Source organism: Aquarana catesbeiana, linkage group LG04 (genome assembly GCF_042186555.1).
Source record: "Aquarana catesbeiana isolate 2022-GZ linkage group LG04, ASM4218655v1, whole genome shotgun sequence".
In the NCBI taxonomy this organism is placed as follows: domain Eukaryota; kingdom Metazoa; phylum Chordata; class Amphibia; order Anura; family Ranidae; genus Aquarana; species Aquarana catesbeiana.
The window spans coordinates 540399724-540543902 of record NC_133327.1 but is presented as its reverse complement, the minus strand read 5'-3'; the positions used below and the strand labels follow the sequence as shown (position 1 = coordinate 540543902).

General features: G+C 44.6%; 1 protein-coding gene across 2 annotated transcripts; it reads left to right on the top strand.

The window, feature by feature from the left end:
• Positions 1-51091: 51091 nt before the first annotated feature.
• On the top strand, positions 51092-115009 carry LOC141140551 (presenilin-2-like). 2 transcript variants are annotated; one of them, XM_073627871.1, is made up of 11 exons: positions 51092-51371; positions 61644-61804; positions 64551-64774; positions 81720-81861; positions 85903-85970; positions 86951-87171; positions 95969-96067; positions 104447-104503; positions 106029-106139; positions 111426-111544; positions 113397-115009. In XM_073627871.1, the coding sequence occupies exons 2-11, from the start codon at positions 61664-61666 to the stop codon at positions 113550-113552; spliced, it is 1338 nt and encodes a 445-aa protein (XP_073483972.1). In that variant the 5' UTR covers positions 51092-51371; positions 61644-61663; the 3' UTR covers positions 113553-115009. The 2 variants fall into 2 exon arrangements, with proteins under 2 accessions (XP_073483972.1, XP_073483973.1); XM_073627872.1 differs by lacking the exon at positions 51092-51371 and adding an exon at positions 51652-51938.
• The last annotated feature ends 29170 nt before the right edge of the window (positions 115010-144179 follow it).

Sequence of the window (144179 nt, the reverse complement as noted above, 5' to 3'; positions counted from 1 at the left end):
AGGGACTATATCGTATAGGACATTTCTTTAGATCTGGAAAGCCCATAACCCTTTCCTATTGTGTTAATACGCTGAAACTTCCGGATTCTGAAAGACTCAGTTTCTATCTTATTTCTAAATTCTTACACCAAATTTGGAAGGATAAACCCCTTCCACTCCAATTCACAAAATTTGAGATCTGGTGTGAACAAGCTATGGAACAAAAAGGAGGAATTTCTGTGATTTACTCGTGCCTCACTCACCCTACAGCTAAATCCTCCTATATGGAGGCCTGGGAAAATGATCTTCAATTCAGTTGGAACTTAGAAACCTGGCATTCCGCCTACTCAAAATATTTCAGGGGAATTCTTAAAGTTTCCCTGATGGAAGCTAACATTAAGGTTATAACCAGGTGGTATTTAACCCCCACCAAGCTTGCAACAATATATCGAACCGCAGACCCAACTTGTTTCAGAGGTTGTCAACTATTAGGAACGATGGTTCATACTTGGTGGGGATGTCCTAAGATCCGACCATTTTGGAACAAGGTTTTTAATATGATATTTAAGGTGACTGGTCATCAGATTCCTAGATCCATTCTTGTAGCTATTCTTAATACCCACATACCTCTCATTCCCAAGCACACACAAAAATTAATTCACTTCATACTAACAGGAACCAAGCTTATAATAGCGAAAGCTTGGAAGAAACCTAGGCCCTTCTTGTCAGAGGTCAGAAGAAAAGTTTCCTGGATAATGACCAAAGAAAAGTTAGCCAGCATTTTAACCGACAAGATCCCACAGTTTGAACAAATCTGGGATCCTTGGATTAAATATATAGGGACTTATATTTAGCATGGTGTTATATCGGGTCTCTCTACTCCCAAGCATTAGGATAGACCCGTATCCCCTCTCTTTTTCTCCTTTTCCTTTCCTTTTCTTTTTCTGTCTTTTTATTTATATGTCTTGAGGACTCCTGGAAATGACATTTGAAGATTCTCACCTCCAATTTTAATTTATTATATCAACATTTATAGATAAGTTTATTTTATCTTTCTTTTTGTTGGACTGGATGTTCCTGTCAAAACATTTCTTGACCGGGAGTTGGGGTCGTTGGGGGGGGTGGAGGTTTCGCTCCTTCGGCACAGTATGATCCCGTTAGGGGTGCCGGGGGTTGGGAATACCTCTATTTCCTTAGTGTTCCCCACCAGACCGGGTTACCTAATAAGTTGACTCCACAGAATTAGAATATCTATTTTTATTTATTTATATCCAATTTAATTTTTTCCCCACTTATCAAAAGCATACGTTTGTGAAATCGTCATTTTCCAGGATTTAATGCTATGCAATGTTAATGAATATTTAAAACAATTATTAAATGAATTGTATTGTATTCTATGTTATTTAAAAAATAAAATATTTTGAAAGTGAAAAAAAAAAAACATGGGTACTCACAATAAACAGTAAAAAAATGTAGCTTAACTCCAACGAGCGGCGAACTCGTGAGCCTCGATCAGCATAGATGCCTGTCCCGTACCTACGCGTGACGTCACACCTCACGTGACTTCATCAGGGGATAAGTACAGGCTGCACTACGGTTGCACGGTATTGTGTACATCACCAGAAAGGTAGTAGCAACTGCACTACACCTGCACTGTATTGTGTACTGTGTACACCACCAGAAGTGTAGTAGAAACAGTACACTACGGAATGCACTGTAGATATAGGCTACACTGGATGCAGAGTATATATATATATATATATATATATATATATATATTTACTAGACTGTATATATATATATATATATATATATATATATATATATATATATATATATATATATATATATTAATACACCGCCTGAAGTATATATTTGAAATAGTATACCACGGAATGCACTATAGATATAGGCTTCACTGGATGCAGAATATATATATATATATATATATATATATATATATATATATATATATATATATATATATATATATATATATATATATATATATATATTAGACTGACTGTATATATATCAAATACACTGTCACTAACTGAATAACCTGCCTGCTTAATCTTAATAAAGCTATCTCTCCGTCCATGCCAACAACACTACACAGGACCGCCCTGTAGGCAGCCTTATATAGTGTGGGGCATGGACTTAGTCCCCCTGAGCCATGATTTGCCATATGCACCCTGCCTTTGGCCAATTATGGCTCTCCTAGCAGAGGGCGCTGGGATTGGCGAAAGCATGCAGGTTAGGTGCATGCTTTGGCCAATCATCATAAAGCAATGCACCTCACAGTGCATTATGAGGCACATTATGAGGCTGTTCTGCGAACGGGCGAACACCCGATGTTCGAGTTGAACGTAACTCGAAGCTCATCCCTAGTTATGACATCAGGAAAATAATGTCAGATGGAAACTAAGGACTTGTGTAATCTAGCTAAAATTAACAAAAGAGCAAGCAATGAGAAATTATAATATTGCCAGGAAAAAACATGGCAGCATACATGTGAAAGAGCTCCGCCTCGACTCCTCCTGCAAGACTAGGTATGAGCTTCGAGTTCGAGTCGAACCCATGTTCGACTCGAACATCGCCTGTTCGACCATTCGTCGAATTGCGAACGTTATGGGCCGTTCATGCCAAATTCAAGTGGCGCGTCACGGCCCATAATTCACTGAGGCATCACAGTGCATTTCTGGCTGATGATTGGCCAAGCATGCACTATGACCCGCATGCTTGGCCAATCACAGTGCTGTCTGTACAGAGAGCCGTAATTGGCCAAAGCCATGGTGGCTTTGGCCAATTGTGGCTCAGGGGGTTTAGTACACGCCCCACACTATATAAGGCCGCCTGCGTGGCGGCCTTGTGTAGTGTGTTGCGGCAGAGAGAGATAGACAGAGAGACAGTGTCATTTGATTTAAGTTAGATAGAGTAGGCAGGTGAGTCAGTTAGCTGCACTTACAGTGTATTGTGTATATATATGCATCCTAGTTGATATATATATATATATATATATATATATATATACACACATACACATACACTGTATTCAGTTTAGCTAGATCCGTTCCTGTTATTCTCTTCCTACTGACAGGCAGGCAGGTGTTTTTACAGTATTAACAGTATTCACAGTTAGTGTACTGTGTCCTTTGCACAGTGTGCACCTAAAGCTACCTGAAGAAAATTGGTGGTCTTCTTCTGATCCTGTTAGTACCACAGGCAGGCAACTACAGTATTTACAGTTAGTGTACTGTGTCCTCTGCACAGTGTGCACCTAAAGCTACCTGAAGAAAATTGCTGGTGTTCTTCTGATTCTATTAGTACCACAGGCAGGCAACTGCAGTATTTACAGTTAGTGTACTGTGTCCTCTGCACAGTGTGCACCTAAAGCTACCTGAAGAAAATTGATGGTGTTTTTCTGATCCTATTAGTACCACAGGCAGGCAGCTGCAGTATTTACAGTTAGTGTACTGTGTCCTCTGCACAGTGTGCACCTAAAGCTACCTGAAGACAATTGCTGTTGTTCTGATCCTATTAATACCACAGGCAGGCAGGTGCAGTATTTACAGTTAGTGTACTATGTCCTCTGCACAGTGTGCACCTAAAGCTACCTGAAGACAATTGTTGGTGTTTTCATACTAATAATACTACAGGCAGGCAGTTGATTCTGCTAGCTGCAGTATCAGTATATATATATACATCCCAGCTTTGTGCAGCTACATCTCACTGCAGGCCATTAGTATGTCTGGAAGGCCAACAAGGAGAGGCAGACAGTCACAAGCCAATAAAAGAGGGCAAGCAGGCTCTGTGTCTAGAGGCAACAGTGCTGGTCGTGGAGACGGTGCATCCTCATCAGCACGTGGCCGTGGGACACGCTTATCCTTTTTTTCGGCAGCTGTCCGTGTTGAGCCGCAACATGCGGAAGACTTGGTAGAGTGGATGACCAAGCTGTCCTCATCCTCTCTCACCCAGGCTCAGGGCACTTTGTCTGGCAAAGCAGCTGCCAATGCGGCCTCTTCCCTCGGCTCAATGGCATCAGTCACTCCTTCCCTAGCCCCACCATGTCCTTCTGAGGAGTCCCCCGAACTGTTTGACCACAGTGTTGGGTACATGCTCCAGGAGGATGCCCAACGTTTTGAAGGCTCCGATGATGGTACCCAGCTAGAGGAAGGCAGTAACGTGAGCCCAGAGAGAGAGGGTGCCCAAGAAGGACAGCAATCTGGCAGTCATGTTCCGCCAGCTGCAGCATACTGCCAGGTTTGCTCCAGTGAACAGGAAGGAGGGGATGATGAGGTCACTGACTCCACGTGGGTACCTGATAGGAGAGAGGAGGAGGAGGAGGCACATCTCCAACGAGGCAGGATGCCCTCCAGGGGCCAGCTTAAGGGCAGCACACTGACTGCATCACACCGCAGAGACCCGCATGTGCAGAGTGCTGCTGTCTCTGCTCTCTCTGCGCGTTTTTTGAGACAAGTGCATCAGATCCCACCGCTGCTATTTGCAACATATGTCTCAAGCGTATCTCGCGTGGCCAAAACATCACCCACTTGGGCACCACATGCTTGACCAGACATATGTTGACCTGCCATGCAGTTCATTGGGAAGCATACCTAAAAGACCCACACCAAAGAACAAAGCGGACCTCTCCTTGCTCCTCATTAGCTGGGATCTCTAACCCCACTATACCTTCAGTCCTCTCTGAAACCTGCACTGAGAGGAATGAAGGTGTAGAATTAGGTGTGTCACAGCCAAGTACTTGTGGGCAATCTGCTATCGGTACACCAACGTCAGATTGTACCAGGCAAATTTCCCTGCCCCAGCTGCTGCACCGCTGAAAGAAGTTCGCTCCCAGCTATCCACATGCCCAGCTGTTGAATGCTAGCTTGGCTAAATTGCTAGCACTTCAATTGCTGCCCTTTCAATTGGTAGACTCTGCCCCTTCCGTGAGTTTGTGGAATGTGCTGTTCCTCAGTGGCAGGTTCCCAAACACCACTTTTTCTCACAGAAAGTGATTCCGGCTCTATACCGGCATGTGGAAGGCAATGTCTTGGCCTCACTGGACAGGGCGGTCAGCGGTAAGGTGCATATTACCGCTGACTCATGGTCCAGCAGGCATGGACAGGGACGTTACCTATCTTTCACCGCGCATCTAATAGATATCCCGGGTATGATGAAGTTTGAAACACAAAATCATAAATTATAATATAATAAAGAAATATAAATAATTAAAAAAAAAATCTTAAAATAAATTTCCCCACGATTCACTATCGCTCAATTCTGCAAGTGTTCTAATTTACTATTGCTGTTTTCTAGCTGGTCTAAAGCCACTTTTGATGTAAAGGGAAACTTTTTGGTTGCTATGGACAATCTCAAGTTTCCAGGCAGAAAAAACAGTATATATAATTTAAAACTGCATGCAGGGCATTGGACAAAGCACTGGGGACAAAAGGGATGTGAAATAATTTCATACAGTATTGTAATCTTGTTGTAATCTTGTTGTAATATTGTAAGATTACAGTACTGTATGTGTTATGATTTGTTATGATTTTTACATTTTTTAATTTGCCACCAGGCTCCGCCCCCGTGCGTCGCAACGCTCGCAGGGAACGGAGCCTGGCACAAAGAGGCTTCAGAGGAGGACACAGACAGCGTGGGGGGATATCGCAGGATCCTGGGGACAAGGTAAGTATACCACACCAGAATCCTGCAATGCAATCCCGAGTGTGGCTCGGGGGTTACCGCTAATGGTGCTGAAATTTAACCCCGAGCCACAGGAGGAGGAGGAGGAGGAGGATTGTGTCAACATGGAGGTGGAGCCTGACACTCAGCATCAGCAGCAGTCTTCAAGGGATCATTTACAGTCCGAAGAAACCCATGGACTTGTACATGGCTGGGAAGAGGTGGCTGCGGATCATGTTGTCCTTAGTGACCCAGAGGACTCTGGACCGAATGCCTCAACAATACTACGCTGCATGGCCTCCCTGATCCTGCAAAGCCTGCGGAAGGATCCTCGTATTCGTGGTATCAAGGGGAGGGATGATTACTGGCTGGCAACCCTCCTTGATCCACGTTACAAGGGTAAGGTTGCAGACCTTATCTTGCCATCGCAGAGGGAGCAGAGGATGAAACATCTTCAGGAGGCCTTGCAGAAAGGTTTGTGTAACGCGTTTCCAGAGCCTGGGAGGTTACAATTTCCTGGTCCTCCTGGACAACGTGTTGCTGAGGCTTCGGTCAGTCACAGAAGGAGCGGTGGAGAAGGTGGTCCTCTTACCGATGCGGTCAGACAATTTTTTAGTCCACAGCCCCAAGGTCTGATTGGTTCCAGCAACCGTCAGCATCTGATTCACATGGTGCAGGATTACCTAGGGGCAAGATCAGACTTGAACACCTTTCCCACCGAAAATCCTCTGGCTTACTGGGTCTGGGATGGATCACTGGCCAGAGCTTGCACAGTATGCAATTGAGCTACTGGCCTGTCCTGCATCCAGCGTTCTTTCAGAACGCACATTCAGTGCTGCTGGAGGCTTTGTAACTGATCACAGGGTGCGCCTGTCCACCGAATCGGTCGATTGGCTGACCTTCATAAAAATGAATCAGTCTTGGATCACCAGCTACCAAGCACCTGATGCTGATGTAACTGATTGATTTTTTTGTTTAATGTGAGATCCCTTCAAGACTGCCTATGCTGATGCTGAGTGACTATCCTGTTATGCTGAGTCACAATCCTCTTCCTCCTCAATTTTCATGCTGATAGCTTGTAAGAACATTTTTGGTTCTGGGCACCGCCACCAGTGGCCAAGGCCCAATTTTTCTGCCCCTGTTTAACAGGGGCGTGTAATTACAATTTTTGATGCAGTACTTTGCAGCAGGGCTCATTCCTGTGCTCCAACTAGAGTATCTGTGAGGGGTTGCAATGTTGTGGCACCAGCACCAGTGCCCAAGGCCCAATTTTTTCAGCCCCTGTTTAACAGGGGCATGTAATTACAATTTTTGATGCAATACTTTGCAGCAGGGCTCATTCCTGCGCTCCAACTAGAGTATCTGTGAGGGGTTGCAGTGTTGTGGCACCAGCACCAGTGCCCAAGGCCAATTTTTCAGCCCCTGTTTAACAGGGGTGTATAATTACAATTTTTGATGCAATACTTTGCAGCAGGGCTCATTCCTGTGCGCCAACTATAGCATCTGTGAGGGGTTGCAGTGTTGTGGCACCAGTGCCTAAGGCCCAATTTTTCTGCCCCTGTTCAACAGGGACATGTAATTACAATTCTTGATCTAATATTTCACAGCAGGGCCCATTCCTGCGCCCACCAAGAGTAACTGTGAGGGCTTACAGTGTTGTGGCAACACCACCACCACCAAAGGCCCAATTTTTCTAGCCCTGTTCAACAGGTGCATGTAATTACAATTCTTGATATAATATTTCACAGCAGGGCCTGTTCCAGCGCCCACCAAGAGTAACTGTGAGGACTTACAGTGTTGTGGCACCAGCACTAGCACCACCAAAGGCCCAATTTTTCCTTGTCAAAAGAAGTTTATTGAGTATACAATGTTATAAAGATACATAAAGTAAGTTTACAAGGATCTATAAAGTAAGCTCATTGTTTTACAGTAGGGTTTATATAGGTAAATATCATGAAATTTCAAATATTAAACATTGGGTTCACGTAAACCTAAATTAAAGATATATATCATTTCCTTAGTTACTTTTGTAGGTATTTAAATGATTTATACCTACTATACATATTGTTTACAAGTAGAGTGTATATAGGTAAAATAAATTCTGATAATGAGCTTTAATCGTAAGGTGGAGAAAAGGAAAGAGAAAGAAGAAAAAGGGTTGAAAGGTAGAGGTATGGTCCACAAGGTTGTCCCGCTCGTCAGTTTATTATTCTTTTTAGTTCTCTTTGAAGCCTTAGAATGGGTGTCTCTGTAAGTCATTTAATCTGTTACCATGGCAACAGGACAGAGTCATTGAAGTTTGACAGGAACTGTTGTTTTATCCAAGGATGCCAACGTTTTTCAAATTTTGGAATTCGATTTTGATCGATGGCTACCATCTTAGCATGGGACATTGTATTATTCATTCTGTGAATTGTTTCTGCTAGTACCAATGTAGGAGATTTCCATGCCTTGGCCACTGTTTGTTTTGCAGCCGTTATTAGTTGGATCATAAGTTTGAATTGAGAGAGTGTTAACCATTCCGGTTTTAGATTAAGTAAAGTTAAATATGGATCTGGTTGTATTATTTTTTTAAATATTTTAGATGCAATCACGAAGACTTCCTTCCAGAAGGTTTGGATTACTGGGCACGTCCACCATATGTGTAAATATGTGCCTATTTCTGGGCATCCTCGAAAACAAAGAGCTGAGGTATTAGGTGAATATTTTGCCACTCTAGCGGGTACAAGGTACCAGCGAGTTAGGACTTTATAATTTGTCTCCAGTGCTAAGATGTTGGGTGAAGATGACTTAGATGTGAGCCATATGTTAGACCAGTCCGTGTCTTCTAAAGTTCGTCCCAGGTCCTCCTCCCACTTCTGAACGTAAGAGGGTCTATTAAGATTTGCTACTCCATATAATTGATTACAAAGTGATGAAATTGTACCTTTAGCAAATGGATCTTTTGTACAGATTGATTCAAAAATGGATAATTGGGATAATGGTGTATCCCCCTTTAGGAATGGTGTATAGAAATTTTTGATTTGGAGATATCTAAATATCTCAGAGTTTGGTAGATCATATTTTTCTCTAAGCGATGGGAATGAAAGGAATGATTTAGATGCTATGAAGTCATTTAGTGTCTGAATGCCTGATGTTGTCCAAGCTTTAAAAGAATTTGGGTAGATCCATGCCGGATAAAAGGCCGGATTTCTGATAAAAGAAAGGAGAGGATTGTGTGGAGATTATAACTGATATTTGGTTTTTAGTTTATCCCAGAGAGATAAGAAGTGTTTAGTTATGGGATTATGAATTTTAAAGCGGTCTTTAGGATCAAGCCATAATAAATTTGATATTAATAGAGGGTCATTTTCTGAAGCCTCTATAAATACCCATAATGGGATTTCCTGTTTTGCATGGTATTTGGACAGACTGGCCAAATGTGCTGCTCTGTAGTAGTTAGTAAAATTAGGGCATCCCAGGCCTCCTTTATTTTTGGGAAGATGTAGTGTGTGTATAGGTATACGTGGTTTAGAAGAGCCCCATATAAACGAAGTTGCTCTTTTTTGTACTATTCTCAAAAAATAGGAAGGAATTGGAATAGGGAGGACTCTGAATAGATAAAGCAATTTGGGTAGAATAGTCATTTTGATTGCATTAATCTTCCCTATCCAGGATAAAGGAAGTTGCGACCATTGTTTTATTAGATTTGTGATCTGTCTTAATACAGGAGGATAATTGGTTGAGAATAAATCAGAATGAGATGCTGTTAAATGAATTCCAAGATATGGGATTGATTTTTCTGCCCATGTGAATGGGAGTGCAGCCCTAGCCGGGATCAACTCCATGTTTGTGAGTGAAATATTAAGCACTAGGCATTTCTTAGGATTAATCATAAGGCCGGATAGGGTTGCAAATCCATCAAGAGCTGGTATTAAGTTAGGACCAGAGACCTGTGGTGATGATAGAAAAAGTAATATATCGTCTGCAAATATACATAATTTGTGTGTAATACCTCCTACTTCAATGCCAGTTATAGTTTGGTTTGTTCTGATGTATTGGGCCATGGGTTCGAGTATAAGGGCAAATAATAAGGGAGATAATGGGCAACCCTGTCGGGTACCTCTTTCGATATTAAAGGCTTCAGATTTGTATCCAGCATATTTTATATAGGCTTTGGGTTTATTATATAATGCTTTGATCCATGTTAAAAAGTGGGGTCCAAAACCCCATTTTTGTAATGAATATTGCATATATTGCCAGGATACTGTGTCAAATGCCCTCTTAATATCGAGAGATAGAAAACATAAAGGGATTTTCCGTTTTTTAGCAATATGTGCCAATAACACTGCCCTGCGTATATTATTGCCTGCCTGTCTATTTGGCATGAAGCCTACTTGATCTCTAGGTATTAATTTTCCTATAATGCTATTGAGGCGTTTTGCTATTATTTTTGCTAATAATTTAATATCGAGGTTTAACAGAGAGATAGGCCGATAATTCACACAGGAAGTATCATCAGAAAGGGGTTTTGGGATCATACAAACAATTGCCATTAGTGTTTCTTGCCGAAAAGAATGTCCATCTAGAAGTTTGTTAAAAGTTTCAGTGAGAATGGGAGAGAGTATTTCTGAGAATGTTTTATAGTATAAAGCCGAGTAGCCGTCTGGGCCTGGTCTTTTGTTAAGTTTTAGGTCTTTTATGGCGTTAGCAACTTCATCTATAGTTATAGGCTCATCCAAACTGTTTTTTTGATTCTGAGATAACTCAGGTAAGGTTATTTTTGAGAAGAAGGATTCAGCCTCTGTAGGATTAAATTCATTGTTTGTCTTGTATAAAGTTGCGAGATGTGAGTGAAATTTATGGACTATTTTAACTGGATTACAAGTGTAAACATTTTTTGATAATTTCAAACATATTGGTTTGAAAGATTTGTTAGTTGAATTTAATGCCCGAGCCAAATATGTACCTGGTTTGTTTGTATTCATGTAGAAATTGTGTTTGGAGCGTTTGAGGGATTTATCAACTGACTCAGTGAGAAATAGATTGTATTCCAATCTAGATTTTTCCAGATGAGATTTTGTACTCTGAGATGGATTATCTTGAAATGATATGTAGGCTGCATTAAAATTGAGTTCTAGTTTTTTTGCTAGATTTTTGCGTTCCCGTTTAAATAGTGCCATTTGTCTTTGTATTGTACCACGCAAGACAGGCTTATGAGCTTCCCACAGTGTTATTGGGGAGATGTCTGTTGTATTATTAATTGATATGTATTCCTTTAAAGCTTGTTCAATGGCCATCTGATGTAGTGGGTGTTTGAGCATTATGTCCGGTAAGTACCACGTTGGGTCATGCGCTTTTGGTATGGCTGAGGCTATAGTAGTGTATACTGCATTATGGTCAGACCACGGAATCGGAATTATATCTGATGCAATAATTTCTGGTATCATTCCTATTGTTAGAAAAATATGATCTATTCTGGTGAAGGTTTGATGAGGGTGCGAGAAATAAGTGAATTTCTTTTTCATTGGGTTACTTTCTCTCCACGAATCTACCAGATTGTATTTGGAAAGAAGTTGAGAAAAAGGTAATCTAGAGGTTATTTTGGATGGTGTAAAAGGTGATTTATCTAGAAATGGGAGGAGGACCTGGTTCGAATCCCCACACATTATCACTGTTCCTATTTTGTGTGTATTAATCACTTGTAATATATGTGAGAGGAATGGTGTAGGTTGTTTGTTAGGAGCGTAGTAGGAAATCACCGTGATTGCTGTATCCATTATATAACCCATGAGTATCAGGTATCTACCTTCTGGGTCTTTAATTTCTGATGATAAGGTGAATGGTGTGGATCGGTGAAATGCAATTAGAGTTCCCCTTTGCTTGGTACAGGCAGAAGCCGTGTAAATTTGTTGATAAAAAGGAGAAATATATTTTGGAGTAGAATCTTTGGTGAAGTGTGTTTCTTGGAGGCATACTATGTGAGCCTTCTTGTTATGGAAAGTACGGAAGGCTTTGGTCCTTTTTTGAGGGACATTTATTCCCTGAACATTCAGGGAAAGTATATTCAGTGGTGCCATGGCAATAGATCAAATAGTTTTGACTTACTTTTTGTTATGCAGAGCTGACTGCGCAGATCAACCTGTGTGGACTGAAGAGATGAATAGACAGAAAAGAAACCAGTGAATTCTGGAGTAAAGAGTAAACAAAAAACATATGAGATTAGATGATACATTGTATAAATTATTTTTTGCAAGTAATCACAATTTACCCGTGAAAGAGAATAAATATCTCTCTCAGGGGAATAAGTGCCTTCGTCACACTCCCACATAATATGGTTGGGAGAATGAGAAGGGCTAATGGGGGTACACGGATCTTCCGCTTACAGGAGAGAAGTGCTATGTCAAAAGACATCAAAATGATGTTTCATTAATTGGAGTGCAGAATATAGTTTTTGTTGAAATTATTTATTCCAGGGTGGTTGTATATGGTTAGTCTTGCCCTAGGCTAAATAATTCAGTTAGAAAGGTACTGTTAATAACTTTGGTATTGATGAAGATAGTTTGAATTATTTTGGGATTTTAACCCTTTTAGAGTAAACAATTACATATTTTATTCATATGTAACTGTTTAGATATGTTAACTCATAAAATTGAGGTTGTATTGCTTCAGATTAGAATAAACAAAAACATAATTCTAGGAACTAGTTAGGTAATAATATATTTGTTTTAAGAAAAGAAAGAAAAAGCTTCCATTACTTCTGGATTATTGAACATATTTGTCCTAAAAAGTAATAAATCTATTGTTATTACCTGATAATATATAACTGAACAAGAATTTCCTTATTTCACTTATATATTCTAAGGCTATATGAATCAGAAGTAATAAGAAATATAACTGGAATGTAACATGATCCCACACAGTGTGTGACTATCAGAATGCAGTTACATTCAGTTATAAATATAGTAAGGCCCAATTTTTCTACCACTGTTCAACAATGGCATGTAATTACAATTCTTGATCTAATATTTCACAGCAGGGCCCGTCCCTGCGCCCACCAAGAGTAACTGTGAGGGCTTACAGTGTTGTGGCAACACCAACACCAAAGACCCCAATTTCTGCAGAGTATATAGGGCAGGCCCCTACTTTCAAACATCCAACTTACAAACGACTCCTACTTGCAAACGGAAGGAGACAACAGGAAGTGAGATTAAATCTACCCCTAGGAAGGGAAATTCTCTCCTGTAAGAGTTAATATGGGAAAAACGTGTCTCCTCTTCACTGATGCTTTATCACCAATCCTTGTTTCACTAAAACCCCCAAATTTTCAAAAAACATTTGTCATTGGGACAGAAAGTGAGGTGAAATCTTCTGAAGAGGTGCACAGACAGCAAAACAAATGTTACAGGGGTGATAACCCTTCCCTATGTTTTCCAAAAAGCTTAAAAATAGATTTTTTGGCTGGAGCTACACTTTAAAAATGTACCAGTTCAAAATTACAAACAGATTCTACTTAACAACAAACCTACAGTCCCTGTCTTGTTTGCACCGCCTGTATACTGCTGTTCAGAGAATATAGAGCCTGGGGACCCCACACCTTTCCTTTTTTTAATTTGGGTGTGGGGTTCCCCTTAATATCCATACAAGACCCAAAGGGCCTGGTAGTGGACTGGGGGGTTAATACATTTGTATAAAAGTCCATAAATTGTGAAATTATCGCTGTTGGATAACCGACTTCCACCGCTGTGAATCCCGTCACCACAGAGAGATTAAAGGCTTACCGGATAGCCCTTTAGAAAAGGCATGAACCGATCTCCTCTTAGGATGTTGTACCATCCGGTTCCGCTGTGAAGTGCTAGGTGGATATTCTCAGATTGTCAGCCATGGAGGAAAACCATTCCTAGTGTTTGGTATTTATTTTCCTCTTTAGGAGGAAATCTTCTCTTCTACTGATGTCTGCCGTTGCGCATAGGGAATTTCGGGCAGGTGTGTGCAGGGCTCCAGGACAAGTGCAGGGCTCCAGGACAAGTGCAGTCCAGGTACAAGCTGTTGCTCCTCTCCTCTGCAGTTAGTGTTTATTTAAACCAGGACTTTCAGCTGTAGCAGTTTCGGTTTTGGCCAGATCCAGAATAAGCCTACAAGGAGCAGGAAGAGAGACACAGGCAGTCAGTGAAGAGACAGGAATTTCAGCTGCTACTGTTCTCTGTAGCATGCTCTGAGAACAGTAGCAGCTGAAATTCCTGTCTCTTCACTGACTGCCTGTGTCTCTCTTCCTGCTCCTTGTAGGCTTATTCTGGATCTGGCCAAAACCGAAACTGCTACAGCTGAAAGTCCTGGTTTAAATAAACACTAACTGCAGAGGAGAGGAGCAACAGCTTGTACCTGGACTGCACTTGTCCTGGAGCCCTGCACTTGTCCTGGAGCCCTGCACACACCTGCCCGAAATTCCCTATGCGCAACGGCAGACATCAGTAGAAGAGAAGATTTCCTCCTAAAGAGGAAAATAAATACCAAACACTAGGAATGGTTTTCCTCCATGGCTGACAATCTGAGAATATCCACCTAGCACTTCACAGCGGAACCGGATGGTACAACATCCTAAGAGGAGATCGGTTCATGCCTTTTCTAAAGGGCTATCCGGTAAGCCTTTAATCTCTCTGTGGTGACGGGATTCACAGCGGTGGAAGTCGGTTATCCAACAGCGATAATTTCACAATTTATGGACTTTTATACAAATGTATTAGCACGTTTTTATTTTGTATTTATTATTCACAGATAATATTTTGGTGAATTAATGTGCACATCTTTTTACTCATATTTTCATTTCAAGTGTTTGCACATAGCACAATATTTTTCATTATTTGTTTATATCCAGCGCTGTGCTTTTTGTTTATATGTTTAGTAGTGCCCCCTATCAGGGCTATAGCGTATAGCTGCAGGATACCTTCTCACAGGTTTATATTTCATTCATCGATTTACTTTTCATTCACAATATTTGTACACCTAGCGCAAAAAAATTTTTCTTTTAGAATAGTGGACTGGGGGGGGGTACCCATGCCATTTGTCTCACTGATTTTTATCCATATTGCCGGGACCCGACATTACATTAAAGCTGCAAGCAGTTTTAAATGACTTTTATTCCTTTACAAATGTCATTTTGTGCAAGGACTGTTCTAAGTATGGGAAACATGCGCCACTTTACAGGCATACTATAGACACCCCCCAGGTATGATATTTACCGGAATATTTCACTTTTTTTTTCACTTTAAGCATCATTAAAATCACTGCTCCCGAAAAAACTGCCGTTTTAAAAACTTTTTTTTGCATTGATACATCTCCCCTGGGGCAGGACCCGGGTCCCAAAACCCTTTTTAGGACAATAACTTGCATATTAGCCTTTAAAATTAGCACTTTTGATTTTGAACGCTCGAGTCCCATAGACTTTAATGGGGCTCTAAAGTTCGCGCGAACTTTCGGTCCGTTCGCAGGTTCTGGTGCGAACCGAACAGGGGGTTGTTCAGCTCATCCCTATTCAGGACTAGTGAATAGCATAAATTAAAGGCATAGCCTCTCCCCCAACATTCTTCATAATAAAGAATATCGAGGGTGGGAGTTTATGCTGCCATGGATAGGCACCAGGAAAGAAAAATTACGGCAAGTATGATACAATTTTCCATTTTTACCTTGCAATATAATAAATTCACTGTGGCTTCCAAGTAGGCCCTGAGGACTTTGGAGATATCTAACTCATGACAGGAGCTTGATTCTGGGTCGGAAAAGACTGATAATGCCCATGGTTCCCATAGATGTGCCGTTGTGGTGACTTTAGGTGTGAACCCTGGGAGAGGACGAAGTTCTACCCTGTCTGAAAAAAAAGGAAATATTTTCATCTCCCACGCCCAGGGAATGAAGCTCCGAAATCCTCCTGCCGGATGTGATAGCCAGGTGAAAGGTTGTTTTCAAGGTTAGATTCCAATTTGGGATTTCATCTACTGGTGCGAATGGGTGAGTGGATAAGACTTGCAGTATTAGAGGAAGGTCCCACTTTGGAAAGTAATGACTGGTTGGAGGGCGCATCTTCAGTACACCCCTGAGAAATGTAACCACTAGAGGATCTTCTGCCCACCTTGTGTTGGTTTCTGCAGAGATTGCAGACACTTGTACTTTAAGGGAACTCTGGCTGAGACCCAAATCGAGACCAGTTTGATGAAAACTCAAAATATCAGCAGTGGTAGGAGAGACTGGATCAAACCCCTTTCCTGTGGAGTAAGATAAGAACTTGTCCCAAATCTTTGCATATATTGGGTTAGTTGTTGGCTTCTGGGCTTTCAGCAGGGTGGATATGACTTCTTGGAAACATCCTAACAACTCGAACCTCCTCCTTTCAACCTCCATATTCGAAGATCCAGTTTTTGTGGATGTGGATGGATCAGCCTGTCCTGGGTCGACAACTACAGGAAGGGGGGAATCTTGATAAGAGGATTCACGCTGAGGTGCATGGCTAGGGGGAACCAAGGCCTCTTCGGCCAATAAGGTAATACTGCCAGTATTTGGACTGTTTCCCTTAGAAGTCTGAGGAGAATCTTCGAGATGAGCGGACGAGGAGGAAAGGCGTAAGCCGCCTTGAAATTCCAAGGACAAGATAATGCGTCTACTCCCTCCGCTTGTGGGTGTGGAAGGTGGGAGAAGAATCTCCTGAGCTTGGTATTGTATTCTCCTGGGTAGCAAAGAGGTCCACCTGTGGTGTCTGCCATAGATGAGAAATCTGGTTGAACACATGGGGGTGGAATGAGCACTCGTTGTTGTCCCCAAATCTCCTTGATAAGCCTTCTGCCTCTGTGTTCATTTTGCCTGGGAGATATATTGCTCTGAGGTCCACCAGATTCCTTTCAGCCCAGACCATTATAGGTTCCACTTCCCTCAGAAGCGTTTTGCTGTGGGTGCCCCCTTGTTTCTGAAGATATGAAACTGCAGCTTTGTTGTCCAGTTGCAGAAGCATCCTCTGTCCCTTGATTTGGGGTGCAAATGAGGTTAAGGCTAGAAAAGCTGCTCTGATTTCCAATATATTGGACACAATCCCCTTGGTGGGAAAGGACCATCTCCCCTGGATCCTGACCTATCTGCAATGGGCACCCCACCCCTGACCACTCACATCTGATGTAACTATGGTCCAAGAGTGGGAACCCAAATGATGAGACAGGAAGAGATTTTCTGGCTTGGTCCACCAGTACAGGATCCTGGTCATCAGGGTCAACAACAGAATTGTCTGAGATAGATGTTGCTTTTTCCATTGTGCTAGGAAATATGTCTGTAAGTGCCTCAGATGCCAGTGAGGCCACGGGACCAGAGGACTACAAGAAAACATTGTGCCTATGAGGCTCAGACATTGTGAAGCTGATAAATGGGACTTCTGTATGGTCTTCAACACTTTTTGAATGCTGCCCTCCATCTTCAGTTGAGGTAAAGAGACTGTGGGCAGATCTATATCGAACATTGCCCCTAGGTAAATCATTTATTGTGTTGGAATCAGCTGGCTCTTTTGGTGATTCACTAACCCTCCTAGTTCTGATAATAACTTCAGAAGTATTTCTCTGTGAGCTATAAGTTGATCCGGGTTGTTGATAATAAGAGGATATTGTCCAGATAGTGATAAATTCTTAATCCTCTCTCTCTCTTAGAGGGGCCAGGACAGATATTAACACCTTCGTAAACACCCGAGGGGAGGTACACAGCCCGAAGGGTAGAGCCTGAACTTGCAGGTGGACATGACCCACTGCGAACCTTACATACCTTTGAAAAGATGGTAGGATAGGGGACATGGAGGTAGGCATCCTGGAGGTCTACTGATATCAACCAATCTCCTGGTTGTATGACTTGAATGATTGTCTGCAGCTACTCCATCTTGAAACTCTGGAGATGAATGTATCTGTTGAGTCTCTTCAAATCTATTACAGGCCTCCAGTCGCCTGTTTTCTTCTGTACCAGGAAGAGGGTGGAATAGAAACCTGTAAATTGTTCCGATGGAGGGACAGGTGCTGCTGTCCCTTGATGCTGTAGAGACTTCATAAACTGATTTAAGGCCAGAGCTTTCTCTGGGGAGGTCAGCATCTGGGTTTCTTTGAAGGATGTGTGAGGAGGCTGATGAGAAAAGGTCCAGAAATGTCCATACCAAATTGTTGACAGGACCCATGGGTCCTGGCATCTGGCAGCCCAGACTGGGAAGAAATGTTTTATTCAGGCTCCTACTGGGGGCGTCTCCGCCCCTCTGGCGTCAAAAAGACTTTGTCCACTCCAGGGGGGCGGTGAGGGTCTTGTTGCTTCTGGCGCCCAGAAAGGACGATTGAGTGCCTTGCTATGATCTCTTGTTATCTTTAAAAGAGTGAGACTGTCTAAAATCTCTGGAGTTTGATTGTCGGAAGTGAGATAAATAATTTCTTGTTCTCTCGACCTTCCTGTCCTAAGAAAGCAAGCCGGATTTTCCCCCTGTTAAAAATTGTTAGAAATTGCATTATCCAGCTTCTCGCCGAAGAGGGATTTGCCATCAAAAGAAATCTTGCACCAATTTTGTTTTGATGCAAGATCAGCAGTCCATGGTTTCAGCCATAGGGCCCGTTATGCCATGACCAAATGTAGCACTGAGTTAGCCGCAGCGGACCGTGTCATGGGCTGCTTCACCCACAAAATCAACCGCCAACTTAAGCTCCTCCAGAGCTTTGATTATATCGTCCTTGGGGACATCTTGGCGGAGAGCTGCTTCTATGTTTTCTGTCCATGACCTAATGGCATTGGAAACAGACGTTAGTACAATGGCAGGCCTGCCAGCTGCTCCTGCAGCTAGATAGCTCCTCTTGAGATCCAAATTCGTCTGTCCAGAGGATCCTTGAATGATGTTGAATCCTCCATCGGCAAGGTCACGTTCTTTGCAAGCCAAACAACTGCCGCATCAACCACAGGCATTGAACTTAAAGATTTTGTATCCGTATGTGCTAAAGGACACAACTTGGACAGATGGGCTAAGGAAAACTTTTTGTCTATTTTGTTCCATTCATCCTCTATGTTTTTCTTGATTTTTCCCATTAATGGGAAAAAAACTTGTTTTCTTTTAAGGAAAGGAAAATAAGTTTTTGACTTCTGAGGTGGTTTTTCCGGGTCCTCCCAACCAATAGCGTTTTTCACCGCCCCAACAAATGGCTGGACCAAGGAAAAACTGAAAGCAGATGGTTCAGTTTCCTCTGACGACTCTCCAGAAGGATCTTCAGGGGAAGAGTGTCTGGCTGTGCTTTCTGAAGTAGGTAGCGGGTTACTGGCCGACGAAGGATCCGGAGTGTCTGGGTCTAGGCCTTGTGCCTGAACAGCCTGAAAAGCCGAATGGGCGGGAATTATGGCCACCAGTTTAGAGATAGAATCTTTCATGGTCTGTTTGAGCAGATCGACCACCTGACGACTCTCTAGTTCTCGGTTGGCTGTGTAGTCCCTGAGACAGTCCTTACAGACCAATTTATCAGAGAGTGGTACAGCACCACATGCCCAGCACTTCTTGTTTGACCCTTGAGATGGGGTTGAAGGAGAGCGATGACGTCTTCGAGACCCGGATCTCCTGGAAAACTTATGACGTGAAGAACATGACTCTCGCTCAGGACTGTCGTCGTTGTCATAGCGTCTTGAAGACATTCTGGACCACTTTGCGGGAACTGGGCTGCAACAAACAGGGTTTGTTTGTAAGTGGGGCACTTATACTCACATAAAGATGGTCCCAAGAAGACGAAGTAAGAAAGAAAGGATAGACCCCAACGGGGAGAACTAACAAAATCAATGTCTGAAGTGCAAAGAATGCGAGAATGTTGGGGGAGGGGCTATGCCTTTAATTTATGCTATTCACTAGTCCTGAAGGAGGAGTTGAGGTGGAGCTCTATCACATGTATGCTGATGTATGCTGCCATGGAGGCACCAGGAAAGTTGTCTTTTTGAAACATGAAACTGGAGTTCTTACACAAACAGCATGATAGAAAACAGGCCATTGTAATATATTTATGCTAGCTGGACCCAGTATTGAAGGGTTCACCCCAATATATCAGAGCTGTGGCTTTATGCACAGGTGCTATTACACAAAGTTAGACATTATTTTGGTCAAATATTTCATTTTTAATTGTCCCACATTCTGCGCAGCAAATATACAGCTAACTAAATGTTTGTCTAATAAAAGGTTCAAAATGTGAATTTGTTTTGTTTTTTATGTACAAATCTAACAATGAAAAATGTATACATTTGTATCCAGCCACCTTATTGCCTCTATTGGAGGAGGCTGGAGACAAAGGAAAACCACATGTGTAAAATTGAGTAGGAATCAGCTGCTGTAAGCCCAGTGCAGGACACACTCTCTGAAGATCCAGATATTAGATTTTTTTTGTAGATTTGATCCCGGTTTTATACTGAGGATGGCAATACCCATACTGAGTAGTAGTTTATCACCCAGAAGGATACTGTGTATTCAAAGTCATAAAGTCATTGGATCCTTTTTCCCCAGCTCAAGAAGCAGAGCTCCATGTTTTAGTAAAGCCTGTGAGCTATAAAAAAAAAGAGTATATATTTATATAGATAGTAGAGAATTAGAGAGCTTTTGGTTCCATTTGAAGTGCCAGAAGTTTGTTTTTACTTTGGCAGGTAAACCAATAAAGCATGCTAAGTTAATTATATTGGCTGTTTTCAGCCTTCCAGGTTCTTGCTGAGGTAGCTATACTAACATTAAAACTCACACATGGAAGCAGACCAGGTGACTAAGGATGCTGCATTACAGCCTCGGACACTTGCTGGGTCTGTGCAACTCAAAGATTCCACCCTAGTTCTGGCCCAGTATAGCTGGGATTAATAATTCAACTTTTTTTTTTTACCATTCAACGATTTTTTACCATTTTGGACCATTTTCGAGCTAAAAGAGCCAGGGATGCGATTTTGGACCATTTTTGTGCTAAAAGGGCTGGGGAATGTGATTTTGGTCATCTTGGACCATTTTCAGACTAAAAGGGCCAGGGGTGCAATTTTGTATCATTTTTGGATAAAAAGGGCCGGGGGTGCAATTTTGGAACATTTTCAGGCTAAATCTGCCGGAGGTGCGTATTTGGTTATTTTGGACCATTTTCAGGCCAAAAGGGTCGGGAGTGCGATTTTGGTCATTTTTGACCATTTTCGGGCCAAAAGAGCCGGGGTGCGATGTTTTTACCATTTTGGACCATTTTCGAGCTTAAAGTGCCAGGGATGCGATTTTGGACCATTTTTGTGCTAAAAGAGCGGGGGTGTGATTTTGGTCATTTTGGACCATTTTCGGGCTAAAAGGGCTGGGCGTACAATTTTGTACCATTTTTGGATAAAAGGGGCCGGGGGTGCAATTTTGGAACATTTTCAGGCTAAATCTGCTGGAGGTGCATATTTGGTCATTTTGGAACATTTTTTGGCCAAAAGGGCCGGGGATGCGATTTTTTTACCATCTTGGACGATTATAGGTCTGAAAGGCCCGGAGGTGCAAATTTGGTAGTTTTTTACCATTTTCTGGCTAAAATGGTCGGGGGTGCGATTTTGGAACATTTTTGGCATAAAAGGGCTGGGGGTGCGATTTTGGTGATTTTGGAACATTTTTTGCTAATTTAGTCGTTTTGAACTATTTTTGGGTGACAGCCTGACCCCCCACCCCTTCAACCTCTGCAGCAATGCTGGCAGCACTTATACATCTATTTCCCAAAGACAACCTCTGGATATGACGCTAAAACTATTTTTTTTTTTTTTTAAATTTGGGATTTTTTTTTGAAAACGTGAACAATTTTTTTTCAAATGAATTAGCAACCTTCATAGCAACCAATCCATAGCAACCAGTCCATAGCAATCCATCCAAAGCAATCCATCCAAAGCAACTGTTAATAGCAATCAGTAAATAGCAACCGTCCATAGCAACTAGGGGTGCGCATTTTCACTGGTCTCATGATTCGATTTGATTACGATTATCTGGTCAACGATTCTATTCGATTCGATTCCGCGATGCATCACGATGCATCACGATTACCGACGAGCTCCCACTTCCACTTGGGCCGCCTAGGCGTCCCTTCCACCCCGCAATCTTCTGGGACACATCACAGTTCCCAAAAGATTGCTCGGCTATGCAGGAAAGCGCAGTGAGACATGCGCACCCGGCTGTGAAGCTGCGAGCTGTCACAGCCGGATGCCCACAGTAGTATTGCCAGCGCTGTGGACAGGCAGGGGAGAGAAGGGAGGGTTTGGGTGGCCACGTCGCTGGATTGTGGGACAGGTGAGTGTCTTTTTATTAAAAGTCAGAAGATACACTTTTTTTGTAGCTGCTGACTTTTAATAAACAAAAAAATGACTGGAACTTTGAATTAAAAATAACCTCACTCCCTTAAAAAGTGCACTAATTTGGTGCACTACAGGATACAGGCATTCACACACACTGCTGCTTGGAGGTCAAAAGGGATTACAATCCACAGATGACAAACAGCCCTGTGAAGTTCCCTGTACTGTCTCTGTGCTGACCAGAGGCAGCTGGTGCTCAAAATTTTTTGGGGGAGGGGGCGCAAACAAACTGAAAAGTACTGAACCTCCCCCATCAAATGCAGCCACTGTGCCCGTCAAATGCAGCCACTGTGCCCGTCAAATGCAGCCACTTGTGCCCGACTGCCTGTCAAACGCAGTCACTTCTGCCTGTCAAACGCAGCCACTTGTGCCCGGCAAACACAGCCACCTGTGCCCGGCAAACGCAGCCACCTGTGCCCGGCAAACGCAGCCACTTGTGCCCGTCAAACGCAGCCACTTGTGCCCGTCAAACACAGCCACCTGTGCCCGTCAAACGCAGCAACCTGTGCCTGTCAAACGCAGCCACTTGTGCCCGTCAAACGCAGCCACCTGTGCCCGTCAAACGCAGCCACCTGTGCCCGTCAAACGCAGCCACCTGTGCCTGTCAAATGCAACCACTTGTGCCCGTCAAACGCAGCCACCTGTGCCCATTAAATGCAGCCACTACTTCACTAGCCCCCCCCCCCCCCCCCACAATGCACGGGCCACCACTGGTGCTGACAGTTCCTTGGCATTCCTGTTTGCACCTTCCAGCACACTAGTGCCCCGTACACACGGTCGGACTTTGTTCGGACATTCCGACAACAAAATCCTAGGATTTTTTCCGACGGATGTTGGCTCAAACTTGTTTTGCCTACACACGGTCGCACAAAGTTGTCGGAATTTCCGATCGACAACCACGCGGTCACGTACACCACGTACGACGAGACTAGAAAAGGCCGGTTCAGAACCAAGCGCGGCACCCTTTGGGCTCCTTTTGCTAATCTCGTGTTAGTAAAAGTTTGGTGAGAGACGATTCGCGCTTTTTCAGACTCGTGGCTTTCAGATCGTTTTCTGCCATTCAGTTTGTGCTTGTGGGTTTGTATTTGCTCTTCAGTGCGTGCAGTCAGTTCGTATTGGAGTTTTCTGTGCGATCTTGTCCGCTCGTTGCTGTTTTTCAGGTCGCTCTTCACAGGCCTTGCTGTTCTTCAGTGCGTTCTGTTACTTCGTTCTGAGCAGCCGACCGTTTTCTAGCCATGTTTCGTATGCGTACTCCTTGTACAGTTCGTGCTGTGCAGGGGCTTGGTGTTGGGGTCCTGACCTTGACACAAGTCCAGTCCATGAACAGGGCGAGGAGGAGTTCATGGACCAAGAATTGGTTGCTTCAGCGTGACCAGTTCTGTCATATGCCTTTGCTCCGTGAGATCCGTGAGAATAATCCTGGTGATTTCAGGAATTTTCTCAGGATGACTGACCCCGTATTTCACCGTTTGTTGGCTTCGCTGACCCCCTATATCAGCAGGCAGGATACCTGCATGAGGCAAGCCATCACTCCGGAGCAGAGGTTGGTTGCTACCTTGCGGTATTTGGCGACAGGGAGAAGCCTGCAGGACCTCAAGTTCTCGACAGGCATCTCCCCCCAGGCTCTTCTTTGTGGACATTTACTGCTTGTGTTTGTTTTAGCTGACCCTGACAGAAATGTGTGGAGTCCAGAAAATGTCGTGATTGTGTAACCTTATACAAAGCACTGTTGGCTGTTATTTACTAAATGCAAAGACACTTTTCACTACAAGTGCACTTGCAACTGCACTGAAACAGCACTTGTAGTGCAAAGTGGATTTGCCCTTAGGAAATTACCCCCATTTTCTCATCAAACAACAATTACATCACCCCAAAAGTGTTGTAGCGTTGAGACAATAATCCACACATTCTTGATGAGCAATCTTTTGAATACCTGCACAATCACATGTGCATTTACCAAAGGTTTTTCTGACAAACCGACATGTTTGTTGTATAACAATTTTTGTGGTGTCATTATCCAAAACCAAAATGTGCATTTTATAGAAAACAGGCCTGTGTAAAACCCACAAGAAAGACACAAATCTTGATCTTACAAAGTTCACATTTGGTAGAACTGGAAGGCAATATCAGACATGAGTATCTAGGAACTGTGTTTGATATTGCGTTCAGATGGGGGGAAATCACCCCTGGAAAAGCCAAATTTGGAAGATGCACACAAATTTCCCAATGTCAACATGTGCTATCTGCCATCACGGGGGATCAAGGGACGTGTTTTGGGGGAGAAAGCCCTTCCTCACCGTTACTTTATTATTGAGGAAGGGGTTGCACCCCCAAAACGCGTCCATTGATCTCCCGTGATGGCAGATAGCACATCTTGGCACACTGTGTGCATCCTCCAAATTTGGCTTTGGGAAAAATCACAAAAACATTTCGCACATTGTAGCACACAAAAGAAGAAAGTGATTTGGAGGGGCTTTAAACTCGCCCCAAAACATCAATGATGTTTTTATATTTTGGAATAACATCATTGATGTTTTTCTTGATGTTTTCCAATTGTAAATTACACCCCATGATCTCCCCGATCAGGATCTGGGCACTTTCGGATGTGAAAGGATCTTCATCCACAACCTCACGATCACCTAAAAAGAAAGGAAACCCAAAATAAATTAGGTCTAAAAAAAATGCCGCCATCCATCTCTTATCTGAGCCTGTGGTTGCAGACACTCACCTGTTGTGGTGACTAGTTCCACCACGTCTTCATCCTCCTGCTCATCTTGTGTTGGGGGGATTTCCCCTTCTTCCAGAGGGGGGGGGGCTCTGGTCTCCTCGGATGAGGGGTGTCCTCCGAGTCTTTTCTCCCCTATGTAAAACAAAAATGGTATAATTAGCACACAGATATTTGATGGCAGAACTCTAAAGATGAAACATTGCTTGGAAGTGGGGTACAATTGTCTATTTTAGCAGAGTTCCAAGATGTAGCTTTTTTAGTGTCCTTTGTCAAGCTGCAATACTTTACCTGTTTTGTACAAGCTTCACAGATGGAGACCCCCCTATAGTATACACTGGAGCACCTGTGTGGCCCCCCTAATAAAAATGGTGTTCTTGTGTCCCACACTAGTGCTCCAGTGTCCAGATGTGAAAACAGCTGCTCAGTGTCCTCTCCTTACACACAATCTAGTTTGCATTTCATTCTAGTAACAAAGCCATCTACACAACCCAATTCTTTGAAGACAAGTATAGGGCCTCAAAATGGTGGCCAAATGCATATGGGCTAAACAATGGTATTTTATAGTCCGAAAAAAAAATGTGTGATCCGAACGAATAATGTGCCCATGAACATGAAAGTTGCCATTTTAAACTGTACAACAGTTCCTAAAAGCACATGGAGCAGCACGAACGTAATAAACACAAGAACAATAGGAACACAGCACAACTACTTACTTTTTTGCAGCACTCTCCGGATCTTTCTGTACTGCTCATGTTCTCGTAATTTCAGGTCCGACCACCGCTTCCTGAGCTGATCTTTCGATCGTCGTACCCCGAATTTCCGGTGCAGACTCCTGATCACTTTCGCCATGATCTTGGCCTTTCGGACATTGTGGTTGGGGTAAGGCCCATACTTTCCATCATAGTCGGCCTTCTTCAGGATGTCCACCATTTCCAACATCTCCCCAAAGGACATATTTGAGTCCTTTAATCTCCTTCTGGATCGGGACGTTTCAGGCTCCGGCCTTTCCTCCTCCTCCTCGTTGCTGTAATTAGCACGATCCTGCTGTCTATCCGCCATGTGCTCTTCCTCCACTGCGCCGAACAAAAAGGGGCGGGGAATAGAATAGAAAGAACGTCAGGGGCGGGCGGAGTTATATGCATGCGCAGTGTGTATAAATCGTAACGCGCGCGTCTTACGTACGATCTTTGAGCGGAGGAAGGAGCATCGGAGACGCCGATCGTGCTAACGAAGGTAGGATCTAAACTTGGGCCTATACTGCTTCGAAATTGAAGCCTATATTGTAACAAGATTAGGGGAGTTTGGCCTGACATTAGGGTTTGTCTTGTGTTGTGTCTTGCAGAGAAAATGGATGGGTTCAACGACCACAATTTCCTGCCCCTGTTTATTGACAAGTACAGAGAGCTGCCCTGTCTGTGGCAGGTCAGACACCCCCACTATAACCACAAACAGAAGAGGCAGGCAGCGCTGGAGAAACTGCTGGAGTTGGTGAAGCCGGTGGTCCCCACAGCAACCATCCCTTATTTAAAAGCTAAAATTGGTGGCCTGAGGAGCACTTATCTTAGGGAGCGCAAGAAGGTCACAGATTCCCAGAGGTCCGGAGCTGCAGCAGATGACATTTATGTCCCCAGGCTGTGGTACTATGAGAGACTGCAATTTCTGTCAGACCACACTGAAGTCAGGGAATCCCTCTCTACTCTTCCTTCCATGCTTCCTTCCACACCAGCTGAGGCTTCTGATGTCCAACCTAGGCCTTCCAGCCAGGAAGAAGTGGAGGAGCCCAGCTGGAGTCAGGTATAGCATTCTTCTACAGATTTCTGGGCAATAAATAAATGATGTTTACTAGATGTTATTATTGATCACTAATTGCTGCTTGAAAGTGTTTTACATATCAATACACAGTAGTGGGCACCCAAAATTGGGACAAGAATGCAAAATGCTGGGCTCAGAAGGATAGTCTGTTATATTTGTTAACATTGAATTTGCAGCAGTCAGGAGGTGAAAATTGTGTGTGATTGATGAAAACAATACTAAAACTATGTCCCTTTTTCATACACAGGAAGACCTCAGCCAGGAGGAGGCTGTGGAATGTGGCAGTCAGGAGGAGGCGGGGATTAGTGGCAGCCAGGAGGAGGCGGGGCTAAGTGGCAGCCAAGAGAAGCCAGGGACAAGTCGCAGCCTGACTGAGTCTCAGGTCCCTCCCCTCCGCCTGCCATATAAACGAGCCAGGAAGGCCACTCCCAGTCCTGTGCAGGATTCAGCGTACAGGCTGATCCAGGAGGCTTCGGCGTCCCTCAGAGCCTTCCCCAGTCCTGAAGAGGCCTTTGCCTGCATGGCTGCCACCAAATTGCAGGGCATGCAGGAGGGCCAACGCAAGATTTCTGAGGACCTGATTTATAAAGTCCTTCGTAAGGGGGAGAGTGGGGAACTGACACCCAAGACGGATGTCATTGAGATGGACCATCCTCCTCCTCCTCCTCCTCCTCCTCCTGCTGCCACAACTCCACCACCACAGCCAAAGGCTGGAAGGAAGCGTGGAAGGAAGACCAAAGAGTGATTGCCCTGGGTTCAGTCTGGTCTGACAGAAGATGCAGTCTCTCGTATGACCACAGCCTGGGGACACAGATGTCATCTGCTGCTTTCCGGATCTCTGGGACTTCTGGACCACACTGCCCTCCCTTAGATATGGACTCCTCAGGCCACCAATTTTGCTTTTAAATAATTGATGTCTGCCCCGGGGGTCCAAGGCTTCGCCCACTTCTGCAGTTTCTCCAGCGTTGCCTCCCTCTTTGTTTATAGTTGTGACCCCTTAATAAAATATTTTTAGGTAAATTCTACTCTCCTGTGTGTGTTTTCATCCAAAAAGGACAGTTTGTTGGTGAGTATTCAGGTACATTTCTAAAGTACAATGTGAAATTAACAAGGGACAACAACACCAAACAATCTCCTCCTACAGATTAAATAGAACAACATATCAATGGTGTTGTGGGAACTTGTCACAAAAAACACACAAACATTTTCGGGAGTACAAATCAAAATCACCAAAAAAAATAAAAAAATAAAAAGAGAAACACAAAAAAAGATTCTACATTAAAGTAAAAAAAAAAAAAAATATGTTGTCAGATGTGAGAAATCAAAATATATTGAGGGAATCCCGATAAATAGTAACGAAAAAAGTTTGTGAGAAGTGTGTGTGAATATGAGCATCAAAACGACTTAATTCTTGTCACATTATAAAGAAGAAGAGAGTGCGCTGTATTAAACCATTTTGAACATTGCAGCGTGACGAAAGTGCTTTATCCATTACGAACGCTAAGTTTACCAGAACGAGCTGTCCCGTGTCGGAATTTCTTCTGAGCATGCGTGGCACTTTGTGCGTCGGAACAGGCCACACACGGTCGGAATTGACGCGATCGGATTTTGTTGTCGGAAACTTTTATCTCCTGCTGTCCAACTTTGTGTGTCGGAAAATCCGATGGAAAATGTCCGATGGCGCCCACACACGGTCGGAATTTCCGACAACACGCTCCGATCGGACATTGTCCATCGGAAAATCCGACCGTGTGTACGGGGCATAGGAGTTAACAGTGTAATGTGCCCAGGATAGCCAGGGACCTGTCAGCACGGAGCGAGAGGTGTAAGTAGAGCACAAACACATTTGTACTCTTCTTACTGTTGTTAAAATTACTTTCTTTTAATAAATGCTGTGTTACAATGGATGATGTGCCCCGCTGTAGTGTATGTGCTTTTTAACCACTAAGCCACCGCCCACCGTCATATGACGGCGGGACGAGGGTTCTGTTGTTCTGGGAGTACGTCATATGACGTCCTCGCCCTCCCGAGCCACTAGGGGGCACGCGCGTGCGTGCCCGCTGCGTCGCTCGGGACCCGGTGCGCGTGCCCGGCGGCCGCGATGTCCGCCGGGCACCCACGATTGCCGGGTAACAGAGCAGGAGCGTGGATCTGTGCATGTAAACACAGATCCACGTCCTGTCAGAGAGGAGAGGAGACCGATGGCGTGTTCCTTGTACATAGGGACACCGATTGGTCACTTTCCCCAGTCAGTCCCCTCCCCCCACAGTTAGAATCACCTCCTTAGGTCATACATTAACCCCTCGAGCGCCCCCTAGTGTTAACCCCTTCCCTGCCAGTCACATTTACACAGTAATCAATGCAATTTTATAGCATTGATCGCTGTATAAATGTGAATGGTCCCAAAAATGTGTCAAAAGTGTCCGATGTGTCCGCCGCAATATCGCAGTCACAACAAAAATCGCAGATCGCCGCCATTACTAGTAAAAAATAAATAAATAATAAAAATGCTATAAATCTATCCCCTATTTTGTAGACGCTATAACTTTTGCGCAAACCAATCAATATACGCTTATCGCAATTTTTTTTAACCAAAAATATGTAGAAGAATACATAATGGCCTAAACTGAGGAAAAAATTTGTTAAAAAAAAAAAAAATTGGATATTTATTATAGCAAAAAGTAAAAAATATTGTGTTTTTTCAAAATTGTCCCTCTTCTTTTGTTTATAGCGCAAAAAGTAAAAACCGCAGAGGTGATCAAATACCACCAAAAGAAAGCTCTATTTGTGGGGAAAAAAATGATAAAAATTTCATTAGGGTGCAGTGTAACATGACCGCGCAATTGTCATTCAAAGTGCGACAGCGCTGAAAACTGAAAAATGGCTTGGGCAGGAAGGGGGTGAAAGTGCCCTGTATTGAGGTGGTTAAAAAAACTATGTCACTTCATACCAAATTTCACAGTAGTACGATATATATCCCGCTCATGTGACTCACGGCCCGTCCCGCCCCTCTGCGCTCTCCGCTCACCTCTCACGTCGCCTGAGTTCTGACGTCAGCGGGAAATTCTCGGCCCCGCCCGCTGACTATAGCTATCGTATCAGAAGAGAGGCGGACGGGACTGAGAATTCCCCGCTGACATCAGGACTCAGGAGAGCGGAGAGGAGAACGGAGAGGGGCGGGACGGGAGTCACATGAGCAAGATATATCGTACTACTGTGAAATTCGGTATGAAGTCACATAGTTTTTTAAAAAGCACATACAGCGGGGCGCATCATCCATTGTAACACAGAATTTATTAAAAGAAAATAATTTTAAAAATACGCTCCGAGCGCTTTCCCGGGAGGGGCGGGGCTAGTCGTCATGACGTCACACGCAATCGATTTTCCGGTCATTATGCAACGATGCCGCATTGGGGACACCCGAATCGCGGTGCCTCGATGCAACGATGCAACGAATAATTTCAGCACCCCAATAGCAACCAGTTCATAGCAACAAGTCTATAGGAACCATCCATACCAACCAATCCATAGCAACCATCCATAGCCACCATCCATAGCAACCCATTCATGGCAACTGTCCAAAGCATTCATCCATAGCAACTGTCCATAGTTACCATCCATAACAATCAGCCCATAGCAGCCCTTTTCAAAACAAGGGAAACCATTTTTTTTTCAAAATGAAAAATACATTTTTTTTCAAACAAATTTTTTTTTTAAATGTAGGAATTTTTTTTGAAAACGTGAACATTTTTTTTTCAAATTAATTAGCAACCATCCATAGCAACCGTCCATAGCAACCAGTCCATAGCAAACATCCATAGCAACTGACCATAGCAACCAATCCATAGCAACCCGTCCATAGCAACCAATCCATAGCAACTGTCCATAGTTACCATCCATAACAATCAGTCCATAGCAACCCTTTTAAAGACGGGGGAAATAATTTTTTTCAAAACAAAATCTTTTTTTTAAATTGAGGACATTTTTTATTTTTTATTTTTTTTAAAACATGAACAATTTTATTCCAAATGATTAGACGCCATCCATAGCAACCAATCAAAAGCAACCAGTCCATAGCAATCATCCATAGCAACCAGTCTATAGCAGCCCATCCATAGCAACCAGTCCATAGCAACCAGTCCACAGCAACCATCCATAGCAACCAGTCCATAGCAACAATCCATAGCAACCAGTCTAGAACAACCAGTCCACAGCAACCATCCATAGCAACCAGTCCATAGCAACAATCCATAGCAACCAGTCCACAGCAACCATCCATAGCAACCAGTCCATAGAAACCAGTCCATAGCAACAATCCATAGCAACCATCCATGGCAACCAGTCTATAGCAACCAATCCATAGCAACCAATCCATAGCAACCAGTCCATAGCAACTGTTCATAGCAACCAGTCCATAGCAATCATTCATAGCAACCAGTCCATAGCAACCATTCCATAACAACCCTCCATAGCAACTGTTTATAGCAACCCTCCATAGCAACCAGTCCATAGCAACATCCCATAGCAACCAGTCCATAGCAACCCTGCATAATAACCAGTCCATAACAACCCTCCTTAGCAACAAGTCCATAGCAACACTCCATAGCAACCAGACCTTAGCAACCAATCCATAGCAACTGTTCATAGCAACCATTCCATAGCAACCTTCCATAGCAACCAGTCCCTAGAAACCATCCATAGCAACCAGTCCATAGCGACCCTCTATAGCAACCATTCCAGAGCAACCAGTTCATAGCAACCCTCCATAGCAACCAGTCCATAGCAACCAAACCATAGCATCCATCCATGGCAACCAGTCTATAGTAACCAGTCCATGACAGGACCTCAAGGGTCGGGCGTTCCCTGGATGGGTAGGACAAGACTTCAAAAAGTGACCTACCTGGCCACAATAAAGGCACAATCTCTCCCTCCTCCTAAAGGCTCTCTCATCCGCAGAGAGACACGTGAAGCCCAAGTGCATGGGTTCATCTTCACTAACCGACTCGATACCAGGAGGCATGGGAGGTGAGGGAGGCACGGGTGGGACTGCAAAGCTCAGAGGCAAATGTACAGGAGGCTTCTGCAACCTTTTTTAAAACGAGAAAAAATTTATTTTTCAAAATGAGAAAAACTTTTTTTAAACGAGAATTTTTTTTTATAAAACGAGTCCAGTCCAGTCCATAGCAACCCTCCATAGCAACCAGTCAATAGCAACCATCCATGGCAACCTTTTTTAAAACAAGAAAAAAAATCTATTTTTCAAAATGAGAAAAACTTTTTTTTAAATGAGAATTTTTTTTCAAACGACATAGTAACCATCCATAGCAATAAGTCCATAGCAACCACCCATAGCAACCAGTCCATAGCAACCCTACATAGCAATTAGTACATAGCAACTGTCTATAGCAACCAGTCCATAGCAACCAGTCCACAGCAACCATCCATAGCAACCAGTCCATAGCAACAATCCATAGCAACCAGTCCAGAGCAACCGTCCATAGCAACCATCCAAATCAACCAGTCCATAGCAACCCTCCATAGCAACCATCCATGACATCCTTTTTTAAAACAAGAAAAAAATCTATTTTACAAAATGAGAAAAACTTTTTTAAACGAGAATTTTTTTTTATAAAACGACATAGCAACCATCCATAGCAACCAGTCCATAGCAACCCTCCATAGCAATCAGTCCATAGCAACCGACCATAGCTACCAGTCCATAGCAACCATCCATAGCAACCAGTCCATAGCAACCATCCAAAGCAACCAGTCCATAGCAACCCTCCATAGCAACCAGTCCATAGAAGCCATCCATGGCAACCTTTTCTAAAAACGATAAAAAAAAATCTATTTTTTCAAAATGAGAAAAACTTTATTTTAAGCGAGAATTTTTTTTCAAACGACATAGTAACCATCCATAGCAACCAGTCCATAGCAATCACCTATAGCAACCAGTCCATAGCAACCAGTCCTTAGCAACCGTACATAGCAACCATCCATAGAAACCAGTCCATAACAACCCTCTATAGCAAACTGTCCATAGCAACCAGTCCATAGCAACCAGTAAATAGCAACCGAACATAGCAACTGAACATAGCAACAAGTCATAGCAACTATTCATAGCAACCAGTCCATAGCAAACATCCATAGCAACCAGTCCATAGCAACCATCCATAGCAACCCTAAACAATAACTGGTCCATAGCAACCCTCTATAGCAACCAGTCCATAGCAACTGTTCATAGCAACCAGTCCATAGCAACCCTCCCTAGCAACAAGTCCATAGAAATCCTCCATAGCAACCAGTCCATAGCAACCATTCCATAGCAACTGTTCATAGTAACCAGTCCATAGCAACCATCCATAGCAACCATCCATAGCAAGCATTCCATAGCAACCAGCCCATAGCAACCAGCCCATAGCAACCCTCCACAGCAACCAGTCCATAGCAACCCTCCATAACAACCCTCCATAGTAACCAATCCATAGCAAACCAGTCCATAGCAAACCTCCATAGCAACCAGTCCATAGCAACTGTTCATAGCAACCAGTCCATAGCAACCAGTCCATAGCAATCCTGCATAGTAACCAGTCCATAGCAACCCTCCATAGGAACCAGTCCATAGCAACCAGTCCACAGCAACTATCCCATAACAACCAGTCCATAGCAAACATCCCATAGCAACCAGTCCATAGCAACCCTTAATAGTAACTGGTCCATAGCAACGCTCCATAGCAACCAGTCCATAGCAACCCTCCCTAGCAACCAGTCCATAGAAATCCTCCAAAGCAACCAGTCCATAGCAACCAGTCCATAGCAACCAGCTTATAGCAACCAGCCCATAGCAACCAGTCCATAGCAACCAGTCCATAGCAATCAGTCCAAAGCAACCAGTCCATAGCAACCATCCATAGAAACCATCCATAGCATCCCTCCATAGCAACCAGTCCATAGCATCCATCCATAGCAACCAGTCCATAGCAACCATCCATAGCAACCAGTCCATAGCAACCATCCATAGCAACCATACATGGCAACCAGTCCATAGCAACCATACATGGCAACCAGTTCATAGCAACCCTCCATAGCAACCAGTCCATAGCAACCCTTCATAGCAACCAGTCCATAGCAACCCATGCATACCAAACGGTCTATAGCAACTCTCCATAGCAACCAGTTCATAGCAACCCTTCATAACAACCAGTCCATAGCAACCAGTCCATAGCAATCCTCCATAGCAACCAGTCCATAGCAAACCTCCATAGCAACCAGTCCATAGCAACTGTTCATAGCAACAATCCATAGCAACCAGTCCATAGCAACCAGTCCATAGAAACCCTGCATAGTAACCAGTCCATAGCAACCCTCCATAGCAACCAGTCCATAGCAACCAGTCCACAGCAACCAGTCCATAGCAAACATCCCATAGCAACCCTGCATTGTAACCAGTCCATAGCAACCCTCCATATCAACCAGTCCATAGCAACAGTTCATAGCAACCATTGCATAGCAACCAGTCCATAGCAACCCTCCATAGCAACCATTCCATAGCAACCAATCCACAGCAACCAGTTCATAGCAACCATCCATGGCAACCAGTCTATAGCAACCAGCCTACAGCAACCAGCCCATAGCATCCAATCCATAGCAACCAGTCCATAGCAACCATTCCATAGCATTCCTCTATAGCAACCAGTCCATAGCAACCAATCCATAGAAACCATCCATGGCAACCATTCTATAGCAACCAGCCTATTGCAACCAGTCCATAGCAACCAATCCATAGCAACCATCCATAGCAACCAGCCCATAGCAACCCACCATAGCAACCAGTCCATAGCAACCAATCCATAGCAACCACCCATAGCCACCAGTCCATAGCAACCATCCACAGCAACCAGTCCATAGCAACTGTTTATAGCAACAGTCCATAGCAACCATCCATAGCAACCATACATGGCAACGAGTCCATAGCAACCAGTCCATAGCAACCCTCCATAGCAACCATACATGGCAACAGTCCATAGCAACCATCTATAGCAACCATACATGGCAACCAGTCCATAGCAACCCTCCATAGCAACCAGTCCATAGCAACCCTCCATAGCAACCAGTCCATAGCAACCCATCCATAGCAACTGTTTTTTGCAACTGTCCATAGCAACCAGTCCATAGAAACCCTGCATAGTAACCAGTCCATAGCAACCCTCCATAGCAACCAGTCCATAGCAACCAGTCCACAGCAACCATCCCATAGCAACCAGTCCATAGCAACCCTGCATTGTAACCAGTCCATAGCAACCCTCCATAGCAACCAGTCCATAGCAACCCTCCATAGCAGCCAGTCCATAGCAACCATCCATGGCAACCAGTCTATAGCACCAAGCCCATAGCATCCAATCCATAGCAACCATTCCATAGCAACCAATCCATAGCAACCAGTCCATAGAAACCAATCCATAGCAACCCTCCATAGCAACCATCCATAGCAACCAGCCCATAGCAACTTACCATAGCAACCAGTCCATAGCAACCCGCCATAGCAAACTAGTCCATAGAGAACCAGTCCATAGCAAACCTCCATAGCAACCAGTCCATATCAACTGTACATAGCAACCAGTCCATAGCAACACTGCATAGTAACCCGTCCATAGCAACCCTCCATAGCAACCAATCCATAGCAACCATTCCACAGCAACCATCCCATAGCAACCAGTCCATAGCAACCATCCATAGCAACCATCCATGGCAACCAGTCTATAGCAACCAGCCTATAGCAACCATTCAGAGCAACCAATCCATGGCAACCAGTCTATAGCAACCAATCCATAGCAACCATCCATAGCAACCAGCCTATAGCAACCCACCATAGCAACCAGTCCATAGTAATCCTCCATAGCAACCAGTCCATAGCAACTGTTCATAGCAACCAGTCCTTAGCAACCCTCCATAGCAACCAGTCCATAGAAACCCTCCATAGCAACCAGTCCATAGCAACTGTTCATAGCAACCAGTCCATAGCAACCATCCATAACAACCAGTCCATAGCAACCAGTCCATAGCAAACATCCAGAGCAACTATCCATGGCAACCAGTCTATAGCAACCAGCCTAGAGCAACCATCCCATAGCAACCATCCCATAGCAACCAGTCCATAGCAACCAGTCCATAGCAACCAGTCCATAGCAACCAGTCTATAGCAACCAATCCATAGCAACCATCCATAGCAACCAGTCCATAACAACCCTCCATGGCACTGTTTATAGCAACCCTCCATAGCAACCAGTCCATAGCAACTATCCCATAGCAACCAGTCCATAGCAACCATCCCATAGCAACCAGTCCATAGCAACCCTGCATAATAACCAGTCCATAGCAACACTCCATAGCAACCAGACCTTAGCAACCAGTCCATAGCAACTGTTCATAGCAACCATTCCATAGCAACCAGTTCATAGCAACCAGTCCATAGCAACCTTGCATAGCAACCAGTCCATAGAAACCCTCCATAGCAACCAGTCCATAGCGACCCTCTACAGCAACCATTCCAGAGAAACCAGTTCATAGCAACCCTCCATAGCAACCAATCCATAGCAACCAATCCATAGCATCCATCCATGGCAACCAGTCTATAGCAACCAGTCCATGACAGGACCTCAAGGTTCGGGCATTCCCTGGACGGGTAGGACAAGACTTCAAAAAGTGACCTGCCTGGCCACAATAAAGGCACAATCTCTCCCTCCTCCTAAAGGCTCACTCATCGGCAGAGAGACACGCGAAGCTCAAGTGCATGGGTTCATCTTCACTGACCGACTCTGTACCAGGAGGCATGGGAGGTGAGGGAGGCACGGGTGGGACTGCAAAGCTCAGAGGCAAATGTACAGGAGGCTTCTGCAAGCGCTCCTTAAAAGAGAGTCTTTCTCTGAGTCTGGAGTCAATGAGGATGGCAAACTTGATCAACCTCTCCAGCTCAGTGGGTATATCTCGGGCTGCTATCTCATCCTTGATGGAATCCGAGAGACCGTGAGAAAAAGCAGCCACGAGGGCCTCATTATTCCAGCAACCTCTGCTGCCAGAGTATGGAATTCAATGGCGTAGTCGGCAACAGTTCTCGTACTCTGTTTGATGGACATGATGCACTTGGTAGCAGAAGCAGAGCGTGCGGGAACGTCAAATACCCTTTTAAAGGAGGCCACAAAGTAAGGGTAACTCAAGACAACAGGTTTTTACGTCTCCCATAGAGGGTTTGCCCAGGCCAAGGCTCTATCAGAAAGCAAAGATATCATGAAACCTACTTTGCTTCTGTCCGTGGGAAACGTCTGGGGCAGTATCTCAAAGTAAATCTCAACCTGGTTGAGAAACACTCTGCATTGAACTGGATCGCCCCCAAATCGAAGGGGGAAGCGGAGCGGAACCAGACATACCTCTTATAGAGGTAATACTCAAGGCAGGTGCCTGCACAGAGACTGGCGCAGCAGCAGGGACGGCCTGCAACTCAGGTTGTACTGAAGCAGCGTCAGTGGGAGACTCCAGGTGAGCCGTGCGACTCAGGAGCATTTGTAATGCTATGGCAAACTGATCCATGCGGTGATCTTGCTCATCCAATCTGGAAAGAATATTACCAACAAGTGGATTGACTGTATCTTCTGAATTCATGGCCTTAACCTACTATCAGGAACCATGACCGAGACAGAAGTATAGTTAAATCACACTTGTTTAATAATAATAAGGTAAACAGAGTAAGCATAGTCAAAACAAGCCAGAGTTCAGTAACTGGATTGGGTAGTCAGCCAAGCAAATGTCAGAGAGCCAGAGATAAACGTAGTAGTACAGCAAGCAGGATCAGCAGCCAGAAGGAACGTCAGCCGAGCAAGTCTTCAACAGGAATGCAGGAGAAAGTCTCTGTGATGTTGACAAAGGCAAAGGCAGAGATCAAGTGAGCTGGACGACTTTAAGTAGGCAGAATCAACAACAGCTGGGTAACTGTGGAGAGAGATTGGAGCTGGCAATTAGCCGACAGCTGAGCGGCCAGCTCAGAAAAGGAAGGGCTGTGCCCAGCCCTGACAGATTCCTAAGGAATTTTTCTAATTCTTGTGTGTTTTTGAAACAAGTGCTCAAGGTTTTACCTGAACAGCAGGCCCAGGAGTTAGCCGAGCTGCCAGCAGCTTTGTGTTTTGCAGTTGACGCAATCAGAGATTCTATTCTTCAAACCTCTTGCCTTATGCTTGGGTTGGTACATATGCGTAGAATCTTATGGTTGAAAAGTTGGTCAGCCGAAGCGCCATGTGAAAAGCTTCTGGCTGGTTTTCCTTTCCGCAGTGAAAAACTGTTTGGGGATGATTTGGACAAATATATCCAAAAAATATTAACTGGGAAAAGTACCCTTTTGCCAGTTAAGAAAAAGAGTAAACGTTCCTCATTTAAATGGGCTCTTTCTCCAGTGCCAGGGGCATCAGCCTCCAGGCAGTCACAACGGCCTCCACCGTCAGGTTCAAGAGGTAAACCTCAGGGTCAACCCCAGGGACATAAGAAATCCTGGGGGAGGAAGCCCACAAGACAGAGCGCTAAAGCCTCTGTATGAAGGGGCGCCCCCGATCGTTCGAGTGGGGGGAAGACTTCTGCAGTTCTCAAGGGTCTGGCAGGAAGAATTTTGAGACAGATGGGTGGTCTCCACAAAAGTTCTAGGTTACAAACTAGAGTTCCAAGAATTCCAGTCACCTTGTTTCCTCAGGTCAAATGTCCCCAAAGATGCAGAGAAAAAGAAGTCTCTCTTTCTAGTGTTAGACCGACTTTTGTCGCAAAAAGTGATCATGGTGGTCCCCATGGAAGAGCAGGGGTAGGGGTTTTATTCAAACCTTTTCATGGTGCCAAAACCAAATTGAAATGTCAGACCCATTCTAGATCTCAAAGATCTAAACCGGTTCCTGAAAATGTGCTCTTTTCGCATGGAATCAATCCGATCAGTAGTCTCCATCCTATAAGGAGGAGAACTTCTGGCATCAATCGACATCAAGGATGCATACCTGCATGTACCTATTTTCCCCGCTCACCAGAAATATCTGCGTTACGAAGTAGAAAAACTTCATTTTCAGTTTGTAGCCTTGTCTTTCGGTCTAGCTACTGCACCTCGGGTGTTTACAAAACTTCTGGCCCTTCCTCTGGCCAGATTAAGGACTCCAGGTATAACGATAATAGCATACCTAGATGACCTGCTCTTGATAGACTGGTCGGTAGCCCGCTTGGACCAAAGCATGGTCACCACAGTCAACTACCTGGAATACCTAGGTTGGGTCCTCAACCTAGAGAAATCTTCTTTAAAGCCAGTAAGAACATTAAAGTACTTGGGTCTGGTTATAGATACAGCCCTGAAGAGGGTGTTTTTACCCCAGGCAAAGACCAGCGCCATAAAGGAGCTGGTTCAGGTGGTCAGGGCAAAGAAGGATCCTTCTATTCGCCTTTGTATGAGGTTGTTGGGGAAGATGGTGGCTTCATTCGAAGCAGTTGCCTATGCTCAGTTTCATTTGAGACTGCTGCAAAATAGTATCCTGTCGGCCTAGAACAAGAAGGTCCAAGCACTAAATTTTCCAATGCGTTTGTCGCCAAAATTGCGCCAGAGCCTCAGTTGATGGAGGATATCCGAGAATCTGCAGAAGGGGAAATCCTTCTTACCAGTTATCTGGAAGGTGGTAACAACAGATGCCAGCCTTTCAGGTTGGGGAGCAGTCCTGGAAGAGGCATCTGTCCAAGGGAAATGGTCCAGAACCAAAAGGACCTTGCCCATCAACATTCTAGAGATTCGGGCAGCGTACCTAGCCCTAAGGGCCTGGACATTCAGGTTGTGGAATTCTCCTGTCAGGATTCAATCCGACAATGCCACAGCAGTGGCTTATATCAATCACTAAGGGGGCACCAGAAGGCAGGTGGACTACTTAAGTCACCAGCAGTTATTCCCGGAGGAATGGTCCCTTCACTCTGACATCTTCCTGGCTATATGCCAAAGGTGGGGGATCCTGGATGTAGATCTGTTTGCGTCCAGGTTCAACAACAAAGTCGACAACTTTGTGTCAAGAACAAGGGATCCACTCGCATGCGGAACAGATGCATTGGTGACCCTGTGGGATAAGTTCTCACTGATTTATGCATTCCCTCCTATTCTGCTGCTACCTCGATTTCTTCGCAGGATCAAGCAGGAAAGGAAGTCGGTAAGTCTTGTGGCCCCAGCGTGGCCCAGAAGATCTTGGTATGCAGAAATAATAAAGATGGTGGTAGGGGCCCCATGGACCCTATCATCACGTCCAGACCTGCTATTGCAGGGAACAGTGTTCCATCCTACTTTACAAACGCTAAATTTAATGGTTTGCCTATTGAAACCAACATTCTGAAGAATAGTGAGCTTTCAGGCTCAGTGATATCTACTTTGATTAATGCAAGGAAGCCAGCTTCCAGAGTCATCTATTATAGAGTCTGGAAGGCATATGTTTCCTGGTGTGAATCCAGGGGTTGGCATCCTAGAAAGTATGTCATAGGTCGAATTATTGCCTTTCTGTAAATGGGGTTAGAGATGAAACTGGCTTTGAGTACCATCAAGGGCCAGGTCTCGGCCTTATTGGTATTGTTTCAACGTCCGCTTGCTTCGCATTCTTTGGTCCGAAGCTTTATACAAGGGGTAACGCGGCTTAATTCACCTGTTAGAACACCCCTGAACCCTTGGGGCTTGAATTTAGTTCTGTCGGCGTTACAAAAACAGCCTTTTGAGCCGATACAACATATTCCTTTGGTCCTTTTGACAAGGAAGCTAGTTTTTCTGGTAGCCATTTCTTCTGCAAGAAGGGTATCAGAGTTGGTGGCTCTTTCTTGTAAAGAGCCATATTTAATCATTCACAAGGATACAGTATTATTGCATCCTCATCCTAGCTTTCTGCCAAAGGTGGTTTCAGGCTTTCATCTAAACCAGGATATTGTTTTACCTTCTTTTTTCCAGAACCCTGTTCTAAGGAAGGAAAGTCACTACATTCTTTCGATGTAGTGAGAGCAGTCAAAATCTATTTGAAGGTGACTGCTCAGATTCGGAAAACAGATGTTTTGTTTGTGTTGCCTGAAGGTCCTAGGAAAGGACAGGCAGCGTCAAAATCCACTATTGCCAAATGAATTTGGCAAGTAATCATTCAACCTTATGGTTTGAAGAGGAAAGTTCCACCTTTTCAAATCAAAGCGCACTCCACCAGGGCTGTTAGTGTTTCGTGGGCAGTGCATCACCAAGCCTCCATGGCTCAAATCTACAAGGCCGCAACTTGGTCTTCAGTCCATACATTCACCAGATTCTATCAGGTGGATGTAAGAAGGCATGAGGATATGGCCTTTGGGCGCAGTGTGCTAGACTTGTGCACAACGGAAAATTTTGTTTAGTTTTGTTTCCTTTTCATTTGTAAAATACATCATTTCTTTCTGTTATATTCGTTATGTTATGTTAATTCGTTTTTGGATAATTCGTTATTATTCATAGTGTGTCGATATTCGTTATACTGAATCTCGAATCATGTTGAATGCATTCGTTATATCCTCTATAATTTCTTTCGAATTAGTTGAAATTTGATATTTATGTATGTATATTGATTCGTGATAATGATTCGTAGTTTGGAAAGTCATTTGTTTATTGAATCTATTAACACACACAATGACAATATCTCTTCTACTCTGCTCAAATACAACACTTTTCCCACTCAGCTCTCAGGAATGCACTTTGCCAGTAATCCAACCTCCAACACAAAATTAATCAGCTGATTGGACTGTAAGATTTACTTTGAGTTGACCTTTTGCTTCATTAGATCTTTAATGAATTACCAAATCATGTTGAATGCATTCGTTATTTCCGCTATGTTTCTTTCGAATTAGTTGAAATTTGATATTTATGTATGTATATTGATTCGTGATAATGATTCGTAGTTTGGAAAGTCGTTTGTTTATTGAATCTATTAACACACATAATGACAATATCTCTTCTTCTCTGCTCAAATACAATACAACACCCTTCTCTCACTACGTTCTCAGGAACGTACTTTGACAGTAATCCAACCTCCAGCACAAAATTAATCAGCTGATTGGACTGTAAGATCTACTTTGAGCTGACCTTTTGTTTCATTAGATCTTTAACGAATTACCGAATCGTTTCAAATTAATATTATAATATAATATTATCTGCTATAATTTCTTTCGTATTAGTTGAAATTTGTTACTTTTTTATTCGGACATTTGGATGCATCTGAATGTCCGAAAGATGCAAAATTCGTCCGAATTTCGATTAGTTACAAAACGGATTGCACATGTCTACAGTGTGCTGCAGGCAGCAGTATAGGTCCTCAGGTCTGAATGCACCCTACTTTTTTTTGGTGTCCCCTCCCCTCAGATAGCATTGCTCTGGGACATCCCATACAGTAAGTGGCTCTGTGTCCCATGATGTACGATAAAGAAAATAGGATTTTTATAACAGTTTACCTGTAAAATCCTTTTTTTGGAGTACATCACGGGAAACACCAAGGACCCTCCCCTCTTTCTGGTTATACGTGTATTGCTTTGCTATAAAACTGAGGTACTCCCAGTAAGGGGAGGGGTTATATGGGGAATTGAACTTCCTATCTAGAATGTGCCAGTGTCCATCACCTGAAGGTGCCATATAATCCATACAGTAATTACTATGGCTCTGTGTCCCATGATGTACTCCAAGAAAAGGATTTTACAGGTAAGCTGTTAGAAAAATCCTGATTTTTACAAGTCCTTTATTCAAAAATAACAAAAAAAAGTCCCCCAATGTAGATCCATCGTCAATTATGTCTCCGGCCGCCACCGCTTACCTAAAAAAGAAAAAAAAAGCTCCACTTCCGCTGAAGGCTCACTTCATCTGCCTGCTCTGCGTCTGACAGTTCTTAACCACTTCCTGCCCGCCATATAGCAATATGACGGCCGCAAAGTGGTTTCATTATCCTGACTGAACGTCATATAACGTCTGTGCCCATCACTGTCCCCTATCAGTGCCACCTATCAATGCCCATCAGTGCCCCCTATTAGTACCCATCAGTGCTGCATATTAGTGCCTCATCATCAGTGCCACCTCATCAGTGCCCATCAGTGAAAGGGGTTGTCAAGGTTCAGGGTTTTAAAAAAAAAACTAAAGCAAACATGTCATACTTACCTCTGCTGTGCAGTTGGTTTTGCACAGAGTGGCCCAGATCCTTCTCTTCTGGGGTCCCTCAGTGGTGCTCCTGGCTCCTCCTCTTCTCGATGCCCCATCAGAGAAGCGCTCTCCTTCGTGGACACTCATGCGGACACGCTCCCATGTCCTGCATCTATTCACACAGAAAGCAGGACTCAGCCCCCCGGCGCCCGCGTCAATGGATTTGATTGACAGCAGCGGGAGCCAATGGCTGCACTGCTATCAATATATCCAATCAGTAACTGAGACACCAGCTTTTGTTGGTGTGCCCATCCCCGGCACGAGATAGAGGGGGTACAGGTAAGTAAAACGGAGGCTCCAGCATTACAGGAGGTTTTTCACCTCCTGTAATGCTGCAGCCCCCCCATGAGGGTTTAGTGCCAGTTCACACTACAGCAACTTGGGATCCGACTTGTAAGTCCTCAAGTCCCCCCAAGTTGCTGGACATAAGAAATGCCATAGAAGTGAATGAGAGCCATCTTAATGGATACTACTGAAGTCGCTCCGACTTCAGAAAAGGTTCCTGTACTACTTCAAGGCAACTTCTAGGCAAATTGTACCCACAGATTTCAATGGAAGTCGAATCTCCATCTATATTAAAGCGAGTTTACAGGAAAAAGAAAAGAATTTACCCAGGTACTCCCCACGTTTACCCAGGCAACCCCCTCCCTCCCACAGAGCTGATTATATGTGACTGGTCACAGCCAAAGTTACCTGTCCTGGAAGCGACTTTAAGTTGCACTGTAAGTTGCTCAAAGTGGCGCTGAAGTCGCCTCCAAATCGCCTTGCAAAGTCGTGCTATAAGTTGGGTCGCCCCTGTGTGAACCGGCACTTACAATTCCTTGAAGGAGAAAACTTACTTATTTACAAAATGTTAAAACAAAAACAAAGATCAAATACCACCAAAAGAAAGCTATATTTGTGGGAACAAAATGATAAAAATTTTGTTTGGGTACAGTGTTGCATGACCGCGCAATTGTCGTTTAAAATGCGACAGCACTAAAAGCTGAAAATTGGCCAGGGCAGGAAAGGGGGGGGGGGGAGTGCCCTGTATTGAAGTGGTTAAATAGCTAAAGGTGGGGGTCGTGATTGACGATGAATCTACATCGGGGGACATTTTTTTTTTTTTTTTTTTAATAAGGGACTTGTCAAAAACTTGTGTTGTGTCTTTAGTCACTTTTTTGGTGAATGGGTAGGAATACTAATGCAAAAACGCGTGAAAAACACATGCAAAAACGCATCAAAAACACATGTTCAAAAACACAAAACATGCTTGAAAAATGCATTAATTGCAACTGCATAGATGTGAACCTAGACTAAGACCCCTTTCACACTGAGGCGGTTTTCAGGCATTTTAGCACTAGAAATAGTGCCTGTAAAGCGCCTGAAAACCGCCTCCCATTAATTTCAGTGTGACTTATGGGACATTAGGAAAAGTCCTGCAAGCAGCATCTTAGAGGCTGTTTGGGAGCGCTATATACAGCGCTCCCAAAACGCCCTGCCCATTGAAATGAATGAAAAATCGCTTCGGAAGCACCCCCGCTAGCGGCCAAAAAGTGCCACTTAAAGCGGAGTTCCACCCACTTTTGCAAGGTGGTCTTAAACTAAAGACCACCCCTCCACAAATCGTTTTTGGATATCTTTAATTTTTTTTTTTCCTTCCTACCTTTTTTCAAGTACAAAGTGTACTTCCGTTCTATCTCGGCCATGGCGCAGGATGTCATGTTCTCTTCTGTGTCCCAGAAGACAAGTTGGCCATTCAAAAGCGCCGCGTGACTCGCGCATGTGCAGTAGGAAACCGGCTGTGAAGACTTCACTGCTGGTTTCTCTAAGAGCCCTTTCGCACTGACAGTGCAGGGGCGTCGGCGGTAAAGCGCCGCTAGTTTAAGAATAGTTGCCAACATTGTAAAAAAAAAATGTGGGACACTTTTGTGGCTGTAGACGGAGCGGTACAATAATTATGGGGGCGGGGCATTCATATTTAGGCGCGGCTTAGGAAAAATACACAAGTGCGGCGCGCGAAGCGCCGCGGCGAAAAACGGGCATGGCTTAAATGTGCATGGTCCAAGAGGGTGTGGCTAGAGTCTGGGATGAATGAGGGATGGAGAGGGAGAGAGGGGGAGAGGGGGAGAGGGATTAGAGGGGGAGAGGGGGAGAGGGAAATGATGGGACAGCAGCCCCAGATCCTACACAATAAATATATGTATATTCTAGAAAGTTTAATAATCAGCAGATAAAGATACTCCAAACACCTGGTGTTAGCACTTCAATCATCCCGGCACCATGGTTGTTATGGTGTCAGGATGATTGAAGTGCATTATTTCTATTATTACATTGTAATATAAAATGAAATCATTCAACTCACCATAATGCAGAATCAGTGGGATCCCTGAGCGTGTCACTAGCCACGTCGCCTGCCACCAGCCGGCCGTCCTTGCGTCAGATGTCCCAGCAGAGTCCGTCTTTGCATCAGGTGCCCTCAGCGGAGCCCCCCTTACATCAGATGTCCCCAGCGGAGCCCCCCTCACACCAGGAGTCCCCATCGGAGCCCCCCCTCACACCAGGAGTCCCCGGTGGAGCTCCCCTTCACATCAGGAGTTCCCGGCGGAGCCCCCCCTCACATCAGGTGTCCCCGGCGGAGCTCCCCCTCACATCAGGAGTCCCCGGCGGAGCTCCCCCTCACATCAGGTGTCCCCCGTGGAGCCCCCCCCTCACATCAGGTGTCCCCAGCGGAGCCCCCCCTCACATCAGGTGTCGCAGAGCCCCCCTCACATCAGGTGTCCCCAGTGGAGCCCCCCTCACATCAGGTGTCCCCAGTGGAGCCCCCCCTCACATTAGGTGTCCCCAGTGGAGCCCCCGTTTACATTAGGTGTCCCCAGTGGAGCCCCCCTCACATCAGGTGTCCCCAGTGGAGCCCCCCTTGCATCAGGTGTCCCCAGTGGAGCCCCCCTTGCATCAGGTGTGTGTCCCCAGTGGAGCCCCCCTTGCATCAGGTGTGTGTCCCCAGTGGAGCCCCCCCTCACATCAGGAGTCCCACAGCGGTGCGCCCCCCCCCACCTCAGAGGTGTCCTAGTAGTGTCCGCAGCATGGCTAGAACCCCCGCCCCTTTCCATATCAGACTAGCAGTGGGGCGGGGGGGTAGGCAGGGCGGGGCGAGGCGGAGTGGGGCGGAGGGTGGCGGCGACGCAGGAGCTCCGTCTAGCCCCCCCAGCCGTCTTCCTGAACTTCATCAAAATGGCGGCCGGCGGAGACATTGTCTCCGCCGCCCGTGGACCTCTAGCGGTGGCGGCGAATCGTGAAGAACCGGATTTCTCGGGACATTTCCCGGGACACCACATATTCGGGAATGGCGTCCAAGTCCCGGGAATGTCCCGGGAAATCCGGGACAGTTGGCAACTATGGTTTAAGCGGTTCTTTACCGGCATTTTAGAGGCGCTTTTCAGCTGCTAGCGGGGCACTTTTAACCTCCGCTACCGGCCGAATAAAGGGTTAAAAGCGCCTGCTTCGGCGGTGCTGCCCATTGATTTCAATGGGCAGGAGCGCCTCAAAGAAGCTGCTTGCAGGACTTTTTTTGATGTCCTGCCAGTGCAGCGCCCGAGGACTTTCACACTGGGATTGCAGATGAGGCATTTTTCAGGCACTTTACAGGCGCTATTTTTAGCGATAAAGCGCCTGAAAAACGCCTCCAGTGTGAAAGTGGTCTTAGTTAAAATGGCGGCACCTGCACCTACCTGATGGATGGATCGGCCTCGGGGGGCAGACATTGCGGGCTCCCTGGACAGATAATTCTCCTTATTAAAAGTCAGCAGCTACAGTGTTTGTAGCTGCTGACTTAAAAAAAAAATGTTTGTGGCTGGAACTCCGCTTTAAACAGCTCTAAAGCGCCGCTAAAACTAGCGGCGCTTTAGCGCTAATGTGAAAGGGGTCTAAGGGTTGCGGTTTGTTGTTGACATCGATTTTTTCTTTTTTAATAAAGGACTTGTCAAAAACTTGTGTTGTGTCTTTACTCACTTTTTTGGTGAATGGGTAGGGGTACTCATTCACATGGTGGTGAGGGAAGGGGGGTGGGATCTGGGGGCTTCCATATTCCGAATAAGCCCCCTGCCTGCAAATCTCCACAACCAACGGCCAAGGTTGTGGGGAAGAGGCCCTTGTGGGAAACCCGCTGACAGCTGATGACTCATCGGTTGTTAAGGAGGCAGCGGCTGGCTTCCCGACCCGCTCCTTAGCCACTTTCCGCACAGCCGAGTGGTTGTTCAGTTATCCTGACTGGGCGTCATATGATGTCTAGCAGGATAAGTGGTGCTGTGTGTCACTCTGATCGTAGTAAGGAGCCTCTGACGGAGGCTCCTTACCACGTGATCAACTGTGACCAATCACAGCTGATCACAGCATGAACCAGGAAGTGCCACTAAGCGGCTCTCCCTGTCGGGGGGGGGGGGGGTCTGTGCTGATAATCAGCACATTGATTATCAGCACAGCCCCATCAGCTGTGCCAACAGCATTGCCAATCAGTGCCCATCAGCTGCCAGTCAGTGCCCCATCAGAAGCGCCTGTCAGTGCCCAAAGTGCCAATCAGTGCCCATCAGTAACAGTTGTCAATACCTCATCATCAGTGCTGCCCATCAGTGCCATCTATTAGTGTCCATCAGTGCCACCTGTCAGTGCCAATCAGTGCCACCTATCAGTGCCCATCAGTCTCGCCTGTCAGTGTCACTTATCAGTGCCCATCAATTCTACATATCAGTGCCACCTTATCAGTGCCAACTCATCAGTGCCCATCAGTGTCGCCTTATCAGTGCCCATCAGTACCGCCTCATCAGTGCCCGTCAGTGAAAGAGAAAACAACATTTTATAACAGAAACAAAGAAAAACTTTTTTTTTTCAAAAATTTCAGTCTTTTTTAGTTTGTTTAGCAAAAAAATAAAAACCCCAGTGGTGATCAAATACCAAAGAAAGCTCTATTTTTGGGAAGAAAATGATAAAAATTTAGTTTGGGTACAGTGTTGCATGACCACGCAATTGTCATTCAAAGTGTGCAGCACTGAAAGCTGAAAATTGTCTTGGGAAGGAAAAGGGGAAAGTGCCCTGTATTGAAGTGATTAAAGTGGTAGTAAACCCTGTTACACCACTTGTACCTACAGGTAGGCTTATAATAAGGCTTACTTGTAGGTACTGTAAATATTTCCTAAACTTGCACTGTTTAGGAGATATTTACCATATACGCTTGCGCTCATAGCTCCCAACTGTCCCTGATTTGGAGAAATGTCCCTCTCTCCCTCTTTCCCCCTCATTTGGGTCTGATTTATATAGTTGTATATAAAATGCACGTTTTATCTTTCAAAAAGTGTTCCCCAGTGCTAAACCTTTCATCCAAATTCTAAATTGCTGCATTTGTAATTTTTAAAAGCCAATATAAAGGAATAGCAGTGGTAAAAAAAAAAGTCCTTGTGGATTTCATTAACCTTTTTTTGGTTATATCTTCTTTAAGGGGGTGTGGCAGGAGGCATGTCTTATGCCTACATATGTTTGCTAATAGGTGTCCCTCATTTCCATCTCAAAATGTTGTGAGGTATGTTATGCTGATGTCATTGGCACATGCGCTGTGAAGAAACAGCCCTCCGTGGCGTTTTTTCACTCGTATGTGCCATGACTGACAGCTCATGTGCACATGTGTGGGAGTGACATCACGTGAGTCACAGTCACAGAGCCAGAGTCCATGGCCCCAGAAGGAAGAGGGGCGAAGATAGATGTGGTCACCAGCCACCAGATGTGGCCACCAGCGGGGACAACAGGGGCTTTGTTTGCAGGTAAGTGGCACATAATGGGCTAGTATGCGATGCATACTAGCCCATTATGCTTTTACTTTGCAGGGGAATATAGAGAAAGTAAAACCCATCAGGGTTTACTTCCTCTTTTAAGCCCAGGTATACACTGAACTGCGGGAATTAAGCCGTGCGGGTTCAGCTGAACTCGCACAATTTCCCGCATGTCAGTCCCGATTTCGCCCGTGATTTCACAGACATCTGAATGGGTTTCTGCACAGATGTCAAAGTAAATCGCAAAAAGTAGTACCGAAACTACTTTTTGAAATCGGTGCGACTGTGCCATTGCCGGTAATTTTCCCCTGATTTGACATGCCAGCTATAACCAGCTATACACAGTATGTTATGGAGGAAAAAATGCAAAACACATGTAAAAGAGCATCAAAATGCAACACTTGCATTTTTGGTGCAGGTCCACGGAAGCGCAAAACACAATCTGCTGTGGGAAAATAAGTCCCTGACCCTTTCCAAAAAATGCACCCGCTGAAAAAAGCATAGTTGTGAACATGTACCATAGGAAACCATGTAAAATGGACTGTAGTGTGTTTCTGCAAATTGAAAAATGCACTAAAAAAACAAAACAAAAAAACGCATCTTTGTGAACATAGAGTTACTATAAGAAAACTAAGATGACAGTGTTCTAATGATTGGTACAAAGCCTCCCAATGAGAATCCACACAGGTCACTACTGCAAAACAGCGGACATCCGGCTATCTGCAATGCTTCCAATGGCTGAGTGTTATGGTTGCCTAAGAAAATTGAGTACTGTCCGTGATACTTTTTTTATTTGCACTAACATACAATTTTTCAGGACAAGCTTTCGGGGTATGTCCCCTTCTTCAAGGTCCAAGCAGTACTGATTCACACATTTTTAAGCAGAATGTTAAAGAAAAAAAGGAAAGAAAAAAAAAAAAAAAAAAAAAAAAAACAAAACACATACAAATCAATGGTAATAAAGATAGCAGCAGAGTTAGTGAGATAAGACAGAGGGAGAGCTAGGAGGGAATGCAAGGGGGGGAAATACTAATCACAGAGCGGTCGTAAAACTTTAGCATAATGTGTAAGGAAACCAATGTCTAAATTCAGGCCATTATTCTTTGTGTCAAAAAGAAGTATCATTCTTAGTTCAAACGTTTTCCTTTCCTGGATAGTTCTGAAATTCCCTTTAAGAACTAAGACATTGAGGTCTTCTATAGTGTGGTCCGATTGTGAGAAATGATGTCCCACAGGTGTGCATAAACTGTCTTCTTTATGTTCTTTGATGGTATGTCTGTGCAAATTCATCCTCACTTGCAACTTCTGTCCTGTTTCACCAACATAAGATCCTTTGCTGCACCTTTTGCATTGGATGAGGTACACAACATTACTTGAGGTACAGCTGTAAGATCCCATGATATAGAAGGTCCCATTTGTGTGTGTAACACTTTTGGATAGATTTATCTGGTTGCATAGTTTGCAGCGTTTTTTATTGCAGGGTTTGCAACCATTATTTTTGACTTCATAATCAGAGTGAAGTTTCCTGCTGATTAGTTTGTGTCTGAGGTTGGGTGGTTGTCTGAAAGCCAATAATGGGGGTTGTTGGAATATTCCTTTCAGAGTTTCATCCTCTGTTATAATGGGTTGTAAATCTTTAATTATCTTTTTGGTGCAGCAAAGGATCTTATGTTGGTGAAACAGGACAGAAGTTGCAAGTGAGGATGAATTTGCACAGACATACCATCAAAGAACATAAAGAAGACAGTTTATGCACACCTGTGGGACATCATTTCTCACAATCGGACCACACTATAGAAGACCTCAATGTCTTAGTTCTTAAAGGGAATTTCAGAACTATCCAGGAAAGGAAAACGTTTGAACTAAGAATGATACTTCTTTTTGACACAAAGAATAATGGCCTGAATTTAGACATTGGTTTCCTTACACATTATGCTAAAGTTTTACGACCGCTCTGTGATTAGTATTTCCCCCCCTTGCATTCCCTCCTAGCTCTCCCTCTGTCTTATCTCACTAACTCTGCTGCTATCTTTATTACCATTGATTTGTATGTGTTTTGTTTTCTTTTTTTTTTTTTTTTTTTTTTTTTTTCTTTAACATTCTGCTTAAAAATGTGTGAATCAGTACTGCTTGGACCTTGAAGAAGGGGACATACCCCGAAAGCTTGTCCTGAAAAATTGTATGTTAGTGCAAATAAAAAAAGTATCACGGACAGTACTCAATTTTCTCTGTCACAATTGCACTAATACGGCTACAACAAATCAAGTATGGTTGCCTAAATAACACAGTTACTAAGGATAAAAATGAAAGTTTGGGCTCCATGGTAACAGCTGCTCCGCCCTCCCCCTTTTGTAAGAAGAAAGCGGAAATACTCTATTATCCTTCTAATGTTGCGCTTCCGCCCTCACCGGGCACAATGACATCACCACTCCAGAAAGAGGCTTGCACCGCACACACTCGCCCTCCCGGCTACGGTGGCCGCCGAGGACCCTGATTGTATTTCACGGAAGGAGGCTCCTCCTTGCAGGTAAGAAACCTTATGGAAGTCTGTAAATGGGTTTATTTCGGGGACAGTGCTGCTCCTTTGTTGTTTCTTCCAGCATTACTGGCTTTATGTATCGTTTTCCCCTTTTGTAAGAAGAAAGCGGAAATATTGCATTATCTCTCTACTGTTGCGCTTCCGCCCTCACCGGGCACAATGACATCACCGCTCCAGAAAGAGGCTTGCACCGCACACACTCGCCCTCCCGGCTACGGTGTCCGTCGAGGACCCTGATTGTATTTCACGGAAGGAGGCTCCTTGCAGGTAAGAAACCTTATCGAAGTCTGTGAATGGATGTATTCCGATGACAGTGCTGCTCCTTTGTTGTTTCTTCCGGCAGCACTGGCTTTATGTATGGTTTTCTTTTAGTTAAAGACGTCTTGTGTCAGAATGCTGCTTTCCTCTTTCACATTGTTAGGCAGTTTCCTTGTAGCTGCCTAGCTGGGCACAGTTGTGTTTTTTTAAAAAAGACTGTCTTAAAAAAAAAAAAAAAAAAAAGACTTGTACACCATTGTAACCCTTCCCCTCCCCCATCCACAATCAAAAAAGACGACTTTTTTTGTTTTTTTTAACCGTGTTTTCTTCACACTTTTCCCCCCACCTCCGTCCCCCTTTGGCGAGAATAATGTTTCCTGATGCCTCCTGGGATATACATGTCACATATTCCACGAGGCATCGGCTTCCACACTGCGGCAGGACCTGGCGGAGCGTCACCAGGGGGCCGGCTGCCACGACCCGGAAGAGACAGGTGGCACCCGATGATGTAGGAAGGAAGATGGTGGCATGGTGCCCTGTGTGTGGCAGCAGATCAAGGCTGGATTTGCTGGTTGTGTGAGTATTTTATAGCAAATATCCTACTGAAAAAAGGTAAGAAGGGGATGATTAAAAAAAAAAAATGGGGTTCCCCTTTAGGTAAGATATAGGCTGTAAAGATGAGCTCAGGTGTACTCTGGACTTCCCTCTAGCCGAAATTTGAGCTTAAAGGAGATGTACAACCAGAATTAATTTGGCTGTAATTCCTTTGTGGATCACAGGAGTGCAATTCGTTCTGCACTCCTCTGACCCGTTTTCAGCAGACAGCTGACGTCACAGAGCAGGTCCAGGCTTGGACAAGATCGCAACAATAAAGACAGGATCCACTCACAACTCTGGACCGGTGTTCTATCGAAAATTGCATCCCGTCGGATAATGCCTCTGGCGATCTACGCATGCGCAGTACGAATCGTCACCCCAGCTGATCTGTTAATCAGCAGGCGTGACATCAACACTGCACATGCGCAGATAGCCGGAGGCATTATCTGACGATCTGCAAAGGGGGAATGTCATCGTGCAACACACCAAAATCCGCCTGTCATGTGATCGGTCAATTCTCCCGCATGAGCATAGAGACAGGCTGAATCTGACAATTACATTCTCCCTTTGCATATCGTCGGATACTGCCTCAGAAGATCTACACATGCGCAGTGTTGATGTCACGCCAGCTGATCAACATATCGGCTGGAGTGCTGTTGCGTCCTGAGCATGCGCAGATCGCCTGAGGCATTATCCGACAGGGATACACTATTCAATAGAACACAGGCACCTGACTCTGCTACCACTGCCTCCACAGCCCAGTGCTCCAGTGAGCGTGGGGGGGGGCAGAGTAGAGAGCCGGCGACTGACAGTCACCAGCTCTCTGTTCATTGAGTTCCGAGAACTGAGCGATTGGCTGTGTTTGATCGCTCGTTTCTTAGTCTTAGAGCCAGCAGGGGATAGATGCAGGATCGGACCAATGCTGCATCCACCTAGGTAAGTATGATTTTTGAAAAAAAAAAACCCGAACTTCTCTTTTAATTATGTGAGCTGTGAGGCGGGGATAACCCAGCCCAGGGCCGTTTTTAAGGCAGGGCAAAAGGGGCAGCTGCCCTGGGCCCTGTCATTGTTGTGGGGCCCAAAGCAACTGCCTCATACTTGGCAACTATCCCAGTTTAAATTCCCTTATCCCTTGAGGTTTTAGTCCCTTGCTGTGTCCTGATATCTCCGTGTGAAGTTTTGTTACTAATGCTGCCCAGCTCTGCCCTATTGTGTACAGATGACTCACCTGCAGACCCTGTGTTTATATGTAAATACCAACATTGATATGTAAATAGTGACGGCATTCATATGTAAATAGAGGTGGTATTCATATGGATATCATGCCCCCCTGAGGTCATAGCCACCATCACCTATACTGAATGCTGCCCACTGGGGAGGTAAAGGGGCATGCTTGAAAGTCCTGCCTACAACTGTGGTCATTACACCTATCATCAGCCTGTTCTGCAAAGGTAAGCAAATTGGTGGGTGGAGGGTAGTGTGTGGTGTGCAGAGGTAGGCAGAGAAGGAATTACGGTTTGGGTGCACAGGTGAGCAAGGGAGGGTATGTATAGAGGTAAGGAAGGTGGGTGCAAAGATGAGCAGAGGAGGCAGTTAGAGTTAAAGGGGAGGGGGAGTGGAGAGGATGGAGGAGGTTTGGGGTGCAGAGGTTAGCATGGGTTTAAGGATGCAAAGGTGTACTGACATGGTGCATAAAGATGTAGGTCATGTGTAAAGCAGCCCATTCATTTCAATGGGCTGCTCTATGCGCTACAAATAAGGAAGAAACTCCCAAACCCTTTTCCAAAATCACACGATGCCAAGGCACATGTCAGCAGATGGGTGAGGGTGTCATTAAAAATTAATGGCACTGCTGTGTATCTGCTAAAGGGCAGCGCATTTCTGTTGTCAGGAAAGCGATTTTGCCTGCTTTCACACAAATGTGAACGCAGGCTAAATGTCTCAATTACATTGGTGGTCAGTGTAAATCTTCTCATTACATTGGCGCTTGGTGTAGAATCCTTTAATTCACACTAGTGGCCAATGTGAACTCCCCCCTTACACTGGTGGTCAGTGTAAATCCCTCCTTACATTGGTGGTTACTGTGAATGCTTCTATTACATTAGTGGTCAGTGTAAACCCCTATTTCATTGGTGGCCAGTGTTGAAACTCCTCTTTATATTGGTGGTCAGTATAAAAAAAAATCAGCATTGCCATTGATCACACGCTCCCCTCCCCCCAGCACTGCCACTGACCCCAGAAGTCCTAGGATCCCTAGGAGTTTTCTTTCTATTAATGGCCCCCTCACCTCCCCAGTTCATAGTGTGCAGGCAGTGAGGAGATTATGTGCTGTAACCTCTAGCAACCAATCAGTAAACAGTAATGATGTGCTGTAACCTCTAGCAACCAATCAGTAAGCAGTAATGATGCGCAGTAACCTATAGTAACCAATCAGTGAGTGGTATTGATGTACAGTAATCTCTAGCAACCAATCAACAAGCAGAAATTATGTGTTGTGACCTCTAGCAACCAGTCAGCGAATGGTAATGATACACTGTAAAATTTGGCAACCAATCGCAATCACTGTCTGATCTGATTCAGTAAACTGATTTTGAATCTAGCTGCTTTTTATTGTATGTTTTAAAGCAGGTGGAGAGCAAAACTGCATGGAGTGGGGGGCCCAAAACATTTTTTTGCCCAGGGTCCAATCAATCTTAAAGACGGCCCTGACCCAGCCCACAGCTTATTGGAGTAAACAAAAAGAATGCAGTTCAGAGTTCAGCTAGCCATGAGTTTTGAGAACTCGTGAACTCATCTCCAATAGGCATCAGTTGGCATTGTAAATTCAAACAGTGACTACTGGCTCTGCCCCCAGTATGTCTTCCTGCAGCAGTCAGCTGGTGGTGGTGTGTATTGCAGTGACCCTGTGTCTTCATATGTGTCAGTGACTTGTCAGTTCCCTTAAAGTGCTTGTAAACCTCAGACATGAAATATGAACAAAGCGTATCCCACTATAGCGTATGTGTCAAACACAAGGCCCGCGGGCCGAACCCGGTCCACCATGCTATTTCATGTAGCCCTCGCACCTCTCCTGCAGGTGCGGCACCCCCCTCATCTCTGCCCCCACCTTCTCCCAGCAGTCGGCAGCAGAGAGAAGGACGGCACTCGACCAGAACCTGCACTTCTCCATGCAGCTGCAGAGGCTCTTGTCAGAGCATAATTCAACAAGCTGAAGTTAGAAGCTGATTGGCTACCATGCTCATCTGCACCAGATTTTGCTCTCCCCAGTTTTAGTAAATCAACCCCTAAGTGTAACTTCTGTCTGCTGCCTTGTTCCTTTGCTGTGAGCATGAATCACTTCTCACAAGTTTTCCTGACAACAAGAAAAAAAGAATGGTGACAGGGGAGGGATCTCCAGCTGATTGACAGCCTCAGCTCTGTTCCTGTGTGCTGTGTGAAGGGGGGGTGTCCCTTCCCTAAAAATCAGCTCTTAGAGCTCTCCTCACTGAGCTCGGCATAGTGTAACTTCAGCTCTTTGCCCCCTTTTTTCTGAACTCTCAGACAAGCTTTATAAATTATGCACTTTGAACGGATGTAGAGAAGAGATGGCAGCAGATAAACAGGTGCAAATTATGTAGGAGGATTTGTTTAATCTCTGTATATCACCTGAGGCCAGTCACTTCACTGGGTATACGTAAGGGTTTACAACCACTTTTACTTCCCACCCCCCCTCTTCACTTGTCTGCTAGGTTGACTTCAAATACATGCTTACATACTGAGTATTGTCATGCGGTGATCCACCAAAAAGCTCTTGCTCTTGATATGGTTGCGAGCCGGCTGTCCCTCCTTGGTTCAGGCAGCTAAGCCATGATGACAAGCTGCTAGGCCTGCCCTCCTCCAGCCTCCAAGGGGAAGCTGATGATGATAAGATATGAGACCTCTTTGGAGGCTTCAGGAGCAGAAGAAGACGGTTTGAAAAAACGTAAAGAGTAAAAATAAAACTAGCGTTTCAGATTGCAGATGGGGTGGGGGTGGCTTATAGGGTTTAAAAGTGCTGAGTTTGAATGAAGATCCACTTTCAGTCATGTCTATAGTGTTATAGATGGATGTGATGCTTTGAAAAATTAGTTCACCAAAGTGCTGTGTATCCTAATTCGCTACTAAGGTTTTTTATTGTTCCATCAGTACTGTTTTCACCTTTTTTTTTTTTGCATACTATTTTGCAACTGGGTGCTGCTGATCTCCTCTAGCTTTTTATAGCCACTTCCAGTTCATAGTTCTCTGCTGCAATCTTGGGTGCACATCAAGGTTCTGGACTAGTTTCCTGATAGTGACAGAGATAAACCGTGCCTGCACAGTGTGCCCAATCAATTGACGTCCCCACCAAGGGGCACATGTGATAAGGTGACAATGCAGGATTATCATTTGGAGAGCATTGCCACCCCATAACGGGAAGTGCCTGAACATATAGTAATATGAGCCTGACATCAGTTCTAACTAATCACCATACTGTTTTAAAAAGTAAAAAAAAAAAAAAAAAGGTTTTGCCTTTTAGATATACTTTTGTTTAATTCACCTATGTATCAAAATAGCACATGCAGTCTGCAAGCCTCAGTAGTTAAAGTGTTACATACTAAACCCAGGACCCTGCATTCACCACATCTGGTCTCCCACAAAACATGGTAATGCAATTAGTATAGTAAATATAAACTGCTAAATGCCTTTTCTCATTAGCAGTACATCGCAGTCTTGTGACTTCTATCAGTTCCTAGTAAAGCTTGTAGGAGGAGTTTTCATACTGCACTGGGCTGTCCTATCAGGATCCAGGACCACTGACCCTCTTGTCTGGACAGTGCTGATTGGCTCTGTGCTGATTACAGGCACTCTCCCAAGAAAAAAAAACTCTCTAGCAATACACACTAAACTGAGCATGTGCAGCCTGACTCCAAAGGCTCTGTCTTATCCGAGCATGTTCTGGAGTCAGTGGAAAAGAGCAGGATCTGTGCATACAGGATCAAACTGCCTTTTTACACAATGCAGAGGATTACCGTAACTCCTTAGGTTCCACAGTGAGTATAACAAGCATGCTTTACTGCATATACAGACTGATTTTACTGTTGTGGGTTTAGTAACACTTTAACAATAAACTTAGCGGCTTTTAAAAATCTTCATTAAAGTTTTTTTACTGAAGGCAAATCCTTTTTTTTTTTTTTTTTTTTTAAGCTTTGGATGGGGTGGAGAGGGATTAAAACACCTGTCAGGTTGCTATTTTTGTCTGTATCCCCATTAGGAAGATCCACCCCCTCTATTTGTCCTGATGACTGTTATCAAGTGAAAGAAAATCCAGATTTTAAGTAAGCAGGATCTGAGGGGAAATTTTCCAATAGAGACACTAGTTCAGATGACTACCAAGAATTTACCTCACTTTGGAGGGATTTCTTCACACAGATAGCGAAAAAAAAAAAAAAAAACTGACAGGGGTTAGAATCCTCACCTAATTTGCCCATATCCAGCCGGTTGATCAAATAGAAATTGAACAGAATCCCCCATTCACAAAATTGAGGTGCATGGAGGAATTTCCCCCTGCTGTGCTATTGTATTTTGACAGCGGGGCACCTCCTGCTGTCAAAATACACTAATCAGCACAGCAGCCAATTGGCTGCATGCGCTGATCAAAGGTTTTTTTTTTTTTTTTTTTAACATTCCCGTTCAGGAAAATGGATCAAAATTTGGACGGTCCCCCCCAAAAAAAGAAAGAAAACAACCAAGTGACCTACATGTATGACAGCTGCATCAATGGAAATTTCAAAGAGGTTCTGTGGTCACAGCATACACTTTCATTTTTATAACATCTGCGGTACTTGAAAATATCCTTTTATGTGAGTTCTGCTTGTCTGCTGTTTTTCTCTTTGCGCAACTTCCAGGAATCTCTGCATGCTTTGCAGCTTCTCCTCTGCTGTTTCTTTCAATTCCTAATGACTACATAGCCCATGGTTCAATGCTGCCTGCAAGGCAGTGATTCTTCGACTGACTCTGCCTCCTGAAACTCCTCCCGTCAGAACCTCTATAGGTCAGCATTCAGGCTCTGTGAAGTGTGTGACAAAGCAGTGCCTATTCACAGGGAATAGTGAATAAGTGTCACCAGAAGGAAGTAAATGTGTGGGGATCTTCAAAAAGTACGTTTGAAACTTCAAGATTGTTCAGATTAAGAAGAGTAGAATAGAAATAAATGAAATACAACGTGGAAATTAAAATATGATTTTATTTTTTTCCCTTTTTACGGTTAATTTTGTTTATTACATTTTCAAAAAACAAATGAAAATATACCCGTACATATACATAGTGCATATCAGGTAGGGGTGCAACAGATTAAAAAACTCACGGTTCGGATCGTTCCTCGGATCAGGAGTCACGGTTCGGATCATTTTCGGATCAACAAAAAAAAAAAATCTCCCCCACTGTAATATCCACAATCTCCCTATTGGCAGGGTATTGGCAGAGTATCGCAGGGTATTGGCAGAGTATCGCAGGGTATTGGCAGAGTATCGCAGGGTATTGGCGGGTATATTGGCAGGGTATAGCAGAGTATTGGCAGAGTATTGGCAGGGCATTGCAGAGTATTGGCAGGGCATTGCAGCAGAGCATTGCAGAGTATTGGCAGGGCATTGCAGCAGGGCATTGCAGAGTATTGGCAGGGCATTGCAGAGTATTGGCAGGGCATTGCAGAGTATTGGCACTGCTGCCATCCTATCTCTCCCCTCCACTGTACAGATCAGTACACAGAGGGGAGAGAGGAACCGGCGTCATGACATGACGTCGGTTTGTTACAAGTGATGGGTGGGTGTACCAAGATGGCCACCACTCTGGAGCTAGGCCGAAGCCGCGGCCTTTCCTATGGCCGAGGCCACAGAGCGCTCCGTGGATCGCGGGTGTCCCGTACGGATCAACCTCCGCGGATCGGATCACGGATCGATGACGATCCGTTGCACCCCTAATATCAAGGCTACTGAAAGCAATAACATTTTAGTCAGAGAACATGAAAGAAAATGGAAGGGTAACAATCTTAATTCCAGAAAATAACAAAATACATATTGGGTATGTTAATACAAACCAGACACATAAAAAATAGTAGGCTTCCCATAAATATCATAGAAGAGGTGGGGTATTCATAAGTCGATGTCATGCAGAAAAAAAACACTTTTATGCCCAGTGGGACATCCTTATAAAGACAGAACATGAAAAGGGACAACCCGAGAAGAAAAGAACATTGAAACAAGAATAAAGAAGTCTTTAGTAGCATATAAAGAATAAAGTCACGCTTTAGTAGCGTGACCAAGAAGCACGCTACCTCCGGTCCCTTTGGTTGATCGCGCTGAACGGTGGAACGCACGCTAGCAGCGAGTGTGAGCCGGGAGGCACCATTAGATCCAGACACACACGAGTAGCCTCAGTGCCGGGCTAAGGCACGATATATGTAAGCAGCCACTTGGCCTTGTCTTTTTTTTTGATGTTTTTAATAAACAGGATTACACTGTTGGTTTCCCTTTTATATCTTTTTTCACATACCCCATCCATGGTCTTGCGGAGGAGGGATGTTTGCCTCAACAGTCTCCTTCTATAAAGCAAGTTTATTTTGCTAAAAGTGTTACTTGACCTGCTTTTTAATTAAAGAGGTCACTTCTATCTGGTAAGCTGAACCCACATATGGAGCATATTGGGTGTTTTAATTCCAGTTGGTGATGGACGTTCACTATTGATGCCACTTAGAAGATAACCGCACTGAAGAGTCATATGCACTAGGACATTTTGTCATTAATTCTTTATCAATTGTTTACTTTTTTGTTCACAATCATTATGTATGTGGATTGTATTTATTTCAGTATGGAACGTTGCACTTTAATATGAATATAGCATATTAAGTATAGTATTAAAGGGGGGTTCCGGCCGATATATATATATATATATATATATATATATATATATATATATATATATATATATATATATATATATATATATATATATATATATAAATTTTTTTTTTTTTAAGTCAGCAGCTACAAACACTGTAGCTGCTGACTTTTAATAAGGACACTTACCTGTCCAGCGAGCCCGCGATGTCGGCCCCCCAAGGCCAATCCGTCAATCGGATCGGCCGCCGGCGCCTCCATCTTAACGAAGGGAAACAAGCAGTGGAGCCTTGCGGCTTCACTGCCCGTTTCCTACTGCATATGCGTGAGTCGCGCGGCGCTTTGTGAATGGCCCCGTGGTTTTCTAGGACACAGTTCCCAGAAGGCAACGGGGCCACTCGCCAAAGAGGAGGAAGCGCCGCGGAATAGGAAGAGGCAGATTAGGAAGACTGCCTAGCAACAAGGGTTTCAGGTAAGAATTTTTGATGCAATTTTTTATTTTAGAGTGGCCCTCCACTTTAAGTATAAGAATTGCTTATAGGAATACGTAAATACCTTTGCACATTATATTGGACCTTCATTAGCGCCCCCTCACATCTCATTCAAAGAGAATGGTTTGGTTGGTATGTTGAGATAAGTTTGGTGATGTAGCTGGAAGCAGAGTGGTGGATAGCTTTGTAAGTTGTTGTTAATATTTAGAATTTTGTTAATTGGATGAAAGGAAGCCAATGGAGAAATTAACAGAGAGGGGTAGCAGACACTGTAAATATTATGAGCTTGCTTTTTGAAAGATTGAGTTTGAGGAAGTGGTGTGACATTCAGACAATTTGTAAACCAGTGATGTGCAGGGAGACTGATGTGACCAAAAAAAAAATTGGGCATCATCGGCATAGAAATGGTACTGGAAGCTGTGGGAGTTTGTCAGCTTATTATTTTATTATGCACACATACTGTATGTTTCTAATAGTATAGCTAGTTGGAAGCGTAGGGTATTTAAATGTTTTAATTCCCAGTTTAAAGAGTTCTCTAGTGGAGTATTAATAAACTCATGTTCGAAACAAGCCAGCTAAACCTTGTGGTTATTCCAGTCTTATGACTTTGGTAGAATTTGAGGAACTTCACTCATTGTCCTGAGGCACAGTTTGCTTACAAAATACCATTTGTTCTTTACATTTTGTTTGCGACTTTGTGAGTACTGGTAATTAATATTCATAGTTTTCCTTGCTACTTGAGGTCCCTTATTAACTAGTCTCTCTGAGCAAGGCTGGTCCAGACCTCGCACAACACTCATATCTTCATGCTGTTTAGCATAGCAGTTTTCACCATTTCTACGCACCCTGGGGTGTTCCTGTTCATTTTATCATATGAAAAAAAAATTCCAGTAGGAAGGCTAGGACTCCACCCCCCATATTGGCCGTGCCACTCCCGAAGACTTCAGGCTTTGATCCCTGAGAATCATTATTTTTATAAATACTCCTCTGTCATCCTTGCCTGGGTTATATGATGGTGAACACATGAGCTTTATATTTTAGGCTTTAGGAAATATTCATACAGAATCATAAAGAACTTTTTTTTTTTCTCTCTGTGAAGCTTTCTTCTGCTGCAAGTATGCTTATTATCTTTTGTGCCATACTGTATGTGAGGTTTTTATTTTAGAGTCTCTGATATCTGAAATCCCTGATATAACTCTTCATTGGTTTGTCATAAAACTTCTTTTAAATTAGTTTTCAAGAAAGTTGAAATATGTACTTTAAAAACAAAATGTATTTCAGTATAATTCTTTTCACACTTCTAGGTATTTCCCATTGCGTAAACATGTTTACATTCATGAATAGTTCAGACAGCGAAGAGGAAGAGGACTGTAATGAGAGAACATCACTGATTGCTTCTGGAAGTCCATCACTGCCTTCTTATCAACATGGAGTACAGACCCCATCCGAGGCTACAAATCAGAGGGTGAGAAACATGCAACTAGCCCAAAAACTGTATTCCAAAGTCTTGTACAAAATATAATGTAAGCACGGGGGCCCAAAAAGTCCCCTCATCCCCGCTTCCTTTTCACCAGATGAGAAGCATATGTTTAAAGTGGACCTACCGCAGGTAGAGTTGAATTCCAGGTGTGGTCTATTTTTATATAGTTAATTGGTCCAGCTTTGATCAATGTACCTATGTATATACAATACCTGGCCAATTCCCTGGAAGCTGGAAATCCCTGAAGTAGACAATGCTACTCCAGTGATCTCTGCTTCCGGGTCCCATGCTGAATGGCTGGTCTGATGTATTCCGAATACAGGAGGTGAACCACTCAGCATGAGCACCTTTCATTGAACACTTTGCCTTTTTTTTTTTTCTGATTCAAAGAGGAAAAGTGATTATTGAAAAAACATGTATAACGGCCAACATGTTTTGGCCGTTAGGTCTTAGTCATGGCAACCATGACTAAGGCCTGATGGCTGTTATACATGTTTTTTTCAATAAAGGAAGACTGTTTAACCACTTGCCTACAGGGCACTTTCACCCCCTTCCTGCCCAGGCCAATTTTCAGCTTTCAGCGCTGTCGCACTTTGCATGACAATTTCGTGGTCATGCTACACCGTAACCATGTGAAATTTTTTTAATCATTTTCTTCACACAAATAGAGCTTTCTTTTGGTGGTATTTAATCACCATTGGGTTTTTTCTTTTTTACTACAAAAAAAAAATGAAAAATTAAAAAAAAAAATAGTTTTTCTTAGTTTCTTTCAGTAAATATTGTAAAAAAATTATTTTCCTACTTCACTGATGGGCCCTGATGAGAAGGCACTAATATGCCACACTTATGGGCACTGAAAGGTGGTACTGTTGAGCACGGATAGGCAGCACTGATGGGCAATGATGGGCGGGACTGATAGCCAGCACTGATTGCTGGCACTGGTGGGCACTGATTGCTGGCACTGGTGGCGCATTTTTGTAATCAGGGCACATAAGAGCAGTGCCCTGATTACATGTCTTGATGTCCCCTGCGAGGAGATGCCGCTGATCGGCTCTCCTTGCCACACACTTTGTCAGTGTGAGGCGAGGAGAGCCGGTTACCGGCATTTCCATGTTTACATGTGATTTGACCCAGCCGATCATATGGTTAAAGAGCTGCGGCCGCACCGTGCCCTAGCAACATGGCGAGGGCGTTGTCCCAGACCGAGAGCTACACCACCCCTCCGTCATATGACGGTGGGCGGGCAGCAAGTGGTTAATGCCATTCTGAGTGCCGACTTTTCCTCATATTGCATAGAGGCATCGGCAGCCTGACAGTCTAATCATTGGGCGGAGCTGGAATGTGGGAAGGTTTCCATTTGCCTCTTTTTGAATAGACGAGGTGGAGAGGAGGGGCAGTGACCTCATGCTTTTCACCTTGTCCAATCGGAGAATGCAAAGCATTCTCTGAATGGTGCCAGTTCTGAGTGGCTGACCTACTGTGTTCACAATGCAGCAGGCCATTCGCTCACCATGGAACCCGGAAGTGAAAATCACGGGAGAAGCGATGCCTAAGTGGTGTATATATACCTGGTTATAATTGTTCCAAGCTGGATCAGTGGAGCTATGTAAAAGTACACCATTCCTGGAATTCATCTTTACCAAATACATTTTGGTTACGTGACTGCACAGTGGAGGAACAACATTAAACTGATAAGATCATCATGCTGCATTTTCCCCAGAGTTTACTGAATGTGGTGAAGCTCTGCTGATTTATATCATCCAATCATGTGCAAAGAGGACATGGAGGAGCCCACTGAGGGGTACCGGAAGAGCACACTGAGGAGGACCAGTGTAGCACACTGAGGGGGACCAGAGGACACAAGGGACAGTCGGGTGATCCAGTGTGGTAGGGGCAGTTACAAGCACTGATCTCCCTGTATAGATTTCAGTAAAGCAGCTAAGAGCCACGGGGGAGGGGCTGGGGTACAAGCACTCATGCAAATGCTCAGTATCGGTGCAGCCCTAGTATTATCTACATGCAGTTCCTATATAGCACAGCTCAGACTGAGAGAGGAACAAGCAGCACAAGGAGGCTATCAGTTTATGAGTTGACAATAGGCATGCTGATAGGATGAGAAAGCAGGGTGACAAGAGAGATGAGCAAATCACTGGGCTGTTTCTGCTTCACTGTTTAGTCACAGGCTCAGGTCCATAACAGCCTTGGCCTAATGGAGGTGGATTGAATTATAATAGCCATTATTAACCAAAAAGACTAAGGGCATCTAGTGGCAAAGGGGGGGAACAGCTTGGGATTCAGGGTGAGTCTTGCAGCTAAACCTGAAGGGGAGTATTGCAGCTGTTTTTTGTTTTATATTTTAATTCTTCTTTGTTCAAAATTAATGGTATTTTTAGTCAAAAAAGCACCTCTGTACTACCTGAATACTATATGGATGTTTTATCATAAGTTTGGCTTCACACTGCCCCGGTGAAGTCCTGCCGATCTTTGGGGTGAAGTGCAGCTAACTTGCGCTTACTTATTTCTATGATGTCCCTTAAACCGCAGGACATCATAGAAGCCTATCAGAAAGCGTAGCTAGCTCTCACCAAAACTGCGGCTTAGTTGCGCATTAGCAAAAGCACAGCGGGGCGGTGTCAAGTCACCCTAAGATTGTGCTACCTGGGCTTTTGTCATTTGTATCCAGTAAGTACTCCTGTATACCATTTGGCTGTGTTGTTTTCTTTTTCCACAGAAACATTATAGCAATAATGCTGAAGCTTTGAATGCTGCAGCAAATGGAGCGACATCTGGTCCATCAGACAGACAAGTCGTAGCGGACACTGATGAAGAAGAGCTGACTCTTAAATATGGCGCCAAACATGTCATAATGCTGTTTATCCCAGTTACTCTTTGCATGGTCGTTGTTGTAGCTACAATTAAATCTGTCAGCTTCTACACAGAAAAAAATGGACAGTTGTAAGTACTTTTTTCATTTAAAGTTTCCATAAATGGGGAATGATGCTGTGCAATTCTTAAAGTGGTGTTCTTAAAGTGGTGTTCCGGCCGAAATTATACTTTTTAAATAAAAATACCCCTATAATACACAAGCTTAATGTATTGTAGTAAAGTTAGTCTGTAAACTAAGGTCTGTTTTGTTAGTTTATAGTAGTAGTTTGTTATTTTATAAACTTACAGCAGGCCATGGCCATCTTAAGTGTGGGCATCTGAAGCCAGACTGTATTTCTTCCTGGATCTCATCCTTGCAGATCTCGCACATGCTCAGTGCAGCACAAGCAGTGTAATAGGTCAGGTTTCCATAGCAATGGCAGTTTCATGGGAAGTAGCCGCCCCTTCCCAGAAGGCATTGCTAACAGGAAATGATGCGATGGGCCGCGGCCAGGGAGGAGGAAGTGAAAAATGAATACAGCAGATATACAGTAGTTGCTGAGAAAAAAAAAAAAATATCCAATTTGTTTACAGTGCACAGTTTAGTAAGGGATGCTGAAGAGTTGTAAAAGTGGGTGGAACTCCACTTTAAGTATAAAAGAAGGAAGTAAAGACAGAGAAAAAAAAATTAGTAAACTGGAAAAAGAAAAGTAATGTATTATTATTTTGTTTTATACTGAGAGATTATATAAAATACAAGTCAGTTGCTGTCTCTCAGTTTGGGGAAAATTGTAGAAATATTGGTTAAAGTTACTATATTGGCCTAGTCACGATACCACAATAGTATATGCTTCCTAAGTAAAAGAAAAATCAATTTAGTAGATGTCTGGATATGCCTGGTTTGGCCAATTATAAGTTGTATAAAAGTGTAGTCAAGATTTAAAGCAGAACTCTGGGAAAAAAAGTTTTTTTCCATGCCCTTGTTGCTGATCTCCTATCTTTGCCAACTATGCCATCCATCTGCTTCTGAGCTCTCTAGTTCCTCTGTAGTAACCTGCTGATTTCCCTGAAAAACCGTTACTGCCCTGTTTGTAAGACCACTGGCTGTATCCTCCTCCTCCTGTATCCTCAGCCAGCGGTCTTGTCACTTTCCACTAGCAGTTCAAGCAAGCAGTGACTTCTACTTCCATCCCTGCTTGCTGTAGTGGGCCGAGAATGTCTCACAGCCCCTGGTCTGTACCGCCCATAGAGGTGGTGTCCTTCTGCTCCCTACCAGCACCGCCCCCGTCCCCCTCCCTGCCGCCTGCCCGCCATCTCAGAGTGGGGATCATTACCAGACACTGGCCGTATGACAGAGCAAGGATCTCCGACTGTGACAGGGCTTGTATGTGAATCACGATCACCGTAATGTCCCGCCTCCTGAGCTTTACTGACACCATTCACTGACAAATATCTGTAGGAGGGTTTTCCACCAGCCCTGCAAAGTTTGCAGTCATTATTTTCAGTTTGATGTGTATTATATGTGACACTACATATCAAAAAGACCAGTATTGTGGTAATATTGAAGTTTATTGAGATTTCCATACATTAGAGAGTTTCACCATTATTATGTTATTGATTAGTAAGTTGGTGCTGCACTTCTTTGTTTCTCATGCCGACATTCATGGGCCGGCTCTTTCTGTGGTGCGGCTAGGGATGTTCTCACATACGCCATACAAGCGCTGATTGCTATTAGAAAGATCTCAAAGCTACAGCAGGAGGAGGAATATTTATAATACTAAATTACAGCAGAGTACAGTAATTATGGGTATGTGTCTATAGTTCAGTAATGATTACATAAAGCAGGTAAGAGGAATATGTTTATCTCCTGCTGTGGCTGGAGGGGGAGAGCACAAACATGCTTTTCATTTTGCTGTGTGTTACTGAGTAGCATGGCTGGCTGCAGAATGAGGAGGTGTGATTTATGTTGAAGTGGGCTTGTTCACATTTAACATGTACATGCCTAGTGTACCTCCCACATTCATTGCAATTCCCAAAGATTCATGGAAAATGTAGTTTGATTATAGTGCAGAGAGAGAGGAGAATATGATGTAATCACTGTTCTAACCGCTCCTCCTTGGCAGAATACATGCAGCATAGAGAGGACTTCCTGAAAATTCAGTTAGACTTTTTTTCTTTAATAGTAAGGAATTTCACAAATGTAATCAAATGTAATAACTGTTTAGTGTTTTTAGTGTAAGGGGGTGTACTAATGGGGGATTTTTTTGCCGATCCCGGAGTTCTGCTTTAAAGCAGACCTTGCATTACATAGCAAAGTCAGCCTATTAATGTGCCCCCCCCCCCCCCCCACACCTCAAAGCACTGAGTTAAAAAAAAAAGCACCTTTTGATGTGGGGGGGGGGGGGGGTACTTACCCTACCCTTGCCGTGCCTATTCGGTGATGATGTCCTCCTCTTTCAAGTAAGATCCTGGGGAACGCAGAGTAAACCAGATCTTGTGAGGTGATGCTACTGCACTGTGCTGTAGCATCATCTTGCAAGATTTGGGCCACTGGGCATTTCCTGGGCTCTCATTAGGATGCTAACATCACCCACTGCAGTTCAGAAGTTGAAGGAAAAGTGATTATAGTAACTATTCCCTCGTCCCCATATCCCCCCAGCTGTTTTTCTCCTTATTGTTTTTTTTTTTTTTAGATGTGGGTGGGGGGCATACTAATTAAGCAAAAAGCACAATTCCATCTTTCTGACCGTGTTTCATGTTGCATCCATATTTTGGGTATTTTGTGAAACATGTTCATATTTCGCAGCCCCCCAATCCATTGATAGTCCATTGATGCTTCCCCCAGTTCTTAAACTGAAGGACCAGGTACAGACCGGAGCTGGAGGAATAGTCTGCAGGAGCCTGTACATTGCACCCCATGATGGGGTGCAATGCACATCATGGTTGCAATGATTTGCGAGCTCCAATAAAATATTAATAAATGCACATTTTGTTTTCCTTTTTTCAATATGTGTGTATTTATTCATTCTTTTGAAAAAGGTGGAATCTGCTTTTATGTGTTTCATTCTCCTAGTCACCTGACTATATTTTCACTAGCCCCAAATGTTCAGATTTTCATACTTGGCAGAAGTAGATAGCATATGGACAAGCCTGGTGTGCATGATGATGAGTGTTTACTGCGCAGATCCACATTCGGGCACAGAATAACTGTAACAGCTCAGAAGTCGCACATTCTGTTCTTTACACGTTATGATGCATTTATTTTGCACTGTCTGCCTTGGTAAACGTTGCATCCGTATTAAAATGCAAGGCTGCTTATCCTTTAGACCCCCATCCACCTGTGAAAAACACAGAGGTATTTTTTTTATTTATTTTTTTTATTTTCAACAAGATCCTTGGAAAGCTGAGGATTCCAAATCACTTAAAATTATGCTTTAACGCTGTGCTGGGGATCCTCGGCTTTTTCGGGATCTCACCAGAAGTCCCATGACATCAACCTCACTGGGTGCCAGGAACTGGTGATGTATTAACCTGGCAGTAAAAGGGTAAAGAGAGCAATACACCATTTTTATCAAACCTTTTTGTAAATCCGATAGGTTAGCTCCTATTGATTATACTAGACTTTATCCATCTTTTTACCCAGGAAACATTCTTTAAATCATTTTCAAGTTTCAGGGGGCCACTGCAAAGCATTATTATATGTACATCAAAAAACACCACAAAGGATAAAGCATCTACCAAGGCTACTGCCAACCTTTTTATTAAAAATGATATATATATACTCCTACATTAAGCATGCTGGTGATAATATACCCAAAACAGGTCACATCACCCACCCCCCCCACCCCCCAAGAACCCATACCTGCCCCCCCCCCCTTTTTCCCCCAAATACCCAACTCGTAGCTCTGTAATCCCAATTTCTCCCCCTCCCCTACCTAAACCCTGAGCCCCCCCCCCCCCAAGGGGTAATGGCTGGAGTCCTATCAGAGTCCCTCTGGGTAAAAGTCGTGGATGTCCCTAGCTCCGCCCCCTATATCACATGTATGCTGCCATGTTGGCACCAGGAAAATGAAAAATTGTATCAAATACTTAACCTCAAGTATACAGTGGGGTGTCACTGAAGGATGGAAATATTAGGTACAGACAGGTATGCGTGCGTCAGATGACCATAGATTGGATCCGGATGTCTGTTATTTCAGGCTTAAAGAAAACCTTTTCCAAACAAGTGAACTGGGTCCAACCTGCTTAGATTGGATCACCAGACCTCTATTATTCAAGCAGCTGATATGACCTGCAGTAATACTAGGCGCAGCCTATTGCATTAGGGTGTGTACCAAAAAGCTCAAACACACATGACTTTCTCTGCAGCCTCGGCTGCATGGGACAGTGAATGAATTAGTGTGTGCCGAGCGGCTTCCTGTTCATTCACAAACTGAAGCATAGTCAACACAGTTGACTATGCTTCAGTTGTGAATGGAAGCAGTGAGTGATTGTGTTCATTTAGAAAATGAAGGGGCCGGCAAATTCCATATTTACTAGCCCCTTCCCCCGCTCTTCCTCTTGAAACATCCTCTGCAGTGGCCGGGGGAGAGGAGGGAAGCCAGCAGCACTGCAGGGAGGGAGGCCAACAAAGAAGGGGGGGCAGGAAAGTAGGGGGAATGGGCACAGCACATAGTGATTAGGCTGTGCCCAGGCACACCTGGCACACCCCCTGCGCATGCCTATGACTAGGGGTCTGTCAAACGATGTTGTGTACATGCTTATATATAGCAACCACCGCTGCAATATTCCTGTAAGAAAGTCTTTTAGACCATAAGTCTTGTCAGTATATACCAGTGAATGAAGAAAAGGTTCATAACAGACTATCACAAAACATCCTGTTAGCAGAGTTGCTTGTGTGTGTAATCAAGATGACCAGTCTTGTCAAAGCTGCAATGTAGCACACAGCTGATATTGACTCTGATACGCTGAAATCCAGTATTAAACTGAGCAGAATGCATAAAGACACTAAAGTTGGTCTTGCCACCGTTTGTCATGTGTTCTCTCTGTGTCATGCTCCCCTGCTGCCATCCAAGCAGCACTGTGTCGTAGACTAACATCCATCCACAGCATATAGAAAAACGGGAGGGTATGGCTGAGTATCCAAGCAGTGCGCTCCGGGTAGGTAGCATTACTCACAGCCATCAGACCTAAAATATATAAACAAAATCATAAATTTTAATTCTAATATCATGTGTAATGGCGTAGACCAATTCACTGATAATTATCCAAATACTAATGACATTTCTTAAAGCTTTACTAAACCCAGGACCCTGCATTAATATAAACTGCTAAACACCTTTTCTCATCAGCAGTTAGAGCAGTCTTGTGACTTCTATCAGTGTCTAGCCAAGCACTGGTTAAAGCTTGTAGGAGGCGTTTTCTGACTATCCTATGAGACTGCAAGACCCCCGACCCTCTATCTGGACAGTGCTGATATTGGCCCTGTGCTGATCACATGCACTCTCCCAAGAAAAAAAATCCTCTCTAGCAATACACACCAAACTGAGCATGTGCAGCCTGACTCCATTGATTCTGTGTTATCAGGAAATGATCAGGACAGTGGAAGGAGGGGAGGATCAGAGAAGCCAGTATCAAACAGCCTTTTTACACAATGCAGATGATTAACCTCTTAAGTTTCACAGTGAGTATAACAAGCATGCTTTACTGCATATGCAGACTGATTTTACTGTTGTGGGTCCCCCATTAGTACACCCCCCCCCCCCCCCCAAAAACACTAAACCGTTATTACATTTGTGAAATTCCTTACCATTGAAGAGAAGAGGCAAATTAAACTTTTAGGAAATCAGCTCTGTAGTTCAAAAAATGCATCATCTTTTCTGCCAAGGAAACAAAAAAAGCGACAATTTTGAAAAAAAAAAACCTATATTTTTCCTTTTTGCTATAATAAATATCCCCGAAAAAATAACAAATTTCTTCATCAGTTTAGGCCAATATGTATTCTACATATTTTTGGTTAAAAAAAATCTCAATAAGCGTATATTGGTTTGCGCAAAAGTTATAGCGTAAAAAAATAGGGGATATATTTATGGCATTATTATTATTATTATTATTATTATTATTAGTATTTTTTTTTTTTTAATTTTTACTAGTAATGGCGGTGATCTGCGATTATTTTTTTTTTTTTTTTTTTTTTTTTAGCGGGACTGCGACATTGTGGCGGACAGATCGGACACTTATTGACACTTTTTTGGGACCATTGACATTTATATAGCGATCAGAGCTAAAAATAGCCACTGATTACTGTATAAATGTCACTGGCAGGGAAAGGGTTAACACTAAGGGATGATCAAGGGGTTAAATGTGTTCCCTGAGAGGTGTTGCTGACTGGAGGAGGAGACCAATCGTTGTTTCTTATCACTAGGCACAAACTATTTCTCTTTCCTCCCCTGACAGAACGGGGATCTGTTTATTTACACTGACAGAACCACGTTCTGCCTGTCTCTGGAGCGATCGTGGTTGGGCAGCGGCTTGGAGTCCGCCGGACCTGCTGGTTGGCTCCCCCGCTTGCCGTGTACGCGCCCGACTTACAATGACAGCGATTTGCACAGGGGTGCCAACTTGCCGCAGTACAACTGCGGGAGACAATCTGTGACTAGTTAAACTACATTTCCCTTCATGCTTTGCAAATTGCAATGAATGTGGGAGGGTACACTAGGCCTATATATGTAAATGTGAACAAGCTCACGTCAACATAAATCACACCCCTCATTCTGCAGCCACACTGCTGAGCACAACACAGACAGTGAGGGGAAATTCTTATAACTGTAAAGCATGCATGTACTCTCACCCTCCAGCCACTGCAGGAGATAAACATTTCCCTTACATGCTTTATATAATCATAACTGAACTGTAAAACACTTCCCATAATTATATATTATACACACTGTACTCTGCTGTATTTCAGTATTAGAAATATTCCTCCTGCTGCAGCTTTGAGATCTTTGCTGGTGCTGGTATGGTGTATTGGAGAACATCCCTAGCCGCACCACAGAAAGAGCCGGGTCATAATGCTTTACATCAGCGCGTGGCACAAGTAAATGTCGGCATGAGAAAAAACAAAAAAGTGCAGCGCTAACTTACTAATCAGTAACACAATAATGGTGGAACCCTCTAATGTATGGCAATCTCAGTAAGCTTCAATATCACCACCATACCAGTCTCTGTGATATGTAATGTCACATATAATACACATCAGATTGAAAATAAGACATCAAAAAATACTGCAAACTTTGCAGGGTTGGTGGAAACCCCTCCTACAGATATTTGGCAGTGGACGGTGTTCACTGCTTAACAGTGCCCATAACTGCAGCCTCATCAGTGCAGCATATCAGCGCAGCTTTTCAGTCCCCATTAGTGCAGTTTATCAGTGCAGCCTCATCAGTGCAGTTTATCAGTGCCCATAAGTATGGTCTCCTCTGTGCCCATCACTGCTGCCTCATCAGTGCAGCCTCATCAGCGCAGCCTTATCTGTGCAGCTTATCAGTGCTCATCAGCGCAGCCTTATCTGTGCAGCTTATCAGTGCTCATCAGCGCAGCCATATCTGTGCAGCTTATCAGTTCTCATCGGTGCAGCCTCAGCAGTGCAGCTTATCAGTGCCCACCAGTGCAGCTTATCAGTGGAGCCTCATCAGTTCCCATCAGTGCAGCCTCATCAATGCAGCTTATCAGTGCCCACCAGTGCAGCTTAGTAGTGCCCATCAGTGCAGTCTCACCAGTGCAGCTTATCAGTGCAGTCTCACTAGTGCCCATCAGTGCAGTCTTACCAGTGCATCTTATCAGTGCCCATCGGTGCAGTCACACCAGTGCGGCTTATCAGCGCCCATCAGTGCGGTCACACTAGTGCCCACCAGTGTAGCTTATCAGCACCCATCAGTGTGGTCTCACCAGTGCAGCTTATCAGTGCTCATCAGTGTGGTCTCACCAGTGCAGCTTATCAGTGCCCATCAGTGCAGAGCGGGGATAGTTAGAGATCATCCGGATGACAGAGCGAATCTCGGGCTGACAGGTGTTGTATGTGATAACACCACTCGCCATACAGCCCCGCCTCCCTGTACCGGGCAGCAGTGTTATAGACAGCGCAGAGCACACTCTTGTAATGCTGGTACAGCAAGGCGGGGCTGTGCGGCGAGCGGTGTTCACATACAACACCTGTCAGCCCGAAATCCGCTCTGTCATCCGGATGATCTCTGCTAACCCCACTCTGCACTGGAGATAGGTGGCGGCGGGGGTGGTGCTGGCAGGGAGCAGAAGAGGAGGAGGATGAGGGAGAGGAGGAAGGAGGGCACCACCTCTATGGGCGGCACAGACCGGGGTGGTGTGAGACTCCCTCCGCCCACTACAGTGAGCAGGGTGGGAAATACAAGTCCCTGCTCACTTTCAGAGAACTACAGGTGGGCAGTGACAAGACCGCTGGCAGAGGATACAGGAGAAATAGCAGCCAGCGATCTTACAATCAGGAAACCACAGGGCAATAACGGTTTTTCAGCAAGATCAGCAGGCTATTGCAGAGGAACTACAGAGCTTAGAAGAACATGGATGGCATAGGTAGGAGATCAGCAACAAGGACATGGGGGAAAAAAGTTTTTCTCTTTCATTCATTGATGGACACAGCACTTCTAATCTTGACCTTAGGGTTATATCACCACCTTCAGGAGTAGGACTAGGCAGAAACAACAAAACAAGCACAGCACCGCCTAGGGGCGGTCCCTACTGGTAGTAACCCCCCACTCTGCTACAGGCAGCTCAGTTTTTTTTCTGCCTAGTCTAGGAGAAGGACCTGGCTCCCTTCTGGGACCTGTAGTCTTTTTTTGGTTTCTTTTCTTTTTGGTTTTCATGAGAATCTGCAATCAACCGCTGGGCTGGGTGACAGGCTGGATATTATAGATCATGGTAGTCTCCCCAGCCTGGCCACCGAGCATGCTTAGACCTGAGCTCCACGCTGGGTCGGCCGCGACAAGCCCTACTCTGGACTGGGGCAGCCGGCGGGCTAGACGCCTCGCAGGGACACATATGACCAGGCACCTGACGTCTGGGTCACAGTGTCGCCATGGCCATCAGTCACTCCGTTTAGGCAGGTAGTGGATCTGTCTGGGGAGTGAGACCCACAATCCCTGCTGGATGGGTAAGTATGAGCTCCACGGGCCCGGTCCAGGCACGGTGGAGCGGCTGGGTACTCCCCTGGGTGATCGGTTTTGGGGTATTTCAACCCCCCCCGCCCCTCGGCTACGCTGCTGGGTTACCTGATTTGGGGGTCCCCTCTGGGCGGTCTCTGTATGGGGTGCTGGGGGGGTGGCTGGCGTCTGTCTCATGTAATAGCCGGATCCGGACTCGGGTTCCTCCGTGGCAGGCGGCCCCAGCCTGGGTGATTCGGATGATGCGACCCCTGATCTTTCGGACAGTGAGGAGGAATCCTCCGCGTCCGTTGTGCCGCATGAGAAAGCGCTGGTGAGTGCACTCATTACGGCGGTGCGCGATACTTTGAAAATTGAGGATCTGGCAGGGGCGTCTGCAAAAGTGTTGGTTCCTTTTTGAGTCGCACATGCCAGTCCGCACCGCTAAGGTGTTTCCTTACCTGTCTTATTTTGATAAGCTTATTTACAAGGATTGGGAACGCCCGCAGCGCTCCTTGTCAGTTCCGAGGCGTTTTTCGGTGAGCTACCGCTTTTGGGGAGTGTCTGTTGAAGAAATGGGCTTCCCCTCCGGTCGTTGATCCTGCAGTGTCCAGGTTAAATAAGGCGACCCATGATTCTGGTGGAGGGGTCCCCTTCTTTCAAGGATCCTGCCGACAGAAAGGCCGAGGCGTTTACGCGATCTATGTTTGTGATGGCGGGGTCGGTTCTTCGGTCGGTGCTAGCCACGGCTCTGGTGTTGCAGACACTTACTGAATGGGCTAACTTATTACACCGCGAGTTGGGTAATGAGCAAGCGTCCCCAGTCTGTGTGGAACTGGCAGACCAGTTAGTGCAGGGACCTAAGTATGTCTGTGATGTGGCCCTGGACACGGCCCCGTTACTTTCTAAGGTCTCTGTGTCGGGCGTGGTTCTTCGCCGGCTCCTTTGGCTCAAGTCCTAAGGCTTTGGCAGATTTGCCTTTCCAGGGTGGGAGGCTATTTGGAGCCTCTCTGGATGACATTATTAAGGACATTACTGGGGGGGAAAGTACTTTCCTCCCACAGTCCAAAAAAGGCAAGGAGCCCTGTCATAGGCAGGGTCCCTCCTTTTCTGCTTTTAAGCGTCTTTTTCGTCTGCCCCGGTCTTGCGGGCAAGTGCTCTCAGCCCACCAAGGCTCCCACGGGTGGGCAAAAGCATCCTTGGCATCGCAAGCCAAGAAAACCCGTGGACAAGTCCTCTTCTGCATGAAGGTTTACCCCCGCCCAACTTACAGGAGGGGTTGCCTTCGGTGGTTTGCAGACCAATGGACTTCTCTTCTTTCCAACCAGTGGGTCTGCGTGCTGATTTTGCCTGGTTACAAAATAGTTTCTTTCCGCCAGACAGGTTTTTTTCCCTTCAATCTTCATCCTCTCCCGTCTCGTCGGCCGGCCTTGTTTGGGGCGGTGCAGGACTTGCTTCTTCGGGGGGTAATAGTTCCTGTACCAGCTTCAGAAAGGGGGTTCGGGGGTTCTACTCCAATCTGTTCATAGTTCCAAAGAAGGAAGGGGTTCGTCCAATCCCGGACCTTAAGGCCCTCAATTGTTTTGTGAGGGTACGGAGGTTCAGGGTGGAGTCTGTTCCTTCAGTGGTGGTCGCGCTTCATCAGGGGGATTTCCTGGCCTCCCTGGACGCGTACTTGCATGTCCCCATCTGCGTCAGGCACCAGCGGTTCCTGCGCTTTGCGGTCGGGGACGCACACTATCAATTTGTGGCACTTCCCTTTGGACTGGTGTTGGCACCACAGGTCTTCACCAAGGTGCTGGCACCGCTTCTAGCGTTACTAAAACAGCGGGGGATCGCGGTGGTGAGTTACCTGGATGATCTCCTTCTGAGAGCGGCGTCAGCCTCAGAACTGAGAGCGATCACCATGCAGACCTTACAGGAGTTTGGTTGGGTGGTGAATCTCCAGAAGTCAGTGTTGCTCCCGACTAAATGCCTGGAGTACTTGGGGTTGATTCTGGACTCTGCTCTAGCAAAGGTTTTTCTTCCACCGATCAAACTGCAGACCCTTCACTCCACGGTACAGTCGCTTCTGTCCAACAAGTGGTCATCACTGCGTGTTTGCATGCGAGTTCTGGGACTCATGGTATCCACCTTTTTTGAGGCAGTTCTGTATGCGCAGTTTCACACTCGGGGCTTGCAGAGGGAGATCTTGTCCAAATGGAACAAGTCCCCGACATCTCTGGATTGTCAGATCCGGGTGGGCCATCTGGCCAGGGCCTTGCTCCTTTGGTGGCTACGGTCCCCAGGCTCTATGGTCCAGGAAGTCATTCCTCCCTCTCCATTGGACGGTGATCACGACAGATGCCAGCCTGACCGGCTGGGGGGGTTGTGGGCCTGTCGGCCCAGGGCTGCTGGATGCCGGAGGAATCACGCCTATTGATCAACGTGCTGGAGTTGCGTGCGATCAGGTTATGCTTCTCCTTTTGGACGCAGTGGCTGCGCAGTCGTCTGGTCAGGATCCAGTCGGACAATGCCACGCCTGTAGCTTACGTCAACCACCAGGGGGGAACAAGGAGCTCAGCAGCGGTGCTGGAGGTTTCTCACATTCTGCAGTGGCAGAGCTTCACGTGGCGGCTCTGGCAGCTGTTTACATTCTGGCCCTAGAAAACTAGCAAGCGGATTACCTCTGGATCAGGGGGAATGGTCGCTGCATCTGGAAGTTTTTCATCTCATTTGCCTGCGGTGGGGCAAGCTGGACATAGATCTTCTGGTCTCTTGTCTCAATCAGAAGGTGCAGAGATTTGTGGCCAGAACAAGGGATCCCTTGGCAGATGCGCTAGTGGTGCCATGGGGGCATTATCAGCTCATTTATACCTTCCCTCCTCTCAAACTCCTTCCTCCTCTGCTGTGCAGGGTAGAGGCTGAGGGAATTCCAGTAATTCTAATCACTCCGGATTGACCTCTGCATCCGTGGTACGCCGACGTGTTACGGATGGTGGCAGACGTTCCCTGGTGGCTACTGGTGCAGGAGGACCTCCTGTCCCAGGGTCCAATATTCCACCCTGCTTTACCGTCTCTGGCTTTAACGGCCAGGCTATTGAAAGCCAGGTGCTGAGAGACCGGAGGTTGTCAGCTTCTGTGATTCCTACTATGTTGAGGGCACGTAAGTCCACTCCACGGAAGATTTATCATCGCACCTGGAAGGCTTACATCTCGTTGTGCGAGGCTGTGGGGTGGCATCCGCGTTCCTGTTCGGTGTCTAAGATCCTTATGTTTCTGCTGCGTGGGGTTGATCAGAAGCTTGCTTTAGGCACTATCAAGGGGCAAATATCGGCTCTGGCTATCTTTTTTTTCAGCGGCCATTAGCCACCCACTCGTTGGTGCGTACTTTTATTCAGGGGGTTCGACATGTGGCTCCCCCGGTACACCCACCGCTGCTCGCAGTACTTCAGATGCCGCCGTTCGAGGACATTAGGGAGATCCATATACTCACGCTCTCTCAGAAGGTTGTCTTTCTAGTGGTTATTACGTCCGCTCGGCAAGTTTCTGAGCTGGCGGCCTTGTCGTGTAAGTCTCCTTATTTGGTTCTTCACAAGGATAAGGCAGTGCTGCATCTGCATCCCTCGTTTCTCCCTAAGGTGGTATCTGCCTTTCATCTAAATGAGGACATTGTGCTTCCTTCCTTGTGTCCTTGACCGTCTCACCCCATTATTTCTCTGTGGATCAGACGGATTATTGTCCAGGCATATGCCATTAGGGGGCGGGTGCCCCGCTTTCCCGTCACGGCACATTCTACCAGGGCGGTTAGTGCTTCCTGGTCCTTCCGGCATCATGCGTCCATTTTCTCAAGTGTGTAAGGCGGCTACCTGGTCGTCAGTACACACTTTCACCAAGTTTTACAAGGTGGATGTTGGTGCATCTTCGGATGCGTGTTTCGGCCGCAAAGTTTTGCAGGCGGCTGTCTGAGGTTTTGGCTCCCTTTTACGGGGGGCTCTGTTTGGGTGGAGGTTACTTTTTTTTCCTTTGTTTTGTGTTCCCATCTCTCGTTGTGGCACTGCTTTGGGACGTCCCTAAGGTCAAGATTAGAAGTGCTGGGTCCGTCAATGAACTCTGAGAAAGGGATTTTATGGTGAGTAGAAAAAAAATCCAGTTTTTCCTGGAGTTTTGCTTTAAATAATTCAAACCATTAAATAAATAATGCAAATCAATGTCTACTGAAAGTGACAGTCCCACTCCTCAAACATAGTGCTGCAAACAAGAAGAAAAAAGGAAGTGCTCCACAATGTATTCACTCCAGACCACCCGGTTCACATAGATTTCACATCAAACTCACCAGAGGGTTTTGACTGCTTGTGAAAGCAAGAGAGTGAAAACCAGCATGTATATTTATGTCTTGGGTATTGTAGTCTCTGTGTACTCTGCAGCTCTTCCCGCTATCCTCCCGGTCTTCTTGTTATCCCGGCTTACATTAGGAAAAGTGCTGCATATTCAGACAGTACGTAAGAAGGAAAGGGATCCCACATAGTGAAAAGTATCATTTTTTTATTTGAAATATAAAAAAAAACATCACTTACATATTAACAAGCAGTGCTTGCCTTAGAAAACTGTTGCATTCCCACATTAAAGCGGAGGTCCGCCGAAAAAAAAAATATTAAAAGCCAGCAGCTACAAATACTGCAGCTGCTGACTTTTAATACATGGACACTTGCCTGTCCGGGGAGCCTGCGATGTCGGCAGCTGAAGCCGATCTGTCCGTCAGCTCTCGGCTGCTGCTGCTGCTGACATCCTCAGTAAGGGAATCAGGAAGTGAAGCCGTGCGGCTTCACTTCCTAGTTCCCTACTGTGCATGCGCGAGTCGTGCTGAGTGTCCTCACTGGTCCCTGCTGTGTTCTGGGACCTGTGTGTCTCCCAGAAGACAGCGGGAGAGGACAGAGTAGGCGCCAGAAGTGGCGTAGGTCACCGAGATCACCGCGGTGATCTATGCCAGGAAGTGGAGGCAAATACCTGTATCTGCTCCCTCCTGCCCCCTGGAAGGTGCCAAATGTAACACCGGGGGGGGGGGGGGGAATCCAAAAAGTGGAAGTTCCATTTTTGGGTTGAACTCCACTTTAAAGATGGCTGCCATGTATTTCCTGTGCTGGAATTGTTGTCAAACTGGAAGTAACGTCCCAATGTGTTTCATCATAGGGAATGATGTCATCAGAAGCTAGAAACATTTCTATCAGCAATTGTGTAAATGTCATGACATTGTTGCAGGATTGGTGTCATGGTATTGCATTAGACCAGTGTTTTTCAACTCCAGCCCTCCAGGGGCCCCAACAGGTCATGTTTTCAGGATTTTCCTCAGATGAAACAGCTGTAGTAATTACTAAGGCAGTGAAACTGATCAAATCACCTGTGAAAAATAATGGGAAGCTTGAAAACATGACCTGCTGGGGTGCCTTGAGGACTGGAGTTGAGAAACACTGCATTAGACTACCCTACTCTCAATGTATTAGATATGTAGTTGGATGTACATATCTCCATGTTTGTACTTGTAGATTTGGGTCCACATTTAAAGCGTTTGTGTAACGCTAGACTTTTTTTTCCCCCTGCAAGGTAAAGTCATAATGTTCTAGTATGCATCACATACTAGCACATTATGTGAAACTTACCTTAAAAGGAAGCTGTTTCAGTTCCGCGATGTCAGCACTGCAACCGTTTCCATCTTCACCCGTCTTGCTTCCGGGTTCGCGGGCTCCGGCTCTGTGGCTGGCTGGAGCCGCAATGACGTGGCACCGTTGGCGCCAGCTGCTGTCAATCAAAGTCAATAAGCCAATCATGAGAGAGAGGGGGTGGGGCCAAATCGCAGCTCCGTGTCTGAATGGACACAGAGAGCTGCAGCTGGGCTCAGGTGCCCCTATAGCAAACTGCTCCCTGTGGGGGCACTCAATAGGCGGGAGGAGCTAAGAGCGCCGGAGAGGGACCTGAGAAGAAGAGGATGGGGCTGCTCTGTGCAAAACCACTGCACAGAGCAGGTAAGTATAACATGTTTGTTATTTTTAACCGCTTCCAGACCGCCCGCCGTCAGAATGTCTCCCCTGCGCGAATCGCCATAGCTGTATGGCGGCCGCTTTAAGGGGATTAGGGGCGTGCCACTGAGGGGTCCGTGCGCGTGCCTGGCGGCCGCGATGTCCTGACGGAGCAGGAACGGGGATGTGTGTGTGTGTGTGTGTGTGTGTGTGTGAACACACATCCACGTCCTGTCAGGGGAGAGGCGACAGGTCGTCTGCTCCTAGTATATAGGAACACCGATCAGTCTCCTTCCCTAGTCAGTCCCATCTCTCTACAGTTAGAACACACACAGGGAACACAGTCAACCCCTTGATCGGCCCCTAGTGTTAACCCCTTCCCTAGCAATTACATTTATACAGTAATCCGTGGCTATTTAAAGTGATACTAAAGCTTAGTTTTTTTGTTTTTTGTTTTTTTCAAATCACAAACATATCATACTTCCACTGTGCAGCTCGTTTTGCACAGAGTGGCCCCGAACATCCTCTTCTGGGGACCCTTGATGGCTCTTGCGGCTCCTCCCCACATTAGATAACCCCCTAGGAGAAGCGCTATCCGGAGGGGGTTACCTTGCAGGCGTGCGCCCGAGTCATTCATTCAGCGTCCATTGAAGCCGATTGTATGACTCGAATGTATGACTCGGCCCCTCCCCCCGGCGTCCGGGTCATTGGATTTGATTGACAGCAGCCGGAGCCAATGGCTGCGCTGCTATCAATCTATCCAATCAAAGCTGGGAATCCATGGAGAGAAGGACAGCGCTTCCCCGCCGAAGAATATGAAGGGTCTCAGGTAAGTAAAACGGGGGGGGCTAGAGGGCTGGTGACTTCCAGGTGTTTTTTCACCGTAATGCAAAGGATGCATTAAGGTGAAAAAACACAAACCTTTACAACCCCTTTAAAGCACTAATCGCTGTATAAATGTCAGTGGTCCTAAAATAGTGTCAAAAGTGTCCGATCTGTCTGCCGCAATGTCGCAGTCCTGATAAAAATCGCAGATCGCCGCCATTACTAGTAAAAAAAAAAAAAAATTATAAAAAATGCCATAAATCTATCCCCTATTTTGTAGACGCTATAACTTTTGTACAAACCAATTAATATGCGGTTATTGCGATTTTTACCAAAAATATGTAGAAGAATATATATCGGCTTAAACTGAGGAAGAAATTTTGTTTTGTTTTTTTAAATTTGGGATATTTATTGTAGCAAAAAGTAAAAAATATTGTGTTTTTTTTTTTTTTTTTTTTTTTTTTTTTTTTTTTTTTTTTTTTTTTCTTTTTCCAAAATTGTTGCTCTTTTTTTGTTTATAGCGCAAAAAATAAAAACCACAGAGGTGATCAAATACCACCAAAAGAAAGCTCTATTTGTGGGAAAAAAGGACATAAATTTTGTTTAGGTACAACGTCGCACGGCCACGCAATTGTCAGTTAAAGCAATGCAGTGCTGTATCGCTAAAAATGGCCCGGGCAGGACGGGGGTAAATCCTTCCGGGGCTGAAGTGGTTAAAAAAAAAAGAGACTTTAGTATCACTTTTTAAGTCAAAACTCTTAAATTGGCAGTGATGCCAGGAAAACTGACTTTAAGGCTTTTCTTATTTAAACAGTTTGTTGCATTAGCACCATTGATCTAACGGTGCAACAAAATCTTTTTGCTATGGATATCCTTACACTGCCTTATGGAATTGGCCTCTATGCTTCCTTGCTAAATTTCTTTTAATTAATTGAACACAGCAACAAGAGTTGATTTATATACATTCTCAACAAATATTTTAGGTTTGACAGGTTTACAAGTCACTTTGTTCATTTGTGTGTGTTTTTTTTTTTTTTTTTTCAGAATCTATACGCCTTTTTCAGAAGACACAACCTCAGTTGGGCAGCGATTACTAAATTCTGTTTTGAACACAATTATAATGATAAGTGTTATTCTTGTCATGACAGTGTTTCTTGTTTTATTATACAAATATCGCTGCTATAAGGTAAGAGACATTTATTTTACATAATTCTACCAAATACTGCATAAAGATTACTCTGTAAATTATTAAATAGAATTTATTTTTTATCCAATTAGACATAGATCCTAAATTAATTTACAGTTAAAGTGATAATAAAGGTATTTTTTTATTTTTTTTTACATAACAAACATCTTATACTTTATGTAAGTTTTAATATCTTGCGCTTACCCAAAAAAATGTGAAAATTAATGTGAATAATTATAAAAAAATGAAATTATCAGATAGGTGCTGCAATTCTAAAAATCGAATTACTCTAATATATATATATATATATATATATATATATATATATATATATAGACACACACACACACACACAGAAGTGCGCAACCCTAGTGAACAGAAAAAATGGAAAAAAAACTCCTATAATAATAAAATCCACATCAGATTAAATTGAATAATAATATAGTAATTGTTCATATTTTTAATATAAAGGATGGATATCCATGATGCTCAGCGGTGTGTTCTTCTTATATCAAAAAGGGGAAAGTTAAAGCCTCTTACTAGACAGGATGGATCCCAAATCATAGGGATCAAACACGCTTGTTATCAGAGTAACCACCTGCGATTTTTCCCTCTGTCGGCTCCAATATACAAAACCTCCTCCCGCTGTAATGTTCACTCCACCAAGGATTAGGAATAATATTTCAAAATATTCCAACTCCAATAAATCAGCTCAATGCTCTCCAGCCTTATCTTCCAGGACAGCACATGGGGGAGAGAGAGGCTCCATTCACAGGATTACAGAGGAAACAGGCTCATCATTGTATGAAGTGCTCTGAGATGGTCTTCCCAGTCACGGTGCTGGCCAACAGCTGCAAAAACTGAGGTTCTGGAGGAGCAAGATGGCTGCTAAACTTCCTGAAACCACCATGGAACACAGGGGGTTGAAATGACGTCAGCAAGGGGAGGTGACTAGTTTCGGCGCATACTCAAAAGGCTCCTTCAAATCCTCAACCAATACTTGCCTGCTCTGTGTAATGGTTTTGCACAGAGCAGGCCTGATCCTCCTCTTCTCAGGTCCCCCATTGGCACTCATGGCTCCTCCTCTTCTCCCAGTGCCCCATCCCAATAGCTATGGGACACTTGGGTTTGCTCGCTCCCGAGCCGCTGCTCTGTGTGTGTCCATAAGACTCCATTGGCTCCCACTGCTATCTCTCAGCCAATCAGAAGGTAGAGACCCAGGAGAGCAGCCGCTATCATACACATTGTTGGATTACGGTCAGGCTCGGGTAAGTATGCTGGGGGGGGCTGGATACTGAAGGTTTTTCTTAAAAACCTTCAGCCTTTACAGTTTGTACTTTCTATGGGTAGGTTGCAAACTAGTTGTCAGCTTGTCTTGCCGGACTTTTATTCACATTTACTGTACATCTGCACAACGTGGGCCGTGTTTACATGTGGTATTCCCGAAGGGTTCCTGTTGATTAGCTGCGGGAGGAAGCTCCATTGAAAGCAATGAGAGACTGATATTTCCTGCAGCTAATCGCAGCTGTCTGCATGTAATCACTCATTGAGTGATTACCTGCAAATGATCGACCCTGAACGCAGACAGTCTGTGTTCAGGGCCAATCATTTACAGATAATTGTAAGCACTGTAGTGCTGTACTGTCATTTATATAGACATTTTCCTCTAGTTCAGAGAGATGAAATAAGATGTGTACATCTACATTTTCAGTGCCTCCGTTTTTTTTCTAGGTATTTTTGTACCACCCTAGTCACTTATGTAGATAATGATCTGCTTTTGGTACTGGAACATTCACTGCAGGTTTCTTTCTGCCTCTTACACACAGCAAGACTGATATAAAAAAGATCATATGAAAAATTAACTTTTCCGAACATTTGTTTGTTTTTCTAATGGGGTCAAATTTAATGTTCGTTTTCAACCACAGTGACAAGAAAATTTGAAGGAGCAGGATGGAAACTTTTCCTCAAGTGAATTTCTGACGGTGTATGTGGTTTTCGTTAAGGAAAATCGATTTATCCCAAATTGAATGTTAAAAACAAACAAAATGTTGCTTTTGAGCAACATTCGTCACGGAGTGTACTGATCAGAATATTTGTATGAATGTTTGGTAGGAAATCTACTATGTGTAGCTAGCTCAAGTGATTAACAGCTGTCAATCAAATCTAATCCTACTTTGGAAGATTAAATTAAATTGTTTAATGCAAGAAGGAAATTGCACATCAGACACCAGCTGCCCTCCTACTGATCCTATGAAGATGTACGGAGGGCTAGATGCAGAGGATTACAGAGAACATATATTCATAAAGTGTTAAAACCCCTCTCGGCAAAAAAAAAAAAAAAACAATAAATACACTAACTTTATCATTCACAACCCCGACTAGTACTACTTTTATGGGGCTATACCCAGAGTATTGGATACTGTTTTGTCTGCTGGTCTGTGTTAATTTACTGGTTTAAATGCAGTCTTACCTATGCACTATTATCAACCTGTATGCCATTTCTGTGTTTTTCTGCAAATTGGAGATGTCTATTAGAGATATTTCCCCACACTTATTGTCCTGGAGACTGAGCAGTAACTGATTTGGTGAAAAATCCAAAATGCAACATTTTATTGTTTCCACCTGTATGTTGATGCTGCTAATTAAGAATGTTATTTAGGACTAATGGCCTAGCATAGGCTGTCAGCGCCCGCAACAAGTCAAGTTATTTGTGCCCCTTAACCTGTGGATTTTCAGATCCCTTCCCGCCCCACCCCTGCTACTCTGATCACACCTCCAGATGCCCCACCAGATCCCTCCACTCTGATCATACCCCCCCCCCATTACACACACAATCCCCCCACATCTCACCGGTCCTGCAGCACCAGGGCCAGGGGGGTTACCTGTGTCGCAGGACTTGCGGTGGCAGCTGCAGCCTCGTCCACCCTGACCTTCTCCGCTGGCAACCCCGGCCTGACAACCCCCCTCTACACAGCGTGGCGCTCACTGCCTGTACACGCTCAGGATCACTGCTCCGCCCTCCTCTGCATGCTTGGATCCGTTCTCCCTGCTTTCTTGGTGACAGCAGGTAAACTAAAACCTCCACGCTGCCCCCTCCCTCCCACCAGGTGCAGCAGCCTGCTTGGGCCCCTCTAAATGTTGCACCCAGGGCAACCACACTGGCTGCCCCCACACTACGCCACTGTTTAGGACATTGCTTCTGCTTTCTGTCGCCAGCAGTAAAAATCTGATAGGGGTTCTAATCCTTTCCCACTCTGCAAAACTAGAAAAAAAGTTATGGGTGCAGTTCCATTTTAAGTTGAGCTCAGTTACCAGTACGATTTACAATTGCAGTGCTTTCTTAATAGCCCTTGGAGTTCTCAATCTGATATTTTCACCTGTTCGCAGGAATTACTCTGTAATGAAGGGATGGACCACCACTGTCACTTCAAGTAACCCATCAGCATGTACTTGTTAATATTATTGCTATGTTTACACAGCGGAATTGCAGCGGCCAAGGGCAGTTTCTGGAAAGAATCTTGTTGGCGGTTGTTATCACTGCTTGAACACTGTGTGGGACCAGCAGCAGCTGTCAGTGGTGGCTGTTAGATTAGTACTTTGTACAGACAAATGGCCAATGCCGCTGCTGCTCACATAAAACCGAATGGAGTCAACTGAATAGAGTCTGTGACAAACTTGGGACTAAGTCATAGTATGCCTCCAGGGTTGATGTTTCTGCACAGAAATGGATGAATGGTTAAATGCGAATAGCAGCGGCGCCAGCCATTGATCTGGACAGAGTGCTAATCTGACAGTCATCACTAACAGCTGCTGGTGGTCGCACACAGTGTGTGCAAGGGGCATTTACACATTTAGTTAATTGGCCAGAGTGTATGTGGCCATACAAAGTGCTGCTGCGTCCAGGATATAAATCATCAAGTCACTGTATGTACTACTAATTCATAGAATACTTTTATGTACCTTTTTGATCTTTAATTTTGTGCTATTTAATTCCCAGTGTTGTGTTTGTTTGTTTTTTTTTTTATATATATTTTTTTTTAGTTCATTCATGGATGGCTGATTCTGTCCTCTCTTATGCTGTTGTTCATGTTCTCGTACATCTATCTTGGGTGGGTATAAATTATTTTTACATTTTTATAAAAACTGTTGTCAGGACTTGACAAATTTGCTTTGACATCTGAAAAAGTTAGGAGCCATTTTTTTTTTTTTTTAGACTAACAATGCTTTATATTCTGTTCAGAGTATAAAATGGCAGAATAAAATAAAAGCTATAATTTACTTTTACTTACCCTGCCGGTCCCATGAGGTGGGCAGTTATGAGTAATTTATGGCTTTAATTTTATTTAAAAATCAGACAGCTGTCTCATTCAGTTACACTGCTACTGAATGAGACAGCTTTCTCGCTAGGTAATTTCAAGGGATGTCACATGATACTGCCGCAAAGGTCTAGAAAATGTCAAATTTCAGCACAAAACACACTAAAGTTAATTTTAGGGCACATTTATATCAATTACCCAATTTTTTGTTGAAATATAGAAGATGAGGTTGCAGCGGGAAAATAGATACTCAACATGTCAAACCTTAAATTTGTGTGCACCCGTGAAATGGTGACAAACTTCAGTACCCTATATTTTTTAAAGGTGACGCTTTAAAAGCCTCCTATAGGTCATCAGTTTAATGTAGTAGGTCTTTCTAATAATATTAAAGCGGAGCTCCACCCAAAAGAGGAAGCTCTGCTTGTCTGACACCTTTTTTTTGGGGGGGGGGGGAGTGGGTACCTGGTTTTGACAGGTACCCGCTCCCACTTCTGGCTCTGTTCGCCCCATCTTCCCCCGCAGCCGGCCGATTCACAAAGCGCAGTAGGAAACCGGCTGTGCAGCCATAATGCTTCACTGCTGGTGTCCCTTTGTCAAGAGCACTTTGTCATCAGCACTCGATAGTTGATTGAAGAATTGGCTGGGGTGATTGGCTGGATTTTTGGTTTATTGATATTTTTTTTATTACCTGTACAACATATACATATCCATAGCACAGGTTTCATTTCTTATATATTACTAAAAAGAATGTTTCATATTTTCTTTTGTCATAGGGAAGTGTTTAAAACCTACAATGTAGCGATGGACTACCCAACATTGATCATGATTATCTGGAATTTTGGAGCAGTGGGCATGATCTGTATTCATTGGAAGGGGCCTCTTCAGTTACAGCAGGCTTATCTCATCATGATCAGTGCTCTTATGGCTCTTGTGTTCATCAAGTATTTGCCTGAGTGGTCAGCCTGGGTAATACTGGGAGCAATATCTGTATACGGTACTTAACTTTATACATGCTATTTTAAGTTATGAAGATGTGAATGCCATAAAGTGCTTTTGGTTTATATTAAACTTTATTATGCCATTTTACTATAAATTCACATTCTGAAATCGCAGAAAAAAGTTTGCTGCTTCCGTGTTTCTTTGCAAAAGCTCCAAGCTCGTATTATTGGGCAGATTAGTGTTGAATCTGATGCGTAGACACTCAGATAAAATAGATAAAAAGTTGTATGCCAAATTATGTTATGAAAATTATTAACTGTGAATTTTAAAGCAATTAGCATAGGGAATGGCTCTAGTGGTCATAAATAGAATATATGTTACAGAAAAGCATATTGACTATTATGTCTGTCTTTTGTGGTGTTATTTAGTTAAAGCTGAACTCCAGCTAAACCACTAAATGGACAAATAAAATAAGACAACTCAACAAAAACATTAAAATCAAATCCTTTGCCACTTACCCACTTTCTTTCTCGAACATCATGGGACACAGAGCCACAGTAATTACTGATGGGTTATATAGGGTATCACTGGTGATTGGACACTGGCACACCCTATCAGGAAGTTCAACCCCCTATATAATCCCTCCCCTTGCAGGGATACCTCAGTTTTTACGCCAGTGTCTTAGGTGATGGACGTGTAAAGATGTCCTGTGCTGAGATTCTATACTGGGGCAAGCCAGGCAGACCGGATCCATTCAAAGTGTCCTTTCTATGCCGAATTGGATGGTACCCGGGCCTTGTGTCGGAAGAAACGAGGTTTTACCTGTAACGCTTCTCTTTTTAGAGAGCTGGACCCCGCATATTAGAAAATGGTTTTCTAGCCTAATTTCTAGCCAGGTGCTTTACAGGCCCAGAACTGCAGGATCCCCCTATTCATAGGGGGCCCCAGTCTCTGACGGTTTTTCAAACGGAGCCCACCGTGAGAGGTGAAGTTTGGGTCTGTGTAAACTGAACCCTGCGGCTGGATAAGGTAAGAGGAGATTCCACTGAATTTTCTAATTCTAGTAGGTTTCTCCTTTAAGGTAAATGCATGCTATGCCTATTGTGACCAACGAGGGCTGCCAAGAGCACATACCTTCACATGCTGATGTCTGTCTCAGTGTTCATGCTGTGCAAGTTTTCACAGCGCTCCGGCTCCAAGGTAGGATGGATGGGGGGATTTCTCATGATTGAATGTTCCGCCCAGGCTAGAGCAGGGGTCTAGAAAGCGGTTATACCGCTCGGGCACCGCTCCCTCGGCCGCCATTGCCGTTTTTTAGGCAGGCTCTTCACTACCAGCCTCTCTCTCTCCTCTCCCTCCCCAGCCTTCCTCCATAGTATTTCAGAAGAGTCGGCCAGCGCGGAAAGCACTCGTTTTTTTGAAATTCGGGGGGGGGGGGGGACGTCAGCACAGGTGCTTAGACTCCCACTCAGGCCAGCTGCAGGCTATTAAAGGCACTCTGTACAGGTGCACACAGCCTTTGGAGGGACACAGAGCTGACGGTCGCATGTAAGGTGGGACACAGGCATTCTCCTAGGCAGCATTTACTGAAGTAACACCAGACTGAGCATTGGGTAGCAAGGCTTTTAGCCAGACTACATCGCTCAGCAGGCAGTGTTCATTTTGGATACCTCACACCTTGTTGCTTTGCACTATGGGTAGAAGAGGTTCAAACACCCCAAGAACCAGAGACACTAGGGGATCTCGTTCAGGTTCTGAGGACCCCCTGATGGCAGCATCACCCCCCGAGGGGCCAGAGACGGCTAGTCAGGGAGAGCCGTCGGGGTCAGGGGCTACACCTGCTTCTGGCACTTCAGCCCCTGTATATATTACACAAGAGGTTTTTTCCTCAACCATTAATGGTTTAGAGGAAAGATTAATGGCCGTGATTACAGCTTCACTCAGTGGAAGAAAACGTACTAGGCCTTCCTCTGTTCCCCAAGACCCTCAGGAAGAGGAGATCTGGGATAAAGGACACGAATCCCTTTCAGAGGATCGGGATGGGACGGATGATTCCTCTCCAGAGGAATCAGGTGGAGAGGGACCCTCTGCGACTTCCCAAGAGGAGAAAGTCTTAGCGCAAATCCTTACTGGATTGGTCCGCTCCACATTTAAGTTGCCCGTACCTGAAACTGCTAAAGAATCCTCTTCTGCTTTGGGGTCACTGAAACCTTTCCAAGCAGCACAGGCTTTTCCTGCTCATAATTTACTTGAAAAGCTCCTTTATTCTGAGTGGGATCACCCAGACAAACGTTTTTTTCCGCCAAGAAAGTTTTCAACACTTTATCCGATGGAAGAAAAGTTTATTAAAATGTGGGGAATACCGGCCATTGATGCCGCCATTTCCTCCGTAAATAATAGTCTGACTTGTCCTGTAGACAATGCTCAGATGCTCCGGGATCCTGTAGATAAAAAGATGAAATCCCTATTGAAGGATCTTTTTTCCTTAGCAGGTTCAGTGGCTCAACCTGCAGTAGCAGCGTTTGGAGTCTGTCAATACTTAAGAGACCATGTTAAGCAGGTCATCAAAGTATTACCTGAACAGCAGGCCCAGGGGTTTGCTAACCTTCCAGCGGCCTTATGCTTTATGGTTGAAGCCATTAGAGATTCTATCGTGCAAACCTCCCGTCTTTCACTGGGGTTGGTGCATATACGTAGAATCCTATGGTTGAAAAATTGGTCAGCCAAAGCACCATGTAAGAAGCTCCTGGCGGGGTTTCCATTTCGTGGTGAAAGGTTGTTTGTAGAGGACTTGGATAAACTATATCAAGAGAATCTCTTGTGGGAAAAGCACTCTCTTACCTGTTAAGAAGAAGAGTAAGCGTCCCTCTTTCAAATGGACTCTTTTCCCAGCGCCGGGGGCTTGAGCCTCCATGCAGTCTCGACGGCCGCCTCCATCTGGGTCCAGAGACAAGAGTCAACCCCAGGGACAAAAGAAGTCCTGGGGGGAGAAGCCTACTAGGCAAAACACTAAGACCTCTGCATGAGGAGGCGCCCCCGCTCACTCGAGTGGGGGGAAGACTGCGACAGTTCTCAGGGATCTGGCAGGAGGATTTCCAGGACAGATGGGTAATCTCCACGGTAACCTTAGGGTACAAGCTGGAGTTTCAGGAATTTCCCTCTCCTCGGTTCCTCAGATCAAGTGTTCCCAGAGATCCAGAGAAGAAGCAGTCGCTCCTTCTAGCGTTAGAGCGACTTTTGTCGCAGGAGGTCATTATGATGGTTCCCGCAAATGACCAGGGATTAGGCTTCTATTCCAACATTTTTACGGTCCAAAAACCAAATGGAGATGTCAGACCCATTCTGGATTTAAGGGATCTGAACCGGTTCCTAAGGATTCAGTCCTTCCGCATGGAATCAGTAGTCTCTACCCTGCAGGGAGGAGAATTTCTGGCATCGATAGACATCAGAGATGCATATCTGCATGTGCCCATTTTTCCTGCTCATCAGAAGTTTCTGCACTTCGAGGTAGGAGGGCGCCATATCCAGTTTGTGGCTCTGCCTTTCGGGATAGCCACTGCACCTCGGGTGTTCACAAAGGTCTTGGCCCCTCCTCTGGCCAGACTAAGGGCTCAGGGTATAGCTGTCATAGCACACCTAGACGACCTGCTATTGATAGGCCGGTCGGTAGCCTCCTTGAACGGGAACTTGAGATCCACAGTCAAGTATCTGGAACACCTAGGTTGGATCCTCAACCTAGAAAAATCTTTCCTAAAACCAGTAAGAAGACTGGAGTATTTAGGTCTGATCATAGATACAAGCCAGGAGAAAGTATTTCTACCTCAGGCAAAGATCACTGCTTTTAAGGGAGCTGATTCTGGCAGTCAGGACCAAGAAGGGTCCTTCTGTCCGCCTTTGTATGAGGCTGCTAGGGAAGATGGTGTCTTCATTCGAAGCAGTTCCCTATGCTCAGTTTCATTCAAGAATGCTGCAACACAGTATTCTGTCAACCTGGAACAAGAAGGTTCAGGCATTAGACTTTCCGATGCACCTGTCGCATGCGGTGCGTCAGAGCCTCAATTGGTGGCTCATACCCGAAAACCTGCAGAAGGGGAAATCCTTTCTACCGGTTACCTGGACGGTGGTAACAACAGATGCCAGTCTGTCAGGTTGGGGAGCAGTTCTGGAACAGTCTGCGGTTCAGGGGATATGGTCCAAGACAGAGAGGACCTTACCCATCAACATTCTGGAGATCCGGGCGGTATATCTAGCCCTAAAAGCCTGGACTCTCAGGTTACAGGGCTGCCCGGTCAGGATCCAGTCCGACAATGCCACAGCAGTGGCTTATGTCAATCATCAGGGAGGCACCCGGAGCCGAGCTGCTCAAAAGGAGGTGAACCAGATTTTAGTCTGGGCAGAGATGCATGTGCCATGCATATCGGCAGTTTTTATTCCAGGGATAGAGAACTGGCAAGCGGACTATCTAAGTCACCAGCAGTTACTCCCAGGGGAATGGTCTCTACACCCCGACGTCTTTTGGCCCATATGCCAAAGATGGGGGGTCCCAGATGTAGATCTCTTTGCATCCCGATTCAACAAAAAGATAGACAGATTTGTGGCAAGGACGAGGGATCCTCTTGCATGCGGGACGGATGCGTTGGTGATTCCGTGGCATCAGTTCTCACTGATTTACGCATTCCCGCCTATTCTGCTATTGCCACGACTCCTTCGCAGGATCAAGCAGGAAAGGAAGTCGGTACTTCTGGTGGCCCCCGCTTGGCCCAGAAGGACTTGGTATGCAGAAATAGTAAGGATGACGGTGGGTTCCCCCATGGACACTACCGGTACGCCCAGACCTGTTATCTCAAGATCCAGTGTTCCATCCTGCCTTACAAACGCTAAATTTGACGGTTTGGCTATTGAGACCCACGTTCTGAAGAGTCGTGGGCTTTCAGGTCCTGTCATATCTACCTTGATTAATGCAAGGAAGCCAGCTTCCAGGATGATTTATCATAGAGTCTGGAAAGCTTATGTATCCTGGTGTGAATCCAGAGGTTGGCATCCCAGGAAATATGTCATAGGTTGAATTCTTGATTTTCTACAATTAGGATTAGAGATGAAGCTGGCCTTGAGTACCATCAAGGGCCAGGTCTCGGCTTTATCAGTATTATTTCAACGGCGACTTGCTTCTTGGGCAGTGCATCACCGGGCCTCTATGGCTGAAATCTGCAAGGCCGCAACCTGGTCTTCAGTTCATACATTCACCAGATTCTATCAGGTGGATGTGAGAAGGCATGAGGATATCGCCTTTGGGCGTAGTGTGCTGCAGGCAGCGGTACAGGGTCCTCAGGTCTGATTGCACCCTACTTGGTCGTGGTTCCCCCCCCCCCCTCAGGTAGCATTGCTCTGGGACATCCCATTAGTAATTACTGTGGCTCTGTGTCCCGTGATGTTCGAGAAAGAAAATAGGATTCTTTTAAAACAGCTTACCTGTAAAATCCTTTTCTTTCGAAGGACATCACGGGACAGAGAGGTCCCGCCCCTCTTCTAATACACTATATTGCTTGGCTACAAAACTGGGGTATCCCTGCAAGGGGAAGGATTATATAGGGGGTTGAACTTCCTGATAGGGTGTGCCAGTGTCCAATCACCAGTGATACCCTATATAACCCATCAGTAATTACTGTGGCTCTGTGTCCCGTGATGTCCTTCGAAAGAAAAGGATTTTACAGGTAAGCTGTTTTAAAAAATCCTATTTTTACAACCACTAAGGTAGCCCATACATTATTCATTTTGTTTTTCGTTCAACCAGCAGGCTGAACAAAAAATGACCTGATTCCCCGATCCACACACTCGATGCGATTGCTGGTGCAATGCTTTACAGGCTCCAGAAACAAAAAATAATGAATGCACATTTTCTCACCTGCAAAAAATGTGAGTTTATTATTTTTTTTTTTGTCAAAAGGTGAACTTATCCTTTAAGGCATGTTAAGTTACAAACGTGAACATAAATTAACTCTGCTTGTCTCCCAACCCCACTCAATCTCAGAGAAAGTAACATATTCCAGCATATACGCAAATTACATACAGTGGGGAAAATAATTTTTTGATCTCCTGCAGATTTTGTAAGTTTGCCCACTTACAAAGAAATGAAGGGTCTATAATTGTTATCATAGATGTATTTTAAATGATAGAGACAGAATATCAACCAAAGACCCCCCCCCCCAAAAAAAAACCTTATACAAATGTTATAAATTGAGTTGCAGTTCAGTGAGGAAAATATGTATTTGATCCCCAAGCAAAACATGAAATAGTACTTGGTGGAGAAACCCTTGTTGGCAAGACATTTCTTGTAGTTGGTGACCAGGTTTGCACACATCTCAGTAGGGATTTTGGTCCACGCTTCTTTACAGATCTTCTCCAAATCCTTAAGGTTTCTTGGCTGTTGATGGGCAACTCAAAGTTTTAGCTCCCTCCATAAATTTTCTATAGGACTAAGGTCTGGAGACTGGCTAGGCCACTCCATGACCTTAATGTGCTTCCTGAGCCATTCCTTTGTTGCTTTGGCGGTATGTTTTGGGTCATTGTCATGCTGGAAGACCCATCCATGACCCATCTTCAGTGTTCTTGCTGAGGGAAGAAGGTTCTCATCTAGGATTTTACAATACATGGCCCCGTCCAGTGGCCCCTCAATGCGGCAAAGTCGGCCTGTACCTTCAGCAGAGAAACGGCCCCAAAGCATAATGTTGCTTGATTGTAGGGATGGTGTTCTTAGGGTCATAGTCAGCATTTGTCTTTCTCCAAACATGGCGAGTCCCCCTCCTCAAGAAGGCACATGTACAGGCCTGTCTAAAGTTTGCCAGTGAACATCTAAATGATTAAAAGAAGGCTTGGGAGAAAGTTGGCCTGTACCTTCAGCAGAGAAACGGCCCCAAAGCATAATGTTGCTTGATTGTAGGGATGGTGTTCTTAGGGTCATAGTCAGCATTTGTCTTTCTCCAAACATGGCGAGTCCCCCTCCTCAAGAAGGCACATGTACAGGCCTGTCTGAAGTTTGCCAGTGAACATCTAAAAGATTAAAAGAAGGATTGGGAGAAAGTGTTGTGGTCAGTTGAGATAAAAACTGAGCTTGACTTGCCTTGTTTGGGGGAAGAAAAATGCTGTCTATGACCCTAAGAAAACCATCCCTACAGTCAAGCACTGAGGTGAAAACATTATGCTTTGAGGCATTTTCTCTGCTAAAGGTACAGGCTGACTTTGCCACATTGAGGGGCCAATGGATTGGGCCATGTATTGTAAAATTTTGAATGAAAACCTTCTCTCAGCCAGAACATTGAAGATGGGTCGTGGATGGGTCTTCCAGCATGATAATGACCCAAAACATACCACCAAGGCAACAAAAGAGTGGCTCAAGAACAAGCACATTAAGGTAATGGAGTGGCCCAGCCAGTCTCCAGACCATTATACTATAGAAAATTTATGGAGGGCGCTGGATCTTCAAGTTGCCAAGCGACAGCCAAGAAACCATAAGGATTTAGAGAAGATATTAAAGAGTGGACCAACATCTCTCCTGAGATGTTTGCAAACCTGGTAACCAACTAAAAGAAACATCTTACCTCTGTGCTTGCCAACAAGGGTTTCTCCACCAAGTACTAAGTCATGTTTTGCTTGGGGATCAAATACTTATTTTACTCTCTGAACTGCAACTCAAATTATAACATTTGTATCATGTTTTTTCTGGATTTTTGGTTGATATTTTGTCTCTATCATTTAAAATACACCTATGATAAAAAATAGACCCTTCATTTCTTTGTAAGTGGGCAAACTTAAGAAATCTGCAGGGGATCAAATATTAATTTTCCCCACTGTAAGTGGTTATTCCATTTGTACATGTTCCAACATACTCAAAAAGCACAATCCAATCTTCTAAAGTAACCCTTTAGATAAATTATCCATGTAACTCTTTATTTAACCTCTTAGGGACAAGAATCCCACAGGTGTAATTCCAAAAACTTTTGCTTTTGTAATAAAAAAAAAAAAAAGCTAAATCTCCCCTTCCAGGACTTTTTTTAATCAAATATATCTCCTTCACTTTTAACTCCTTAGGTGACCCACCAAGGAGGTTATGGCGATAATTTCTCGAATGCTCCCTTAACACAGACCTTTAACTATCTTTTTGTTTTTCCTATGTATGATAGACCACATGGGCAGTCAATTTTATATATAACCCTAAGTGCCGGTTCACACTAGACGCGGCACGACTTGCAGGTCGCCTCACCGAGGCGACCTGCACACGACTGCCGGGGCGACTTGCAAGACGACTTCTGTATAGAAGTCTATGCAAGTCGCCCCCAAAGTAGTACAGGAACCTTTCTTCTAAGTCGGAGCGACTTGCGTCGCTCCGATTAGAACGGTTCCATTGTACAGAACGGGAGGCGACTTGTCAGGCGGCTAGGTCGCCTGACAAGTCGCCCCCGTGTGAACCGGCTCTAATTGTTACACAGTAAAAAAAATGAGCTGTCTCCATCTACAGAATGAAATTCATGCCCCTGTTCAACGAATTGCCAAATATCACATTCTCCACAATTATACATACTACTCTTTGGTCTAATTGCCTTCCTTCATCATTTGGTCTGACTCCTGAAATTCATTTCTAACCAAAATATCCCTTAGATTCCTGGCCCTTTTATCAGTCATATGGGAGTAAGATCTCACTATTTATCTATTTATCATTTGTGCTACCACATTTCAGGATTGGTAAGCTGCAATATTTTAAATTACTGGTTTTGGGTTTAATACCATTTTAGCTGTTGCAACTGAAGTTATACCAGCTTCTCTCTAAATTGTTGTCTGTATTGTGTCTTTGCTGACAGATTTGTTAGCTGTATTATGTCCAAAAGGCCCTCTTAGAATGCTGGTGGAAACTGCCCAGGAAAGAAATGAGCCTATATTTCCAGCATTAATATATTCCTGTAAGTATACAGTCAATTTCACCATTCTGCCATAGAAAGGATGTCACTTTGAAATTATTTAAATGTAGGAGGCAAGTTGTATGGCCCTGGCCAGTCAATGAGTGTTTCCTTTAAGATACACCTGTGTCCGTTAAACACTTCGATGTGTACACTTATGGGATATATTCCTTGCTAAGTTCTGATCTGTAAGTAAAAATACTGTGCATCTCTGGTCTCTGCCTAGCTTTCCTCTTTTTGTGGACTGCAAAAGGCAAATGTAATAACTTTCTTAATGGGCCTAATGTCAGGTCACCTACGGGACCAAGTAACTAGGAGCTCACCGCGGAGGTTGTGGACCCAATGACTGACTGCTGAGGGTCGATGGTTCTGAGAAGCAGCTACACAGGGTCGCAGCCACAGTCCTGGACAGGGAGCTACAGCATAAGATTCCCCAGGGCGTGGAGTCTAAGAGCCAGCAGGTTTTCAATAGGGCCTCTGATGGTGAGGATGGACTTGGCTGCAGTTGACTCCAGGATGCGACCCCCAGGGTCTCCAAAGGTCGAGGCAACAAGCAGGCAGGGATGGTCAGAAGAATGGGCTGAAGGTCGGGGCAACAAGCAGACAGGGATGGCCAGGAGAACAAGCCAAAGTCAGTACATGGGAATCAAACGTAGAGCACATGGCAAGAATAACTCAGGAAAGCCTTCACACAATTTTTGCTCAGGCAAGGCTGGCTTGCAGTGCACAGGGTTAAATAGTGTTTTCTGTTAGAGGCTGGGGTGGAGCCATGCTGAGAGAAGATTACTTAAACACACAGGTGTGAGAACACAGTCCCTAAAGGTGATACACAGACCAGAGAGGTAAGCAGACAGTCAGGGCATGAAACATTACTGCAGAATCATGACACCTAATGGAAGGTATATTGCACAAAAAATATATATTTCCAGCCGCAGCCAAGCCTACTTAGGTTTTTGATGAAACAAATGTATATAACATATATCTATATAACTAAAACTTAGTGTTGATTTAAAAATTGACCCGGTGGTTGAGAACCACTGTTCTCGGACAGGAGTCTCTAAACTTTCTAAAGAAAGAGCTAGTTTACTGTCCTTCAGACTTCTAGGGGGGCTGGACTGGGCCCAGTGGGAGAAAACAATGCATGATCTTTGGTATTAGGGAGAGAAATAGTTGGTATCATTGGGAGAAATAGTGCCCCATTTTTGTTGTCAGCGGAAGGAATTATTACCCATTGTTGGTGTCAGTGGAAGGAATAGTACACCATTTTTTGGTGTCAGTGGAAATAATTTTGCGCCATTGTTGTCAGTGGCAGGACTAATGCCTCAAGGGCCAGAAAAAGGCGCTTCTCAACACATCAAAGACAGGCATGCTCACAGAGCTGTGTCTCTACTCCTAAACCCATGCAATCCATTTCTTCCGATATAGGTGGCCTGGCCACCAGCACCATGACAATTAATGATGCCATGCAGTTAAGCTGCCCGCACCTTGAAATGCATGATGCTGTGCAGTCCGACCACCTGTATCCTAGCAACCAATGAAGCTGGATCACCAAGTGGTGGATCTGTCTGAGCCTATCAAACTACAAAGAGGGGGTGGAATAAGGGTACTGGGTGCATGAAGTTAGAGCACAGGCACAGCTCTGCTGTGAGTACGCCTCAATATAGCTGGAATGAAGCATACAAGTGCTCCTGACAGGCATGCTCACTAAACAGGGGGAGATGGCAACTGAGCTCAACAATAGTAATGCCCACAAATCGGCTTTTGGCAGAGAAGGAGCTAACCAGCAAGAATGCAAGAAATAAAGAAGGGATTTTCTTCACAATCCATAAGCATTTTAGTGGAGAGGCAGAGAAGCGTATTTATACATGAATGTATACACTGGTATTTAATTTTATTTATGCTCACTTAGCTGGTGTAATAAAGCTCAACTTTAGTGGGCATGTCCAAGTTGGCCATCTGAGAAGACGCACATGGACTGAGCTCCTGCGGCCTGCTTGACAAAAACGTCTTTTACCCTGCAGACTAAGCCATAAAACCTGCTGATCCTGACGGGGGTGAGACCTGGTCTGGGATGACCAGAGGCAAAGGTACCCCAGCCACCCGCAAATCTACCGCAGCAGGACGAGTGAAGACCCAGCCTGGCTCGGGCCCTGCTCCAGCTTCTAACTCTCTGGCACACATGGCTTCCCAAGCGGACGACACCGACCCTGCTCTCACGGAGCAATCGAACTTTGCAGCTCTTATGCAGGCGATAACGACCTGTCAAACCACCCTGACAGGGAAAATCGAATCCGTCCAGCTCGACATCAGCCTCATCCGACGGGTTATGGATTCGTTCCGCGCCAGGCTGACCGAAGCTGAGAGACGCATGGGAGACTCAGAGGATACGCTGCGAGATCACTCAGCCTCCCTCCGCACCCTGCAGACTAGGGTTAAACTGCTGGAAAGCAGGGCTGAAGATTCTGAAATCGGAGGAATCATCTTCGCATCGTAGGTTTGCCGGAGGGGGTGGAGCTATCAGAGCCCCAGACCTTCACAGAACGTCTCCTACACACTCTCCTGCCACGTGCACAGTTCTCACCATTCTTTGAGGGCACGCAGGATGCCTGCTGTCCCGGGAGCTCCTCCACGTACGTTCATCCTGCGCCTATTGATTTTTAGAGATCGTGACCAGGTCCTCCGCGAGGCTAGGAAGATGGATGTCCTAAACTACGAGGGAGCAAGCCTGATGATCTTTCCAGATTACTCGATCGACACCCAGAAACTCCGGCGATCCTTTGACCAGGTCAAGCTGAACCTCCGGAACAGACATATCAAATACAGTATGTTGTTCCCAGCCAGGCTCCGAGTCCAAGATGGCGAGACGGTGTGGTTTTTCACCTCACCGGAGGATGCATCACACTGGCTGGATACCCTGCCCAGAGGTTGAAGATGCCTGCAAGAAACCCCTAACTGGGGTTGTTATATTCTTTTTTTCTCTCTCCTCACGTTCTTTGCTGGATTCCCTGAAAATTTAGAGGTATTCCTCTACATATAAGGTAAACTGCCCCTTTTGAATAAAAGAGAATTGCCTGCTAAGCTGCTCCATGCATGTTGATGATCCAGTAGTTAGATTAGCAGACACTGCAGAGGAACCCAATCTCTTTGCCAGCTTGTTGAGAGGAACTTTGTCCCCCTCGTGTTCGTGTTCTTGTTACAAAACTTGTTCAGTTGAAGAATGTGCCCCCGATCGTGATCGGGAGAACCGTCAAAGCTGCAGGGCCCGCTTATCCTGATAATAGGGCCAGTTTGACTCTATGTGCTAGGACTACTGTTCTCATGGTGCTCCGTTTTTTGCGCGCCCCCATGATAGTTATCAAGGGTTCATGTTTGGGGAAGGGGAGACACCGAAGTTTGGGGGGTGCTGTCGGGAGGGGGGGGGGGGGATTTAAGGTGTACATTTCTTCTCTCTGGCTCAAACTTTTATTATTTTCCTTTTGTCTGTTTTCTTATGATCTGTCGGGTACAATGGCGTAATGATGCTGTCTTGCCACTAGGTGGTGGGGGAGCTCCTGAAACAGGCATTATCCCTACCAAAAGCTCTGTGTGTCTGTTTAGTGTTAACCCGTGATTCCTGGATATGTTTTGAATACACGTGATGGTTCCGCTTACCATTTTATCTTGGAATGTTCGTGGTTTGAACTCAAAGATTAAATGGTCGCTAGTCTTTACATATATAAAGAAATACTCCCCACACATATGTATACTCCAGGAGACACGTTTGATGGGGAGCAGGACGCTGGCCCTCCGGAAACCCTGGGTAGGTTCCTATTACCATTCCACGTACTCCACCTTCTCCAGGGGGGTCAGTGTCCTGGTCCACAAGTCCCTTCAGTTTGTCCTGGATCTCCACCTAGATCAGGAAGGTAGATATGTTGTCCTCCATGCCACATGTGACAGGCTGGAGATGCTCATTGTGGGCCTCTATGAGCCCCCACCGGCCACCATGGCATTATTGCACAAATTGACTCCAATACTGGCACTCTACCCAGGTGCTGCAGTTTTGCTGGCGGGAGACTTCAATATGACCCCTGACCCATCTCTAGATAGATTTAATGCAGGTGTGGCCCGCGATTCTCCCCTGTCACAATGGATGGATATATATGGGTTGAAAGATGTATGGCGGTGGAAATACCCGGCTCTCAAACAGTATACGTGCCACTCTGCCACATATGCCTCTTTTTCCAGGATAGATTTAATGCTAGCGGATGGCTCGCTGCTCTCCCGCACGCTGGGGGTGGAAATCTTGCCCCGGGGCATCTCGGACCACGCACCGATGTTGCTGAGGCTCAATATGGGCTCCCCCTCTGGCCCTGCCCTGTGGAGACTATCAGAGTATTGGGTGACTGACGAACGCGTGGCCCCTGGGGTGGCGGTGGAGCTGGGAGCCTTCTGGGAAATTAACAAAGATACTGCTGAACCGCCTATGCTGTGGGACGCATATAAGGCGTATACCAGTGTACAATACCAGGGACTTATTGCAAAGGCTAGAAAGGACTCCAGGCTGGCACTGGAGGCTGCGGAATTGAGGGCCTCAAAGTTGGAGAGTGCCTACGTGCAGGGCAGAGATATGGCAACTTATGCTACCTTGCAGTCTACTTACAGAGAGATCTCGTTGCTGAGGACTGAAACTTGCAGGAGCCTGAGCCAAACACAGCGCATATTTGAGCAGGGAGAGAGAACAGGTAGACTATTGGCATGGTTGGCCAGGGAGAGAGCCTCAATATCCCATATAGCCAACATCAGGGGGGAGGAGGATGACCTGCTTTCTGACCCTCAACAAATTAACGCTAGATTTACAGGCTACTATAAGACCCTCTACACCTCCAGAGCTGCATTTACCCCTGAAACACTAGGATTATTTTTGGACCGCTTGGCTTTCCCGGTGCGCTCTAATTCGGATCGTGCCTCCCTTGATAGCCACCTGAACCTCTTTAAGAGTTATAGGGCTGTGGCCTCTCTTCAGACGGCTAAGACCCCGGGCCCAGATGGGATACTGGCTGAATTTTATAAAACTCATGCTGAGCTGGTCATCCCGAGATTTCATGCCCTATTGCTGTCCATGCTGGAGAAGGGGGATCCTCCACCCACGATGTCCGAGGCGGTGATCGTCATGATACCCAAACCCAATAAAGACCCTGACCTCTGCTCGTCCTACCGCCCAATCTCACTACTCAATGTCGACGCCAAAATTGTTACAAAAATCCCTGCAAATAGGCTCAACTCAGTCATTTTGACTCTAGTTCAGGGTGATCAAATGGGCTTTATGCCAGGTAAGGGCACCGATATTATTAATATACGTCGTTTATACACACATCTCCCTGGCGTCTAAGGAGGGTTCACAAGGAGTCGTTGCTTCATTAGACGCAGAAAAAGCGTTCGACTCAATCGAATGGGAATTCCTCTGGCAGGTCCTAGAACGATTCAATATTGGGCCCAAATTTATCTCCTGGATAAAATTACCCTATAGGGGGCCCACGGCCAGGGTGCGCACAAATGGTCTCCTCTCTGATGGTTTTACCCTTGGAAGAGGTATGAGGCAGGGGTGCCCCTTCTCCCCAGGACTGTTCGCTCTGGCCGTGGAACCCCTGGCCAACCTCCTGCAGGCCTCTTCCGCGGTAGGTGGACTGCGGATCGGCCCACTAACTGACAAAATATCCCTTTACGCCAACGACACTCTCCTGTACTTACCTGACACGTCCTCGTCCCTCACGGAGGCCCTTAGACTTATTGACGAATTTGGCTTTTTCTCTGGAATACAAATCAATTGGGATAAATCTATACTTTCCCCTGTCTCCCAATCGACCCCCACCTTATCAACCCAGATACCCCTGAAGTGTACCACTAAATTTCGCTACCTGGGTATAGAGGTCCAGAGAGATCCCAAGCTATACCTGGTGGATAATGTCTACCCGGTGCTCCAAAGCCTTATTACTAAATGCCAAACCTGGAAATCCCTGCCCCTGACCCCGGTAGGTAGGGTCAACCTTCTTAAAATGACGTTTCTCCCCAAGTTCTTAAATGTTTTCCGAAACACGCCATTCCCTGTTCCTAACTCCTTTTTTAGTAAAGTGGACCAGACGATAAATGCCTTTATATGGGCGGGTGCTGCCCCTAGAATTGCACAAACTACCCTCCAATTACCCTTCTCTCTTGGGGGACTTGCACTACCATGTCTGAAACAATACTATTGGGCGGCGGTATTGGTGACAGTGAAGTGGGGGTTTACCCAATCCCGCTCCAACCCCTCTGTGAATTTAGAAGCGGAAATATTTTTCGAGGACCTAAAGCACATCCAGATGTTACTACCCCCATGTGAACTACGGTTCAAGTGTGGTCGCAGGTTACGGCTAAGTTAAAGCGGCAGTCCACCTATCTATCGTTTTTGTGAATGAACTCAAAAAAAAAAAAAAAAAACTTTTCTTCTCAGCATTACATACTGACATATTGTGTGTAATATGTCCGCCTGTGTCAGATTTCGTCGGAAAGAATAACTTATATTATTCACTGCAGGCGGTTTCCATCTTCATTGTGGGCATTTGAAGCCCACAAGCATTTATTTCCTGGATGTGGTGAATGCTGTGCTCCCATCATTCACCACTCGTTCCCGCACATGCTCAGTGGCATCCTGGGAAGCCTGAGACTAGCTCCCAGGAGTCTGGGAGAGGCTAGAAACACGCCTACTCCCACGGGAGGATAACCAGGAAGTGCAAAGAAGAATAGAAAAATAAAAGGTAATTATGGCGATTTAAATTTTTTTAAACGGCATGTCAGCATCTAGGCAAGGAAGAGAATACATACAGATATTGTTCAAAATTTGGGTGGAACCCCGCTTTAAGCACACCCGCCACCATTTCACCGTATACGCCACTGTGGGGGAATACAAGATTGAAAGACCTAAACTCAGTCCCTAACCCTGCCCTGTGGGAGAGATATGGTATTTAAATTATCCAACACATAATGCCAAGCGGCACACTCCTCACCTTTGACTCCCTGAGGGACGAGTTCCAGCTTCCATCCCAGATGTTCTTCCGCTATCTCCAGCTGAGACATGCGGTACAGGCACAGTTCCCCGATGGAGTTTCCCTTGAATCGCATGGGGTTGAGAAGTTCCTAATATCCAAAAGTGCAGACCGCATCCTTTCCTCTCTGTACTTACAGATCTCCTCTGGGGGGTCTAGTGGTGGAACTAAACTTTTCCAAAGATGGAAGGCAGACTTCCCAGCCATGATGGACGATGACTGGGAGGAAGGGATTCAACAGTATATACCCCTAATGATATCAGCTAAGGATAGGTTTATCCAGCTTAAATTCATACATAGGGCATATTATACCCACCAAAGGCTCTTGAGAATTCATCCCACACAATCAGACAGGTGCCCCTAGTGCACCACGGCACTGGGATCGTTTATCCATGTGGTATAGGAATGCCCGGTTATACAACATTTCTGGGAGGGAGTGGTACAGGAAATTAACTCAATTGAAGGTCTCTCGCTGGGGCTGGATCCGCTGGCCCTACTCCTGGGCGTTTGTGACAGAGTGGCACCGGGTACACACAGACAATTGTTTGTGTTTTATACTACTTTCTATGCCAGGAAAGTTATCCTAAACTGGAAGAAACCAGACCCCCTCCAGGGTCTCCCAATGGAAGGCTCTCATTGACTCCGACCTTCCCATATATAAACTACATGAGTCGAAAATGCCCCAAAAAATTTGACAAGATCTGGGGTAGATGGGCAAAGGCCTAGATCACTGTTCAAGAGAAAGTACTCACTGGCGTTGATATTTCCCCCCCCTTCCTTCCTCACCCCCCTGCCCTCTCCTCTCCTCTCTTCCCTCCTGCTTCTTCCCCTCCCCATACCCATACCTTCATGCTCTTAAACCCGACTTGGTTGATGGTTCCATCTGTGGGTATTCGGGTCTCCTCCCCCCCCCCCCTCCTTCCCTCCCCCACAACCCTACCTATCCCCTGAGTGCCAGATACTGACAATGCTTGATTAATAATCAGCTTTTCTATAAAGTACCTGTTAAGAAGACACGTGTTTCTCTATGTAGCTATGCTGTATACCGACTTGAATCTAAATCTATGTAACGGATATAATTGAGAGTTTGATTGTACACAGTTTATTGTTTGAGTTTTAAAAATGTACGATGCACTGTTGTATTGTACCTCTAACTTCTTATGGAGACAAATAAAAACTTGTCTGTTAAAAAAAAAAAAAAAAAAAAAAAAAAAGCTCAACTTTAGGCACATTGATACTTTTTTACCTTATAAAGGCTTCCTATTTCTCCTGAGTTCAACAAGTGAACTATGTTATTCTAACTTTGTATTTGTTTTAAAAGCCGCCATGGTATGGACAGTGGGAATGGCAGATTCTGATGACTCGGATCAGCATGCAGGTAAATGTAAAAGAATTATCTTCATTAAATGTTTGAGTCCTGTTTAGTCATTGACATTCATGTGTTCTCACTAGGAACTGAAAGGCTACGTTTACCTTTAGGAGAATGTTACACCCGTATTTAGAGTGTAATATTCTCCTATTCATCCACCGCCAGAGCACCCATCCCTGTGACAGCAGGCGAGGGATCCTCTCCCCGCACCTGCTCTCACATTTGAAAACAGCTAGGCGGCACAGCCACGTCATTCATTCATTGAAATCTGTTAATGAATGTGCGATAAGTCTTGTCTGCTACCGTGATAGACGGACTTGTAGTTTCAATGGATTGCGAGTGTGCTGATCAACACACTTGTAGTCCGTTCACACTGCCTACAGCCTGACATTGCACCTGCGATCCACATATCGCGGATGCAACAATGCTCTGCAGGCTCCTGTGAAAAAAAAAATAATGCACATTTTTTTTTCCTGCAAAAATGTATGCATTTTTTTTTTTTTGTTTTTTTTGTTTTTTTTTTTTAAAGGTGAACCTTGCCTTTAAATTACCAGGGACTCCCAGGGGCTGTTACAGGACCAGTAGACCAGGGCTGGAGAGGGCAGGGACAATGAGCCCTGTATTTACAGGAATCAGATAGTGATTTCTCAGTGGCTGTTGCAGTGAATTTTAAAAATAAATTAATTTGTTCATTTGTTGTCGAATCATTTGTTCAAGTGTCTAAGAGAAAATTACCAATGCAGTTTGATCATAGCATTTTATTTTAATTATTATTATTAAAGTTGAACTTCAAACTACATTAATTTGAAAGTACAGCTCCCTCCACTTTTCGAATTCAGAGAATTTTCAGCAGGACCTAAAGTTTTATAAACTTTAAGGAAACCCCTGTAATGCCATCACAGATCTTTGAAAACACCTCTTCAAAGTGCTAACTAGAGAAGGGGGTTGCAGGACACCCCATATGTGTATGTGTGAGTATATGTGAATATATAGATATACGAGCATTGCTGATGCTTGATTCGTGCAGTGTATGCTAGTTCTGTTACTCTGCTGATAGGTGATCAGATTGGGGCAGAGCAAAAGAAACCTCCACTATCAGCAGTGAGCAGAAACTTAAGTGGAACAGTGCAGAGAGCTTTCATTCTTTGAAAAGCAACATGAGCCCATAATACATAATAAAATTAACAACTTATACAACTGGTTGATGGGGCAGAGCGTATAAAGCTTTTGCTGTTGGCACTGTTTCTGCCCTGCTTCTGACAGTGGAGGTTTTATCTGCTATGCATGCTTTATCCATTATCCGCTGATTAGGGTACAATACATACAGCAAGAACAGGCTCCAGATTAAAGTAAGGGATCTATGCAGCCACACATAGAATTATATGCCTGGCATTCTGCTGTAACTTAGTTTTATGGAGACACTGTATATTTATTTGAATCAAAAATAATCACCATCATTTTGGAAATAGTACAATTAAGTAAAATGAAAGTTCAACATAAGCTGTACCTAATTTTCTTCCTGTCATCTTAATAGAGGAAAGACCACTAAATGTGAACCATATGATACAAGCAGAAGAAGAAACTAGTGAGACCCAAATTCAAACATCTACCCATCGATCTGCATCTTCTGATGACGATGAGGAGAGTAAGTGGCATGAATGTGCCAGCGAGGAAGTCTTCACCTGTAGTATTTTCTTTATTATTTACATGTTTAAAAGAAATTGCAAATTGAAGTCCTAAAAAAGAATGATTATAGGAGAGGACCTTTTAGAACCAATTTAATCTCCCTGGGGGGAGGCACAGGCAGCCCTCACAAGCAAGCCAGGATTTTACTCTAGCCAAATTGTTAATAAAAGTCTTGGTTTTAGCTTGCATTTTCAAATATGGTAAAACCCTGGATTACGAGCATGATTCGTTCCGGAAGCATGCTTGTAATCCAAAGCACTTGTATATCAAAGCAAATTTCCCCATAAGAAATAATGGAAGCTCAAATGATTCGTTCCACAACCATTTATTCATAGGTCCTTCGGTTTATAGTACATATAAAAAGATTATAGCAATGCGAAAGGTTGTGTAACCATAAAATGTTCATCCACAAATTGAAGCCTGCACAAGGGGATTAGAAGCAAAATCCAGCAGGAGCTACAGAGTATAAAAGAGAAGAGAGGCGCCTCTAAGTGTAGCAATATGGTTACATTTAATGAAGGTGCAACATTTAGCAACTCACATCGTTGATGATTAAAAAAGGCACATCTAAGTATGCAGGCATCCAGGGTAAAGCTATCCACACAGACCATCCTTCTCATCGCTGTCAGTTTGCAATCGTGACCAGGAAGATTACCCTGTAGTAGAGCGATCTGAAAGCGAGGCTTGAACCACTTGTGGAGCGTGACATGGGAGGGACAACATCAATGGCGGTGAGGAGGATGGTCTGTGTGGACAGCTTTACCCCAGAAGCCTGCATACCTAGATGTGCCTATTTTAATCATTAACCATGTGAGTTTCTAAATGTTGTACTTTCATTAAATGTAACTGTATTGCTACACTTAGAGGTCCCTCTCTTCTCTTTTATACTCAGTTGTGACTTAACGCTACTTGTATATCAAGACTTTGCTTGTATATCAAGTCAAAATTTATTTAAATATTTTGCTTGTCTTGCAAAACGCTCTCAAACCAAGTTACTCTCAAACCAAGGTTTTACTGTATTACAGAAAATGCTCAAAAGTATTCTAAATGTTTCAATACTTCCTATATAGCATGTGAAATTAACCTTTAAAGTGGCTCTAAAGACTAAACATTTTTACCTTTAATGCATTCCCTGGATGCAGCACCTGTCCCCCACTGGCTCTAAGACTGAGATTTGAGTGATCAAAGATCACTGCTCAGTTTTCAGTGCTCCGTGAGCAGAGAGCTGGTGACTGTCAGTGACTGTTTCACTGGAGTGATGGGCTGTGGGGGGCAGGAGCGGCTGGCTCAGGCTGTCAGCAGCTCGCTGAGAGGTTGAGCCAGATGCCCATCAGGCATCTGGGTGGCGTTCTGACATTAAAGTTGGGATCATTCTAGAGTCTTTAGCCTGCTGTTGGCTGAAAACATGTCACAGGAGTGCAGAACAAACTGTACTCCTGTAATCCACAGGAGAAGTACAGCCAAACAAGCTTTGGCTATACTTCTCCTTTAAAGTAAAAAATGTATCATCCTTTCATCCCTCCTTATACTTGAGTCATTAACCCCACGCCGTGCCCATCTGTAGAGGCTCTCTTCGCTCTCAAGGGCTTTGCTGAGGCAGTGAGAACAATTGGCTCCTGCTGCTGTCAGTGAAATCCTGTGGTGGGGGGGTGGGGCCAGGCTGCACTGTCTGTGTCTATGGGCCTGCAGGTGGTATCTCATAGGAGGCGGCTTCCTATGTGGTACCACAGAGAAGAGGATTTAAAAAAAAAAAAATTTGACTTTACAATCACTTTAACTGCTTGCTGCCCGCCCTGCCGTCAAATGACGGCGGGGTGGTGTAGCTCTTGTTCTGGGGCGACGTCATATGATGGCGTCCAAGAACAGCCGCTCTTGCACACTCGTGGGGGCACGCAGCGTGGCGATCGCGAGCCATGCATGTTGCTAGGACATGGAGCGACCCCCGATCTCTGTAAAGAGCCGCGTCTGTGGCTCTTTAACCACGTGATTGGCTGTGTCCAGTAATCGGCGCTCCTCGCCTCACACTGACCAAGTGTGAGGAGAGCTAATCAGTGGCATCTCCTCACAGGGGGACATCTAGGGATGTAATCAGGGCACTGATCATCAGTGCCCTGATTACAATAAATAAATACAGTGTCACAAAACCGTGCCCACCAATGCCAGCATACAGTACCCACCAGTGGCAGCAATCAGTGCCCACTACTGCCCACAAGTGCTAATAATCAGTGCCCATTAGTGAAGCCAGTCAGTGCTGGCAATCAATGCTGCCCATCACTGCTGCTGATCAATGCCCATCAGTGCCACCCATCAATGCCCATCTGTACCGCCTATCCGTGCCGCCTATCAGTGCCCATCAGTGCCACCTATCAGTGCCCATAAGTGTGGCATATTAGTGCCTCCTCATCAGTGTCACCTCATCTGTGCTCATAAGTGCCACCTCATCAATGACCACCAGTTCAGCCTATGAGTGCCACCTCATCAGCACACATCAGTGAAGGTGAAAAATTACTTAGTTACAAAATTTACTGACAGAAAAAAGTAAAAAACATTTCTTTTTCAAAATTTTTGGTCTTTTTTTTTTTTTGTAAAAAATAAACCCAGCAGTGATTAAATACCACCAAAAGAAAGCTCTATTTGTGTGAAGAAAATGATAAAAAAATTTGTTTGGGTACAATGTTGCATGACCGTGCAATTGTCATTCAAAGTGCGACAGCGCTGAAAGCTGAAAAATGGCTTGGACAGGAAGGGGGTGTAGGTGCTTGGTAGGCAAGTTGTTAACCTGTCTGTCATGGCGACCATTGTCAGAAGGACAGATAAAATTCTACAGGAGAACAATAGGTCAGGGTAAAAGTTCCAATGGGGATGCTTGTTCCAGAGACAACTGTATTTCCCCTTACTTTGGTGAGATTTCTCATTCTGGAACAGAAAATGAAAGGTCTGCCCAATGAAACATATAGATCCAAAAATGGTAACAAATGATCCAACCATTTCTTGCCTTATCCAAAACTAGAAAAAAGGTTTGGGCTTTAAATATACATGTTACCTTGCAACATGTTTAAGATGTCATATGACGTCCTGGGCTTTAAGTGGTGATATCTGATTAACATCATTCAGATATCTTTTTTATCGGCCGGCAATTCCAACATATGTAAAAGCAATCATAGCCGCTCTGGTGCTTCTCCTGGCTCGCCCGTGAGATCGGGAGCCGGAGAATGAATTCAGGGGCGGTTTAGGTCCCCGGCCAGCTCTATGACCCTTGCAGGCTGAAAGCGACATCATGATGTCACTTCCAAAGCCGAGAGATGTAAACACTGCCTTTTTTAGCTGGAAAGCCCGAGATCAACTTTTAGGCCCCTAGATCTCTCTGTAAAGAGGACCTGTCATGCCCTGCTCTATTACAAGGATGTTTCCATTTCTTGTAATAGGAATAAAAGTGATCAAAAATAAAAAAATTAAGAGAAAATGTAAAAATAAAAATGAAATAAACACACAATAACATTTTTTTTTTTTTTTTAAAGCGCCTTCATACCCCTGTGCTTGCACGCAGAAGCGCACGCATATGTAGGTCACGCCCGCATATGTTAATGGAATTCAAACCACATGTAAGGTATCGCCGCGAATGTTAGAGCGAGTGCAATAATTCTAGCACTAGACCTCCTCTGTAACTCTAAACTGGTAACCTGTCAAAATATTTAACGTGTCGCCTATGGAGATTTTTAAGTACCAAAGTTTGACGCCATTCCACGAGTGTACACAGTTTTAAAGCGTGACATGTTAGGTATCTATTTACGTGGTGTAACATCATCTTTCATGTTATACAAAAAAAATTTGGTGTAAATATTGTGTTTTGTTTTTTTTTTTTTTTTAATTCATGAAAGTTATTTTTTTTTTAATTTTTTATTGTGTTTGAAAAATTGCTGCGCAAATACCGTGTGACAAAAAAAAATTGCAGCAGCCACCATTTTATTTGCTAGGGTCTCTGCTAAAAAATATATGCACTGTTTGGGGGTTTTGAATAATTTTCTAGCAAAAAAATTATGATTTTTACATGTAGGAGAGGTATGCCAAAATTGGCTTGGGCTGGAAGTGGTTAAACAGTTCTACAATCGCCCACTTTAGGATGTGTTGATAGAGGCACTGTGGAAAAAGCACAATTCTAAGGTCTCATGCACTCTGTGCTATTCCGAAGGCTCTTCTGACAGGAAAAAAGCAACGTTAAAAATGCTCCTAAAGCCACAGTTTTCAAACGCGTTTAAGCACAATTAGATGCATTCAGGCACATCAAGCGTTTGAGCGTTCATTCATTTCATTGGCAAGAATAGTAATTTATTACTAATGAATGAATGCTCAAGCACTAAACGTGGCTAGCGTTTAGGTGCGTTTAGATGCCTTTACTTGCTTCATCAGCCTAAATGCTGTTCTCCTGATTTCTGTCCCTAAATGCCTGGAAACACCTATGTGTGCATGGACACATAAGCTAATGTAGAGGGGCATTTAATGGGCAGAAAAAAAATTAAATGCCTGAAAAACAGGCGTTTGACAGCTGCAGTATGCATGAGGCCTCAGTCTATTATTACAAAGCAATGTGTTTGGTTACACATAACACTTTTACTTAATTTACTGTTTGCAACAGCTAGATTGTCATTAAACTGGCCACACATGATACAATTTGTGATTGTATCAACTTAGGCCGGGTTCACACCTATGCGACTTGGATGCGGGTTTCCCCGCATTCAAATGGCATGGTAGGATATTGTGAACTACATATCTCTGCTGCGGCTCTGGTGCAAATTTGCACAGGGGTCCTGTGTGTCTTTTGGTCTGTTTCAGGTCCGAATTCAGACCAAAAATTCAGGCTGAAATCGGACCTGAACTGGTGAGTGGGGACGCACCGGACCCCTGCTGTGAGCTGCATGCGGCAATAGTGTGAACCCAGCCTTAGATGTACCCCCAACTATGTAGTGTGGTGGGGTCTAGGTAATTGGATATAAATGTAATAAATTGTATAGGCAAGCCTTCACACAGCAAATTTATTGGTAGATCAAAAGGAGACTGTATAGAAATGATACTTTTAGATTGCAGTATATGTGACCAGCTTTAGACCTTTTACTCATAAATGAGAAGTGTTGTGTATGCCACAGGTACAGATAAACAGTTTCTATAATCAAAGGTCATGGTGTGGTGGTCAGCACCTTTGCAATGAACATTCGTTTTTTCCATGATTTTCTAATCCGTGTTTCTGCAGGGGGAGTAAAGCTTGGGCTTGGCGACTTTATATTCTACAGCGTGCTTGTAGGGAAAGCTGCAGCAACTGCTAGTGGAGATTGGAATACTACACTTGCCTGTTTTGTTGCTATACTAATAGTAAGTGCCAGAATTCAAATAACTGAATAATATATTGGACAAAAGAAAACTGATAAGTACCTAATTTCTCAACACTTATTTCGTATAGTCATACAGCCATAGTTTCAGTGTGCAGAAAAATATTAGCCTGGGTCATTCCACCCAGGAATATTTTTCAGGAAGGCATTTTGACATTTTTATAAGATGATTTTCTGCTGGGCTTATTTCCTGCCTTGCTTAGATTGCTTATAGATTCATTCATAGAAAAACAGTCCTTTCCTCTAGGTCAATCTCTTTCATCCAGGGTTCTTCGGTGGGTGCCCTGGCAAAATGCTTAAAATTTCACAAAATGGTCCAACAGCCAGCAAGTCGATCAGTCTGTTTTTTTTGTTACACAAAGCAACATTATTGTGCAGATTTGCAACCAGCTGCCAGTGTCCTAGCATCATCATCAGATGATAAGGAGCACGTCAGGTGCTCCTTGCATGCCCCTCCCCTGCCCCTCTCCATCAGCACCTGATCATGTTATCTGAGTGAGAGTGAGAAATTGAAGGAGAGGAGAAACGCTGGAATACTAGTCAGTACCAAAAAGAAAATGCGTGTTTGCTTTGTAAGAAACAATTACCTCTAAGGCTAGGTTCAAATATGTGCGGGTCGGGAACAAGTTCTGTGGGGCTCCCGACCCGCACAGAAACGCGCTACTCTATAGCAGGCATGTGGAGTGCCATTAATTCCTAATAGCACCCCCATGCATCACACCTGTGTGCAAAACCGCATGGTGCCACAGCACCATGTGGTTCTGTGTGGTTTTGTTTTTAAAAAAGAGTCAAATGAATGGGCGGCAACAACTCTGTTGCAGTTGAGGAGCATCAGACACAAATATACACAGGGAAAATTTCAGGGTAACACAGAATCATAGGCTCAGATGGGACACAGGCTGAAACAATAGTGATAGGCAACAGCATAGTCAACAAGACACATAATGACATTTCTCTAAATGCTGTTCTGTGAACAGGCATTTTTATCAAGCGTCCTTGGACGTTATATTTTTTCATTAGCATCTTATATTGCCATTCTTGTATGTGTACGTAACTGTGGTTTCAAAAGACATTTATGTATATGGTGCAGGGTGGATTTGATTTAAATCAAGTCGATTTAAATCACTAGTAAAAAGGCTTGATTTAAATCATAATTTTTAAAGAGCAACTTTCATCTCTGTCCCGCAGCAGATTCTCCTCTGACCCGCTGTTGACTCACCGACAGTCCTATTTACTCCCATTCACTTTAATGTTACTGCTGGTGTTGTGGCAGTGACACAACAAGGTGAGGGATGCGGCGGCAGCAGGTGAGTGGATGCCCGCTAACAGGCATGGCCATGATGGATCTGAAATGACAGGTGTTCTTTAAATGTAAGGACTCATTCTTGCTGGTAGTTAGAATCTTTTATTAACAAAATGAAGGTTTCTTATTTAGAATAATAAGCTGTCAGGTTAGTAAAACAGCAATATCAGAACCGATTCAATCATACAGTTTGTAGTGTACATAGATTTGCAAAACAATGGGATTAAGGAATATTCCTGAACTGTGGTTTATCTCATGGTTACTGTGAAATTGTATGAATGCATCAATGCAGTGCATGTTATCTCAGCTTGCAGAGCTTAGATTCATTAAATGAGTTTACCAAAAATGTAAATATTGCAGAATATACAGCCTCATGCTACATAACGAAGCTCCATTTCATGCTGAATAAACTAAATTATTAATGTACCTTAAATAGAAAACTTTAGATATCAGATATTTTTTTTTTTAAATCATTGATTTTATATCAACCCTGATATGGTGTATATTTATAGTGTTTCTTTTCGTTTCACAGGGACTATGTCTGACCCTTTTACTACTGGCAGTTTTCAAGAAAGCACTACCTGCACTTCCAATTTCTATCACATTTGGTTTGGTATTTTATTTCTCTACAGATAACATTGTACGGCCTTTTATGGACACCTTGGCCTCCCATCAGTTGTATATATAACAGAGTGATTTTTCTGAATAGACATTTTTAGGAATCTGTAATCAGTATGTGTACATATGTGCTTTTACCTTTAGTGCCATATATATATTAAATTAGCAGGGATAGTGGGCACAACACATGGTTTTCATAGGAACAAAACCAACGTTTTAATTTAGTGTATCTTTCTGGAAGGTCAAAGATGATCTGTGTTCAAAAAACATGAAACCATTCAAGCGTTAGGGCTCATTTACACTTGTGGGTGGTAAAAACAGGCGGTTGAGCCCTGTTTTTCCGCCTCTCCTTAAGCTGCAAAGGCAGCCAGGTGGGGTTGTACACATGTTGCGGCAACAATTATCCTCCTGTTGCATTTGGTTGTGCCCCTGCTGAACGCAAATCATTGTTGTGAATGGAGCCGTGCCACAACTGCTCTGCAACCGCATGCAGTGCATGTGGTTGCGGCGCAGTGGTCCGGAAATTACAGGGTTTAAACAAGCTGTGAGAAGGTGACGTTGCCTCCTCACCCCCTTTCAAACGCCTCCAAAAATCGGTCCACCGCAAATTGCTTCTTCGAGAGGCAGCAAAAGCTCGCCAGGTGTAAACATAGCCTTACATTTTATTTAAACAAGCTGTGAGAAGGTGACATTGCCTCCTCACCCCCTTTCAAACGCCTCCAAAAATTGGTCCACTGCAAATTGCTTCTTCGAGAGGCAGCAAAAGCTCGCCAGGTGTAAACATAGCCTTACATTTATATCTACAACTCGACAGTTTGTCCTAATGGTTAGTATCCCAAGTGATCTAATGTGTGTACATGTAGAAGCATAAAGGATAAAAGCTTCCCTGTAAGGTGTTCCCGTATAAAGTGCACCCCTTTACTTTCTGTGGATACTTCAGTGTGCTAAGAAGATGCTCAGTAAGCCCCACAGAGAGATGGAAACATCCAGACTTCACATTTCAATTTATTGTAGTGAGATCAGTGATGATTTTGGAAAAACAGACAGATGACAGATGCTGGTGCAAGGCCTATTTATTGAACACTGCATTATAATTGGTTTTGATGCATTTGCAGCATGATCTACAACTGGGTCTCATGACTGAGTTTATGCTGCTTAAAGCATGATGAAGCCGTAAGTTCCTGTTGCTCCATGCTCATTGGTAAATCACAAGTCACAAAACCTATTGAAGAGAGAAAACTCGTACAGCAGGATGTCAGGCTGTCCGGTACTTCATTGCTCTCTTTGCACTGGCTTCAAAAAGCCTGAATATACTTCTTCTGGCAGCATGAAGGACCCCATATTTGTCTCAGAACTGATATGAAATGTTTGAGAATGACACAAGGAAAAATGAAGGCATGACTGCAAAAAATATTTAATGGTTTGTTTATATTTTCTTGCACATTTCTAGCTGTAATATATTGTAGAGATATTTTGTCCATGTTTATAAATTCTCCGAAAATAAAGTAAGCACATTATTTATTTATATATTCATTGCCTATATTTTGAATTGGGCCAATTCATAATAGTGTATGCGACATTAAATCAAGGCACTAAAGAAAGGAGGTCTTAAGGTGGTATTAAAGAAGAACTCCAGCTTTTCCTCCCCAACACAACAGATGCATTATGCAAGTAAATGAAACCCTGCTGTCAGTTTGTAACATACCGTATACAGTACACCTCTCACATTTTTGTAAATATTTTATTATATCTTTTCATGTGACAACACTGAAGACGTGACACTTTGCTACAATGTAAAGTATTGAGTGCACAGCTTGTATAACAGTGTAAATTTGCTGTCCCCTCAAAATAACTCAACACACAGCCATTAATGTCTAAACCGCTGGCAACAAAAGTGAGTACACCTCTTAAGTGAAAATATCCAAATTGGGCCCAAACTGTCAATATTTTTTGTGGCCACCATTATTTTCCATCACTGCCTTAACCCTCTTGGGTATGGAGTTCACCAGAGCTTCACAGGTTGCCACTGGAGTCCTCTTCCACTCCTCCATGGTGACATCATGGAGCTGGTGGATGTTAGGGACCTTGCGCTCCTTCACCTTCCGTTTGAGGATGCCCCACAGATGCTCAATAGGGTTTAGGTCTGGAGACATGCTTGGCCAGCCCATCACCTTTACCCTCAGTTTCTTTAGTGGTTGTCTTGGAGGTGTGTTTAGAGTCAATATCATGTTGGAATACTGCCCTGCAGCCCAGTCTCTGAAGGGAGGGGATCATGCTCTGCTTCAGTATGTCACAGTACATGTTGGCATTCATCATTCCCTCAATGAATTGTAGCTCCCCAGTGCCGGAATCACTCATGCAGGCCCAGACCATGACACTCCCACCACCATGCTTGACTGTAGGCAAGACACACTTGTCTTTGTACTCCTCACCCGGTTGCCTCCCCACACGCTTGACACCATCTGAACCAAATAATTTTATCTTGGTCTCATCAGACCACAGGACATGGTTCCAGTAATCCATGCCCTTAGACTGCTTGTCTTCAGCAAACTGTTTGCAGGCTTTCTTGTGCATTATCTTTAGAGGAGGCTTTCTTCTGGGATGACAGCCATGCAGACCAATTTGATGCAGTGTGTGGCGTGTGGTCTGAGCACTGACAGGCTGATCCCCCCCACCCCTTCAACCTCTGCAGCAAGGCTGGCAGCACACATACATCTATTTGCCAAAGACAACCTCTAGATATGATGCTGAGCATGTGCACTCAACTTCGTTGGTCGACCATGGCGAGGCCTGTTCTGAGTGGAACCTGTCCTGTTAAACCACTGTATGGTCTTGGCCACCGTGCTGCAACTCAGTTTTAGTGTCTTGGCAATCTTCTTATAGCCTAGGCCATCTTTTTGTAGAGCATTAATTCTTTTTTTTTTTCAGATCCTCTGAGAGTTCTTTGCCATGAGGTGCCATGTTGAACGTCCAGTGACCAGTATGAAAGAGTGAGAGCGATAACACCAAATTTAACACACCTGCTCCTCATTCACACCTGAGACCTTGTAACACTAACGAGTCACATGACACCTGGGAGGGAAAATGGTTAATTGGGCCCAATTTGGACATTTTCACTTATGGGTGTACTCACTTTTGTTATCAGTGGTTTAGATATTAATGGCTGTGTGTTGAGTTATTTTGAGGTGACAGCAAATTTACACTGTTATACAAGCTGTACACTCACTACTTTCCATTGTAGCAAAGTGTCATTTCTTCAGTGTTGTCACATGAAAAGATATAATAAAATATTTACAATAATGAGAGGGGTGTACTCACTTTTGTGAGATACTGTACCTCCTTTAGCTGTATATAGCAGGTTTTTGTGTTTGTGATTCACTCCTCCTCCTCATTGAATTTCAAAGTTTTCTGACTTCCTGTTTCCTTCCTTTTCCAGTCCTGATACTACATGTCCCATGATCCTTTGTGCCTCTGTAGCTTCAGGGCAGGCTATGAGAGTCACTTGTACCAGTTCTGGGAGTTGATAGTGTGGATCCTAGGGTTACTGTGGGTTTTTTGGGGCCTTCGTGTGAGTGGTGAAAGGTGTAATGTGTCATACCTCCTTCTGTGTCATTTCTGTTTTGCAGCATGCTAAAGAATATTGGCTTACTGCAAGACTACAGAGGAAGAGCTTTGGGAGGTTATTAGGAAGGTGTTTCCTTCATATGTAAATGAATCGCTACACAGAGAGCAGGGCTCTGGGAGGGTAGGACTCTCCCTGTTCACACTGGTTGGAATATTTGTCGGGCAGGATTGAATTCTAATCGCGATCCAATCAATCCTGCCCAGCAGCAGCACAGCTAGCTTTTAGAACAGGCTGTGTATGAAGGGGTTTCCTTCTTGAATAATGCTGTGATCTGTGAGGCGGAACTTGGGAGGTTTGTACAATTCCTGTAGGTGTGACTGGGCAGGATTTAATGCTAGTTAAATGCTAATCCACCATCAGAGCTGTGAAGGAAAGGAAGTTACATAATTTGCAGAGTCGGAAAGACTACAAAGGGGAGTGTTATAGACACTAGCTGCTGCAGGAAGGGGCTGTGGAAGGGACAGAGTCTATCAGCAGGATATACAGAGTGTCACATGATACAAAGCCACAACTAAACCCAGAGTATCAGTTGATCTGCAGACAACTGAGCAACATGGTACAGAGGTATGATCTGTGCTGGGATTGATCGTTCTATTCAGTTCTAGTGAAAAGAAAATTGGAATTCAGCTTTACACTCAAAATCAAACATATATTATATTGTAGATTAGCAATTCTTAGATGTAATGGCTCCATTAGATTTTTAGGCTTTCTCAACCTTTAGTTTCATCTGGTGATCCTGCCAGTAAGTCTGTTTTTAAGCTCTCCTGAAAGCATGCACTATGCTTGTTCAACGTCTGAGGTGAGACAAACCATTTAATACTAACAGAGGTGCTTACAATGGTCCGCTTTTATGTAAAACCTTTATCCCAAATCCCATAGTTTGTAGATGCTATAACTTTTTTGCAGAAACCAATATATGCTTTTTGGTATTTTTTTACCAAAAATATGTAGCAGAATACATATTGGCCTAAATTGATGAAGAAATTTGATTAAAAAAATATATATATATATATTGGATGTTATTTATAGAAGAAAGTATAAAATATTGGTGTTTTTTTTTTTTCAAAATTATGGGCCTCTTTTTGTTTATAGCGCAAAAAATAAAAACAGCAGAGGTGATCAAGTACTACCAAAAGAGAGCTCTATTTGTGAGGGGAAAAAGGACATCAATTTTTTTTTTGGGATACAGCATCGCATGACCGTGCAATTACAGTTAACCATTTGCTTACTGGGCACTTTAACCCGCTTCCTGCCCAGGCCAATTTCCAGCTTTCAGCGCTGTCACTCTTTGAATGACAATTGCGCAGTCATGCTACAATGTACCTATATGACATGTTTATCATTTTTTCCCACAAATGGAGCTTTCTGTTGTTTAATCACTACTGGGGTTTTTATTTTTTGCTAAACAAACAAAAAAGGATGAAAATTTTAAAAGACTGTAATCAACTTTTTTTTTTCTCCTCTCGCTGTCAGCGCAGGAGAAAACAGACGATTACCGACTCTGTTTACATCACGTGATCAGCTGTCATTGGCTGACAGCTGATCAGGTGGTAAGGGGCTAGGATCAGCCCCTTACTCTGATCTGTGATCAGCTGAGTCTTATTGACTTACTGATAACTGAGTGATCCGCTCTCGCCCTGCAGGTAGCTTATTCATGGGAGGACGTACATGGACGCCCTCTCGTCAATTTAGGCTGCCACTGTAGCCATCTTTCAGCTATAGTGTGGGCAGGAAGAGGTTAAAGCAACACAGTGCCTACATCGCAAAAAATGGCCTGGTCAGGAAGGGGGGTGAACCTTTCCAGAGCTGAAGTGGTTAACTAATGTTTATACGGCACTCAGTGTTACTGTAAAAAATCGGGATTTTTTTTTTTTTTTTCAGTGCAAGTTTGAATGAATAGTTTCAAGGGGGAAACATAGACAAATGTATTAATTTCACGATGGTGTAAATGAAAAAATCTGAAAGGTTATACATCCAAACAAGTTATACATCCTGTATAAAAAGTATCAACACTTTCACAGTATTGCTACCAGTTTACTTCTCAATTGACTTGGGGCTAGATATTCTTTGAAAAGTTGCTGGTAAAAGAGCTGTTCTATTGTTTCCAGCTTCAGAAGAATTAGTGCAACTAGGGAAAACATACCTCATTCCTGAGGAAGGTACTCAATGACGTAATTTGGGGCTGTTTCTAATGTGGTGTCAAAAGCCACCCATTGCAGACCTGCCCTGTCCATCTAGGAAACCATCACCTTCAAAAATCAATATCCCCCACATCTAATTTTGGATGTCTTCTGTGACCCCTTCTTGTGTTATAGTATATCTAGACAATATTCTTTTCCCCAGATCTGTGCACCCATCGTCATCATGTGAAAGCGGTTCTACAGTGGCTTACAATCTCTATGCCAATATCAAAAAACATGGAGAAACTTGTGCCAGCATCCCAATTAATACCAATATATAGGAACTACATTTTTGTGGTGGGACATTTTAGGCACCAATGCATACCAAAATTTCTGACGCAAGAGGGGAGATTTACTAAAACTGGGGAGTGTAATATCTGGTGCAGCTGTGCATGGTAGCCAATCCGCTTTTAAACTTCAGATTGTTCAGTTAAGCTTTGACAAAAAACCTGGAAGCTGATTGGTTTCTATGCAGAGCTGCACCAGATTTTGCACCAACCAGTTTTAATAAATCTTACCCTTACCCCCTCTTAAACTTACACTTACCCCCAGTAAGACCAAGTTTTTTTGGGGATTGTCTAAATAACTGTCTTGGGGAGAGAAAGTACCTCTCTTTCAGCTCGAATGTTACTGGTCGAACGTATGACGTGGGATCTTTCATCACTTGTTCGACCAAGAATGTGGTTATATGATGACGTGTCCTTGCAGTCTACATCACATGGGTCGCACTATTCGCAAACTAGAAACTAGACTCAAGGAGCATCTGGCGAATATTCGTAAATGCTTTTTGAATCATAGTTTATCAAAGCACTATGCTTTGTATCATGATAAGAGCCTAAAAGGTACATCTTTTATGGCTATAGATAGGTTTGATCCGCATTGGAGAGTCAGCCATTTTAGGAGGGAGACCTCAAAGATGGAGACCTGGTGGATTTTAAAATAATTTGTTTAAAATCTTATAGACCATTTGGCTTAATGGGATGTGAATGCCTTTATCAATAACAGTTGAATCCCCAGATTATTCTTCTCTTTTAGTATATTTTAGCTATTTTCTCTATTTTGTTCTTATATATTTCAATTTTCTGTATTACCTGTTCTCAACCACTAGATGGCGGCATTATGTCTATTATATAGTCAGCTTTTGCTTAAGCTGTACATTGTATTAGTATCCTAATGTTACTTTTATTTCCATTTTTGGATATCTAAGTACTCTCATTTTTATATATATCTACTATTTTTGTTTCCAATTTGGCCCGGTTTTCTCTCCTTCCATCTCTGAGACAAGATGGGCATACTGTATGTTTTCCTATCTGGTCTGTGTTTTAGCCATGTACATCTAAGCCTTAATGTAAACATCCGGTTTGGGCATGGTTCCGCTTCTGGCGGATGGGAGAGAGGCTTGGAGTGCGGGGGGGAATGGGCGTTTTCTATTCCGTCCTCCCTCCTATATAAAGAAGAAACGATGAGCTCTGACCATGCCCCTGACAATATTCTATTGGACGAAACGCCGCGTAGGGTGGAGCTCTGACATCACAACGCTGTCACGTGTCGACCGCGGCCATCTTTGTGGTTGTAAACGAATGCTATCCATAACTAACTGCTGCTTCTGATATGCTTGTTTTCATTTGCTAAAATGTGAGTATCTTGGCTGTTTTTAAATAAATGTGATCCTGGTTTTAATATACTACACCATGAAGAGTTGCTTTCTTGTATTCTATGCATGCACCTTTGAACTTCCATCTGGTGAGACTACAAGACCCAGCCATCTATGATTCAAGTGAAGTGGTTTTGTGGTGCTGTGGATGTATCATGCTTGTTTGGCCACCTATAATTCAGTGGTCCATTTTCTTTGGTAAGAGGCCTGGTGTGTTGATGTTCGGTGGGGGATAAGTTTGTGCTCATCTAATTGTATCTTTGTCTACACAGTGGTTGGTTCCAGATTTTTTCCCTGAACAAGGACTTTATTTTAAACACTATGGACTTTTACTTTTAATTGTAATGTTATCTTACTAGCGCTGCATACATTTATTTTTTATAAAATTTATGGCTAACAAATATTGCTCATTCCTCATAATGCTAACAGATCTTGAGAGACCTATAGCGTTATTCTTATGGAAAATTTAATGCGTTTTAAAACATTTTTCTTGGGGATAGAGAGAACATAAAGAGTACCAATTTGTAGATTTAGTCAGCCACGTGCTAAAAACACTGGGGTTTATTTACTAAAGGCAAATCCACTTTGCACTACAAGTGCACTTGGAAGTGTAGTCGCTGTAGACCTGAGGGGAACATGCAAGGAAAATAAAAACAGCATTTTTACTTGCACATGATTACATGATAGAAATCAGCAGAGCTTCCCCTCATTTCAGCTCTTCCCCTCTGATCTACAGTGACTGCACTTCCAAGTGCACTTGTAGTGCAAAGTGGATTTGTCTTTAGTAAATCAACCCCACTGTCTACTCTCTGATATGCCCCCACCCAGTTAGAGGCAGTAGGGATGTGCAAGGGTAGACTTAGGTGATTCCCTTTAAGAGGATTTTGCAGGCTGATACAGATCTTATTTCCAATGGTCCTGGTTAAAGTGATACTAAAGGATCATTTTTTTTTTTTTTTTTAAATAACAAACATGTCATACTTACCTCCACTGTGCAGCACATTTTGCACAGATTGGCCCGAACATAAATTTCTGGGGTCCCTTGCGGCTCCTCCCCGCATTAGATAACCCCCCCGGAGCAGCACTCTCCCGAGGGGGTTACCTTGCGGGCATGCTCCCGAGTCCAGCATTCGGCGTCCATAGAAGTCGAATGCAGAACTCTGCCCCATCCCCCGGCGCCCACGTCATTGGATTTGATTGACAGCAGCAGGAGCGAATGACTGCGCTGCTATCCAATCAAGAGCCGGGAACCCGTGGAGAGAGAGGGACGGCGGGGACGCGCCGACAGAAATTCGGGGCTCAAGTAAGAAAAACGGGGAGGGGGGGGCTAGGGGGCCGGTGACTGCAAGGTGCTTTTTCACCTTAATGCATAGGATGCATTAAGGTGAAAAAACACGAGCCTTTACAACCCCTTAAAGAAACAGCCTCTGATGCTGGGGATGGACTTGCAGCAAACTGGAACCAGGTTGCTGCCCCCAGGTACACCCGAAGTTGTTAGTTCAAAAAATACGTGATTTTTTTTTTTTTTTGGTTTACACCAGTGGATTCTTACATATACATTTTTTTTTATACGGAGTATAATTCAGTTTTTATGGACAAATATTTTGTATGGACACTTTTTGCACAATAAGCAGACTGAACACTTTACAGTATCTCACAAAAGTGAATACACCCCTCACATTTTTGTAAATATTTTATATATACAGTGGGGACGGAAAGTATTCAGACCCCCTTACATTTTTCACTCTTTGTTATATTGCAGCCATTTGCTAAAATCATTTAAGTTAATTTTTTTCCCTAATTAATGTACACACAGCACCCCATATTGACAGGAAAAACACAGAATTGTTGACATTTTTGCAGATTTATTAAAAAAGAAAAACTGAAATATCACATGGTCCTAAGTATTCAGACCCTTTGCTGTGACACTCATATTTAACTCAGGTGCTGTCCATTTCTTCTGATCATCCTTGAGATGGTTCTATCCCTTAATTTGAGTCCAGCTGTGTTTGATTATACTGAATGGACTTGATTAGGAAAGCCACACACGTGTCTATATAAGACCTTACAGCTCACTGTGAATGTCAGAGCAAATGAGAATCATGAGGTCAAAGGAACTGCCTAAAGAGCTCAGAGACAGAATTGTGGCAAGGCACAGATCTGGCCAAGGTTACAAAAAATTACTGCTAGACTTAAGGTTCCTAAGAGCACAGTGGCCTCCATAATCCTTAAATGGAAGACATTTGGGACGACCAGACCCTTCCTAGAGCTGGCCGTCTGGCCAAACTGAGCTATCGGTGGAGAAGAGCCTTGGTGAGAGAAGTAAAGAAGAACCCAAAGATCGCTGTGGCTGAGCTCCAGAGATGCAGTTGGTAGATGGGAGAAAGTTGTAGAAAGTCAACCATCACTGCAGCCCTCCACCAGTCGGGGCTTTATGGCAGAGTGGCCCGACGGAAGCTTCTCCTCAGTGCTAGACATATGAAAGCCCGCATGGAGTTTGCTAAAAAAACACCTGAAGGACTCCAAGATGGTGAGAAGTAAGATTCTTTGGTCTGATGAGACCAAGATAGAACTTTTTGGCCTTAATTCTAAGCGGTATGTGTGGAGAAAACCATGCACTGCTCATCACCTGTCCAATACAGTCCCAGCAGTGAAGCATGGTGGTGGCAGCATCATGCTGTGGGGGTGTTTTTCAGCTGCAGGGACAGGAGGACTGGTTGCAATCGAGGGAAAGATGAATGTGGCCAAGTACAGGGATATCCTGGACGAAAACCTTCTCCAGAGTGCTCAGGACCTCAGACTGGGCTGAAGGTTTACCTTCCAGCAAGACAATGACCCTAAGCACACAGCTAAAATAATGAAGGAGTGTCTTCACAACTCTGTGACTGTTTTTGAATGGCCCAGCCAGAGCCCTGACTTAAACCCAATTGAGCATCTCTGGAGAGACCTAAAAATGGCTGTCCAACAACGTTTACCATCCATTCTGACAGAACTGGAGAGGATCTGCAAGGAGGAATGGCAGAGGATCCCCAAATCCAGGTGTGAAAAACTTGTTGCATCTTTCCCAAAAAGACTCATGGCTTAGACCAAAAGGGTGCTTCTACTAAATACTGAGCAAAGGGTCTGAATACTTAGGACCATGTGATATTTCAGTTTTTCTTTTTTAATACATCTGCAAAACTGTCAACAATTCTGTGTTTTTATGTCAATATGGGGTACTGTGTTCATTAATGAGGAAAAAAATGAACTTGAATGATTTTAGTAAATGGCTGCAATATAACAAAGAGTGAAAAATTTAAGGGGGTCTGAATACTTTCCATCTCCACTGTATCTTTTCATGTGACAGCACTGAAGAAATTACACTTTGCTACAATGTAAAGCAGCGAGTGTATAGCTTGTATAACAGTGTAAATTTGCAGTCCCCTCAAAATAACTCAACACAGCCATTAATGTCTAAACCGCTGGCAACAAAAGTGAATACATCCCTAAGTGAAAATGTCCAAATTGGTTGGGACCAAAGTGTCAATATTTTATTTTTCAGCACTGCCTTAACCCTCTTGAGCATGGAGCTCACAAGAGCTTCACAGGTTGCCACTGTCCTCCTCCACTACTCCGTGACGACATCATGGAGCTGGTGGATGTTAGAGACCTTGTGCTCCTCCACCGTCCGTTTGAGGATGCCCCACAGATGCTCAATAGGGTTTAGGTCTGGAGACATGCTTGGCCAGTCCATCACCTCTACCCTCAGTTTCTTTAGCAAGGCAGTGGTCGTCTTGGAGGTGTGTTTAGGGTCGTTATCATGTTGGAATACTGCCCTGCTTCCTAGTCTCCGAAGAGAGGGGATCATGCTTTGCTTCACTATGTCACAGTACATGTTGGCATTCATGGTTCTCACAATGAACTATAGCTTGCCAGTGCCGGAAGCACTCATGCAGCCCCAGACCATGACACTCCCACCACTATGCTTGACTGTAGGCAAGACACACTTGTCTTTGTACTCCTCACCTGGTTGCCGCCACACACGCTTGACACCATCTGAACCAAATAAGTTTATCTTGTTCTCATCAGACCACAGGAAATGATTCCAGTAATCCATGTCTTTAGTCTGCTTGTCTTCAGCAAACTGTTTGCGGGGTTTCTTGCACATCATCTTTAGAAGAGGCTTTCTTCTGGAATGACAGCCATGCAGACCAATTTGATGCAGTGTGCGACGTATGGTCTGAGCACTGACAGGCTAACCCCCCACCCCTTTGGTCGACCATGGCAAGGCCTGTTCTGAGTGGAACCAGTCCTGGTAAACAGCTGTATGGTCTTGGCCACCATGCTGCAGCTCTGTTTCAGGGTCTTGGCAATCTTCTTATAGCCTAGAGGAGAGAGCAAGGAGAGTGGGTCTTTTATTAACGAACCGGGTAGCAAAGGATAATTAAGTTGAACAAAAGGAATTTAATTGATGTGGTAATGTAAACATACATAAATAGTTAATATCAGGTACATAGTAACACAGTAATAACAATAGCCATAATGATAACAAAAAATGTAACCGCTAGAACAGGAGATCAAAGGATGGACATGATAAAACAATTTTAAATGACAATGATGTCTCAATGGAGACCATAACATAATTCCGTAGTTCAACCCAAGCCAGATTAGATGAAATCATTAATATGAGGTAAAATCTGCAGGACCTATGGCCTCACTAGACCTGACGAGGTAGACATTGTATAATAACTTAAAAAAGGTGTAGATGGGTAAAGACACGGCATTAAAAAGCTCTACGCGTTTCGTGGCTGATTCGCCACTCATCAGGAGCATGCACGTGGTGATCTAAAATAAAAGAATATATATGAGAAAATAAATAGTAATTGTAGACCTAAGCAGGGGTTAGGTGACAACTCCAATAGTGTCAATGTGCCTACTTACTAACTGAAGTTCAGTGGCTGGTGATGCGGCGGTGAGGTGCCAAAAGTATCCGGAGTTACCTCCAAACGGGGGCCGTGGCAGGCAGCCCAACCGGGGACAACAAGGACAAGATGCCTACGGAGTGGACAACGGACCATGGGAATCACTGCTGTGGAAAGTGCGATAAAGACAAAGTTGTGGGGGTGCCATGAGCGGCTAAGCATGAAATTATGAGAAGGTAGGGCAAAGAACCCGTGCTAGTAAGGAGGGTGATGGTGGGTGACTAAAAAGTGGAAAATGTAGGAGGGTACAACAGAGAAACCCATACTGGCGAGGAGGGTGATGGTGAGTGAAAGGCTGGCAGTCAATTGGCTGTCAGGTAATTGAGCTAATAGAGACCAGAGGGTGACAAGTGGTGGAAGTGAACACCAGGAACACCAAGGAGAAAGACCAAGTGCAATGTGACAAAATTACCTGGGTGGGCAAGGAGCCAACTGGAAAAGCAAGGATACTGACTGTGTGAGGTGAGGTGTGCAGGAAACCTCGAGTGCCGAAGTCGCCCGGAGAGACGCCCGTATATGTGTCACCGTGGCGCCGCCCACCATCGCCATAGCGTGCGGCGTAATGCGGAGGAGGAAAAGGCACTGCTAGCCAGAAGAACATCCTCTGGCTGAGCGACACCCATGTAGTCCTCCGTAGCCCACGAGCATGGAACCCATCAAACGCACACAGCAACGCGAAGGGCGTCGCACGTGCTGCATGGAGCATGTGCTGCATGGAACACGTGACGTTGATGCGAAGTGTTGGTGTATCCACCCCCCCAGGCCGAATGAGGGCGGGGGATGGGCAGAAGTCCACAGTGTGCGTTGCGGCCCCCAGAGGATGAATAACCAGACACCATAACAACAACACTGCAGCATGTGCCAGCACTCTTGGAATATTATAGGCAATATAGATGGACACAGAAATATATTATATAAAAAATATATATTGAACCAAGTAAAACATATAAAGAACAGGGGAGGCTAAACACAAGGTCTTCAAGTGCAGAGAATAATATAATAATGAAAAATATATATAAACCAATGGAGCATATCCAAGTGCTTCCATCCCTGGTTATGTTGAATGAGGAAAAGGGGTTATTTAGGGACTTTAAGGAAGCCAAAACCTGGTAAGGTATGTATTTCCATCCCTATGGGACTTTAAATGAAAACATAACTCGGTAGAGCCATGTATTTCCATCCCTATTAAATCGAAGAGGAGAGAGCAAGGAGAGTGGGACTTTTATTGAAGTACCGGGTAGCAAAGTATAATTAGGTTGAACAAAAGGAATTTTTCTTATAGCCTAGGCCATCTTTATGTAGAGCAACAATTCTTTTTTTCAGATCTTAGGAGAGTTCTTTGCCATGAGGTGCCATATTGAACTTCCAGTGAGTGACCAGTGTGAGAGAGTGAGAGCGATAACACCAAATTTAACACACCTGCTCACCATTCATACCTGAGACCTAACGAGTCACATGGCACCGGGGAGATAAAATGGCTAATTGGGCCCAATTTGGACATTTTCACTTAGGGGTGTACTCACTTTTGTTGCCAGTGGTTTAGACATTGACATCTGTATGTTGAGTTATTTTGAGGGAACAGCAAATTTACACTGTTATACAAGCTGTACACTCTCTACATTACAATGTGGCAAAGGGTAATTTCTTCAGTGTTGTCATATGAAAATATATAATAAAATATTTACAAAAATGTGAGGGGTATACTCACTTTTGTGAGATACTGTATATGTGTATTTTTGGGTTTATGTAACTTTTTATTAGCCATCCAAGATTGTAAATGTTATAATGAGCACTCATACGATTTAACACTAATAATGTTTGAGTGATTTGAAGAGATAGGACACATTATTAGACAGTTTATTTTATTTTTCCAACTTTAACACAACTACTTATGAGATTTAGGCAGTGCCATTTTACCTCCCCTTTCCTTATATCTTTCAATAAAACTGATTGGAAGCTGATTGGTTTCTGTGCAGAGCTGCACCAGATCTTGCATTCTCCAGTTTTAGTAAATCAACTCCAATGTGTTTGCATTTGGGTGTGTAAAGGGGTGCTTTTTCTTTTTTCTTTTTATTAGCACACTTTTTTCCCATTTAACTTTATTGCTAATACAAGAGGGTCTAACAAGCCCCCTATGTAATTGCATGGGCAGTTGATTGGTCCTCTTTATAGAGACATCGGGGGTCTATTGGACCCCCAATGTCTCCCCTGCCCTCCACTGTAGCTAATGAAGCGCATATCTTGTTTTATTAGCTGTATCTTTGGACACATTAGCAGGGGAATGACAGCTCTGAATGCAGAACTGACATACCCAGAAGTGTTTTAGTCTGCTACAAATGTCATGGCAGTTTACTCTGGTCCCAGGCTCCCCAGAGGAAAGGAGGAACTCGGAAACCACCATGGGCATCAGGGCAGGGAGGGGGCACCTTTTGAAGCCCTGTAAAAGTGATCAGGATCTAGAGCTACCTAGCTAACTTTTACTTGAAGACTGTAAAAATCAATACCAAGCTCATGACTGCAGTAGCAGTTGTGAACTGGTTTTCCACCTTGAATTCCAGGATGTTTTTTAAATGTACCTTGGTAAACAAAAGGTTAAAGAAGAACCTTATTTAAATAGTTGGGTAATACTTGGCAACTGTTGACATAATAAATTCTTTGGTCAGGAGTATCTAAGTACAGAGTACATACCTCCCAAATTTTTGAGATGGGAACGAAGGACACCTATAAGTAAAAGTATGTAGGTATAGGACACACCTCCTGCCATGCCCCCCTTAAAGGAGAATCATACAAAGATATGATTAAACCCACAACTGCTTTTTTTAACCATTACTATTCCTTTATATTGGCTTTATAAATTTACAAATGCAACAATTTAGAATTTGGATGAAAGGTTTAGCACTGGAAACAATTTTTGAAAGATAAAAAGTGCATTTTATATACAATTATATACTGTAGATCAGACCAATATGAGGAACAAATGAGGAAAGGGTTACTTTACTCCAAATCAGGGACAGTTGGGAGCTATGCAGAATACAATGATCAGGATCAAATAACATAAAGCACAGCATACAGACTGCAGGGGTCAAGTGTAGTTAAAGTGATTGTAAACGATCATCTTGTAAAACAACTTATTCAGTTTAACCACTTAAGGACCGAGCCTCTTTCTGAGATCTGGTGGTAATAAGTTAAAAACTGTTTGTTTTTTTTGCTAGAAAATTACCGTACTTGGAACCCCCAAACATTATATCTTTTTTTCTAACACCCTAGAGAATAAAATGGCGGTCGTTGCAATACTTTCTGTCACACCGTATTTGCTCAGCGGTCTTACAAGCACACTTTTTTTTTGGAAAAAATACACTTTTTTGAATTAAAAAATAAGACAACAGTAAAGTTAGCCCATGTTTTATTTTTTTTGTTATATTGTGAAAGATAATGTTATGCCGAGTAAATTTATAACCAACATGTCACCCTTCAAAATTGTGCCTGCTCATGGAATGGCGACAAACATTTACCCTTAAAAATCTCCATAGGCAATGTTTAAAAAATTCTATAGGTTGCATGTTTTGAGTTACAGTGGAGTTCTCAGGCTAGAAGTATTGCTCTCGCTCTAACGATTGCAGCCCTACCTCACATGTGTGGTTTGAACACCGTTTTCATATGCGGGCGCTGCTCACGTATGTGTTTGCTTCTGCGCGTGAGCTCAGCGGGATGGGGCGGGCTTAAATTTTTTTTAATTATTATTATTTAATTTTACTTTTTTTATTTTTAAACTGTTCTTTAAAAAAAAATTGTGTCACTTTTATTCCTATTACAAGGAATGTAAACATCCCTTGTAAAAGAAAAAAAAGCATGACAGGACCTCTTAATTATGAGATCTGGGCTCAAAAAGACCTCAGATCTCATATTTACACTAAAATGCAAAAAAAAAAAAAAAAATAAATGTAATTTTGTTTTGTTTTTTTTCAAATATCTCTTTAAAAGCTATGGGTGGAAGTGATGTTTTGACGTCGCTTCCGCCCAGCAATGATATGGAGACGGGTGGAGGGCATCTTCACCCCCATCCCCCCATCTTCTCTATACCTAACAGGACACAGGACCCGATCGCCTCCGCCGCTACCGACGGCTCCGATAAGAGGCAGAGGGCACCAGAGCACAGCGGGAGGGGGGAGACCCTCTCCCGGTGCCGATAAAAGTGATCTTGCGGTGAATCCGCCGCAGAGACCACTTTTATCTGAAAGCGGACTGCCCACTGAAGAAGAGGATACCGGGATTATGGTAGCTAGCTGCTGCCATAAAAACGATATCCCTCTTCAAAATACTGACGTATAACTACAGTGGGTGGTCTGTAAGTGGTTAAAATAGAAATGAAAGGCAGAACATTTTTGTATAGATATAAAAAAATTATAAATATATTTTCTCCTATTTTTTTCACAGTCACAGTGTTCACATTCCTTCTGTTCTCAGCTCCATAAGAGCTGGGAGTAGGAGAAGCAGCAGCACACTGAGTTTCCCAGTGAATGGCTGTGCAGAGGGGGCGTGTAAGGACAAGTCTGATCATTGGAGGAGAGCTCAGGATTTGTCCTGTTTAGTGTGGTCAATTTTTATTAGGGACTGGCAAGAACACCAGGGATTTCACATAAAGGAAGCAATACAAAGAGAACAGGATACTTTCTCATATACTAACATGGTACAGCAGGTACATATCAGTAATATTAAATGTTGGGGTAACAAACACTTTAACATAGTGCCACTTATGTTGCTGGTCAGTGGATGAAAAAAATAAGCCCCATCTTTGGTGCCAGTAAGAGCAAAAATAAACCCCATTGCTAGTGTCAGTGGGAGCAAAAAATAAACCCCATGGTAGGTTTCAATGGGAGCAAAAATAAACAAGTTAATTGATTTCAGTGTGAATGCATAAAAACTCATTTATTGCAATGGTTTTCAATGGTTAACCGATAATGCGCCTCTCTCAGATGATGTTAGAACCTGAACTATCATGTAGGAGATCACTTTACAGAATGGCACAAGTGCTGACTTCAGTGCTGCAGTACATTGAGCCTGCACGTGGCACCCGCTGTCACTCTACACAGTTTCCTGGAGCCTGAAGAACACGAACATTGCAGAACGGGGTCCAGCATTGTGGGACACTTGGCAATCATGGAGTAAGTTTGCACACGACATTTGGCATAAAGAAGCAGGAAGTATAAATCCAGCCTTGGATACAGAAAAAAATCATTACATAGCAGGTGTAGCACCTTGATGTTTAGGCAGGGTTGCTTATAAATGTATTTGCCAAGTGATAGTTGCCTTGGCCAATTGTTAGGAGGTCAATTGATTTTGCCCTAATTCTGAAATTGCTGCACTTCTCTCTTCTGTCACTAGGTGGCCGGGTATCTGGTGACATTAGATAAGACAAGGGCATTGCAAGGACAGATTAGGAACGAATGGGGTGTCTCAGCCAATGGGCAGGGATTTTCTTGGGTCCCTTGGCCTGCTGGGAGAAACTATTTGGGTGGAGTCAGGTGATCAGAGTTCTGTGCCACCTTGAATGGCTGTGTCTATCCCGGGGACATCTGGCTGCTAGGCTGTCTGAGGGCCTATCCAGAAGCAGCGTAGGGTTGGGACTGCGGGCTTGTAGTCCAACCAGAAGTAATGGTTCCGCCAGTCGGGTAACCAGTTGTGGTCGGAGGTAGAGGGGAAGCTGTCGCCATTAAGGGACCATCCACCTTGCTACCAGAGATCACAGTGAGTGAGCTGAGGCCAGTACCAGAGGAGACTTCTTGCCAGCTGGGGACGGTGAAGAAGTGGGAAAACTTCAAGTGCCAAGTCAGAGACCCAGCGGGACAGCAGAGGTGATGATTGTGGAGTGCCAAGCCAGGGACCTAACGTGTCAGCAGGGGTGAAGCATGAAGGGTATCTTTGAGTGCCAAGCCAGGGACCCAGCAGGGAAGTGGGGGTGACGCTTGAGGAAGATACTGAGTGCTACAAAGAAAGAGCTCAGGGGATCCAGTGGCTAGAGGATCTGTAGTCTAGTGAGAGAGACTGGGAGCTCCTTGAGGGAAGACCCACAGTGAGTGAGTGTAGGGTAAAGAGAACTGTTCGTGTTGCAGATAGTTGAATACCATTACCGTTAGTAACAGCTACAAGATTGTTGCCATAGGAGACAGCGGTCTTACCTATGCAGAAGTGGTTTCTGGCTGGAGGCCTTCACTTGTATAGCTGTCTACCTATAGAAGTCTCTGTCTCTGCCAATTATTGCATCTACTGTCCTGTCCCTAACCCTCTCTCCCACAGTTCTGTTTAAGAGACAATAAATCTCTTTGCATTCAAAAAAGTGTCTGGTGCCCACCTGTTCATCTTACATTACACCCACCATGCCCTGTAACCCACTCTGCATTGAAGGATGTCAGCTCTCCCTAACTCTGGAGGTAACTATTAGGCCTAAAGAGGCCTGGGACCTTGCTACACAGGTATGTGGTACATTCAACTGATTCATATGAGAAATAATACAATAGCAAATTGAAAAGACCAAAAAAGTAGCAACGCACACACAGGAATACAAATACTGCATTTGATATCCTTTTAAAAGAGGGCCAAGTTTACTGACCTTCGGACTTTAGGGGGGCCAGATTGCAGCCAGCAGAAGTAAAAAATGTCCTGACATCTTTGAGAGTAAACAATGCCCCATCGTTGGTGTCAGTTGCAGGAATAGTGCTCCACGGTTGGTGTCAGTTGCAGGAATAGTGCCCCATCGTTGGTGTCAGTGGCAGGAATAGTGCCCCATTGTTGGTATCAGTGGGAATAACAATGCATGCACAGAAAAAGGACAGCACTCACTGGGATTTCCACAGAGAGGTGAGATATCTGTGCACAGGCTGAGAGTGTCTTTTCTTCACTCGATCTGTAGTAATAACTGGAGTAGGCAGGTGGCAGCTCGAATCATCCACATGTAAAAATCTTTATTTGCCACAGGATAAGTACAGAGTAGAAAACCTTACACATTTCGGCCCATGACCTTAGTCATAGCATCTGCCATTTGCTATGACTAAGGCAATGGGTCAAAACGTGTAAGCTTTTTTACTGTACATATCTTGTAGCAAAAAAAAGATTTTTATATGTGGATGAATCGAGCTGCCACCTGCCTACTCCAAGGAATAACAATGCCCAATTGTTGATGTCAGTGGAAGGAATAATGCCTCATTCTTGGTGTCAGTGGGAGGAATAGTGCCTATTTCTTGGTGTCAGTGGGAGGAATAGTGCCTCATTCTCAGTGTCAGTGGGAGGAATAGTGCCTCATTCTCTGTGTCAGTGGGAGGAATAGTGCCTCATGCTTGGTGTCAGTGGGAGGAATAGTGCCTCATTCTTGGAGTCAGTTGGAGGAATAGTGCCTCCTTCTCACTGTCAATGGGAGGAATAGTGCCTCATTCTTTGTGTCAGTGGGTGGAATAGTACCTCATTTGTTGTTTCAGTGGGAGGAATAGTGCCCCATTCTTGGTGTCATTGAGTGGAATAGTGCCTCATTCTTGGTGTGAGTGGGAGGAATAGTGCCCCACCCATCATTGGAGCACAGGTGTGTCAGGAGGAAGGTGTCTCTCCTGCTGTGATTCTGAGGCTACTGCAGGTGATCTGTGTGAGAGGGGAGTGTGTTGAAATCTCCCTCACTCTCCTGGTACCTTTCTGGGGAAGCCATGGAGGCCAGCGGGGCCTCTCCTGCTGCAAGCTTGCAGCCATCTCCTGGGCTGTCGGGTGACAAGCCTGCCCCTATACAAGCCATGGCTGGTGATCACTCTGCCCCCGGTGTGGATGAAGGCTCTGAGGCCATTCGGGAGAGAGTGGTGGCCGGAATTAGGGATGAGCCAAACACCCCCCGGTTCGGTTTGCGGCAGAACATGCGAACGGACCGAAAGTTTACGAGAACATTCGAACACCGTTAAAGTCTATGGGACCCGAACGTGAAAAATCAAAAGTGTGAATTTTAAAGGCTAATATGCAAGTTATTGTCCTAAAAAGGGTTTGGGGACCCGGGTCCTACCGCAGGGGACATGTATCAATGCAAAAAAAAGTTTTAAAAACGGCTGCTTTTTCGGGAGCAGTGATTTTAATAATGCTTAAAGTGAAAAAAAAAAAAAAATCCTTTAAATATCGTACCGGGGGGGGGGGGGGGGACTATAGTATGCCTGTAAAGTGGCGCTTTTCCTGTGTTTAGAACAGTCCCTGCACAAAATGATATTTCTAAAGGAATAAAATTTAAAACTGCTTGCGGCTGTAATGTAATGTCGGGTCCCGGCAATATGGATGAAAATTATTGAGAAAAATGGCATGGGTACCCCCCCAGCCCATTACCAGGCCCTTTGGGTCTTGTATGGATATTAAGGGGAACCCCACACCCAAATTTTAAAAAGTAAAGGCGTGGGGCCCCCAGGCCCTATATCCTCTGAACAGCAGTATACAGGCGGTCCAAACAAGACAGGGACTGTAGGTTTGTTCTTAAGTTGAATCTGTTTGTAATTTGGAACAGGTACATTCTGTAAGTGTAGCTCCAGCCAAAAAATCTATTTTTAAGCTTTTTTGGATAACATAGGGAAGGGTTATCACCCCTGTAACATTTGTTTTGCTGTCTGTGCCCCTGTTCAGAAGATTTCCCCTCACTTTCTGACCCAATGACAATTGGATTTTGAAAATTTGGGGTTATTAGGGAAACAAGGATTGGTGATAAAGCATCAGTGGAGACACCGTTCTCCCATATTAGCTCTTACAGGAGAGAATTTCCCTTTCTATGGGTAGATTTCCTCTCACTTCCTGTTGTCTCCCTCCGTTTGTAAGTAGGAGTCGTTTTTAAGTCGGATGTTTGAAAGTAGTATATACTATATGGCCTGCCCTATGTGCTCTGCAGAAAATTGGGCCTTAGGTGTTGGTGGTACCAGAACACTGTAAGCCCTCACAGTTACTCTTGGTGGGCACTGGAACGGGCCCTGCTGTGAAATATTATATCAAGACAATTCTTGATATAATATTTCACAGCAGGGCCCGTTCCAGTGCCCACTAATTACATGCCCCTGTTGAACAGGGGCAGAAAAATTGGGCCTTTGGTGGTGGTGTGGTTGTGGTGCCACAACACTGCAACCCCTCACAGATACTTTAGTTGAGCACAAGAACGAGCCCTGCTGTGAGATATTACAGCAAAAATTATAATTATACGCCCCTGTTAAACAGGGGCAGAAAAATTTGGCCTTAGGCACTGGTGGTGGTGCCCTGAAACAAAAATGTTCTAAGAAGCTACCAACATGAACATTGAGGAGGAATAGGATAGTCACTCAGCATAGGCAGTCTTCAAGGGATCCCACATTCATAGAAAAATTAATTGGTTACATCAGCATCAGGTGCTTGGTAGCTGGTGATCCAAGACTGATTCATTTTTATGAAGGTGAGCCGATCAGCTGAGTCTGTGGACAGGCGCACTCTGTAATCGGTTACAAAGCCTCCAGCAGCACTGAATGTGCGTTCAGAAAGAACGCTGGATGCAGGACAGGCCATCCTCAAGACCCAGTTACCCAGTGGATTTTCGGTTGGAAGGGTCTCCAAGTCTGATCTTGTCCCTAGGTATTCCTGCACCATGTAAATCAGATGCTGGCGATGGTTGCTGGAACCGATCAGACCTTGGGGCTGCGGACTAAAGAATTGTCTGAACGCATCAGTCAGACGGCCAGCTTCTCCACCGCTCCTTCTGTGACTGACCGAAGCCTCAGCAACACATTGTCCAGGAGGACCAGGAAATTGTAACCTCCCAGGCTCTGGAAACGCATTGCACAAACCTTTCTGTAAGGCCTCCCGAAGATGTTTCATCCTCTGTGAAGGCTGGATAAATTCCACAACCTTACCCTTGTAACGTTGATCAAGAAGGGTTGCCAGTAATGATCCCTCTCCTTGATACCACAAATCCGAGGGTCCTTTCACAGGCTTTGCGGGATCAGGGAGGCCATGCAGCGAAGCTTTGCTGAGGCATTCGATCCGGAGTCCTCTGAATCACTAAGGATGACATGATCCACAGCCACCTCCTCCCAGCCACGTACAAGTCCTTGGGTTTCTGGGGACTGAAAACGATCCCTTGAAGACTGCTGCTGATGCTGAGTGCTAGGCTCCACCTCCATGCTGACACAATCCTCCTTCTCTTCTTGTGTGATCGGCGGGCCCGCAAGAATGCCGTCTGGATAAAGGGGGCCTTGAGAGGTAAGGAAGTCCTCCTCTTCCTCCCTCTGTCCTGCCTCAAGTTCCCTGTCCATTATTCCATGAAGCGTGTGCTCCAACAGGAATACTGTCTGGATAAAGGGGGCCTTGAGAGGTAAGGAAGTCCTCCTCTTCCTCCCTCTGTTCTGCCTCAAGTTCCCTGTCCATTATTCCATGAAGCGTGTGCTCCAACAGGAAGAAAAGAGGGACAGTATCACTGATGCATGCACTGTCACTGCTCAACATCCTTGTGGCCTCCTCAAATGGTGACAGGACAGTGCATGCATCCTTGATCAGTAGCCACTGGCGTGGCAAAAAAAAGCCAAGTTCCACTGACCCTGTCCTGGTGCCATACTCACACAGGTACTCATTGATGGCCCTCTGCTGCATGTGCAGCCTCTGCAGCATTGCCAATGTTGAGTTCCACCTGGTGGGCATGTCACAAATGAGGCGGTTCTTGGGCAGGTTGTATTCCTTTTGAAGGTCAGCCAGCCGAGCACTGGCATTATATGACCGGCGGAAATGCCCACAGACTTTCCTGGCCTGCCTCAGGAGATTCTGTAAGCCTGGGTACCTGCACAAGAACCGCTGCACCACCAAATTAAGGATGTGAGCCAAAAAGGGAACATGGGTCAAGTGTCCCTGTGGGAGGGCGGAGAGGAGGTTGGTGCCATTGTCGCAAACCACCATTTCTGGCTGAAGATGGCATGGCGTCAACCACCTCTGAGTCTGCCCCTGCAGAGCTGACAGAATCTCTGCCCCAGTGTGGCTCCTGTCCCCTTAGCAGACCAACTCAAGCACCACATGGCATCTTTTTGCTTGAGTGCTTGTTAGCCCCTTGAACGCCTACAGAGCACTGCTGGTTCCGAGGACAAATCTGCAGAGGAAGAGGCCATAGAGGAAGAAGAAGAAGAGGAGGGGGTGGAGGAGAGAGGTGTGGCAGAATCACCACTACTAGCATTTTGGAGGCGTGGTGGTGGAACAAGCTCCAACAATACTGCACCCAGTCCTGCATCCTTCCCAGCTGCCAGCAGAGTTACCCAGTGCGCTGTGAAAGAAAGGTAACGTCCCTGTCCATGCCTGTCGGACCATGAGTCAGCAGTAATATGCACCTTACCGATGACCGCCCTGTCCAACGAGGCCAAGACATTGCCTTCCACATGCCGGTAGAAAGCCGGAATGGCCTTCCATGAAAAGAAATGGCGTTTAGGAACCTGCCACTGAGGTACCACACATTCCACAAAATCACGAAAGAGGGCAGAGTCTACCAGCTGAAAAGGCAGCAGTTGGAGTGCTAGCAATTTAGCCTAGCTAGCATTCAGCCGCTGAGCATGTGGATAGCTGGGACTGAATTTCTTTTGACGGTTTAGCATCTGGGGTAGGGAAATTTGCCTGCTACAATCAGATGTTGGTGTAGCAATAGCAGATTACCCGCAAGTACTTGGCACACCTAATTCTACACCTTCATTCCTCTCAGTGCAGGTTTCTGAGAGGACTGAAGGTATAATGGGGTTGGAGATCCCAGCTGATTATTATTATTATTATTATTATTAATAAACAGCATTTATATAGTGCCAACAGTTTGCACAGCGCTTTACAACATGAGGGCAGACAGTACACTTACAATACAAATCAATACAGGAGGAATCAGAGGGCCCTGCTCGTTAGAGCTTACAATCTAGAGGGAAGGGTTGAGTGGAAACAAAAAGGTAATAACTGTGGGGGGTGAGCTGATGGAGAAAATTAAAAAACAGTTGTTAGGTGTGGGTAGAGTAGGCTTTTCCGAAGAGAAGGGTTTTTAGGGATCGTCTAAAAGCTAACAGAGTAGGAGATAAGGGGACAGATTGGGGTAGGGCATTCCATAGGATTGGAGAGGCTTTGGAAAAGTCCTGGAGGCGAGCATGGGAGGAGGTGATGAGGGAGCTAGAGAGCAGAAGGTCTTGAGAGGAACGAAGAAAACGAGTAGGTTGGTATTTAGAGACTAGGCTAGCGATGTAGCTGGAGGCTAAATTATGGATGGCTTTGTACGTAGTTGTTAGTATTTTGAATTCAATTCTTTGGTTGACCGTAAGCTAGTGGAGGGATTGACAGAGAGGGGTAGCAGAGACAGAGCGATTGGTAAGGTGGATGAGTCTGGCAGCAGCATTCATGATGGATTGAAGAGGTGATAGACTATGTAGATGTAAACCAATGTGAAGGGAGTTGCAGTAGTCGAGGCAAGAGATGACCAGCGAGTGAATTAAGAGCTTTGTTGTGTCATTGGTTAGAAAGGGGCGTATTTTGGAGATGTTGCGGAGGTTGAGGCGGTAGGATTTGGACAGTGATTGGACGTGGTGCTTGAAGGAGAGTTCAGTGTCCAGGACTACACCTAGAACCTTGGCATGTGGGGATGGGCTTATAGTTGTGTCATCGATATTAACCAAAGGATACGGGGAAGGGGCATATGGGGGAGGAAAAATTATAAATTCGGTTTTGGATAGATTGAGTTTGAGGAAGTGGTGTGACATCCAGACTGATATATTTGACAGTAAATTAGTGATACGTGAGGAGACTGAGGGAGTGAGCTGAGGGGTAGAGAAATAGATTTGGGTGTTGTCAGCGTAGAGGTGGTATTGGAAGCCATGGGATGCTATCAGCTGACCCAGGGAGGAGGTTGAAAATAGAAGAGGTCCAAGAACAGAACCTTGGGGGACCCCAACTGAGAAAGGAAGAGGAGAAGAGGAAGTAGAGTTATAGGAAACGCTAAAGGTGCGGTTGAATAAGTAGGAAGAGAACCAGCGAAGAGTACAGTCACGGAGACCAAAGTCGTGGAGTTTTTTGAGGAGGAGGGGGTGGTCAACCGTGTCAAAGGCAGCAGAGAGGTCCAGGAGTAGGAGTACAGAATAATGTCGGTTGGTTTTGGCCGTTAGTAGATCGTTTGTTAGTTTTAGGAGAGCAGTTTCTGTGGAGTAAATCAATAAAGTGTTTTATAGAAAAAACAGTGGCGCTGCATATATAAATCCGTGATGAAACTTCAAAATAATACTTCAAAATAATAAGTAAAACAATACATAAATAAATAATCTAATAAAAAATATATATGATAAAAAAATCTCCACATGTGAAAGTGTCCAGAAATAACTCAAGTACAAAATCCATGCATAGTGATGAAGTTCATATGCCAAGTATAAAAATCTTCTCAAATAATATATATAAATATCTTCCACCACACCAAATGTGATTGTGTTCCACTCCCTGTTGAAATTGCACTCACCAGAAGAATATGCCTTGCATTCTCATGCTCGGCAGACATACTGTTAAAAACCACCAGGGTTTAATCATACCTCGGCTCTCAGCAGCATTCAGTAAGGGAGGAAATCCCCACCAACTTAGGTTGCCCGAATGCGAATACGAGGATATGCTGCGAGGCTTGGTCTGGCTCATCCATCCATTTGGGATCTCTTGCTGTTTGAGGCCAAATTACATTTTTCGGGCAACCTAAGTTGGTGGGGATTTCCTCCCTTATTGAATGCTGCTGAGAGCCGAGGTCTGATTAAACCCTGGTGGTTTTTAACAGCTTGTCTGCCGAGCATCAGAATTCAAGGCATATTCTTCTGATGAGTGCGATTTCAACAGGGAGTGGAACACAATCACATTTGGTGTGGTGGAAGATATTTATATATATTATTTGAGAAGATTTTTATACTTGGCATATGAACTTCATCACTATGCATGGATTTTGTACTTGAGTTATTTCTGGACACTTTCACACGTTGAGATTTTTTATTATATATATTTTTTATTAGATAATTTATTTATGTATTGTTTTACTTATTATTTTGAAGCATTATTTTGAAGTTTCATCACGGATTTATATATGCAGCACCACTTTATTGATTTATGTATTTATATTTAAGTTGGCTGCTTTTAGGGGTTATCATTATACATTTTTTTCATGAGCGCAGTGGTGACACATTGAGTTCAGGAGCGCGGAACCTGTGTATCAGCTACATGGTTTTTGTGGAATATTGAGGACGAAATCCAGACTGAAGGGGATCAAGAAGGCTATTATCAGCGAGGTGGACGCTCAGTCGGTTGTAGACCAGACATTTGAGGAGTTTGGATAAGAAGGGGAGCAAGGAGATAGAGCGTAGGTTGTTAAGATTGGATGGGTCCAGTGAGGGCCTTTTAAGTATGGGTCTGACAAGTGCATGTTTTAGAGAGTTGGGGAAGATGCCAGAAGAGAGGGAGAGGTTGAAGATGTGGGTTAGAGAGTGTAGCATAGAACCAGAGGGTGAACGTAGCATTTGTGAGGGAACAGGATCCAGAGGGCAGGTGGTAAGGTGGACATTAGCAAGTAGTTTAGCAACCTCGTCTATAGTGGTGGGGTTGAAAGAGGAAAGTAATGATTGTGCCTGTGGGCATGAAGTGTGAAGCGTGGAGGGTAACGGAACAGTAGAGATCTCCTCACGAATTGTATCAATCTTCTGTTTGAAGTGATTGGCGATCTCCTGGGCAGTGAGTGAGTTGGCGGGTGGAGGCGGTGGAGGACGAAGTAGAGAGTTGAAGGCAGAGAAGAGTTGACGGGGACGGGATGATAAGCTGCTAATGAGAGTGATAAAGTAGTTCTGCTTGGCAGTGAGGAGGCTGGAATTGTATTTTTGGAGTGTAGATTTATATTGGTTGAAATCTCTCTGAGACTTAGTCTTACGCCACTGGCGCTCGTGGGCATGGCTACATTTTTTCAGACTTCTAGTATCATCTGGTTGCCAAGGTTGAAAGGGTCAGGGCCTGATTCTGTGTGTAGTGAGGTGGGCCATTGAGTCCAGTAAGGCTAGAAGTGAGGTGTTGTAGACAGAAGTGGCTAGGTTGGTGCAGGATAGGGGTGAGATTTTGTCGTAGAGGTTGTCGATAGCAGAGTAGAGAAGAGAAGGGTTGAGATGATGTAGGTTTCTGCGGGTAACTTTTGGGCGGTTGGAGGGAGAGGAGGTTGAGGAGAGGGAGGGAGTGAAACTAATAAGGTGGTGATCAGAGAGAGGGAATGGATAGTTAGAGAGGTTGCATGGAGTGCAAAGGTGAGAGAAAACGAGGTCAAGGGTATTGCCTTCGGAGTGAGTAGGAGCATGTATCCATTGCTTCAGGTCAAAGGAGGATGTTAATCTGAGAAGTTTGGAAGTGGCAGGAGTGTTATGCCGCGTACACACGGTCGGACTTTCCGGCATACTTGGTCCGGCGGACCAGAGTGTGCCGGACAATCCGCCCGTGTGTAGGCGCCAGCGGACTTTTTCCCAAAAGCCCGCCGGACCTAGATTTGAAAAAAGTTTTAAATCTTTCCGCCGGACTCAGTTTCGGGCGGAAAGTCCGCTCGTGTGTGTGCTGGTCCGACGGAAAGCCCGCTCGTGTGTATGCTGGTCCGACGGACCAGATACGACACGAGGGCAGGGTATTGCATCTCGCGCTCGCTGCAATAGGAAAAACAAATTTTCCTATTGCGGCGAGCGCGGGTCATACCAGGCCCTTAGGTCTGGTATGGATTATAAAGAGAACCCCCTACGCCGAAAAAACGGCGTGGGGTCCCCCCTAAAATCCATACCAGACCCCGATCCGAGCACGCAGCCTGGCCGGTCAGGAAAGGGGGTGGGGACGAGCGAGCGCCCCCCCCCCTCCTGAACCGTACCAGGCCGCATGCCCTCAACATGGGGGGTGGGTGCTTTAGGGGAGGGGGGCGCCCTGCGGGGCCCCCCACCCCAAAGCACCTTGTCCCCATGTTGATGAGGACAAGGGCCTCTTCCCGACAACCCTGGCCGTTGGTTGTCGGGGTCTGCGGGCGGGGGCTTATCGGAATCTGGGAGCCCCCTTTAATAAGGGGGCCCCCAGATCCCGGCCCCCCACCCTATGTGAATGAGTATGGGGTACATGGTACCCCTACCCATTCACCTAGGGAAAAAGTGTAATAAAACACACTACACAGGTTTTTAAAATATTTTATTAAACAGCTCCGGGGGGGGAGATCTTCCTCCGGCTTCGGGGGTCTTCTTCCGGCTTCGGGGGTCCCTGCGCTTCATCTTCTCCCGGCGTCCGGTTGGTTCTTCTCCCGGTGTTCCAGTTCTTCGGCCGGCTCCTCTGCTGTCTTCAGGTAGCTCTCTTGCCAGCAGAGGTCCGGACTCCTGGGCTTCTGGGCTTCTGGGCTTCTTCTCTTCTCTTCTCCAGATGTTGACACGACGCTCTCTCCGGCTGGACTGCTCTCCGAGGGCTGCGTTGTGACTTATATAGGCGGAGACCCCGCCCCCTTTTGATGTCACAGTCCCTGGGCATGCTGGGACTGTGACGTTTTAGGGGGCGTGGTCACTGGGTGATGTTGACCACGCCCCCTAAAACGTCACAGTCCCAGCATGCCCAGGGACTGTGACATCAAAAGGGGGCGGGGTCTCCGCCTATATAAGTCACAACGCAGCCCTCGGAGAGCAGTCCAGCCGGAGAGAGCGTCGTGTCAACATCTGGAGAAGAGAAGAGAAGAAGCCCAGAAGCCCAGGAGTCCGGACCTCTGCTGGCAAGAGAGCTACCTGAAGACAGCAGAGGAGCCGGCCGAAGAACTGGAACACCGGGAGAAGAACCAACCGGACGCCGGGAGAAGATGAAGCGCAGGGACCCCCGAAGCCGGAAGAAGACCCCCGAAGCTGGAGGAAGATCTCCCCCACCCCGGAGCTGTTTAATAAAATATTTTAAAAACCTGTGTAGTGTGTTTTATTACACTTTTTCCCTAGGTGAATGGGTAGGGGTACCATGTACCCCATACTCATTCACATAGGGTGGGGGGCCGGGATCTGGGGGCCCCCTTATTAAAGGGGGCTCCCAGATTCCGATAAGCCCCCGCCCGCAGACCCCGACAACCAACGGCCAGGGTTGTCGGGAAGAGGCCCTTGTCCTCATCAACATGGGGACAAGGTGCTTTGGGGTGGGGGGCCCCGCAGGGCGCCCCCCTCCCCCAAAGCACCCACCCCCCATGTTGAGGGCATGCGGCCTGGTACGGTTCAGGAGGGGGGGGGGCGCTCGCTCGTCCCCACCCCCTTTCCTGACCGGCCAGGCTGCGTGCTCGGATCGGGGTCTGGTATGGATTTTAGGAGGGACCCCACGCCGTTTTTTCGGTGTAGGGGGTTCTCTTTATAATCCATACCAGACCTAAGGGCCTGGTATGCCCCGCGACGGGGCTCGCAAGGTGTCAATCTCGCCGATAAAAGCGGCAAGATTGACATCCTTTTCTAGTCCCGTCGCACCTGAGTCACGTTCAAAATGAACGGACTTGTCCGTGTGTGGGCAAGTCCGTTCATTCTGAAAGTCCGCCGTAACTCCGGCGAAAGTCCGTCGGAAAGATGGGCGGACTTAGCCCGCCGGAAAGTCCGGTCGTGTGTGGGCAAGTCCGTCCGTTTTAAAGTCCGGCGCACCTGGCGGACAAAGTCCGTCGGAAAGTGTGCCGGACCAAGTAGGATAGAAAGTCCAACCGTGTGTACGCGGCATTAGTATTAATAGGGATGTTGAAGTCTCAGAGAATGAGAAGTATTCAAGAAAGGTTGATACTGGTCCAGGGGGCCTGTAGATCACAGCTATCCTTAGAGAAACTGGAGTGAAAAGACGATGATGATGAGGAGCAAGGAGAGGTCCGTCTTGTTCTTTGGTGTGGGTCTTTTAAGTACTGTTGCCAACGGACTGCATGAGAGGTCGACATACGTCTGGTAAAGCATGTGGTGCCCAAGCGGCTGCTGTTTTGGCCACGCTTGATACACTTCAGACATATGTTGCAAACCGCAACGGTGCGATCTGCTGCACATGTATCAAAAGAACACCAAAGAACTTTTCAAAATACGTGGGGAGTCAGCAGCACCCTGCACATGCGGAGCTCTGCGGTGTGATGCAGTCGGGTGGCTGCCCTTAAGCTGGCCCCTGGAGGGCATCCTGCCTCATTGGAGATGTGCCTCCTCCTCCGCCTCTCTTCTATCAGGCACCCACGTAGAGTCAGTGACCTCATCATCTCCTCCCTCCTCGTCACTGGAGCCATCCTGGCAGTATGCTGCAGCTG

What these genes read in the sequence shown, in the direction of transcription:
- LOC141140551 (XM_073627871.1), top strand. Translation starts at nt 61,664, where the DNA reads ATGTTTACATTCATGAATAGTTCAGACAGCGAAGAGGAAGAGGACTGT. An exon ending in GGGAGCAATATCTGTATACG is followed by an intron (nt 87,172 to 95,968) that starts GTACTTAACTTT and finishes CTTTGCTGACAG; the next exon opens with ATTTGTTAGCTGTATTATGT. An exon ending in TTCTGATGACGATGAGGAGA is followed by an intron (nt 106,140 to 111,425) that starts GTAAGTGGCATG and finishes GTGTTTCTGCAG; the next exon opens with GGGGAGTAAAGCTTGGGCTT.